The sequence below is a fragment of the Durio zibethinus genome, chromosome 6 (genome assembly GCF_047325235.1).
Source record: "Durio zibethinus cultivar Kanyao isolate XHJ-2024 chromosome 6, ASM4732523v1, whole genome shotgun sequence".
Classification (NCBI taxonomy): Eukaryota; Viridiplantae; Streptophyta; class Magnoliopsida; order Malvales; family Malvaceae; genus Durio; species Durio zibethinus.
The window spans coordinates 2673862-2812647 of NC_143167.1; the positions used below are offsets into that span (position 1 = coordinate 2673862).

At 33.4% G+C, this 138786-nt stretch overlaps 16 protein-coding genes and 3 pseudogenes across 40 annotated transcripts; 9 read left to right on the forward strand and 10 right to left on the reverse strand.

Annotated features, from left to right (window-relative positions):
- Positions 1-682: 682 nt before the first annotated feature.
- LOC111285846 (putative serine/threonine-protein kinase PBL28) lies at positions 683-4759 on the forward strand. 4 transcript variants are annotated; one of them, XM_089761805.1, is made up of 9 exons: positions 683-1237; positions 1507-1642; positions 2462-2817; positions 3044-3279; positions 3456-3582; positions 3671-3742; positions 3846-4023; positions 4119-4251; positions 4393-4759. In XM_089761805.1, the coding sequence occupies exons 1-9, from the start codon at positions 1153-1155 to the stop codon at positions 4633-4635; spliced, it is 1566 nt and encodes a 521-aa protein (XP_089617931.1). In that variant the 5' UTR covers positions 683-1152; the 3' UTR covers positions 4636-4759. The 4 variants fall into 4 exon arrangements, with proteins under 4 accessions (XP_089617931.1, XP_089617932.1, XP_089617930.1 ...); XM_089761806.1 differs by having other exon boundaries at positions 1100-1237; positions 2544-2817; positions 4393-4717; XM_089761804.1 differs by lacking the exon at positions 683-1237 and having other exon boundaries at positions 1260-1642; positions 4393-4717.
- LOC111285844 (signal peptidase complex subunit 3B-like) lies at positions 4662-6877 on the reverse strand. Of its 2 annotated transcripts, none has more exons than XM_022875474.2 (7): positions 6756-6877; positions 6197-6354; positions 6029-6076; positions 5702-5764; positions 5375-5428; positions 5149-5235; positions 4662-5032 (listed from the first exon to the last, which is right to left on the reverse strand). In XM_022875474.2, the coding sequence occupies exons 2-7, from the start codon at positions 6320-6322 to the stop codon at positions 4907-4909; spliced, it is 504 nt and encodes a 167-aa protein (XP_022731209.1). In that variant the 5' UTR covers positions 6323-6354; positions 6756-6877; the 3' UTR covers positions 4662-4906. The 2 variants fall into 2 exon arrangements, with proteins under 2 accessions (XP_022731209.1, XP_022731210.1); XM_022875475.2 differs by having other exon boundaries at positions 6197-6351; positions 6756-6857.
- Positions 6878-8409: 1532 nt separating this feature from the next.
- On the forward strand, positions 8410-12076 carry LOC111285843 (protein disulfide isomerase-like 1-4). The gene is made up of 12 exons (XM_022875473.2): positions 8410-9035; positions 9269-9398; positions 9628-9793; positions 9883-10001; positions 10126-10206; positions 10367-10453; positions 10592-10666; positions 10761-10829; positions 10926-11006; positions 11096-11230; positions 11467-11523; positions 11623-12076. The coding sequence occupies exons 1-12, from the start codon at positions 8464-8466 to the stop codon at positions 11791-11793; spliced, it is 1743 nt and encodes a 580-aa protein (XP_022731208.2). The 5' UTR covers positions 8410-8463; the 3' UTR covers positions 11794-12076.
- A 1714-nt stretch (positions 12077-13790) lies between these two features.
- On the forward strand, positions 13791-14689 carry LOC111285845 (uncharacterized). The gene has a single exon (XM_022875477.2). The coding sequence runs from the start codon at positions 14030-14032 to the stop codon at positions 14510-14512; it is 483 nt and encodes a 160-aa protein (XP_022731212.1). The 5' UTR covers positions 13791-14029; the 3' UTR covers positions 14513-14689.
- A 75-nt stretch (positions 14690-14764) lies between these two features.
- Positions 14765-21269, reverse strand: HDS (4-hydroxy-3-methylbut-2-enyl diphosphate synthase). Of its 5 annotated transcripts, none has more exons than XM_022875466.2 (20): positions 21191-21269; positions 20452-20683; positions 19943-20100; positions 19522-19628; positions 19323-19423; positions 19164-19240; positions 18883-19002; positions 18564-18794; positions 18117-18233; positions 17944-18018; positions 17781-17858; positions 17648-17707; positions 17500-17562; positions 17212-17356; positions 16975-17113; positions 15882-15959; positions 15639-15798; positions 15434-15532; positions 15222-15326; positions 14765-15121 (listed from the first exon to the last, which is right to left on the reverse strand). In XM_022875466.2, the coding sequence occupies exons 2-20, from the start codon at positions 20657-20659 to the stop codon at positions 15020-15022; spliced, it is 2223 nt and encodes a 740-aa protein (XP_022731201.2). In that variant the 5' UTR covers positions 20660-20683; positions 21191-21269; the 3' UTR covers positions 14765-15019. The 5 variants fall into 5 exon arrangements, with proteins under 5 accessions (XP_022731201.2, XP_022731204.2, XP_089617934.1 ...); XM_022875469.2 differs by having other exon boundaries at positions 20452-20688; XM_089761808.1 differs by having other exon boundaries at positions 20452-20688; positions 21020-21269.
- Positions 21270-22639: 1370 nt separating this feature from the next.
- On the reverse strand, positions 22640-25318 carry LOC111285177 (DHBP synthase RibB-like alpha/beta domain-containing protein). 2 transcript variants are annotated; one of them, XM_022874474.2, is made up of 5 exons: positions 25160-25318; positions 24556-24790; positions 23549-23724; positions 23133-23424; positions 22640-22897 (listed from the first exon to the last, which is right to left on the reverse strand). In XM_022874474.2, exons 1-5 carry the CDS (start codon positions 25221-25223, stop codon positions 22831-22833), a joined length of 834 nt encoding a protein of 277 aa, XP_022730209.1. In that variant the 5' UTR covers positions 25224-25318; the 3' UTR covers positions 22640-22830. The 2 variants fall into 2 exon arrangements, with proteins under 2 accessions (XP_022730209.1, XP_022730210.1); XM_022874475.2 differs by having other exon boundaries at positions 25135-25282.
- Positions 25319-25827: 509 nt separating this feature from the next.
- LOC111286117 (RING/U-box superfamily protein) lies at positions 25828-31624 on the reverse strand. Of its 2 annotated transcripts, XM_022875918.2 has the most exons (9): positions 31402-31539; positions 31046-31168; positions 29434-29931; positions 28887-29049; positions 28149-28446; positions 27525-27597; positions 27346-27436; positions 26841-26920; positions 25828-26379 (listed from the first exon to the last, which is right to left on the reverse strand). In XM_022875918.2, the coding sequence occupies exons 2-9, from the start codon at positions 31130-31132 to the stop codon at positions 26083-26085; spliced, it is 1587 nt and encodes a 528-aa protein (XP_022731653.1). In that variant the 5' UTR covers positions 31133-31168; positions 31402-31539; the 3' UTR covers positions 25828-26082. The 2 variants fall into 2 exon arrangements, with proteins under 2 accessions (XP_022731653.1, XP_089617935.1); XM_089761809.1 differs by having other exon boundaries at positions 31046-31624.
- A 3454-nt stretch (positions 31625-35078) lies between these two features.
- Positions 35079-40014, reverse strand: LOC111286218 (zinc finger (CCCH-type) family protein). Its single transcript, XM_022876087.2, has 14 exons — positions 39426-40014; positions 39201-39293; positions 38779-39108; positions 38616-38688; positions 38309-38441; positions 38088-38241; positions 37864-37944; positions 37511-37633; positions 37117-37290; positions 36892-37026; positions 36540-36635; positions 36088-36405; positions 35634-35677; positions 35079-35541 (listed from the first exon to the last, which is right to left on the reverse strand). Exons 1-14 carry the CDS (start codon positions 39993-39995, stop codon positions 35295-35297), a joined length of 2571 nt encoding a protein of 856 aa, XP_022731822.1. The 5' UTR covers positions 39996-40014; the 3' UTR covers positions 35079-35294.
- Positions 40015-40438: 424 nt separating this feature from the next.
- LOC111285192 (oligoribonuclease-like) lies at positions 40439-43767 on the forward strand (annotated as a pseudogene). Its single transcript, XR_016342686.1, has 8 exons — positions 40439-41070; positions 41347-41470; positions 41584-41660; positions 41901-41982; positions 42114-42169; positions 42334-42420; positions 42998-43088; positions 43367-43767. The product of XR_016342686.1 is annotated as an oligoribonuclease-like (transcript).
- A 37-nt stretch (positions 43768-43804) lies between these two features.
- On the reverse strand, positions 43805-47275 carry LOC111285191 (SNF1-related protein kinase regulatory subunit beta-1-like). Of its 5 annotated transcripts, none has more exons than XM_022874487.2 (6): positions 47030-47275; positions 46701-46903; positions 45353-45531; positions 45063-45225; positions 44388-44701; positions 43805-44152 (listed from the first exon to the last, which is right to left on the reverse strand). In XM_022874487.2, exons 1-6 carry the CDS (start codon positions 47241-47243, stop codon positions 44134-44136), a joined length of 1092 nt encoding a protein of 363 aa, XP_022730222.1. In that variant the 5' UTR covers positions 47244-47275; the 3' UTR covers positions 43805-44133. The 5 variants fall into 5 exon arrangements, with proteins under 5 accessions (XP_022730222.1, XP_022730226.1, XP_022730223.1 ...); XM_022874491.2 differs by having other exon boundaries at positions 43805-44099; positions 47030-47273; XM_022874488.2 differs by having other exon boundaries at positions 43805-44106; positions 47030-47272.
- Positions 47276-49136: 1861 nt separating this feature from the next.
- Positions 49137-52246, forward strand: LOC111286128 (eukaryotic translation initiation factor 3 subunit I-like). The gene is made up of 8 exons (XM_022875931.2): positions 49137-49514; positions 49606-49821; positions 50229-50356; positions 50461-50580; positions 50711-50800; positions 51248-51334; positions 51429-51508; positions 51947-52246. Exons 1-8 carry the CDS (start codon positions 49331-49333, stop codon positions 52020-52022), a joined length of 981 nt encoding a protein of 326 aa, XP_022731666.1. The 5' UTR covers positions 49137-49330; the 3' UTR covers positions 52023-52246.
- Positions 52247-52647: 401 nt separating this feature from the next.
- Positions 52648-56238, reverse strand: LOC111284686 (ABSCISIC ACID-INSENSITIVE 5-like protein 2). Of its 4 annotated transcripts, XM_022873535.2 has the most exons (5): positions 56138-56221; positions 55904-55991; positions 54815-55504; positions 54651-54722; positions 52648-53081 (listed from the first exon to the last, which is right to left on the reverse strand). In XM_022873535.2, exons 3-5 carry the CDS (start codon positions 55463-55465, stop codon positions 53004-53006), a joined length of 801 nt encoding a protein of 266 aa, XP_022729270.2. In that variant the 5' UTR covers positions 55466-55504; positions 55904-55991; positions 56138-56221; the 3' UTR covers positions 52648-53003. The 4 variants fall into 4 exon arrangements, with proteins under 4 accessions (XP_022729270.2, XP_022729267.2, XP_022729269.2 ...); XM_022873532.2 differs by lacking the exon at positions 55904-55991 and having other exon boundaries at positions 56138-56238; XM_022873534.2 differs by lacking the exon at positions 56138-56221 and having other exon boundaries at positions 55904-56106.
- An 888-nt stretch (positions 56239-57126) lies between these two features.
- LOC111284685 (UBP1-associated protein 2B-like) lies at positions 57127-60904 on the forward strand. 2 transcript variants are annotated; one of them, XM_022873531.2, is made up of 2 exons: positions 57127-58760; positions 60169-60904. In XM_022873531.2, the coding sequence occupies exon 1, from the start codon at positions 57258-57260 to the stop codon at positions 58758-58760; it is 1503 nt and encodes a 500-aa protein (XP_022729266.2). In that variant the 5' UTR covers positions 57127-57257; the 3' UTR covers positions 60169-60904. The 2 variants fall into 2 exon arrangements, with proteins under 2 accessions (XP_022729266.2, XP_022729265.2); XM_022873530.2 differs by lacking the exon at positions 60169-60904 and adding an exon at positions 59547-59937.
- Positions 60905-61040: 136 nt separating this feature from the next.
- Positions 61041-70466, forward strand: LOC111284684 (la-related protein 1A-like). Of its 2 annotated transcripts, XM_089761811.1 has the most exons (15): positions 61041-62342; positions 63141-63696; positions 63924-64083; positions 64643-64733; positions 64913-64984; positions 65383-65671; positions 65750-65939; positions 66086-66155; positions 66846-66950; positions 67071-67411; positions 67617-67760; positions 68004-68067; positions 68604-68749; positions 68937-69041; positions 69893-70466. In XM_089761811.1, the coding sequence occupies exons 1-15, from the start codon at positions 62139-62141 to the stop codon at positions 70032-70034; spliced, it is 2679 nt and encodes an 892-aa protein (XP_089617937.1). In that variant the 5' UTR covers positions 61041-62138; the 3' UTR covers positions 70035-70466. The 2 variants fall into 2 exon arrangements, 1 of the variants encoding a protein (XP_089617937.1); XR_016342687.1 differs by lacking the exon at positions 68604-68749.
- Positions 70467-71946: 1480 nt separating this feature from the next.
- Positions 71947-72449, forward strand: LOC111284233 (early nodulin-like protein 20 pseudogene; annotated as a pseudogene).
- A 627-nt stretch (positions 72450-73076) lies between these two features.
- On the reverse strand, positions 73077-79112 carry LOC111284234 (protein argonaute 4-like). 2 transcript variants are annotated; one of them, XM_089761812.1, is made up of 22 exons: positions 78882-79112; positions 78573-78778; positions 78274-78498; positions 78042-78178; positions 77863-77960; positions 77672-77769; positions 77347-77518; positions 77133-77249; positions 76948-77055; positions 76749-76811; positions 76550-76663; positions 76268-76436; positions 76065-76177; positions 75787-75924; positions 75524-75654; positions 75183-75248; positions 74485-74548; positions 74223-74334; positions 74059-74132; positions 73653-73747; positions 73532-73563; positions 73077-73348 (listed from the first exon to the last, which is right to left on the reverse strand). In XM_089761812.1, the coding sequence occupies exons 1-22, from the start codon at positions 79110-79112 to the stop codon at positions 73173-73175; spliced, it is 2739 nt and encodes a 912-aa protein (XP_089617938.1). In that variant the 3' UTR covers positions 73077-73172. The 2 variants fall into 2 exon arrangements, with proteins under 2 accessions (XP_089617938.1, XP_089617940.1); XM_089761814.1 differs by having other exon boundaries at positions 77347-77502; positions 77659-77769.
- An 18588-nt stretch (positions 79113-97700) lies between these two features.
- On the forward strand, positions 97701-103466 carry LOC111285199 (la-related protein 1A-like). 4 transcript variants are annotated; one of them, XR_016342688.1, is made up of 6 exons: positions 97701-100392; positions 100471-100660; positions 100807-100876; positions 101588-101692; positions 101801-102521; positions 102734-103466. XR_016342688.1 is itself a non-coding variant. In XM_089761817.1 (5 exons), the coding sequence occupies exons 1-5, from the start codon at positions 100335-100337 to the stop codon at positions 101966-101968; spliced, it is 591 nt and encodes a 196-aa protein (XP_089617943.1). In that variant the 5' UTR covers positions 97701-100334; the 3' UTR covers positions 101969-103466. The 4 variants fall into 4 exon arrangements, 1 of the variants encoding a protein (XP_089617943.1); XR_016342689.1 differs by having other exon boundaries at positions 101801-102489; XR_016342690.1 differs by having other exon boundaries at positions 101801-102140; positions 102252-103466.
- Positions 103467-103961: 495 nt separating this feature from the next.
- On the reverse strand, positions 103962-109906 carry LOC149518335 (protein argonaute 4-like). Its single transcript, XM_089763311.1, has 22 exons — positions 109676-109906; positions 109367-109572; positions 109069-109292; positions 108836-108973; positions 108657-108754; positions 108453-108563; positions 108141-108299; positions 107927-108043; positions 107743-107850; positions 107544-107606; positions 107345-107458; positions 107063-107231; positions 106859-106971; positions 106580-106717; positions 106317-106447; positions 105976-106041; positions 105277-105340; positions 105015-105126; positions 104849-104922; positions 104442-104536; positions 104321-104352; positions 103962-104137 (listed from the first exon to the last, which is right to left on the reverse strand). Exons 1-22 carry the CDS (start codon positions 109904-109906, stop codon positions 103962-103964), a joined length of 2739 nt encoding a protein of 912 aa, XP_089619437.1.
- A 25225-nt stretch (positions 109907-135131) lies between these two features.
- LOC111284546 (uncharacterized) lies at positions 135132-136748 on the reverse strand (annotated as a pseudogene).
- Positions 136749-138786: the final 2038 nt, after the last annotated feature.

A 138786-nucleotide genomic window follows, 5' to 3' on the forward strand; every position in this document is an offset into this window, starting at 1 on the left:
TTAATGGTACGTATTCTATAATTGTTTTTGCTTCTGCTCTTGCTGGGTACTTTGCGTTATTGGTATAGACATTCTGTCAATGGTGACTTCACCTTGGTGCACTTTTTTTGTTACTCTTGCTTTGTCCTGGATCAGTTCATTGATTTTTAATTCCCTGGTTAAAAGTGGAAAAGCAAAAGGCTTTTCGTTTTCTTTATCCACATAATGTTGAGAATCATACGTGTCGCTTTTTGTCTATATCCTGTACGGCTATACTTTTACCGAATTGTATTGTTTTATTCAAACAAAACACATAAATCTTTTGAAGATTTAGGTGGAGCCTGGAAGTTTATTAGATTATGTAGCATGAGAGATCAGTATACGGGTTAATGGGTTATATAAAATTTCTGTGGATGGTCTGGCAATCATTTTTCTTGCCTGACAGTTGACCACTTTATTAGATTCTCTCAGGGAATCTTTTAGGATTTGTCATGCCAAGTGGAGATTTACAGACATGAACATTGCTGGCCAGTGAACGAAAACCAGAGACAACTATATCTGTCCACTTCAATACAGACAGAAATTTTTTTAACTGTTCTTTTTACTAGCTTAGCTGGAATTTTCAGTAAAGAGAAGCATTATTGTTCAATCAGACATTTTTGATGCAAAGTTTTTCTAGTACCCATCCAGCTCACTGATATACAAAGTTTGAATTACCAGAAAGTAACATAGAAATTTGTGCTACATGAGTACCATAACCATTCCTCTTGTCATCATGCAGATTCCTCTAATTTATTTACTCTTGCTGAAGCTTTCTCCCTTCCTTTCCAACGAGCCTGTTCATTTTCTTGTGAATGGCCTTTATCTATTTGGTTACTTTTGATGAAGGTTTATCTGTCCTTTTCTACAATTTTGTGATAAGAAAGGGTCATTTTTTAAGGGTTGTTGCGTAGTTACTCAAGACTCTTGTTATCCAGAAAATGTTTTATTCTCAATGATGTAATTGTAAATCCTTAACTGATACAAGTGACAATAGGCTTTATGTATTTGGCACATTGGTGGTGACTATTCAAGGAATGAGGGAGTGCTTTTGAGAAATTGATGTGATTCTGTTTAGAGTGCCCAGAAAATGTTTGGTCAATGGAGGCTCCAATGGAGTGAGGCTTATTGACGATGCGCTTGTTCTGGTGGCATCGGCTGCCACTGCTTTTACTGATTCAACTATTGCAACCCAACCGTCCAAGTCCCAAGCTCTACAGTAAGCTTTCTTTGTTTTGTTTCAGAATAGCAATTTCTTACGTACCATAAATTTGAAACTGTAGCCAAGAGATTAGAACCTCCAAACCATTCATTTGCTATAATTTCTCTGTTCAAGGAAATAATCAATGATTCTTGGATTATTGCCTAATCCACTTACACCCTCTAAATGTCATGATTGGAATTTGATTTTCGGAATGAATATACCAGAGTCCCTCGATTCATTCTTGACATTATCTTTGTTTCGACCATATTGTTTGTTTGCTGCAGCTGAAGCTTTACTGATTTGCAAGAGCACAGTTTGCACTCCTCAGCTAACCAACAGTAGATTTGGAAGGTTCCCCAGCTTGAGGCAATGGGCATATGTCAATTGTTATCAAACAGAAGATGCGGATGTTGTTTCCTGGTAAGCTCCTTCTTTGTTTCCTGCTTAGACATACACATGCCCACTCTGACACATGCATGGTTGGATTTTTATGCAGTTCTCTTCACTTTAATAATATATTGATATCCTAATCTATCAGAACAGTTAGAATAGAGCACTTAATATGACACTGTCTTACCGTGTATTGTGCAAACAACAAGAACCGACATTTACATGATCACAGGATCAGGCACCAGGTATCAAGCAAGCACAGAACTTTAGTACTGGAGAAAATCCTCTAAATGTGTTGGTTGTCTGTCCAAAATAGTTGTGTTTATTTTTATGGAAATGCTTTCATGTCTGCATACTTATAAATTAACTATACATATTGATTGAAACATTCTAATAAAAGACCTGAAAATCTCAACATGCGTATTAGCATGACCTGGTGAATTATATCACTGATGTCTTCCATTTGTTTGGACTTCAAACTTCTCTTCTAAGTCTCAATAAGAGCCAAGTTAGTGCCTTCTTCAGTAGCTAGCTACATGAAAATTTTTTTCTTTGGTGCTTCCTTGTTGAACACCTGAATCCATTTTGATGGCGGTAGCCATGTTTCAGCATTTTGGTCTTTCAAACATGATCTGATACAATTATAATAACTCATTTCTGAGTTTAGTGGTGGACTTGAATTTAATATTTCCGTCTTTTCTTTTATACCATCTGCTCCATTGACAGAACGTTTAATTTCATCTCAGATTCTGAAAGACTGTTTTGAGTTATAACAAGCTGTTTCCTCAATTCTTTGCCACAATAAAAAAAATACTTGCCATAATATCTTGGGATCCTATTCTTGAACAGGATTCCTGGAATCTCTCACATATCTCTTCCAAGTAGATTAATTGAATTGTTCTCTTTTGCTCCAAATTTCATCTCCTCGAAGTCTCCAATTCACTTTCAAGAGAAGCCCTCTAAATCAAGACACAGAAGGGTAGCAGCAGCTTCTGTGGATGGAGAAAATAGTGTTCCAACACTCACACCTTTGCAAGCAGGTGATAAGAAACCAAGAAAACAGACACTTGCTGCCTTAATTGGGGGCGCTAGTGCAGCTCTGCTTGTGGTGATCATTTTGGTGCTTGTGTATATCTGCTTGATGCGTGTTAAAAGATTCATGAGGAGAACATCTGATACAGCATCTTCCCTGCCATCTCCTACTGGTAAGCTTATCTTCTTAACACAAGAAGATCTACTGGTTACAATTATGCTACCACTTACCACAGATAGCTGCCTTTAAGGATCTTCACAGTCAGGTCGTGTGGTAGTGGATCTTGAACTAGCGTTCTTTTTTCAGAATGATGACTGTGAATGCATTATTCAGGTTTCCTGGACCATAAGGTATACATTTTAATAACAGAGTTTCCCCTCTCTCTTCTCTCTGAGCAGTTGAGCTGGAAGGAATTAAAACTTCCCACTATGCTGGTGCTCCATCTCCACATGATACACAAAACCTAAGGCAACTATCAATGTCAGAGCTGGAACATGCTACACACAACTTCAGTCAAAGTAATATCGTTGGTGAAGGTCGATTTGGTTTAGTCTATAAAGGACTACTTCAAGATGGAGCTATTGTGGCAATCAAAAGATGTTTAAATACCTCGGTTCATGTTTTCCTTCGTGAGGTAAAATATCTATGCCATACTGATGCTGGAGAGCCTAAATGATGTTTAGTTTCGTTTAAGCATTACAAAGATCTGATAGGAGAAGAAATGACCCTAGATATGACCTTTCTTAGCATCTTAAAACTAGTTCAGTGGCAGAGCTCATGACTATGTTGGTCTGGGTGCAATGCATGCAGGTAAAGCAAATAGCTCAAGTCAGCCACAGGCATCTTGTCAAGCTTGTTGGTTATTGTGAAGATGGTCACCAGCAGTTTCTAGTCTATGATTATATTCCTAATGGAAATGTTGGAAATCACCTATATGGTAATATTTCTTTTACATATATTTACAAATTTCGAATGTCAAAATGCAAGCTAATCCTAAGGTTCTTTTTCCCTGTTCTTTTTTCCAGATAGTGAAGGTTCACCAACTGGAAAACTAAACATGCGGCAAAGGTTATTGATTGCTCTAGGTGCAGCCAAAGGTACGTTTACCAATTTAGTGCTCCAACCCCACTTTTTTTTTTTTTCTTATACAAAAACATTATAGGCATTAGCTTTCTCAACCCTACTTTATATTTGGACCAGGAATTGAATATCTTCACAGTTTGGCTCCTCCTCTCCTGCACATGCATTTCAGAAGTAGTAATGTTCTTCTAGATGACAATTTTACAGCCAAAGTTTCTGATTATGGATTGTCCAAATTGGTGTCTGAGGATCAATTTTACGCATCATCTTCAGCCATTGACTGCTTTCTTGATCCAGAGTAAGCAAATCCCCCTCCTTGAAACCCATTCCATACTTGATCAAATAGTCTGAAAACTTCCTTACGCATGTCTAATTCATCCACTTTATCTGAAGGTTGTCCGCATCAAAGAAATTTTCAGTGCAAAGCGATGTGTATAGCTTTGGGGTCTTCCTACTGGAGTTGACTAGTGGACGTGAAGCACTTTGGATGGATGAGTCAAACTCAGAACCAACGTTAATCATGCAGGTTTGCAGAGTTCATCTTCCTCCAATACGTTGTTTGGTCTTTTACATCTCACCACCTCGATTATCATAGCACCACTGTCATGCATTTATATTGTACAAGTAACCTTCCATTCTTACAAGAACCTCTTCTTTTGTTTTGAAGGCCAAGGATTCCGACAATCTAGTCAATTTTGTCGATGAAACCTTAGGGGACAGGTCAATGCGTGGTGCAAAACAGATAGTGGAGTTAGCATTACAATGTATTGAGATTAGTCCCCGAAGACCATCCATGAAAAGCATCGTTGAAGAGCTAGAACGAATTCAGGAGAAAGAAATTGGCCGTTTAATTTTTGAATCAGCTGAGGAGATTGGTGCAGTAACACTTGGAAGCGAGCTCTTCAAATGAGCTCTGCTTGCCATTGTATGTTTCCCTTTGTAGTAATCATTCTTTTATTGAATTTATTGATTGTAATTACGAAATTCTCACAAGCAAATTGATTGTATATATATATAGCAAAATGAATTAGACTAAACTTTCTAATTCAATTGAGCTATTAATGTCTCCCAGATATAGAGGAGGCTACATCTCAAGTCCTCTGACTCAGCTGAGCTACAAATATCCGCATATAGAGAAGGCTAAAGTTACAGCAACCTCAAAACATACACCCAAGAAAACCTTATCTATATTCCTCTGGCAAATTATAACCGGTCATGACGATTTTGTCAGCAAACATCTTTCCAGTCTTAGGCATCACATGCCAATGCAATGTTAAGTTGAATTCTTTGCCCCGGAGACTGTTTCCCTAGATTTGGAAAAATTAAAGAAAAGAGATAATTAATTCTCGTTTGCAGGAAACCCCTAATTAATTTATGTAAATCTAGATGAACAATAACAAATTACTTCATCTTAATGGTATACCTGATCAACAAAACGATACTTGTTTGAGGTATGGATCCAAAACTTTGCATGCTCTTTGGCAGGTATTATAGCATCCCAAAGTGACACCTAGAAAATACCATGTCAAAAAGAATCAATAAGTGGACGTATTTTCTGCCAAGACCCAAACAGAAACAGCCTCAGCCTCAAAAGAGTAATATCGGTCGGAGACTCAAACAGGTAATAACCAGAGGCATTTAATCTTTACCTGATTCAAGGAATTCTTTGGGGTTTCGTACTCTGCTGCTACAAATATAAAAACCTGTGATGATCAACAAGGTGATGATATTTAAAATCTGCTTCAAAAGGATGGATGATTATGATAAAAGAACAGCTAACTGAAAAGGGAAGCCTAAGAATATGACCAGTCTATCAAAAATGGAATTGTTCGATTACAAATATGAAATTTTTCCCAAACTCCATCATCAAAAGAATTATCTCAATTATCTCATGCACCAACAATATATACAATGGAAGAAGCAAATGGTAGGAATATCCAAAAAACGAAAATATAAAGATCCATGAAGAAGCAAACCTGTTTTGTGTTCCATGTAAACAATGATTGTAAATCAGCTGATATATTCATCGTCAGGCTGACCTACATAAAGTCAAAAGCATTTACTTAGAATTGACCAAACTATCAGCAGTCGCAGCCTTCCAGGATAAAAGCCGAACAACGGCTAAAAATATGAGAATATGAACCCAATGAACAGATTAAAAAGAATGGGGGAGGTGGGAGAGTAAGATAATGGAGATATCAACGCAATAAAGACACATAAACAGGCAGTGACTAAACACAATTTGACCAATTACTGGAAACAACATTACCAAATGAAAGATAAGGTAATGGAGACAACATTACCTCATCATTCCCCTGTGGCTGCTTCTGGAACCAATTAATGTTCATAATCTACAGTCACAGCCAACAAAATAAAAAATAACGAAACAATCCAAAAAGGGTTTATGAAAAAGAGAACCAATCATGGATCTAAACACCAATCCAAAGATGAGTATGTGCGTAAAGATGGACCTGGATTTCCGCAGAGGGAGATGGAGTGTTGAGGTTGTCGGAGAGAGACGCGATGGCACACATTAGCGCCAGAATCGTCACCGAAAATGTTAGCAGAGCATTTAATCTGTACCCAAAAGAATGCATCTTTTCCTCTTCCTTTACTTTGTTTAATCCTACTGTTCCCCAGATTTCAGTTCAGTTCCTCTGTTTACTAGGGTTTGAAGTATGATAAACCAATATATATATATATATATATATATATATATAAATCTAGCAAATATTTCCCTTCCACTACTATACATCCCTCAAAGACTTTATTATAATTATTGCAAATTAATCCTTCATAAACCTACTTTCAAAAAAAATTCAGCAAAACCCATCACCAAAAGGAAAAACCCAGAATAAAAATCAAATCAGACTAGGGTTTCAAATTGTGAATCGGGGTGAGGGAAGATCAACAGAAAAAACTTTAGAGAGTAAAGTCGCCCACAGTCAAAATCAACGAAAACGCCCACAGATATAAGAAATTTATATAAAAAATGACAAAACAATAAAGAAAAAGGTTAGAAAATTTTACCAAAAGTGAAGAGAGAGGAAATTGATGCAGAGAAAGTTAAGGCTTTGTCGGGAAGAAAAAGGAAGTGATTGAGAAGTTCGGAAACAGGTTTTATACTGTGTATTTAACTTCATGGAAAAACAGTGCGGGAATGATGAGATTTTGAAGTTCTATTGGGGTTTCGGTGAAAAAAGCTAAAGAAGGTGGGTCAAAATGAAAATACTGAGAAATGAGGGGTGAGCCGTGAGCTAGTGCAGTGGGCTGTGGCCATGGGTCACATAAGAAACCGAATTAAAACCTCGGTTTCTATGGCGTATTTTTTTACTATTATTTTTAAAAAAATAAAAATACTAAAAGTAAAGAACAAATAATAAAATTATTAATCAAGTGTAACTTTAATTAATTCAAAAACATTGAGAATTGATTACTTATTTCAAATTTTTAATTTTTTTATTTTTACAAATTTAATTTGATTGAAGATCACTCTAAAAAATTAGATTAATAAAAATTTACTTAATTTATTAATAGAATATTAAATTTTTAATCAAAATTTATATTTGGTCAATTTTAAATAAAAAATATATAATAAATGTATTATTCTTTAAAAACTTATATGTTAGTACTTTATAAGAAAGATTAAGAAATTAATGTTCTAAGTAGACTTATACATCAGTCCGGCCACTTCCCCAAACATATAAGTTTGACTCAGTTTGTAACAGATTTTTTAAATCAAAGCTCAACTTTTGTTCCACATGCATCATTACTTCATTAAATATATATTTTTTGTTAACTTTATTCAAAATTTTATTTATAATATTTAGACATTTTTATAAATTTAAATTAAAACCATACATAATTATACTATTACCAAATCCATTGACATTTCTAATTGCATTAATCAATACCCATATTTACGTTCTTCACAAACTCGACATTGAGAATCTTGACTTTTGTGACCATTTCTTTTGGTTCTCTTTTCATGTATCGTATGTCTCAATGTTGAACCAAATTCTTGTTGACCTTCAACCCAAAATTACGATGTTGTTTTAATCTCGTGTTCATTTTTTAAATTTGTAGGGAATTTTTTACAGTATCGCTTCAAATATATTACTACGTCTTTAAAATTTGTCATCAAAATCTAAATGGGGAGAGATATTTGGTTACTCTAACTAAATTATATAGCAAAGTAACGAATGATCATGACACTAAATTAAGCATATAATAACTTCTAAATATATGTAAATGAGGTTGTTTTGATATACTGGCAATAGATTTTTTTATTTATTAAATAAAAAATAAAAAATGATGATGGTAGAGTTTGAATTTTTATTTTATATATATTTAAATTTTTTTAATTATTAAATTAAAAAATTGAAGATTACTGACAATAAATTTTTTTATTTCACCTATCGATTATTAAAAAGATTAAATATATTTTACTTATATTTTTAATTAATTTTTTTTAAATGGAGCATTTTGTCACAACTCTCTCATTTAATTTTTTTATTATATGAGTCAGAATCCAGCGAAATCCACATGATTTGTCAGAACGATCAAGGCCAACTGAAAGAATAAAACACCGTCGTTTTCACTTAGTTGCTGACTTCTTGCTCATTTTGACTTCTTTCCATTTCTGTCCCTACTAATCTATAAACCCGACTCAGATCTCTCCTCTGTCCAAGCTTCTCTAACATCTTCGATCTCTTCTCAACTCCCCATTGCGGCAGAAATGGCGTCGTTTCGGTGCTTTTTAATTCTCTCCCTCATATCTCTCCTTCTCTTTTCAACTCTCACCCCTTCTTTCTCCAAGACTGCTAAAAACGACGACGCTGAAGACGACGAGGATCTCCGCTTCCTCGAAGAAACGGAAGGCAAAAACGACGCAGCTTCTTCCCACTCCCATTTCAACGAAGAAGACAACGACGATCAATACTCCGACTTAGACGACGACGACTTCGGAAACTACCAAGATTTCGACGACTCCGATTCGGATCCGTACAAAGAACCGAAAGTCGACGACAAGGACGTCGTCGTTTTAAAAGAGGGAAACTTCAGCGAATTCATCGAAAAGAACAAGTTCGTGATGGTAGAATTTTACGCGCCTTGGTGTGGACATTGCCAGGCGTTGGCTCCTGAATATGCGACGGCGGCGACGGAGTTGAAAGGAGAAGGAGTGGTGTTGGCCAAGGTGGATGCCACGGAGGAGAATGAGCTGGCACAAGAGTATGATGTGCAGGGTTTCCCTACTGTTTATTTCTTTGTTGATGGAGAGCATAAGCCTTATCCCGGTGCTAGAAACAAGTAAGTTTCGAATACAAAAACATAATTAGGATCTTGGGTTTTCGACTATCTGTTACTTCTTGAGTTGGTGATGTTAATTTGGTTTTGGTTAATCATGCAAAATGCACAAATTAGAAATTTCTATTTGGTTTCTTATCTGGGTTCGTTTCTTAGCGTATTATCTGTGTTTAATGGAAGGTTTAATTTTAGAAAAACAATGCTAGGGACTAATGATTTATTCATTGACAATTCAGGGAGGCGATAGTGACCTGGATTAAGAAGAAGATAGGACCTGGTATATACAACATTACCACCGTGGAGGATGCTGAACGCATTTTGACTTCTGAAACTAAAGTTGCCTTGGGCTACTTGAATTCTTTGGTGGTATGATTTACCTTTGGCTTGCTATCTTTTGGGGTGTGATGTAGTTTTAATACCCCTGCTGTTTTAATCAACATCTTTCGATTGTGATTCAAAGTTTTGAGACACACAAGGTTATTGAGTCTTTGTATCATCATATTCGTGACCCAATCATCGATGTTTAACATATATAAAGAAACCCCCTTCTAGGATGATGTTGTAATTCAGATTTGGCCTGTTCTAATGACAACAGGGTTCTGAGAGTGAGGAACTTGCTGCTGCTTCAAGACTTCAAGATGATGTCAGCTTCTATCAAACTGTGAATCCTGATGTTGCGAAGCTTTTCCACATAGATCCTCAAGTTAAACGACCCGCTTTGGTCGTACTTAAAAGGGAGGCTGAAAAAATAAGCCACTTTGGTTAGTGTTCTAGACAGATGTAATATTGTTTGGAATCTTAATTCAGCGTTCTTAGGGGGTATTTTATATCCAATTTTTTCATCTTGCAGATGGTCAGTTTGTCAAGACTGCAATATCTGAGTTTGTATTTTCCAGCAAGCTTCCTTTGGTTACAATATTTACTAGGGAAAGTGCTCCTTCGATTTTTGAAAGCTCAATTAAGAAACAGGTGTGCATGTTATAATTTTGCGATTCTTCCTACTTGTGAATTTTTGGACAGCATATGCCTTGAATTGAGCTTTTTAACAATTTTATGATTGTCTTATTGACACATAAGAATCTTCTTCATGAAGCTGTTGTTGTTTGCCACATCAAACATTTCTGAGAAGGTTAGCCCAGTATTCCAAGAAGCAGCAAAACTTTTTAAGGGAAAGGTAACTTCAATTCTATAGATCAAATAAAAGTATTCTTTAGTATTGTACGTGCTGGTTTTAATAGACTGTTGACGTATACCATGTCCGAAAAGTTCTCTATTCCTGTTGATGATGACTTCAAGAATTGTTACTAATTTGTATCTTGTATGCTTACTTGCAGCTTATCTTTGTTTATGTGCAAGTGGATAATGAAGACTTTGGAAGACCTGTTGCAGATTATTTCGGTGTCAGTGGAGATGGTCCCAAAGTAAGTCTATCTTATCCCCTCAAAAAAAAAATTGTTTTTTGGATGGAATATGCGGATGGAAGGGGGAGATTTGTTGTATCTCTATTGGCAATGAATTTGATGTTCACTGTTCATTTATGGTTTTCTTTTATCACACAGATCCTTGCATACACTGGAAATGATGATGCTAGGAAGTTTGTCTTTGATGGAGAGGTGACATTGGATAAAATTAAGGTGGTATCTCTCTCTCTCTCTCACCATTTTATGTTTATCAGTCTCTCATTAATGTGGTTGGTTGACTAAATTTTATGGTTCTACCTTTCTGTAGGGCTTTGGAGCGGATTTTTTAGAAGACAAGCTTAAACCATTCTATAAGTCAGACCCCATTCCTGAAACTGTAAGTATCTTTTTCCTGTGGTTGACTTTGTCATTGTTGATTGTAAGCTAACTTTCTTTTTTTTGTTTTTTTATCCCAAAATTCTATTTGACACAGAATGACGAGGATGTGAAAGTAGTGGTTGGCAATAACTTTGATGAAATTGTTTTAGATGAGTCCAAGGATGTCCTTCTTGAGGTAATCTTGTAGCCCAATATGAGAAAAAGAAAACTCATTTAAATCTTTCTTTTAAATGGGCTTATTCTGTTGAACGCTGTAAATACCAGATCTATGCACCTTGGTGTGGCCATTGCCAAGCATTGGAGCCAACATACAACAAGCTTGCCAAACATCTTCGAGAAATTGACTCTCTGGTTATTGCCAAAATGGATGGGACAACAAATGAACATCCTAGGGCAAAGGTAAAATTTAAATCAATCTGCACTTCCCACTGATAAAGCACTTCTTACCAGATTCGCCGATGAAGCACTTCTTACCAGATTCATGGGTGATTTGTCTTATATTTACTTGTTAAGTTGGCACTACCTGAAGGAAAGATAGCAATAACCTGTTTTAAGTAAAAGGATAAGATTCAAATGCCATTTTGCACTCGGGCTGAGAATGGGATTTCATGATAAAAAGTTGTTTATTTTTGCAGTCTGATGGGTTCCCCACGATTCTGTTCTTCCCAGCAGGAAACAAGAGTTTTGATCCTGTAAGTACTATATTCTCTTCTGCCTCTATCAATCCATCTATGACATATCGTTTTCTCTCTCTAAAATATTGAAAATTATTGCATGCTGCGCATTGGCAGATAACTGTGGACACTGACCGCACTGTAGTGGCATTATATAAGTTCCTCAAGAAACATGCTTCAATCCCTTTTAAACTCCAAAAACCAGTTTCAGCTCCCAAAGAAACCAAGACTTCTGACTCCAAGGAGAGTGACAAGAGCAGCAGTGCGGATTTGAAGGATGAGTTATGACCTGATCAGAAGGATTCAAATTGAGGATTTTAAATCACATCCCAAGTAATGTGCCTTATATGTGTTATCAATAGTTAGAAAAAGGGAATAGCTATAAGATAGATCCAAAATAGAAAAGAGGAATCCGAAAATTGTCATGGTCGTTCAAACGTTAGTCCCAGACCTTTCTCTTGTCGAGAAGAAGAGGGAAACCAAAAGGGTGTATTTGCATTTGGTCATTGTTTCAACTATGTATCTCTGAAACGTATTCTGAAAAATAAATGGCTCCTTCCTTATTACCCCATATCTGTTACCATCTTTTGCTGTCACGGCATCATGGCAGTTTGCCCCCAGTTCGGTCTTACGTTGGTATGGATTTCAGTATGGGTGATAACATTTGGGATCAATTTCGGTATGGTTTTTGAAATAATGTATAATATTATAAATTTTTAAAATTTGATTCAAATTTGAATTTATAATTTTTTCAAACGGGTATGATTCAAATTAAATTTTATCAGGTTCATTGATTTTTAAATTTTATTTTAATAAAATTTTTAATATATTTAAATAAATTTATTTTATAAAAATTTTAAAAAATATAAAAATTAATAAAAATAAATAATTTAATTTAATTTGATTTTTTATATTTCGATTTAAAATTAGATTTAAATTTAATATATACATTTAATAATTAAATTTAATTTAAATTAAATAAAAAATAATTCAAACTGAATTAATTATTACAATTTTAAATCGATTTTAAATTTTTTTTTTAGCCTTAAACTTCAGATCCATTTAAAAATAATTTTCTTCCATTGGTTTTGAATCGTTAGTGCACAAAGTAGATCCCAATAAATTTTCTTCTTCTGATGTAAGACCTAAATTCTTTTAGCGTACAAGTAATGACAAAAGGGAATACGGCGGGGTCTGAGGATGCCGGGCATGTGAAATCATGTGCCATGGGCCATGAGACTTGGAATCTACTGAGTATCCTCTTAAAAATTTAACGCGTACATTTTGGCCCATGACTACGAGCTCATGACTATCTTGAACTCTTGATTATTAATAATTAAAAAAAAGATTGCATTGCCTAATTTATACACTTAATAATTACTTTTACTTATTTGGAAAACTTAAAATTATATTCATAATATGGTATCAAATACTTAATAAGTTTATTTTTTTTAATTAAAGCTTTAGTACATTGATATTGGTCACTACAACTATATATCTTGATATATGTATAATATTATTTGAGGAAAAAAAATATTTTGGGCCAGAATTGAGGAAAAAATTTTCGAACTCTAAAAAAATAATGGATTATATACCGATCCTCAAGTCAAATGCTTGAATGCATTATATTCGTCAATAGTATTGTGCTTAAAACAGCACTTGGATTTTAGTTAAATGGAAAACCAAACGAGTCGGTGGGTACTTTTTTCCGTATGTAAGGTAAATGGGTCTAAATCATTAATTTTTTAAATAACTAAAATTAAAACATTATTTTTTAATACCTAAAATTATTAGAAATTGAATTATAATAATGAAATCAAAAGCAATAAAAATTAATTAATGAATCAAATAAATGTAAAATTTAAAAAAATTAAAATTAAAATTTTATATTGATCAATCTAACCGACACAAAAATCAAAACAACATAGTATTACCATTGTATCAATTTTTTTCAAAATCAATACATACTTATCAATATTAATAACAATGGGTGACATTTAAAAATTTAAAATTTAAAATTTATTTTTTTCCTATTTACATATAGAACTTTCTTTAAATTTTTTCCTCATCACATCTTTAATTAAACACAATCAAAATCAAAGAAAATGACATTCGTCTTGCAATTTTTGTTCTTATGGCTTAATAGCATATTCAATCACTTTCCTTTTCTTTGATCTCTTATTAAATTCATATATTCTCCCTTTACTTAATCGTCAAGTTCCTTAATTCCCTCATCAAATCCTTATATAAAAAAAACCTTATTAACGTATTTTTCTTCATTTTCAATTTACTGAATTTTAAAATTTATCAGTGGTGGTTTCCGTTGCTACTCTCTCTACGTCCGTCTGACGTTTACAGTACATTATTTAACCCCCCCCCCCCTAAATTTCCGTTCCACTAGATCTACCCCTTTTTATTAATTTTTTTTCCCTTAAATTCCGCTTCAAAAGTCTCATTCATTTTGAAACTTCCTTTACTTCTCTCAAATCTCCAAAATTTATGAACATTTTTCTGATCTACTGAAATGGAAAAACTTGGATTTCTTACTATTGTTTTGTTCTTAGTTCTTGAACTCACCTTCGCTGCCGATTCGCCGGCGCCCGCCCCGTCATTCGGTGCAGACTCGTCACCGCAACTAGCTCCTACTCCGGTGAGTGGATCTCAAGACTCTGCACCAGCAATCTCACCGGTGACGTCCGCTTCGCCTCCGGCGCCAATGGCGCCGTCTCCATCAGATCTGGCTCAAGGAAAGTCATCACCGGCGAGTTCTCCTGCACCTTCACCGGATGATGTGAGCGATATCAACCACAGCAACATCAATGCAGAAGGTAACGAAGAGAAAAGCGATGGTGACGGAGGAATGAGCGGAGGGAAAAAGGCGGGAATCGCGGTGGCAGTGGTGGCAGCGGCGTGTTTGGTTGGCTTCGGTGGATTGGTTTACAAGAAGAGACAAGATAATATCAGAAGATCTCAGTATGGAAACGCCGCCAGAAGAGAAATTCTGTGAAGAAGACGAGACGATTGCAGATTTTAAAAAAATGATTAGAAGAGGTTATATTCAAATTTATTATCACTTGCATTTGATTTTATTTTGTTATAGTAATGATTAGTTGACGATTTCGAAGTTCATTATTTCTATGTTTCTTTTTTTAATATTTTAACTTTCTGAGAAAATCTTTTACTTTCTTTTTAAGATTAACGTCATCAATAAATCATTACGAATTTGAGCTGAACGAATACATTGATTGAGCCATCGTGGTTGAAATTGAAGTCGTTTCATACTTGCTATATATTTTATGTTCAGGGGAACAATACTACGTAGAACTCACTCTGTATTTGTAAATATTAATGTGTTATACAACATAATGCAATTTCCGTGTAGCTAGGCCTTCATCTTTACCAATATGATCTTCTACTGCCGTGATGCACTGTATGTGGGATTGCGATATTGAGAGTACCACCGGTAAACGAGGATGGGAAATGTGATTCCCCTGGCCGGCGCCGCAAACTACGCTTATTCTTCGGCAGGAGGGTCTACCCAGCGACCGTGATCTTTTATTAATTGGATCAGAGCATCGGTTGCATGCTCCATTGCAATTCCACGCTTCACAACATTCTGAAAGAGAGTCCACATACCAGTTAGGTACACAATATGTTAATCAAGGAAAACAGTTATTTGCATGCATTGGATTTGAAAGAATGAAATGCTATAGTACCTTGCCAACATAGAGGTCAATTTTTCCAGGAGCACCACCCACATATCCAAAATCAGCATCAGCCATTTCCCCTGGACCGTTGACGATGCAACCCATAATTGCAATCTGGCAGAGAAAAGAAATTAAATTATTAATCTGGAGATTTAAAATAAAACAATGATTAACTCAAGTATCATTCAATGTCAGACGGGGCAAAGAAGATAGGTAGTTACCGAAACACCAGGCAAGTGTGATGTCTTTTCTCGTATTTGTGCACTTATTTCTTGGAGGTCAAATAAAGTTCTGCCACAAGACGGGCATGAAACATACTCCTGCGACCAGAATTTCACACAAGTTAGAAATAACTCTGAAGATTGTTGCTGCTTTGCAATATTTTGAAGTTCACTTTTTTTTTCCCTTCAAAGATAAGATTCATACTGTCTTGGTATTCCTCATTCTACAACCCTGTAGTAAGTTGAAAGAAGTATTTCTGAGGAAATCAAAATCTTGGTCGGGGGCTTCTAACAAGACACCATCTCCAAGTCCGTCCACCAGAAGGGCTCCGGCATTGGTGCCAGCATTAATCACCAAGTCATCCCTGCGTGTTGAGAAAAATATTATAAACCAAAACTAATCATACCTTGCACCTCAATCAAAAAGCACCATGGGGCTTTTAGGTACCTGTGAATCCCGTTTGGAAACTGAACATGGTGGATTACAGGGACATTCAGAGCATTCTCTGACAAACACTCAAATAACCTGTGGCAGCATAATGTTCAAATATCAGAGACCAAGAATGGTAGGCAATGGGTGGCAAAACTGTACAAGTAGAGAAAGTGAAATGATAAAACAAGCATAACCAAAATAGAGAGAGACAACTCGTAACTAGGGTGGGCAAAATCACCCGAACCCGTCGGGTTTCGACCCGACCCGACCCCTTAGGGTCGGTTTTTTTTTTTTGAAAATCGGGTATCGGGTCGGGTAGGGTCGGGTAGAGTCAAAAAAATTTCGGGGTCGGGTCGGGGTCGGGTTTTAAGCAAACCCGACCCTACCCGACCCGATATATATAAAAAATTTATTTTTTTAATTATTTTTTAAATTTTACATTTAATTATATATATTTTTATATATATTTAATTTTATATTTATATTTAAAATAATATTTTATTAATTTCGGGTCGGGTCGGGTCGGATTTGATTTTATACACTGTCGGGTCGGGTCGGGTTCGGGTATTAAAAATAAAAAAATTTTCGGGTCGGGTACGGGTACGGGTATTGTATATTTAAAATCGGGTCGGGTTCGGGGCGAGCAAAAACCCGCCCCGACCCGACCCGTTGCCATCCCTGCTCGTAACTTGCTTCCTTGGTCACATTTAATCATGTATTGGTCTCAGCAACCAGATCTGGATTCGGACTTCAGTTGGCATGCTTAATGATACTTGTTATGGGTCATAAGAGAGGCAATGGCAGATAATTGCATGAGAAAATTACTCTATCTATTTCATGATTAATGCGAGCAAATGTGCTTATTATGCCCTTGTCATCATATAAATTTTTATTTCAAAGTGGCTTGAGTCAAGCTCTCTTCCAACTAGCAAAACATGACACCCAACAAATGTCTTTTACCGGTAATTCCGCAATGAATTAACAGATTGACTTTGAACAAGCCACCTAACTCCCTTAGTTTATGAATCACTCGACCTTGACCTTCAACTAGCCACTTAACACCTTTGATCTTATGAGAGATAGCAAATTCAAGTCATTAGCATATTACCTCCTTGCTGCATGCACTCTCCCAATTTTATCTTCATTGTAAGGTATACTATGAAGAAGCATTGTAGCATCAATGTCTTTGAGGATTTCCAGCTCTTCATAGGGCTCATCACCACGTAGAGATACAACCAAGCGTGTACCTGCAAGGTAACGAATTGATATCATATGAGCAAAGAAGAATAAACAAGGATAACCATCCATATGTTAAGAATTCAATATTAAAAATAAGCTGCAGCACCTTCCGGCAAAAGTTTGTAAGCTCCAGTTGATAGTTCCTTGAGGTTTACCAGAGCCATAGCATTAGGCAATGGCTTTGTTAGCTGCTCTGATAAAGGAGTTATGACCCCCATGCTTATGTCTATCAACCTTTTAAGAGCCAGCCGCTGGTTATAACACAAGGAACAGTACCAATCATTTCCATTTTTGCGGTGAAGAGAGATACAGAAAGGACAAGAGATGAGCATGAGGGAGGGAGTCAGAGACTTCTTTCCCCAAGGAAACTAAGCAAAAGAAGTCGGATTCTTACAGCCTCACTGTCATCTACTGGTGGAAGCTCCCTCAATATGATTGAGTCCACTGTTGCCAAGTCCTACCTCAACATATGACAATTCAACTGTGATGAAAGCCAATATAATGTAGCCAAATTTATATGAGTAAATGAACCAAGAGTAGACCTTAAATGGCATGCCAACAACCAGCTTTGCTGCAAGTGACCTGTACAAGAGTTCCGGGGCCTGCAGAGGTGAGGAAGGAATTAATAAAATTTTACCCATCTCACCAAAGAAATCAAGGAAGTCTAGAAGTTACCTTCAACTGATCCAAGGAAACGGACATAAGAACAGAGCCATCACGATGCAAAACACCTCTATAATCCACCTCTTCACCCTAAAAAAAAAAAAAATTCTCCATTTAAAATAGTACAGGGCACAGGTACAACTAACACTATGTTACTGAGACATTTATGGCTAACCTCCTTTTGTGTTGGCAATTGACCAGATCGACGCTGGAAATCAAAGTAATGTCTGTGCTTTTCCTCGAATGGTGCCTGACGAAAATTTGAGTTTGAGATAGAAAAGGTTCTCAAAATGACAGAATTGAAGTGTGAAACATGTTGTCTAATTCCTTAAAGTTGTAGAATCCTACCACCCCTTGCTGGAGTTGAGCAGCTCTCACACCAAGGTTAGCCATCCTTCTGCAGGGATCTATCTCCTCCTCTGGAGGCTCTGTAAGTGAAACCCTGATTGTGTCACCTAAACCATCCTGCAAGTCAGTAGAGTTCCAAAGCACTCTGGTTATTACATATTTTGCATATGTAATTTATGGCTACAAACTTTTAAGAGAAATTACACATAAGGGAAACCAATTTGACCAATTCCCTGCCAATTTTTACGAACTTGCAGTTTCTGGCTCATAGAACCCCATAATCAGATTTTTTTTTTTCAATTCGGAAACTTGTTATCAACAAATGAGCCAGAGTTGTCAAATACATTTTTGAAATTACCATAGATGTGGAGCATTGTGTGACCATGGCAAGAAAACTTTGAATGGTCATTGCTTCTACTGATTATGCTATTTATATCATGGAGGTACCTGAAGGAGGGTCCCAATGCCAATTGCAGATTTCATCCTCCCATCCTCACCTTCTCCAGCTTCGGTGACTCCCAAGTGTAACGGATAATCCCATCCATGAACATACATTTCAGCCACAAGCAGACGGTAAGCCTGGACCATGACAACTGGATTGCTCGCTTTCATTGAAAAGACAAAGTTATGGTAGTCTAACTTTCTGCATATCCTAGCAAACTCAAATGCAGATTCCACCTGTTTGACAAAAACCAATTAATGGGATGCATAGGAAGAGAAAATGCACTTGAAAACTGTTAGGCAGTAAGAGAAGATATATGTTCACCATTCCCCTAGGAGAATCCCCATAGTAGCTCATTATACGGTCAGAAAGGCTCCCATGGTTGGTGCCAATACGCATCGCCCTTCCATACTTCTTACATTTTTCAACCAATGGAGTAAAAACCTGTTGTAGTACATTGTTGGGAAAAATCAATATGCATAATGAAACTGATACGTGCATAAAGAATCTGACTGCGAGATGTTAGATACTATTGGTCTTAATAAGCTTCACCCAAATCCTGCTGGATAATGCATGATTGAAATCTAAAAGAAGAGTGGTTTCACCTCCTCAATATGCTCAAGTTCTTTCTGATATTCCTCATCTGTATATTCTATTTGCTCAAACTGAGCCCGTCTATCAGCTGCAATTAACCACCTTTTTGGATTCAGAATAGCTGAAATCAAAATCTAAAAACACAAATGAACATACAGCAAATCACTTACCAAAATTTCCTGGGTTGACTCGAATTTTGTCAAAGCACTCAGCAACTCTCAATGCAACTGAAGGAGCAAAATGGATATCTGCCACCAGAGGAATATTATAACTGCACTAATAAAAAGTTAGTGACATGATTAATTTACATATTACATATGTGACTGAAAATTCAAGTGCTAAATAGTTCCTATAAAGAATCAGACGTACTTTTTCTGTACCAAAGAGTTTTTTATTTCAAAACATGCATCTGCCTCTCTCTTCCCTTGAACAGTTATCCGGACAATATCCGCTCCCTTGTCTGCTATTCTCATTACCTATGAAAAGAAGCAGTAGCTAATTTCATAAGACTAATTCATAGCATCATTGTACACATGTTAGAACATTAGTTATCAACTAAAAGCTTAGAGCTCCTCTAAAAACTCCAAAGACTAATACAATTATAACATTGGTTAGGAGATGTAAACATTGGGATACCTTAAGAAAAAAAACAACATCACATTCTACGCATCTGAACATGCACTAGATATTCATGTACCTTGCCGGTCCTTATGACCAGACAATGCAGGAAGAGAGCCCAAACCCATTATTTGAACAGAATAAAGCTTAAGCACATGGGAGAAGTTGATACCTGCTCCACTGTTCCAGCAACATCCTTTGTGTCAGTTGTAGTCATTGTTTGAATCCTTATAGGATGCTCGCTACCAAGAGCCACATTTCCAACCATTACTGTCCGTGTTTTTCTCCTGACAGTTTTGTTTAAGGATTCACAATACTTTTGCCTGGGAACTAAATTAAAACAATTAATCAGAGAAAATGGAACTGATACCGTCACCTTAACTCATAGGAGGTTCCTTAGTAAACAAATGGACATAGAAGTAACCGGAACACTGAATCCCAATAAACCAAGTTGAATCAAACAAGTACTTAGCTTAACTGAAAAATGAAAATTAACTTGCACTTGGTATAGCTAAATGATATGGGAAACTAGGCTGAATTCATCATGATTCGGAAAGACCCTCTTTTCAACTAAGTTTATCACATTAGTTTATCTAAAGATCAACACAAAATTCAAGAAATAGCATACAAATCCAAAATTCAATTTCTTTTGTTTACTTTTCCTTTGTTTGAGCTTTCTACCTAACAGAGGACTCCCTTCTGATGCAGGCTGAAGTTCAGCAATATCCGGACCGGGATTCTGATTCCTAATCACTGAGATTCTGGTTCTACCAGACTTAGTTCTCTTAAAATCACAAACTCTCACAAAATCCACACTTTTTGCAAATCCTAAGCTTGAGTCCCTGCTCTTCAAACCTGGAAAAGAAGCTGGTACAGCTCCAGTCGCCATTTCCACACAGCACAAAGCCTTCACCTTTACTGTCCAATGATACAAAACTCAATTAATCAAACCAACGCACAATTTTATGGCTAAAAAAATGGGGCAAATTAACAATTTTTCTTTTTAAATTCTTTTAACCCAAAACTGAAAATTTAAAGGCATGCAAGATTGTTTGGTTCAAAAGAATCAAAATTTTCATTCTATTACCAACAAAAACAGCTGAAAATTACTTCAAAAAACTCTCATTTAATCACCTTTTTCATCAATCAGACCGTACTAGCTCTATTATTAGCATGATCATCAACTCAACATAGAAAAAAAAGAAAGTTTTACACCCCAAAAAAAATTCTTTAAAGGGCAAAAATCGACCTTAAAAAGAACAACTTTTTGACTGTATCAACCTTTGAAAAAGTGGGGTTTTTTTTTTCTTCTTCAAACTGACTTTTTTTTTCTATAAGCAAAATTTTCCCCCAAAAAGTAATTAAAAAAGAAGAGCTTTTTAAAGATAGCTATTGAACTAGAAACTGGACTTATGGTTACCTTATGCAGAGGTTTCGACTTAAAAGAGAGAATTGCAAACTGATGAATGGAAAGGTCTGGAGAAGAAAAAATTGGTGGTGGGAACTTTTTGCAAGGATTTTCAGAATAAATAGGTGAATTTTGAATTATCTGAGAAATTATGTAGAAGAAAAAAAAAAAGATGGGAAGTGGGAACAAGACAAATATTTTTTGAGCATCTGTTTCTCTTGGCCATGAAAATATGCACTGCTGAAAAAGAAATGGCTATTAGTCTTTTTTGCCCTTTGTGTTTTCAAATATTCTTCTTAAGTCCCTGATATTTATTCTTTCCAATTTTTTATTTTTAAGAAAGTTTACATTTTTGCATGTTTAATTAATATTATCCAATATAAATTTTAAGATTTATAAGTATTTTGTGAAATTTTGGATAGGTTTTTAATATACGGTTTTTTTAAGAAAAAAGAAAATATTTAAAAATTCACTTAAATACCATATTAGTTTTCAAGGAAAGTTGTAATAAGAATTTTCTTTTCAATTATATTAATGAAAAATTATGGAAAGAATCTCCCATAAGGAAATGCCTTTTTGGCCTCACATTTTTCTTAGGAAAATTAAATAGAGTTAGGAAACTTAACTTTATCTTTTATCAAAATTAAAAAACTAAATTGAAAAATTTAATTTAGTTAGTTAATACAATTTTTTTAAGTGACATTTAATAATGATAAGGTTCAAATTTTAATATTTACATCTTTTATCTTAATTAGTGACTAAATTTAGATAATTATAACTTGATAGCTTTATTATTTATATTTTCAAATAGACCCTTAAAAAAACTTAAAATTATAGTAGTCTAATGTAAATAAAAAACAAAGGAAAGACAAAGATTGACTTATCCTAGCCCAACTTCACAATTAGGCCATAATACAAGGAATTAACTGCAAAATTCCCAAGGTACAGTGACGAATCATTAGAATTAGGCGGCGAGAAACTTGGTAACAATTAGGAATCTAACATAGGCAACTCTAGGATATTCAGTCACAGGAAGTTAATTACTCCCACGTGGCTCCTTGGGATTGGTGCGTGGAACAATAAACAGTGTTCCCTATCTCCTTGATTAAAAGGACGTAGGTTTTCAGGATTTTCAACAAAAACACTTCGTTAGGTTCCCACGAAATTCACGATCCAATGTTTCGTTAGAACACGTGAATTACGAGTTTGGCAAGTTGCTGTCCATGTAGAATTCTAGATTGATATGACTTCCTCTACATTTCCTGTCAACAGAATACATGTTTTTCATGATTTTGTTGCTTTGGGGTTGGAGAGTGCAAACAAAAGATGTTAGCCCCTTCCTCATTTGCATAAATTGACAGTTTAACACAGCATATAATGTAATTTAAGCAGATAATGAACAAGGTTTGAGATTTTGAAGTTTAAAAAAAAAAAAAAAAAACCCACACCGCCATTTCATGATTTAGTGTAAAACCTGTTCTTTTAACTATCCACTCAAATTCATATCCAGGATTGTGTCTAGTGGAACCTGATAAATACAACTCAAGAATATGTTTTGATGACAGTAATACAATGACCACAGGATCACTTCTCTGTCTCCTGTGCCCAGAAAGAATAATTTTTTTCCGTATAACAACCATCGGGTTTCATCTTCAACCACTTGCTGCCTCTTCAAGAAGAGAATACTTTTCAAGGATTGTAACAGTTTCTTCCTTGGCACTGGAAATACATGGGAAAACATATATATGTAAATCCGTCTAGGCCTAGAAATTTGGCAATAACAACTTTAAATGGTAAGAATGAATGAATGAATGAATATATGATGAAACATATATTATATGTTAAAGGCAGTTCCTTGAAGTGGAATTATATTCTTCATAAGCCAAAGTTATGTTGAGCATTCACTAACATTACAATAAGATTATGAAAGTGTTTGACTCAATTATATCCTTACCTTCCAGGTCTAAGAATCCTGTACTTTCCAGGCTTCGTAAGGTCCACAACTGTTGATCCTGCACGACCTGCCGGAAGCACACCACCATCATAAACATATGTGCAGTGTTCCCACAGGCTCTCAAAATCCTTGATGCTCACACTACTTGGCTGTCCACTTAGGTTAGCACTTGTAAGAGCCAGTGCACCTTCTGCACCACGGGAAATAATCCTAATGAAGTCAGAGTCAGGCACTCGCACTCCTATACTATCTAATCCTGGGTTCAAGGACTTCTCAAGGATGCTTGATTCACCTGAAAAACATAAACCACAATTATATTTTAGCCACAAACATCTTATGTTTGAGTTTGACAACCACAGTGATAAACTGATAGGTGGCAACTAATTCCTTCTTTTTTCGTCAGCAAAAACACAAACCTCGCCCTAGTATAACAGTAACAGGTCCTGGCAGGAGAGAATCGAGTAAGCCATCAGGTAAATGGTCTGTGATAGCAAAGCGCTTTATGTTGGGCACATCACCAACACAGATCGCAAGAGGACTGGTATGCTTGCGGCCTTTGATCTCATAAATCCTATTTACTGCTTCTGAAGAACTGCATGAGTGTTCCCATTAAAGGAAGTAGTAAAACTCTAGATGAAGCAAAATAAAGTTTGCTGATATTTAAAGGCTGAGTAATCATTCCAAACCATTCAGTAGAAATAAATTATTTAACACAATGATAAAATAATGGAAGACATTTAGTGGAAATTTTAGAACAACCTTTCATGGTCTTGATGCTCATATTGTGAAATCATTGAACAATGATTCTGATATAACAATTTCATTGAGAACAGATTCTCCAAGAAAGTTTAGATAAATTCCAGTAACTCCAGAGAACAATATGAACTCTAAAAGTATAACTTTGCTTTCTCAAATGATTAAGTTTTCACCCACTAATAGCTGAAATTCTCAATTCATAAAACTCGACGTTCATATTTTGTGCTTTTAATCCGTTTTATTTGTATTCATCCAAGGATAACTCTTCAGAAAACACTAAGCTAAAAACAAAAAGGAAGAAAGAATAACTATTCTCCTCACTCCATACCTCTGTTTCCCTTTCTCTCCTTCAACCATAAGATTGATCTGAGCAATTTAGCTACTTAGCTCCCTATTTTCTCTCCTATTGATCACCCAATATAGCATAAAAGCTGGCTTAAGAAGTTAAAAGTTTGAATTAATAAATTAATTCTTGCCTTTAACTCCAGCACAAAAAAACATATGTATCCTTCACTCGACCATTTCCTTCCTTTACGTAGTTGGAATTGCAAATTATCGAATAGCTAAAAGCACAGAAAAGAAGAAGTATAGCTAACAAGTCACATTTACATTTTACACATTTTTTGCATCTAAGAAACGAGGGAAAGTAGATGAAGCAGGCAGATACCAAGCATCACAAGCAAATCCATAAAGTGTATCGGTGGGCACTGCAATAACTTTCCCAACTTTGAGAGCTTCAATGGCTTCATCAGCATAGAATTCTGTAGCAGGGTGAACCAACCCCAACTTGCTTTCAACACCCACCTCGTATTTTTCCACATTCGTAGCCATTTTCTTCAAAAAACCACTTTGAAATCTCCTCTTTTGACGTAAAAATGGCAGAAACCCCAACTTGGGCACCCCTAAAAGATATCATCCAACGCTTTAAGATGCCTTTTTAAGCTCAAAAATGAAACAGCGACATGAACAAAAGGAATAGGAAAAACATTATATAAGAAACACTAAAAACCAAGAGAACTTTAACCGGGGCGTCATACTCAGCCTACATTCAGCAAAAAATGGAACCTTTACAGGAAAAAAGAAAAAAAATTGCAGTCCCAAATCATCCATTTTCAGAACCCACCAATGGTTCTATTCAAAGAAGCCCCTTAATTAAAAATAAAATCAATCAAATGTCACTTTACACAGAAAAATACTGAAAAAAAATGGGGGGGGGGGGAAGAGAGAAAATAAGGAAGAGACTAACGATTAAGTTGTGGATTAAAGAGCACCTCGGAGAGGAACACGAGTGCTGAAAAGAGGCAGCTTTACTGCAAATCTTGTGGAAAGGTTCATAATTTTGCAGGAGAATTGTTCTGCTTAGAGTTCCTGTTCCTTTGTAAGTACAAAGTGTTCAGTTCTGTTCTGTAATCTGGAGTTTATGTCCGAACGTTATGCGACACTGCACACCAATATGCCCTAGTCAACGGAAAAACATCACGTGCTAATCACATGATTGAAATGACTCAAAACTTCTAAGCTCTAATTAAGCACGAAAGAGTAATTAAAACAAATTTAATCAAGGCATAATCAACAATGCAAGTACTTTAATTCCATGGGATAATCTTTTAGTTGATATATTTCATAGAAGTATTTAAAATTTTTATTTAAAATTTCAAATATTAATTTTATTTTATTTATAAATTTTTTATAATTATAAATTTATGACTTACGTTTATAAATTATTTATTTTACATTTATAATTTATTATATCGTTTCAACACCATCGATCAAGAGTTTTTATGCATCTTACATCTTTAATGATATAAATAAAAAACTTTTAGAACATTACATTTTTATGAAATTATTAACCTATTATTTATTTGTTTTTCATTATTTTGTTGGTGAAAGATAAACTCTTAATAGTGCATTTAACAGCCTTGGAGAAGAAGAAACTGCATTAAAACAGTGCAAAATTGCAAATATGTATTCATTTTATACCCTTTTGCAAACACATTACAACCTAATTCATTGAAATCTCTTGGAAGATAAACCTCAGAAACTTACATTAATTTGCAGGGTAGTTGGTATGTGGTTTTTGAATCTTCTTTTTCATTTGGTCTAAATGGTGGAATGCATGAGAGCCTATAGGGTTTATATTACAGAAGCAACAATGCTTCATCTTCAAGTAAATTACAAATGCAGTGTGGGAGCCTCAATGTTGTGCTCTTAAGTAAGAAACCAAATCAGCTCCCACCAAAGTTTCTGCATTCTGCCGGTTTACATTAGGACCTCTCCTAGGTGAATTAACAGCTCTAGGAGATTGGACTGGTGGTCGAGTCATCACTTGCAAACTATGCTGCTGCTGCTGCTGCTGCTGCTGCTGCTCTGACCAAGCACGCCATCTTCTTCTCCATCGCAGGATCTCAACGATGATAGAACTACCACTCATTGCAACACCCAATCCAGAAAATGTTGCAAGGAGAACTGATAGAATTGCTTGTACTTTCACCTGCATGCCACAAACCATTAAAAGTGAATTGATTCTATTCAACCTTGTTTTACACAAATTTTATGTTTATAATGTCCATAATTGATTTTGGTACAAGAATAAAGCTAGAGTATAGACCCAATGTGTGGCTTGATAACCAGTGCATTGATATTTCGCAACGAGGAAAGTTTGCAAGCATTAGCACTAGCACTGATTGGGAATGCACAAATCAAGGCAAGATGATACTAACTTGTCTGGTTGGTTGGTGAAACACTTCCACAAGCCTGACAATTCACAGCTTGTAGTGTCCTTTATCTAATTAAATTACCAATGGAATTATCATGCTGAATAGAGTCACATATAATCATCAATCCAGGATGCAAAAATTCATTCCCAACCCTTTACAACCTTACTGAAAAAATTGACTTTTTGAATCAGCACTGCAAGGAAAAGGATGCTAAAAGGTAGAGAGAACCACTTACCAACGAATAAAATATATGAGCAAAAATAACCACCAAAGCAAATTGAATTGATGCATAAACCCAGACAAATCTTCGCTTCACTGAATACAAAGATTCAAGAGGTTTAAGTCAGAAAATATTATCAACATTTGGCTTTCCTGTAAAATTTCAGAGTTGTGACTGTCATCAGTATACCAGTATTTTCCAGCCTAGTCTACAATGGTTTCCTCTTATCCACTGCAAGTGTCTGCTGTGTGTGTAAGCATGCATGTGCATGAAATTGGAGTCTGGCATCTAACCTAAAAATATAATGATGAAATCTAAAATGCTGCTAATAAATAATAACTTAGATCAATTTATGGTGATTATATTCCTGTTTCAGGTGAACAGACATGATATATCCCCCCCCCCCCCCCCCAACAGAAAAAGAAAAAAGGAAATAGAAAATAACGTAAAAACATGTTAAACAGATATTGAAAATCTTGAAAATATTAATTATACAGCTCAAGGGTGTTTGCCAGCCTACCCATGGTTGACGAAGTCATAGATGCAAGGAGGCCTAACACACAAGAAAATGGAAGAGATATAGCAATTGCTCCAGTACCCATTTTTCCAACCTACAGGTAAACAAATATATATAGATAGATCTCAAATATACAAAGTAGTAAAACAGGGAAAATCTGAATGAGAAACCACTTAGCCTACCAGAAGCTGCTCAAGAAAACAAAAATATGCAAGCATGCTGACGATAACAAGAACAGGGACCTCCTGCCAAATCCTGCAAAAATCAAACCAATAAGCTCAGAATATAGAAAAATAACAAAACATGGAGATAACATAGAACAAGATAGAGCACTTCTGTAATTCAGTTTTTACACACTATTTAGCAGGGATAATAGTTGGATGAACTAAAGCCAGGCATCATTGCCCTTGGAAGCCAAAGACATAACATACAAACATCAACCAATAGCACATGAAAACTCCTGTTCCAAAATAAACAATTTACAACAAGGGAACAGAAGAAGGGCATATTGAATAGAGAAAGACATTGCAAGTCCATAAGACATCCTTCCTCATGATAAATTCTATAATGAAACATGCTAGATTTCATCTTGCATTACTTGTGTGTGTTACATCTTTTCTTTTTCTACCATTGAAGATAACTTCAAACATGGGAGAAGCAAACACACAGAATCTTGCAGGTTGGAAACAAACAGCTACACATGATCCCATATTTTTATTTGTATCCTACAAGTTTTCAGCAATCATAGGTATATAATGCCATCCATTAGGAGAAAAACCAGTGAGTCAGTAACAAATTATTTTTACCTGTATGCATGAACATCAGCCTGAAGAGCTCTGCTTGTTCCACCATTTCTAGCTCGTATACTTTGGATTCGTAAAAGAGTGACAGGTAGGTTCTGAACCTCTTGCTTGCACACATCACATGTCTTGTTGCCTTTGATGGTAAACCATTTCACAGCACAGTCTTTGTGGGCCAAAGCAAGATCGCCTTTGCAGCTGCATTCCATCTTAAGTGTTTCACCTCCTTCACATAGTTCAACCAGACAAATTCTACAAACAGCCTCTTCTTCAGGTATGTCCTCACCATCAGGGTCACTGTTTTCTAAATAATAAGACTTTGATAAGACATTGGCTTGTAATAATTGGCTAAGAGATTCCACTGATGTAGGATGCAATTATCATAGAAAGGAAAAGGATTACTGACAAACACAAACGGCTGAAAATCTTTAAATGCTTTATTTTTCTGCTAAATACATGGATAGCTGAAAGCTTCTAGTCTAATGTTAAAGTGTTCTCATAATTTAAGATTTCATTTCTGATACCTATCTCATCTTGGAAACCAAAAGGACTTTTGAGGAAAAGGAATTGACAACAAATTTTCAGATGCTATCAAGTTTATATGGATTAAAATGAAATGACAACTTCAAAATCTATGGTCTGTTATATAGTTGTGCTAATAAACATAGGCATACATACACACACACACACACACATATATATATATATACATGCATAAATGAATGATTAAAGACAATGAAATACCAGCATCAGGTCCCACAGAAGCACTTGAACTTATTTCTCCTTCCTTTACTCGTGGGGTTGAGGGAACCACTCGAAAAAATGAATCCATTCTCCTTAATTTTCCTTCTTTGTTGTTTACAGGAACTGAAAGTGAGCGAGATATCTGCAGCATGCCTCCTTTTCTCTGCAAAGGAACTAACAACTTGAAACAACAGACATTTAAAATCCTTTTACGGAAATGACTAACTTCAGAAAGGAGAAATCTGTTTATCGGGAAATATTTATAAAAAGTAAGTTCTACTTCACATTAATACAGACAGTTTCAGATGCTCTTTATTTAACATTAAGACATCACTTGAACAGGTCAAAAGATTATATATATGTTACATCACACATGAGTTCTAGCAACTAACTACCATGCCCCTAAGCATTAAAGTGAGAACCGAGAACCCAAATAGGTCAATCCAAGTAGATACACTCCAAATGTTCACCGTGCTCATTGCTAGAATAGAAAATTCAGATCCAATAAAATATACACACAATCATGAAAAAATATCACAAAACTTACACTAGAATTTACAGAGCCATCTACGCTTCCAACGCTTGCAGATTCCGGGTTTGAACTTGCAATAGGAGTTACAGGCAGTGATGATGTCCTTTTTATCCGAGGAGTAAATATCTTTGTAAGTGACAATGTCCTCGAGATGGAGGGCTTCTCTCTTAGTGAAGTGGAAGAAGATTCTGGAGCAAAGTTTGCAGCCTTTTCGATATCCGAATTAATACTTCTATGCTTGAAGCTTAGTTTTGGTATGAGACTCTTCAAGGATGATTTGCCTTTAGATGAGGAGGGACCTGGGGACCCACTAATTCTTGCATCAGATGGACTAGGAGTCAAGAGAAAATTCACTTTTCTGGGAGTCAGACTAGGTGTTGGAGGCATCTTTATTATGACAGACTCTTGAGAAGAGTCTTCCAAAGTTCTAGAGGGTATCTCTAGAAAGAGATTGCTTCGCTTCCAATGATGAGCATGAATCGTTTCCTCAGTTATTCCAGTTGAATCTTCAACCTGAAAAACAAACAATAACAATTTATCATTATACAAGAAAATATACAAAGATGAACTGCCCTTGACAGTTGCTTTTAGTAATTAAAACTAGCTAACCATTTTTATTCCAAGTGTTTCAATAAACAAAAATTATTACAAAAATGAAGCTTTGAAGAAAACACTAAAAGTACTATAGATTTTAATGCAAAGTGAGGTAGACACATAGACTAGCTCTGTGGTATAGATTCTCTGACTCACAGAAACAAAAAGTAGAATTCTTTGAAAATAATTCATTCCTTTTTAGGTAATTGAACTTAAAATCTCTATACAAACTTTCATACTCCAACACAAGCTATGCCCCAAGGGGATAATGTACCAAGAGAAACTACTTCCAAACCAAAGATAACCGAGTGATTCAGCCCATGTTTAACTACTATTCTAGGATTAATTGTGAAATTCCAAATTCGCCAGTACAATTATTCCCCTTAAACATTAGAAAGATCAGCAACACGGTTCAAGTCCACCAGACTGAAGTTGAATTAATTTCTGGTCCATTTTCCTCAAAAAAACAAATAGCCATGGGAAAAGGCCTAAATCGAAATCTTACATGAAGTAAGCATGCATGATCTGCACCTAAGCTGAATTAGAACAGTTGATTTATAGCACTATACCACATATCCAGCTATGAAATCTCAAAGTAAACGCATGCAGCGGGTTCTGAACTTATTTTGTCGTGAAATTCGACTGTATTCAGAGAAAATTACAATTAAAGCATAGCTCAGCTGGCATATATAGGCCAAAAGATCCAAAAACGAATTAAAAACTAAAAAGTTGTCCGAAGCGATGCAGAGCCTTTTAAGAAAGAACTGAACGAGTTAAAATCCTCAGTTGCAGAAACCCATCTTGTTCAAACAGAAAATAATTCAAAACAATTATTTGTAGAGCATAAAAAACCACAATTGGAGCTAGCCATGAAAATTCTCTTCAAGGTCTCAAAACCTTTGCCATGAAGCTAAATTCTCTACAGTAATAATAGTACTCGGCCAAAACATAAAAGAAACAAAGAAAAAAGAATAAAAATGAAAAATTAAATAATACAGAACTCAAAAGGCAGAAACAAGAAGCTAGAAAATACCTGTTGAACAGGAACAGCATCTCTTCCTTGGCTTGCAGCACCTCCAACATCATGTTCCTCAATCACAGTTTTCTCTTCAGATTCCATTTTTCATGAACAAAATCAAAGAAATCCCACCAATAACTAATAATAACCCAAAATTAACAGGCTCAGAAACCAAAAAAAAAAATAAAATCTTTGCAGCCTAAAAAGAGATACAAACAAAGGAAAGAAAGATGAAGATCAAAAGAAGAGTTGTTGTAGGCTCGTGGGTTTATCCCGAAAAGTGTGGGAGGTGAAGAAGTTGAGTAAATAGGGAGTTAGGCACAATGTTTCTCATTTAAGGCAAAAGGTTACGGGAAATATGGCCTACTTACTGACACAATCTCTCCCCACTGTACTCTCCTGACTTCAGTCCACACCAACATCAAACAAATGTCTGGAGTTACACTTTCACTTCTTTATTGTCTGATCCCTTACATCCCAGTGCATGAGGACGAGACCCCATTTTTTCTTCTTGGCTCAATTGTTAAATCTGCAACCATTGCTCCTTTTTTTCTTCTTGTTCTGTTAAAAGCAGCTGAGCCCGATCAACGTCTTAATAAATGTTACGTGTTGTTCTTGGCTTTTCAGGGTTTCCTATGTGTCAAGTCTCTCTCAAGCTCACTTTTTCTCGTGAGAATTTAGCTATGAAAAGAATTTCTCATACCAAACCTAGGAGAAACTTGTTGGTATTAATAATGACTATTTATTGGAAATTTGTAAGGTTTAAATTTAATGCAATTTGTTAGCCTATCTAAGGATTACTTAGACAGTAAATGAGATTAATTTTTTGGGATTGAAAATTATAATGATAAAATTAATTATTATACTAACAAAATTAAATATTATAATATATAATTAAAATAATTTATAAAAATATATGTTTAAATGTTAATGCAACAATAAAGATAAAATTAAATCAACTGTTATAACATAAAATTCTCCTTTATTTCAATTTTATATTAAACAGTTCACCGAGCTTTGAGGTCCAGTAATGAAATCCAAATGACCTAAAAATTTCAGATTGAGCGGTTTGAACTTTGAATAATTGTTATTTGTAAAGAGAAAAGATTGGACGGCTAAAGTTAAGAGATTGTTGGGGCATCGGAAGATAAGGAGTGAAAGATGTGAACTTCATTTACGGCCAAGCATGCATGCCGCCCTAATTTATTGAGAGATTCTTAATTATGACAAACCCTAAATTATCAAATAAAAACATATTCCATATTATTTGTGTCTGCCTTTAAGGATTTATAATGTGAATTTTGGAAAACTAGATCGTCTAATGATTTTTTTTTGTTTGTTTTCGTTAGTAATGGCAATTAAAAAATTAAGGGGAAAATCTCTTCTTTTTTTTTTTTCCTTCTTCCTTCTGAATCTTATGGTACCAATTTATTAAGGGTTTAATTATTAAAATGATAGGAATGATGCTGTAGCTTTGATTTACATTGAATAATTCATAGTGTTGGTGGTCATATCCTTAGGAAAGCAGCAAAGTAAGCAACGTTGGTCCACTCCTGCATTCTGACAATCCCTCTTTTCTTCTTTCATTTTCCCCTTTTTTTTTTTTTTCATTACAGCAGCTTTTATTTGAACTGAGACATGAGTAACATATTAATAATTGGATTTCATCTCATCTCACGAGAAAATCACCAAGCTTTGAATATTCTTAACATATTTATTTCATGTTAAATACATATAAAATATAAAAAATAATATTATAATTTTAATGAGATTTAATTTAAATGTAAAGGATATTAATTTTATATTACCTGTATATTTTATTCTCTTCAGCCCAAGTAGAAAGGGCCTATATCCTGTCATTCTGTCAAGATTCTGGCAAGAAAACTCAAATTTTGAATGGTTTAAGATTATTTAGAATAGTCTGAAGATGAATCTTTTGCGCTTGGCCACTACATTTTTTACAGAAACCCAACCTTTGCTTTTTGTCTTTTTGGTTGCTTTTCCTTTTAGAAGAGAACTTCTAGGAAAGCAGGTGCAGTTGATCTCATCTTCATGTCCTAAAAGCATTGGAATCTGTAACAGTCAAAATGGTTCTGTCTTTGTCTTTGTGGCGCTTGCTTTATTCAAAAACACGTATACTTTTTTGTCAATATGGTCACTACTGTTTCATGCTCATTCCTTAAACTTTAGTAATTAAATTCTATCTAACCAGACACTAATCCACACCTATTTGGGCATAAATGATGTCAGAAGTTGGCAATTTGACAAGGTTTGGCAGAGGTTGAATTCATGATTGATCGTACAGGTTGGATTCATGTTAGAGTTGGCAATTTGACAGGTTTTAGCATAATTTCCCATAAAGCTCGATTCCAATAGCATTAAAAAAAAAAACGAGACATGGCTTCACCCTTGGATCCACAAACACAGAAACTATCAACCAGCTCAATTCCTCTATTCAAAAGATTTGATCTTACTGGTATTATGTCCCAAGCCACCCTCCACAAAAACACCTTGATCTCTGGTCATATATTAACTTCCCACTGCAGAGACCATAAAGCTTCCCCACTCGTAAAGTTCAAATCATTAGTTATTTAGGTTAATTAGGTTGATATTCAAAGTTACCAGAATTAAAATCTAATCATTAAAATTAAAAGTTTAATATTCTATTAATATCCTCACACTTTAATTTAAAAATCAAATACTGTACCATGGTAAAAAAGGGTGTAATTTTTTCTTTTTTTGCTTTTGAGCTGACCAGAGTATTAGTGGAAGACTGCAGGCGAGTGTAGTGACGAGAAAGACTGTTCCAAAAACGGTGGGGGAGAAGATAATATGTGGATAAAATAATTAATGTCGCTTTGAAGATTATAAAAAATCCAGGGGTAGAAATGGAGGGACCCCAAAAGGGTGGAAATTGACGAAGTGGACAAAGACTTTTAGAGCTTTCATGGTTGCTAAGTGCTTAACTGTTGAAAGAAAATAATGCATCTGACAAAAGGAAACCCACCACTAGGAGTTTTATAATGACTTTATCCGTTGTACTTATGCCTGACGAATGACGATGAAAACATTAATTTGACCCCAATAAGACGACATGATTCATACCATTTTCTACACGTCAAAATGTGTTGGGATTTCAGTTCTGTTTTATTCATTTATGCAAATATATCCAAATCATATGTAATAGTCAAAGAAAGATCGAATTCTCGAGAGAGTTTGGTAGAAGAGAGGGATTTGAATACTAAAAAAAGGTGTAACTGCCAGCCTGTGAGAGGAGGGTTGAAAAGAATAAGAACCATGAATGAAAAGCAGAGAAAAGGCTGGTGTGGACCTCAAACGATCTCACCAAAGGTGAGTTGGGACTTGGGATTGAATGAATTAGGTCTTCCATTGTTGCGTTAGGCATGCATGAAAGATTTTTTATGGTAACATAAACCTAACAAAACCAACCAGTCCTTGTAGTGGGCATATGCACGAAATGGCTAATGAGATTCTAACTATAACAAAGGAGCTTTAATTTTCCTATCTGTTCAGGGTAAAAACCATGAAACAAAAGTAAAAACAGAGAAGAAACTACTGCATAAAGATAAATAAAGGCAAGAACATGTTCATTGGGTTGGATGGGATGGGACTTGGGAAGGGAAATATGGAGAAAGAAAGGCTAGGGTAAATCTCGGCAATAAGGCTGGGGCATCTGTGCCACTACTGTATATCCCACGAGACCCGTCATCGGTCATCCACGCAATTCTTACTATTCATAGTGGAGACAAGTCCATCTTAATTATCCTATAGAGGTCCACTAATTTCCTTAGTGCGACTCTGGCAAAATTTTCAAGCTCTTCAGAGTAGAGATAACAAACGAGTGGACCCAATCACCCATTTGTGATAGCAACTTACAGAAGCGAAGACGAGTTGTCTTATTGATAGGTTGGATCATGGGCTCAAACTTCAAATTTTGCAGAAGGGTCAGCCAAGAATTGATGTAGCATATATATAAAATAGCCCAAAGCGGGATACCCCAATATCATGTCTCAGCAAGTCAACTAAATGGAGATAGAAAAAGTGGAGGGCAGTTCACCCTCGTCGGGGAAATTTCACTACGAAATTTAAAATATAAATACAACAGTTATGCAAAAGTTTTAATGCTAACAAGAAAGGAAACAACTTTGAGCTTCAAAATTTCTGTTGGTAGACTTATCTTCTGCACTATATTCATGTTTGACTTGATATAAAGTTATATAATCACCAAACAGAGTAGGCCACATTATCTCTCCAAGAGCATCACCATTTCACAGTGTGGAGTATGCGGGAAAAGATCAACAGCCATGGCTTTTACAGGTCGGAAAGGCTCTGAAACAGGCATCGACTTGGCTCGTTGCCTTGCTAAACCAGCACTACTCATGTTCCTCCATCCCCGATTGTCTTTCTTCCCCTTTTCAACTTTCTCAGGAGATGGTGTGCAGAGCTCAATGGCATTTGCCACTAAGCTTTCAGGATTGCAGGAAATATACCTAGGAACAGAAAGAAGGTTGAATTCAGGCTGAGGAGAGAGGCGACGGAACAAACAAAGCAAGGATACAAAAAGCTCAAAATGGGAACTTACACAAGACAACGTAGACGTGCATGAGTTCTTAAAGCTTTGATCACCTGCATTTTCAGAAAACATCAAAATGGTAAGCAGTTTTTGTTTTGTTTAGTACACAGATGAGGTCCAAGATTCTAAGATAAGATGGATATGCATTTAAATGAAACCTTTAATTTTCTAAAAGCATATACGTTTTGCACAAATAAACTGCAGACAGAAGAACAACATCTAAAATTAAAGCCAACTACTTGGAAGAAGGATTAGGGAAATGTTGAATTTGGGTCAACATCACTTCCAGAGGGAACTTCCAAAGTATAGGTCCACAATCTTCGAAATAACTGCTACTTGATGGGGATCAAATTTAAACTAGGCAACAATGAAGTCAACAATGAACTACATGTCATATTCATAAAGCTTAAAGGAATTGCAACATAGACAACCGCCGGTATATCAAGAGTGAAATAATACTTACAGTGGGATGAAGTCCCATACGTGGAGGATCAACAATAGCAATGACATTTTTGAATAGCTGCACTGAAGAGTTTCCATCTTTTGGAGTGGAACTCTCCTGAAGTTGATTTTGGATCTCTTTTCCATCATTTTCTGAATAACAGTTTTCAGGCTCTTGGCATGAGCTCTCTCCATCATTATGTGCACTGGTTGCGTATGCATCTTTCTCTTCACAGTTAACTATTCCTTTGTCACTACTTTCTAAGGCACTTGAAAGTTGACCTTGTTTCTCAGACACGATTAGGTACTCCTTCAACAGAGAGCCTATTACATCCTCAGCCTGTTCCTCATAAGACAGCAAAGAGGAAAATAACCCCAAATGAAATGCTGTTTGTAAAAGTATAACAATAGAACTCTGCCCCCACCCCCAAACCCAAAATAAGAGAACCAAGGATGCAAGCAGGCAAATTAAACCTTTGAACAGATGAATCTACAATTCTTTATCCCATTAATCTCGGCATTCTTATGAGCATCTTGAACTGCAGAAGCATTCATTTCAATGCCAATAACCTGCAGATTTCATTGCAAAACAAGTTCAATTGTTAAAAAGGAGAGAATCTGCTATTTCATATACAAAGTAACTGAAAACATTATCATTTAATTTAATACTTCACAATAACAACATCAAAAAGCCTCGAAGTTTGTCATTTTTTATGTTGTTATCCAATATGGTGCTCAAACTATGTCATACAACTCAAGACTAGAGTCTAGATCATGTATGAGACAATAAACAAGAGGAAGGAAAGGAAATGGATAGTGTTATTACCATACCAACACGATGAGCTAATGTAAGGCCAATTGTTCCGGTCCCACAGCATATATCAAACAGCAAGGTATCAGAACCCAAACCAGCCCACTCGCCAGCAAGTGAATATAATTTCTCTGCAGCTAGGGTATTGACCTGCAACAGCGTTGCCATTGCAAATTATCCAGAATTACCATAAAAATGCTTCAACTGAAACAGATATCCATAGAGGCTCAAGGTCCTAACCTGAAAAAATGCTGTTGGAGATATAGAGAACTGAAGATTGCTTATACAATCATGAATTCTTGCTTCTACAACATTATTGGTTGTCTCCAGCTCAAGAACACTTTCTGCCTTCAGGATGGGTATTGAACGCAATGGAGCATCAGCTGGTGCCACGTTTGATATTCCTTGATGATCCTGGATGAAAACAAAGACCACAAAGTCAATGAGAAAAAAAAACAATTAGATGAAGAGACAACATATGCCACTGCCACCTGGCTTAGCTCATGCGACTGCAAGGGTAGAGATATAGTTCAAGCATAGTGCCCTTGTTCCCAGAAAGAGAAAAGAATTATGATGGAACACAAATTATATAATGATTTAGCTAAATACAACCAAATTATGATGGAAAAAGTACCTGAACAATAAAAGCTGTTAGAGGCAGAGTAGGAGAATTTGCAGCAGCACCTGCTGCAAATGCTTGAGCCAGCCTCTCGAACTCACTGGTTATTTGTGCATCACCAAACCCAACAGAACAAACCTATGTGATCAGTGTATAAGAAACAAGTTAGCAGATATGTATACATTTCTCTAAGGTGGTATATTAGTCATTTAACCCGATCCATGAAGAAAAACTGTCTACACACCCAAGTGAAAAAATTTCCCAGCTTGAGGCAAAATTATTTTCTCTATTTATTCTTAATCAGCACACGATATGGCTAAAAAGATAACATGAACAATGAGAATAGAGCTTTCAGAATAGACACAAACCTGAACAATGAGCATGACCTCTGAAATATTGGCCTCAAGATTTTCGTCCACAGCCTTCCCAGCTGATCTTCCTTCTCGCACCTTGTAAATTGAAATAGAATTTGAACAGAAGATTCAACGGACTTTACCACCAAATGAAGTTTAGCGCATTGGAACAAAAGACGGCGATAGTCTCTAGATTGGTAAAATTTGTTATGCTCAAAGCTATTGGCAAAAGGACATACAGTTAACTGACGCCAGAATCCTGTATTTTTAAATCTGTTCCAAATTGGTAAGCTTGAATGTTGCAGAAATTCCTGCAAGATTGAAGCATATTTGCAAGCAATTTTCGAAACATTTGGGCAGTCCACAGGCTCTTCAACCGCTGTCACACCCTCCCTGAAAGGATTCGTCTTTAGAGGCACAACTCCAATGCCCAAGTTTCCAAACAGGTTAAAAGTTTTACCTAAAATTTCCAAGCATGAACCCCACAGTCGGTTTGCCCTGTTGAGAATATCCAATAGAAAACTCACACTTGTTGCGGTATCCATTTACAACTGGAGATTCAATTATGCCTTCTAGTTCACATGGAAGACCACCTATACAAGTGGGGATTTAAAAAAAAAAAAGGCCATAAGTGACCCTACTATTCTCATTTTGAATTTAAAGAAGTGATGAACAAGTATTATCCAACTGCAAATTCAAATTATTTTACTTTTACATATAAGTCCAACGTGAGGATCACTTTTGGAAGAGTAAAAGGTGAAACAAACCTCTTTCCCTAGACTTAAGAACCCATTCAGGAAGTGAAACACCATTAGGACAAGCTTTACGCGCATTTCTAGTCTGCCAAATAATTAATAACAGTGAGTCTGATAAAGATTGAAAATGCAAATTACGATAGCAAAAACAGAACAGAAGAAAAGTGTTTCTAACAAGTTTTTTGAGCATTTGCTTGACAGAATTCTTCTTATGCTCCAACTGATCACCGTAAGGCATATGTGCAAGGGGAGTGACAGCATCACGGGCATTTTTTGCCTTTGAGGCTGAATCATCCAGTGCAGAACCATCATCATTTGAAGCACCATCTTCAATTCCATTTGAAGCAATAGAGACACCAGCATTCTCCTTAACTGATGCATCTTCCATATTTTGTTGGAAGCTCAGAGGCGCAGCCATTGCTGATTTGACTTTCCTCTCAAATGATCGAGGAATGATATTTGCAACCTTTAAATTCTTGTTGCCAAAAGATTTTCCTTCCAGCTCCTTTCACATTGAAGATATTTAACATACCAGTCAGAAAATTCATAGAATGTGTATGGATCACTGATTTTGTATATAACAGAAACATGGGATACCTCAACTGCACTTGTCAATTGTTCAGCACTTTCAAAACTCACAAAACCGACCACCATGCCTTTCTTTTTCTTTGCAGATTTAAAAGGAATTCCCTGGAAAAAGAAAATAATTCATATGAGAAAGTATAGAACTTAGAATAGCAAACATACTTTTGTTTGAAACCGAAAAAGACTAAAGTAAACTCAGTATATGAATGTGAAGACTTAAACCTATAACACACTTACTTGATCACTAAGAAACTTCCTCAAATTATCCGAATGCCACTTCCTTGGCAAATGCACCAAGCATTTACTCAATTGAGGGTCTCCACACTCTTCACCACCTTCAGCATCCTCCCCATCCATAACCATCTCCGTCATCATAACCTCCTTCTCCTCCTCTTCTTCCTTCGCCGCCAACTTCTCCCCATTCTCTCCCTTCATCGCCTTCTTTGCCCTCTCCGAAGTCGGGTCCCACGTGTTATCCGGCCGTGGCCGGAGCTCTTCCTCGCCGTGCGCGTACCTGCACGTGCTGCCATGGCTGCAGGACCCATCTTGCCGTCTGAAGTAAGAGCAAAGGCTGGTTTTCCATAGAGGGTTGGGGGCCGGGTTCTGGGTCGGGTCTTGGTCCTCCTCCCGCTTTCGTTTCTCTCCAGGATTGGTGTCGGCCGTTGATTGGCGATCGGACGGCAGGATTGCTTCATGAAGAGGTTGGGGATCTTCTGGGATTGAATCTTGGCCATTGGTTTGGGAGTTTTGGACGGCGGAATCTAGTGTTTTAGTCTCAGAAAGTTCGTCATTTGGAGAAGCCGCCATTTTTTGTAACTTAGGAGTCACCGGTAACTAGGTTAAGTTCACTTCAGTTTTGTAAGCGACGAACGTGTCTTGCCTTTTGCTCGGGGTAGTTAGTTCACTTCTGGTCTTTTAGATTCTTTCTGTTTTTTCGTAATTTTTTCTTTGCTTAGTCACCATTTGAATTTCACCGATTTAAATATCAATTTTAATGACTACAAATTAATATAAAATTTTCATTAAAATTTTTAATCACAATTATAATAATTTTTTCAATAGTAATTATAATAATAATTATTATTAATTTTAATTTAATCATAAATTAAATTCAAATATTAATTTTAAAAAAATTAAATTAACATAAATTTTTTATTAAAATTTTTTGAATTGTAACTACAATAATTTTTTTAATTATAATTATAATTATAATTATTATTTTTAATATCATCACAACTAATTTTATTATCTGTCCAAATAAAACTTTAAAATAAAAAAAATCAGAATAAAAAAAAATCTTTTAAAATTGTATAATTATTATTTTTTAAACAATATTGCGTAATTTTATTAGATTTTTGTAGCTTGTGTACTTCATATTATTACACTTTTAAGAAAATATAAAATCATATTATTTAAAATTACATAAATTTGATAAAAATAAATTTTTTTTTTTACAAATTAACATAATTATAACAATAATTTTTATATTTTACAGATATTAAATATAAAATAAATAAATACAATACAATACAAAATTTATGTATATTCAACAAAAACTCAAACCTATATTTAAAAAAAAAAAAAAAAAACTCTAAAGCATGATTGTATTAATTAAAATGTAAATAGAAGTGCGGCATATCTCTAAAAGAATCGTTTTGAAATTATTTTTAATCAGACACAAAACAAGAAAAACACGAGGAAAAAGGTTGTACTGTACTGTATGTAAAAAAATCGTTTCAAAAAATTGGGAGACCGGTTTCAGATTGCACCAAAGGCCTGAGAAAGAGAATGGACCGTCTCTCAAATGCGTTTTCGGTGCTGGAGATTCACGTCGAAGACCATCAACCCCCTTCCGCCTCTTCTTCCACTTCCAAAACTTCAGGTCCATCTTTCAGTTTCAAACACCCAGTTACTTGCCTTTTGGGTTTGGTTTTAATTAAATTTTATTTCTTTGAATCATTTGGCCTTTGGGTTTCTCTTTTATTTACTCAAAAGTTTATTCCTTTATTGATTCTATGCACGCTTGTGGTGTTGGTGTGGAATCTTTTAATATCTAGTTTAGGGCTATAAAAAATGGTGATGAACCCACCAAAGGTTATATGCTGAAGATTGTGATTACAAGTGTTTGATTATTGAATGACATTTGCCTTTGCTACAGGTAAGAGCAAAAGCAATGGAAAGGGTTCGACAGATAAACAAGAGAATCAGAGTGAATCGAATTCGGTGTTGATCTCGGACAACTACAAGTTACCCCATTGTGTGGATTGACTTGGAAATGACTGGTAAGTAAGCAAAGTGTTATTTGTAACTAATTTAGTCACCGTAATGGTGATTATGTGATGTCAAAATGGTATGCATTTCATTTCATGTCTTGTTTATATCTGTTGCTATACAGGTTTGGATATTGAGGTTAATAGAATCTTGGAGATAGCTTGTATAATTACAGATGGCAGTCTCACTAAATCATAGGAGGTATTTATTTCTTTTCTTTTCCATTTTAGTGTCCTTGATTTCGGATAAGCATTTGATATTTTGTTAAAACAAAGCATCGTTTTTGAAGAAAGTATGATTTTGATAATTATAAATTGGTCAAAGAATTTTCTGTTTTTAATGTCATTTAACCTAATAATGCATATGCATTTTGTTGAAGTAAAAGGCCTCTTTCCTAATGCCGTATTCCTTAGTTCTAATTCAGAATATTTTCTCTTTCAGGGTCCTGATCTGGTTATCCATCAGTCAAAAGAGTGTTTAGATAGAATGGGGGAATGGTGTCAAAATCATCATGCAGCTAGTGGTATGTGGCTCAAGACAAATTGTGTTCTGATGTGTAAATTTCCATTGCAGCATCCTTCTGCTCTTTTAAAATTTTTTTTTTTATGGAATAATAGATCAGGAACCATGACTAACAACCCTAAATTATTTTAGGACTGACAAAGAAAGTGCTACAAAGTACAATTAGCGAAAGAGAAGCTGAAAAGCAGGTCAGCAAGAATTTCATCAAGTGGTTTGCTTTAATTATCTTAGTTGAATAAGAATCTCCTATTCTCCCTACATGCTATGCTTTAACTATAGGTTATAAAATTCTAGTTAGATGCATTTTTTCTTTTTTTAAAAACTTTGCAGTTATATATTTTTTTAAGTGCAGGTCATAGAATTTGTAAAAAGAAATGTTGGTACATACAAACCTCATTTAGCTGGCAATTCTGTGTACATGGATTTTCTCTTTTTGAAGGTAGTAAGTCGAGCCATATCACTTTCAGTTTAGCGTGCATGCTTTCTATTGAGAATTGAAACAAACATTGGATATTTGCTCCTTTAACCTGGTCATACAGAGTTGAGTTTGGGGGTGCTTAGATGATAATTGGGCCAGGACATAATCTATAAAATAGCAAAGGGTCAAATCTCATTAATTTTTTTTTCTTTTCCTGTGCTATTTCAAATGGCTAAGTCATCTGTGGTTCTTGCATAAACTTCCTCTTATTCTTGCTTTAATAATTTTCTGGTCAGTTCTTAAAAGGGTAATTGCATGTGCTAGAAGATGAATGTGGAGTTAGTTTCATTTAGTGGCAATTGATTATTCCGACCAATTTTATTGATGATCTTCTTGTGATCTGTTTGTACTTTTTCTTGAAGTTATGTCATAAATTATGAAATGTATGCCAGCCTAGAAAGCTTCTTTCGTTTTCGACAGACTGAGAGGCCTTTGTTCTTTTAGCATTTGTTTAGTTTCTTGTACTACTTTTCTCCTTCCATTCTATTGGCACTATTTGCACTATTTGGCCTCCTAACCAGATTTTTTGTTTTGGCAGAAATATATGCCAGATTTGGCTAGTCTTTTCTCTCATGTAATTGTTGATGTGAGCAGTGTAAGGGCTCTTTGCATTCGCTGGTATCCTAAAGGTAAATCCAGCTCTTTGCTGTAAAATTTCCATTTGATCGTGAAAATTCTGAGTAAACAAATTTCGTTGAATTGTTTGATGAATCAAACTATTGGCCTGATACCTAGATTGCTCAATTTGTTATGTGTGTGCTTCTTATCACGCCTTATAATTTTTTATTTGCATGTCCACACAAACACCTAATAGTGTACAGTGCTTAGATAATAATGGTAAATCCTAACTCTTTTTGCTGAATCATATGCTAATCTCATCATATGTCTATGGCCATAACTCATGCAGATCAAAAGAAAGCCCCTCCCAAAGAAAAGAAACACAGAGCCATGGATGATATCAGAGAGAGCATATTAGAACTCAAGTACTTCAAGGAGACGATATTTAAAGCTAAGTCCATGAAGTGAACGCCACTTGCTTTTATAGACAAATTCATACAACTGCTACTCATGGTAAGAACAGTTAGGTCATTGAACAAGTTGTTTGTAATTTTGGTACAAGAATTCTCTTATGGTTATCCCTCAATGCGCTTGTACAATATCTATTTTGTAATCAGCCTCAACATATGATGATTACTCCAAATAGGTGTGCGGCATAGAGGGCTATGTCATTTGTCTGTTGATGCAAATGTGCAATGGTTATAAGACAGAATCCTCTATTGGATAGTTACTGTCTTTCATTTTCAGTTATTTCTCATTCAACAGAATACTCGACACTAAGAGCACGTTCTAACGGAAAAGCTACAGCTAATGCTTTCATTTATAGGGATTATTCTCATTTCCAAACTAGTTTTCTTATAAGAAACCTGTACATCTCAATGCTTGCACTAATATTTTTTCCTTCTATGACCACATACGTCTTGGCAACCCACAGGTTTGAGCCCTGTTTGAAGTAAATGTAAGCTTGCTGCTAGTAGTGTGCAGTCTTGCCTCATGAGATATATGTTCTATGTCTGATTCCGAATCAACTTTTGTTTTTGCTCTTCTCCTTGGTTGGATCAAGTGTCCAGTAAAGGTTTTACCTAATTGCTTTTACACATCAACTGCCACTTCAGTTTATAAAGCTGGAGAAAAACTAGACAAAGCAAAAATAGCATAGCAGCTGCTTAACTTTCAATTGTGAGTGAGATGGCAAAATTTTCAGTATGCAAATATTTGAAGGCAAACAAATGTTTTTAAGTAAAACAAAACAAACAAAGAGAATGTTAAAGTGTCAAAGCAGATCTATAAAACACAGGTACCTTCACAAACAAATGTGAAAGTTACTTTGATTTCTTTACAGAGTGAAGTCTGGGAAAACAACTTGTTACCTTTTCAGTGGCTTATAGAGTACGACAGTCACGTATTTGGACTCAAACCTATGGGTCAATCCCAAGGAAACAACAGACTGTGATGCCCATCCTTTCTCTATGAAAAGGTGGTTTAGTACAACGTGTTGAGGCTTCGAGGATGATGCTACATCTTGGTTATCAGTACCAAGGACGGTTAGATGTAGCTGGGATGGAACTAGAGCTGGCTCCTTTGCAAAGTCTTCCTCCGTTGGAAGTGCCTGACCATAACTGGAATTTGGAGATCCTGGAGCCTCAAACTCACTTACGCTATCCAGATTTTCAGGTACATAGTCCTGCAAGAAATAGTAAGTACTAATTAGCAAATGAAGGCAGCAAAAATAGCGACAAGTATCACTGAGACCTTATTTGTGACCATGGAAAAAAAGGCAAAGTCATAAAAGCATTATTGAGATGGTTTAAACATGAGAGAAACTCTGTAACAAACATCTTTTCTATTCTTCCTTGTGTGCTCAATACAATATACCTTAAGCCTCTCTTTTTAGTTTTTACGCCACAATATATGTTAAATTTGTAAATGCGCAGTTTTGCATGCCAGCCATTCATACTACACAAGCCCAGGAAAGCACCATTACATCAAGTTAAAAAGTTGCACGATTCAAAAGTGAGAAAGAGGACATATAAGAAGATACATACATCAACGTCAAGAAGATTACAAACGTGGCCCATTTCATCAGCTACAAAAGGCAGATCAGGCGAATATCTCCATTCACCATCGACAATAAACTTGTAATGGTATATGCCAGATGGAAGGACCAAAAGAATTGAGTGGTCCTTACCAGATCTCTGCATTGTCTTCCTGCATGCAGAAAATAATACTCTATTATATGCCATCCATGCTTGGGTTTCAGACAAAAAGAGGAACAGCAGGATTTCTTATGCATTAAAATGTGAGTGTCTACAATACTAAGGAACTGAAGACCTACCTTGATCTCCAATTGTCCCACGAACCTTCCACTGCCACGTCATTACCACCATAATTCCATGTAATAATGACAGGGATTCCTTTCTCAGAAGGACTATCAGCAACCCCAGGAGAATCATGCCGCCAAATTTGGTTGAAAAAGGAATGGCCATCACCCCTTGGTAAAGGAGCTACAGGAACCTGAAAATGCACCAAAAGCAACCAACCTATCAGTTGAAAGGCCACTGCCCAGATAGACAAAACGCTTTAGTTCATACGTAAACCATCAGCACAATTCCCCTACCTCTCATTTCTTGGCAATCCAAATAACAGACCATAAACAGATGAATAAATGTCAAAATAATATTGCTATGGCCCCAATTTTTGTTTTAAAAAATATTACTATATAACCAGGACAGAAGATTAACAAATCAAAAGAAACTAATTGAAATAACATAATTTACACTATCAATTACTTGCAGGCAATGTGGATGCTCACCCCCAAAATTTAAGTGTCTAGAGCTCCATAAGAATCTACATATGAAATAAAAAACACACATTCGTAATGGGGCAACAATTCTCATGGGCAAAAACCAATGTTAAGACCAAAGGGATTGCGGATTCCAACAGTTAAGAAGGTTCTGTTCCATGTTTCCAAAAGTTGAAAACTCTTGGGGGTATTGACATTGGTTAGTCTTATCAAACACTCTTCCCTCTTCCCCCCATGTGTTCATATACGTGTTTAGTTCTCATCAATCATTACCTCAAAAGATGATAATAAAGATTTAAACATCTAAGCATCCCCCTATGAATTACATACAACATGTGCAAATACAGTAACTTTACTCAAACAAATTTAAGAAAAGCAATGAACTGAACAGATCAAAACATGTTATACTATTACATTTAAGGATCCGAAAAAGTATCGATTTTTAATCATTCCTTTTTACTTCCTAGTCACTTTTCTCTCCAAACTTGTGACAAATTCCTCAAAAAGCAACAGCCTTACACTGTCATAAAAAAAGAAAAAAAACCCTTAGTATCAACATCCCCACTCACCAGTTTTTGCAAAATTGCCCAAATTACGAGTAAAATAAACACGCCCAAAAACACTATCTTCCATGTCTCATTCCATGAAACAATTCAAAATTTTTAATTTTCCCTATCTGTCACGCAATACCAGATATTTCTTCAGTTAGTTGTTCAAATTTAGAATGAAAGCTCAGATTTTTCCTTGATTTTTCCTAATTCTAATACATTCTGAACCAAGGAAAAATCTCTTCTTTTTTTTTGAATCATTATTATTAAAAAAATGCAATTAAAATATCATTGAACAATTAAAATCTGATTGAAATTTCGAAGATGCGAACCTGAGGAGCGAACAAAAGAGGGGATCGAGACCGGCGAGGGCTCTGCGGCGGACTATTCGCCATTGAATCAGACGATGGCACGCGAGCTGCTACTGCAGCGGTGGCTACTCCACGAACGACCGGCTCTCGGCCATTGGATCTTCCAGAGAGATCGTCGATGCCGCCATTAGCTCCGTCTTCTCTTCCGTTTGCATTACCCATACCTTCAGTTTTTAATTTTTTTTTTCAATCCACAAACAGAACAAAAATTAGGTGAAAAAATAAAGTGCTTGTTTTGGTAATTGAATAAAGCAATGCATTTAAAGAACACTGGTTTTCGGTTTATTTACGGAGATTGACACTGCGAACGTGATCAACTGCAAGTGTCAGGCAACGGTTGTTCTGATCAAAAGCTGTTTTTTTGTTGTCTTCGTTTTGCAGACAACTACTCCATGTCAATGGATAAAATAAAAGGGAAAATGTTAATATAAAACCATTCCTATTTTGGTTTTGTGAGTTTAATTTTTTATCAAATAAAATAAAGCCTCTTTGAGTTGAGCTCATGGACAACCACGCGAGGCCGGCCACCGTGCCGGATTGAAAATTAAGCAAAAAATAGTGGGTCCCAATGGGCAGTGGACACGTAGCTTTCCTAAATGATTTCGAAGGACGAAGCCTTTGTAGGCAAGGCGCGTGGCGAAGACGCACTTTGCGTTTCTTTTGGAGGTGTGGACATGTTAATTACGATGATCCGACATGGCAATGTGTACCACGTGGATGATCAAGGGGGTCCATTCGACATGTTTTGGGAATTTAAAGCCCTCAGTGGCAAAGTGCATCACGTGACGTTTCGTTGGCTTTTGGTTTGGATAAGATTCGAGGAATAAAAGTTGTCTCTGCCCAAAAGGAAAGTTCGGTTTTGTCCAGTCAACAATCGCCACATCAGCGAAATTTTGTCTTGTAGTTATGTGATTGTAAAATTAAAATAAATTATTTAAATATATAAATACAAATTATTATATCATCATTTATATTTATCTGATAATATAAAATATATAGATTTTTTATTTTTAAATGTATATTAAAAATTTAAATTATATTATTTTTATATATTTTTTATATTATTATATATTAGATCTAAAATTATCAAATCTATTTAAACTCACACTTTTTTAGGTTTTGTTAGAAAATTTTTTAAGGTTAATTAAATATTATTTATAGAATTTCTCATTTTGATTATTTTTTTTTAAGTTTGAATTATTTTTTAGATTTATTTAATGGTGTTGGTGTTGAACTTTGAATTGAAGGTTAAAATTTTAAAATTATTAAAAAAAAATCATTAAAAGTAAAAGTTTTTGCATTTGTATTTCGAGCACTGAAATTAAAAATCGACTAAAAAATATTAGAAAGAAAGTAAAAGGTTAATGAAATAAGAATAATAAAAAGATAAATAATATTTAAATGATTTTAATTATAATAAAAAATAAAAAATTTATGAAATAAAATAATTACATAGAATTGATATTTTTAATTATTTATTAATAATTTTTAATAAAATAAATGATTAATTTACTCTTTAAATTTAAAAATATCTCTGACAACTGATATTTGAAATTTATTTTTATATTTACATGCTTAAAATAAGTAGATTGTAAAGTAATCAAGAGCCAACGGTTAAAATTATAGTGGAATCCATGTTGTCGACTTTACCGCAATTGATTGGGTGGAATTCACATTAAACGCATGTGAACACAATTTCAACTTGCTTTTATACTACGACTTCCATTAATATATAATAAAAGTTAATCAGATAATGCTCTTAACACATTTGTTTGAAAAACAAATGAATATGACAAGACGTGTTGAGCTTATCTTCTTACTTTTAGTTCTTATCTTCTTTCTTTTCTTTTCTAGTTAAATACTGGCAAGCATGAAATAATTTTTTTTTTTAATTTTAGACGGTTAAAATTTTAATTTTGATGATTATAATTTAAAGTCTATCATTTTATTTATAATTTATGTGGCTGTTAATTGTTTAATTTCAAGAGTTATAGCTTTTTTTTTTCTAATTTTACATGTGTTATTATTAAAAAAAAATAATGTTGATTTGAGGTGAAATTCAAATTCTAAAATAAATTTTAAAAATTTTAAAAATGAGATATGCTGAAATTTTCAAACTTAAATTAAAATTTCTTTTGGTGTTTTTATTTTTATTTTTTACATTTTGTTATTATCATTTTTTTTCTGTTATTTTTATTCTTCATTTTGTATTTAAAAAAACAAAAATCAAAAGCTAAAAATACTAATCTAAATTAAATTAGAAACCATGGGCCCACGGTAGTGACCCAAAAGTGGGTCACAAGACCATGGCCCAAAATTGAACAGTACATCTTGACCCAAGTAAATATTAACGTGGCAGTATGATTGGAACCGTAATTTGTAAACATTGTTTGTTTTGGGTATTGGGCCCAATAAATATTCGGCCCAATATGATCTAAATAGATGGCCGCCGCTACCGAGAGCAAGCCCGACAATCTATAAAAATGCAAAAGACAATCCGAAGAAGCAGCAAAAGCTAAAAACCCTAATTCTCAGGGCAAGAAGGAAACGAAAGATCTGTGATTTTTTTTTTTGCGAGGAAGAAAATAAAGATGAGACCGATTTTGATGAAGGGCCATGAAAGGCCATTGACGTTTCTCAAATACAACAGAGACGGCGATCTTTTGTTTTCATGCGCCAAGGACCATACTCCCACCGTTTGGTTCGCTGACAACGGGGAGCGTCTCGGCACTTACCGTGGCCATAACGGCGCTGTTTGGACTTGCGATGTCTCAAGTAATTCTCCTTCTATTGTTCTTTATTTATTTTGTCAAAGTTTTTTAACCTTCAAAATCAAAATATCAATTTTTTTTTTTCAAATTTGTAGGGGATTCGTCGAGGCTTATTACGGGAAGTGCTGATCAAACGGTGAAGCTGTGGAATGTTCAGACGGGAGCTCAATTGTATACTTTTAATTTCGGTTCGCCGGCGAGGTCGGTGGATTTTGCTGTAGGGGATAAGCTTGCTGTGATTACAACGGATCCTTTCATGGAATTGACTCCTGCTATTCATGTTAAACGCATTGCTAGAGACCCAAACGAACGTAAGCTTAACGTTTTGATCTTTCTTTTCTTTAGTGTGTGCTTTTTAAGTGATTGCTGCTCCAATTTGTTAAATTTGGGTTCTCGTCTTTTGGTTTGAAATTTTGAATTTTTGTTGAAATTAGATTATGCCCTTTTTCAATGGTTTTAAAAAAAATGCTAAAAATTTTTGTTTGTGCATTAATTGGGTTACTTGGTTTAAGGTAATTCGTTTGTTCAATTATGAATAAAATTAGACAGCGAGGAAGTAAAATAGATTATCCGCTAAGAGTAGAATGTTGATGTATGATGTATTTGTAACTGTCTAGCATTGCAATTTAGTTGCTGTTTTTTTTACTTCAAGCATTTGGTGTACTGACGTGTTTGATGTCTAAACTTTGGTTCATTATATTATGACATAATGGTGCAGAGACTGAGGAATCTGTGCTTGTCATCAAGGGCCCTCAAGGAAGAATAAACAGAGCTGTTTGGGGACCCCTCAATAAAACTATCATTAGTGCTGGAGAAGATGCTGTAACTCGTATTTGGGATTCTGAGGTAAATTGCTGTTTGATGTGGATAATTTTCATTTTTTGGGAGAAGAGGGGAGCATTGGGAAGAGTCTTATCTTTTCAGATTGATTTTTCATATCTTTCTTGCAGACTGGAAAAATGCTTAGGGAGTCTGACAAGGAATCTGGCCACAAAAAGACTATAACATCACTCGCAAAATCTGCAGATGGTTCACACTTCCTTACTGGTTCCCTGGATAAATCTGCCAAGGTGATGCATGTTATTAATCCCTTAAGTTTTTTGAGTATTTGCGACTATATTTTCTGAAAACCCCATATTGCTTATTCTGTAGTTAATTAGTTCTCTTCCTGACCTTTTTTTTTTGTCTCTGAATATTTAGCTATGGGACACAAGAACATTGACTCTTATCAAGACCTATGTTACAGAACGCCCAGTCAATGCTGTTGCAATGTCTCCACTTCTTGACCATGTAAGTATGAATAAAATATGAGCAAGTATAACTTGTATTGCAATTTCCTTTTCCCCTAATTGCTTATTTCCTTAGTTGGTTGCACTAGAAACTGGCAAATCTTGTTTTCTAATTTTTTTTTGGTTTGGTATTCCATTGATAGGAATCTAGTAACTTCAGGGTCTTCAGACATTTGTACCATTACTCATATATTAAGGCCTAGAAGATGTCTTAAATTGTAATGCATCTCAAGCATTGCAAAATTGATTGTTTATATGGTGAAATGCATATGTTCGCTTGTCTGCTTATAATATATCAATTAGTGCTTATAGTTGTAAGATATTGGATTTAGTTGGAAATAGAAGGGGTGAACAACTGACTAATAATCAGCATTCAACACTCTTGAATCTTTCGTGTTGCCTTAAATCTCATTCTAATTTGTCTTCTGAATGACTTTTGTTCTTCTAGGTTGTGCTTGGAGGTGGTCAGGATGCATCAGCTGTCACAACCACAGATCATCGTGCTGGGAAGTTTGAAGCTAAATTCTATGACAAGGTTAATTTTGTTTAAAGAATGTTTTTGTAGAACGTGAGGATTTGTGTTATTTTGCAATTTTTCCATTTTATCATAATGGTTGGCTGCCTTGCAGATACTTCAAGAAGAAATCGGAGGTGTGAAAGGACATTTTGGGCCTATAAATGCTTTGGCTTTTAACCCAGATGGGAAGAGGTATTAAGCAAACAATACTTTTAAAGTTTCTTTGCTTATCTATAGCTTGCTTATGAAGCTCAAATTCAGTTACCATCCATCTAATTGATCTATCTTTTAGAATCTATGCTCACGGAAGGTTGAATTTTACAGCTGTCTTGATGACTTTGTTGTCGGTGTTATTTTTAACTCAAGTCAAATGTCTTATGCATAATTTGTTAGTATTTTCCATATTTTGTGAAGATATGCAACATTCTTCTGCTAGTTCCATTGCATTATTAATCTAGTGTCTAATCATGTTGTCTAATATTTTGACTAACATCATTTGGTAGTTATGTCTCGCATTACATGTCTATTCGCCATCAAAGTCGCCAAGAGGGTTTCTATTTTGTATTTGCCCTACTTTATCGTGTGAGTCTTCGACCATTTTTGTCATCTCTTTTGTCTTTTAACTTCTAGTTTCTCAAGTGGCGGCGAGGATGGATACGTGCGATTACACCATTTTGACCCAGATTACTTCAACATCAAAATTTAATTTTGGAAGCAGTTTACAGAAACAGCTTGTCCCGACAAGAGTGAACAAGTAGTCTTGGAGTATTTACGGCAAGGAGCTCCTGTTTAATTTTGTGGAGGATGATGCGTAAACTATATTTGGTATCCGACTGCCAAGGGATTAGAAATTTGTAGAAGATCCTGTTTGTATGCACATAACCAGCATTCTTGTGCATGATTTATGAAATGCATCAATTTTGAGCTTTATGAACTTTGTTACATTTTTGCCAAAATTAGAATATTATTTTTTAAAAAAATCAGAGTCTAAAATAAGAAAAGAAATTATAAGTGTTAAAGATTTAAATTTCTTACTTGTTGGATATTATTATTTTTTAAAAATAATTGTATAAATTAATTAGTTAAAAATGATTGAATGAACTAATTAAACTATATTCTTATTAGTTACATTTGGAATAATATAAAGAGACTAAAATGATTAGTCAAAGCTTTTCCCCGGTTCAGCTCATTAACATGCAGTAAAACTAGTTGAAAAGTACATTAATTTGCACCCTTGAAGATTTCATATGTAACAAGTTGTGGCGAAAAGAAATAATAATTGAAAATTTATCGCTTGACAAAAAAAAATAAGTATATGAGGGGCTAGAAAATTAAAAACGTGCACAAATTGCATTCCATGCGAAAATATAACAATAGAAAATGTTTGCATAACTCTTTCTTTTTTATTGTTAGACACAATCTTCGACTGCACTATGCCAACTCCTTTCTACTTTGATAGTAACTTAACCCTTTTGCTTTTCACTTAAAAAGGGGAAATTAGGCTAACCCGCACATTTTTTTTTTCCATTCAGTTGTGCGAAATAAACAGAGACTAACTTATAATAATCATAAATGTACAGAACGCCAAACCCTTGGATGAATTCCCAAAGCAGCTCCATCAACAAACCAAGTGGATAGCTCTAACATTTTCAGCAACTACAAAACTCTTAACACCAGAAGAGACATGTCAGAAAGAGGCAGAACTTGTTCTTCTAAGCTGATATTTAGGTTCAGATGTTTCACACTGAAACTTTGTTTCAAATTCCTGCAAGAATGTTCGAAAGCATATATAGTCAGATTGAACAAAGCTCTAAGAAGTAAAACATTCAATGTATAGCTTCCTTTCTGGCACTTCTTGTGCAAGCAATGGAATGCATAAAACACATAAACATCAAAACTAGCAAGAAAATAGCATCACTAGGCTTGTACAGATAAGCTGAGGATGAACAGTTTTTTAAATTTTTATATATCAACCCTTTCATAACTTATAATGCATTTGCATTCACCATACACTATCATATAGTGTATGTAAAGACTCAACATAATGAACCAGGGTAAGACCCCATATCAAATAGACACACTACTCAGGCACCATTGAAAGCGCCCTATCAGCATATATCAAACAGAACAAAATGGATTATATTTTACATATAACTACTGCCAAAACCAGAAGGCTGCATCTAAGAAAGTATCTTAAATAACTCTAAAGGACAAGGCACTAATATTCTGTTTATGACACTAAATTGTTATGATTTTTTATGAATAGCAATCTATTGAGGTTGATTGTACTAAACTCAAACCAAGTAACTTCTACTGTTCTCTGTTATCAGATATCTACACTTATGTAGGATCATCTTTCCTGTCTCCTTTTGGAGTCTCACCCATATCCCCTAGTTTAGGGATGTAAATGAGTTGAGCTACTCATGAGCTACTAAGGCTCAACTCAGTGAATATTCAAGCTCAACCTGCTGATTATCGAGCTTGAGCTCAAGTTTAACTACTCGAGTAATGAGTTGAGCCGAGTTTGAGTATGAGAACTCGGAACAAAAATATATTTAATTATATTTAATACTTGACTTAGGTGGCTTGCAAGCCAAATCAAACTTTTATTTTTTTAATTATATTTTAATATATTTAATATGTATATACAAATAAATAACGAAACCGACCCTAAAGTTATAGGATATAAGACTTAGTTTGTTGTTAAATAAGTAAATAATGAAAATATATAGTTTAATGTTAATATTTATGGCTTTACCAAACCTAACCGAGCCGGGCTCAAGTATAAGAAATGATGCTCCATTGAGCTACCGAGTTTCGCACCTCGAGTTTTCCAATTGAGCCTAGTTTGATTCTAGCATTGGATTGACTTAGCTCGGCTTGATTATATCTCTAACCTAGTTATGTCAAGGACTAGTATTACAAATTGTTTGATAGGATAAGAATGATGAATGATAGCATATTATTAGAAATTTTCTACAAAGTCAAGCCTCACTCCAGTCACCACTGGCTATGAGTAGATTATTTTGAATAGGTTATCTATTTTGATAATTATTATAGGTTATCTATTTTGATAATTATTATGTACAAAACCAGTTTTACTTAGACAGACAACATTTACAAGATCACTATTGTGCATTTCAATATCATAGAGGGGACAACCCTAATGCTAATAGCTTCATGAAGCCCCCCAGGGATATTATCCAAATCATCATTCATTAACAGAATCTCCAAAAAGTAGTAAACAACATGCAAATGCACAAATTAAAGTCTTTGCAAAAAAGGTTTTGGGTGTGGATCTCAAGCCAGACAGAAATGTGGATGAAGATTCTACCTTCTCCTTCTTGAGCTTTAGATTATCCTCTTCCAATCGGGAAACCTTGCTCACCAGCTCATTATGGTAAGCCTGTGCAAAACCACAAGGCCCAGGGGTTCATAAAATGAAAGGAAAGAATAGTTTAGAAATATAACTAAGCCGTAAACATGCTGAAGGCTTGCCTGCTTTCTGGCTCGTGAACGTGCAGCAGATTCTCTGTTCTTGATCTTTCGCCTTAACCTCCTGTCAATGCCCTTCTCAAGTGCATCCTGAGTATCCCTTTTCTTCCCTGTCATAGGTGTGTCTGATAATGTACCAATTGAAGGGGTAGGTGACAATCCAATCTGCTGAGAAAAACTTAGCTGGGTGCTATCAAATTCCATAGTAGGAGCTAAAGATGTTTCAGCAACAAAAAGCCCCGCTTGTACCAAAAAATCCTCCAATGTGGTTTCACCAAGGGTTGCTTCTCTTTCCTGACCCTTGATCTCCTCACCATACCTCTTCTTCTGCCCTTGTTGTATCTCCTTCCACACTTGATCAACTGTCTTCCCAATAAGAGCTCTAGCCAAGGTTAGGCTAGCTTGACGTTGGAGAGAAGATGATGATGAGGTACTTTCAGTATCAACTCCCAAGGACTGATTTGATTCAGTACTCCATACATTATTAAGAAGCTCATCAAAGTTCATGCTACCTAAGGGCTTCCTCAAGTTCCCTAGTTGGCTTTCAACTTCATTAAGAGTAAGACTATACCATGAATTCTGCCTCACCAGCGGAGACGGCTGTAAATGAGACTGCTGGCCATTGCTTTGGGATCCCATTGTTTGAATCCCCATTCACAACTACTCTTACCCTCAAAACCCTATCAATACAAGCTGCCAAACCCAAAATCACCCAAAAAAACAAATTACTATAAACCATACTATACATTCCACTAACTACCAAAAGCAATTCTCTCTTTTTCTTTTTTTCCCTATAAGCAGCGAAGTTCAAAGTAATTTATTTGATTTACTAGTGTAAACACCCCCCCCCCTCCCCCCGGGGGGAAAAAAAGCAAAAAACTTTTCTAAACTAAAGTGAAAATTCAACACTACCTAAACTTGTCTACAATCAAAATCCCTAAAAACCCTAAATTGAATATTACCCAACATAAAAAAGTAAAATTTACATCAAACAAGCCATTAAAATCAAAATTTTCTAATTTTTAAATTTCCCACCATCAACATAAAAAAATCCATCTTTCTTTTTAAAATGTTCTTATTGTTAGGTTTTACCTGTTTAACCCTTGTTCCTTTCAGAACTTAAACCATAGAGAGTAACAAAATTCCCAGCACAAGATCAAACCAAAATCTTTTTACTGCACTTTAATTAAGAAGAAAACAAAATAAGATGATAAATTGAAATTAACCGTTGGAACGACCAAATTAAACCGTTAATTTCGAAATTTTACTAGTATAATTAAAATTAGAAAAATAAATAAACAACAATTAAATTTTATTGATTATTACCTGGAAATTCTGATCTTGGATCGAGGACAGAAGAAAAATAGAGAAAAAAAAGGTTTTTTTTTTTTTTTTCTGTGCTAAGCTGTTTTTACGTCAAAACTCCACGTATTATTGAATTTAAGTGCGATGTAAACGGAGCCCCGATTGGTTTGAGTTTGATGGGTGGGCCCAGTAAAAAGACCCGGGTCTGCCATGTGGTCGCACGCGTGTTTCCTTTTCGGGCTTTACTATCACCAATCACGTCGATCTTTTCGTGGTTATTGGTTGGTCTTGAAGCTACGTCGTTTCGGGATCTGAACTAAATAAATGTTTATGCTTTGGTGCAATTTAGAATTTTGTTGAGTTTGAGGGCTGAAACTTCAAAATTCATTGAGTCCCAATTTTTTAAAAACTTAATTATTTACTTTAATTTTTTTATAAAATTTAATTATAATCGATATAATGAAATTCAAGTCTAAATTTTATTCATATATATTTATATACTTATATTAAAAAATGGATTAAGTTCAATAAGTATCAAATTTAACTTGTTAAATTATTTATTATTAATTTTTTTTTCGTTACTTAATAAGTCAATTTTGATTATTTTCTCTAATCCATACTCAAGTAATTTGTAAATATAATAATTCATTTATACCTTTCGCATATAAAAAAAAATTATTAACAATCTTTTAATCGAGTGATTAAAAGAAAAATTATGATATTTTGCTCATCAAAATTTCTAAAATCATTTTGCAAAAAAAAAAAAAAGTCAACACCTTTTATCATTGTTTTTTAAATTTTCAATTAATTATTAATATTAAAAAATTTTAAAAAAACCCATCATGTTAAAATATAGTAATACCATGTATAAATTAAAAAAAAGAAAAAACATTTATAATGAAAAAGGTTGATACAAAAAAGAGCCCAGCCCATGGTTCATTGGGACCAATAAAATCATGGGTGACAGATCCGACCCTTATAAAATAAAATCCAATCTCAATCAGGAGCCCGATCAAAGGAGTTGTCGGTGAGTTTCGTCTTTCACTCAGGAACCCTAGCTCCCCGGTTCTTCCCCAAACAGAACCGCCAAAAAAACCCTAATTTTTATTTTTGTTTAATATTTAAAATCTTTATTTCCACCATGGCCAAAAAGCGAAAGCAACGATCTTCTGAACCGGAACCCACCAAAATAACCCCGAATCCTCAAGCAATCCAAGGAGAGGAGCAGCGACAACCCGAATACGTACCCGAAGAAGATCGGAACCCGAAAATAGAAGAGCAACTACAAGAAGTGGAGGAGGAAGTAGAAGAAGAGGTGGAAGAGGAAATTGAAGAAGAAGTAGAAGAAGAAGAGGAAGAGGAAGAAGAAGAGAACGAAGAAGACGATGATGAAGACGATGAAAACCAAACCCTAATTGGCTCCTCCAACGCCGCTGTTCAAAATGGAGCACCCAAAGAGACGAGTCTGGAAGAGGAATTGGACGACGAGCCGTTCGAGAAACTACTAGAACCGTTCGGGAAGGATCAATTGATTACCCTAATTAAGAAAGCGGTCGAGAAGAACCCGGAATTCATCTCGTCGGTTCGGGAGTTTGCGGATGCGGACCCGGCTCATCGAAAGATCTTCGTTCATGGGCTCAGTTGGGATACCACTGCTGAAACCCTCACCGCCGAGTTTTCTAAATATGGGGAAATCGAAGAATGCAAGGCGGTCACTGATAGGGTTTCTGGTAAATCTAAAGGTTACGCCTTTATTCTATTTAAGCATCGGAGTGGTGCACGCCGGGCTTTGAAACAGCCCCAGAAGAAGATTGGGAATAGAACTACTTCTTGCCAGTTGGCTTCGCAAGGACCTGTTCCGGCACCGCCTCCAACTGCTCCGCCTGTTTCTGAGTATACTCAGAGGAAGATTTTTGTTAGTAATGTGTCAACTGAATTGGACCCGGAGAAGTTGCTTGAGTTTTTTAAACAGTACGGGGAAGTTGAGGAAGGTCCGTTGGGCCTTGATAAGCACACAGGGAAACCTAAAGGGTTTGCCCTTTTTGTATACAGGACGATTGAGAGTGCAAAAAAGGCATTAGAGGAGCCTCATAAGAATTTTGAAGGTCATGTATTGCATTGCCAGAAGGCCATCGATGGGCCGAAACCGACTAAGGGTGGTTATGGAGGAGGTGCTTCTGGTGGGCATCATCAACAGTACCAGCAGCATCAGCAAGGACAACATCAGATTCAGTCTCATTACCATCATGCTAAGAAAGGAAAATATTCGTCTGGTGGATCAGAGACTGGTCATCTGATGGCCCCATCTGGGCCTGCTGCAGTGGGGTTCAACCCCGGGGTGGCTGCTGCTGCGTTTAACCCCGGGGTGGCTGCTGCTGCACCGGCTTTAAACCCAGCGCTTGGACAGGCTTTAACTGCATTGCTTGCTACTCAGGGTGCTGGTTTGGGGCTTGGTAATCTGCTAGGAGGGCTTAGTGGTGCGCCTGTGAACCAGGGAGCACCTGCTGCAGGGTATGGGAATCAGGTTGCAGGAGGCTATGGGAACCAGATGGGAGTGCAGGGTGGCTATCAGAACCCACCGATGGGGCAGGGCGGTGGTGGTAGGACCCAACCTGGTGGTGGTGCTTCTTACATGGGACATTAGGTAAGCCCTAAGGTAACTGGTTATAAATTTTTTTGTTGGCTTTTTTTTTTTTTTTTTTATCATTTAATTACTTTTTGTTAATTGTTGCGTTTGCATGATCTTTGTCCATAATAAACCTACCAAATGAGAAATCAAATCTAACTGAGTGACAAGTTGTGCTGCATAATGCTAAATCTGATCTCACGCAATGTGAGATGGGTAGTGTTTAGGATCAGGTTTGGTTATTGCGAGGCTGAAAAAGAATTACATAAAAATGAGTAGCACAAGTTTGCTTTTATTTTCTGAAGCACACGGGCATTTGTTGTCTGTATCAACAGGATGTAATTATTGATGGCTGTAATCAGATTTTTTTTTTCTATTTTTTGGTTGATATTTACATGCAGCATAATTGAAAGACAACAATTCTTAGTATGTTTACTTTGAAGTTAATTGTTTAATACTAGTTTTACAAACTAAGTTTGTTGTTTGAGAAAGATTAGTCTTCTTCAGACGGTGGATGTTATTGAGTCTTCGTTTATCTATTTTCTGCTGGTATGAAGGCTTATTATCAAATTTATACTCATCAATATTTAGTTAAAGTTTTTTTCTTACTTTTAGTTACCTATTTTCTAAAATTGTTATGAAACATTCCCTTTACTTTCATTGCCATACTTCAAAGTTTAGTTGGTTAGACTATGTTAACACAAAATCTTATTTGGTTTTGCCAAAGGTATGAAATTTCAGTTCATCTTTTGTTTTTGAAACTTGTTTTTTTTTTTCTTTTTTATGCTTTTATTCATTGTGCAGATTCTCTCATAGATGCATCAATCATTTTGTTTTCGACTCTGGTGATTCTGAAGTTCCAGGCACTCATGCAAACGTGGTCTTTAAATTTGTAACCAAACGCTGTTATTATTTGCCTCCTATAAAAGATCAGAAATCTCAAACCTGTATTTTCATTTCTATTTTAGTAATCTTTCTCCTTCACGTGTTTTCAAAAAGATGTACTGGCTTGAAGATTTGTTTCTTGAAAAGTGTTGGGGAACAGGTAGAATTTCCAGGCAGAGGACACAATGCCTTTTCAGGTTTTCAAGTGTGCTACTCAAACTATGCCTTTTCGTACTTTTTCCTTAAATTGACTGATGTTTTATGTGACTCTATTTCTTATGTGAAGCATAATGTTCTTAATTTAGTTTTATGTGAGAACTTTTTCCTGGGTGTTGTTACATCTCTTGTTTTCATGTGGTTTTGTAAACTAGTTTTACCTTATCCTAAATTGCCTGGACTCTTTTTTCTGCTTTTAAAGTTTCCCCCTGTTTAACTTATTATAGATTGCTGTGTCCATTACATTGATGATAGGCTTTATAGCATTGCTCATAATGAAGTCATTAACTGCAAATATTGGATGAGATGAGATTTCAAACTGCAGGTACAGTGGCTATATGGTCCTCACTGCTGGTTTGCCTAATGTATTCTTAACAGAAGCACCTCCAGCTCCTACCAATATCCCAAACCCCTATCACACTTCCCTTTCCAGATCCTCTTCCTTGCCCCTTGTATTTCTCTCTTTGGTTGAGAACCTTTACTTCAGTTATGGGAACAAATGGAGTTGTTGGTGTTCTTTCTGTCAGTGACTTGTGAAATATGGTTTCTTTGTCTTCAATGACAGTTTTGTTGTTAATATAAAATTAGAAATCAAGTTCTTTACAGAATTTTCAGATGGAAAGTGGAATCACCGAACTTAGTGTTTTGAGATACCCACCAGATTGTGTTGTTCCTGACAAGGAAGGTCCTAGATATTGTTTTGCATATAACCTGTTGTTATTGCAAAAATAACTGAAGTAACTTGTCAAGCCTTATTGACAATATACGGCCAACATGTCCGGAAATTACAACCTAATCTTGTTTGTGGGACTTGGATTCATGGGGCAAGAATATGTTGGTAGGTGAGTTGATGGGACAGGCAAAAGTATCGATCGATTCGTCCAAGGTATGAAGCTGGTCTTTGATGCTCGTGTCTGGGCTTCTCCTCATGCTTGCCATGATCTTAAAATTGTAGCCCGTGATTAATGCTCTCGTGTTGATATTCACGCCTCTGTGCATGTAAAACATGAGTCCTGGATGATATGTTTGATTTAGAAAGCTAAATGTATGATACTTTACTCTGCAAGGCGATAGATATAACAGAAAAATTGGATTTTCAGACATGATTCCAATGGAAATAATCTCCCTTGAAGGGCAATGTGCAAATACAAAGCAAATAATTTGGTGATTACATGAAGTGAAAAAAGCAGCGGTGTGAAGTGGATTATTCAAACATTTTTGAATAAAACAGAATATCAAACATGTTTGAATCCCACGAAAATTGGGTCGTAATTTCAAAATTACAAAATAAAATGTTAATGTATTTGTGAGGAAATAGTTTTACAATTTAAATAGGCTTTTATATACAAAATTTCTAAATATTTTAGTCCTTAATTTGGACTGGTGGTACTTTAAAAAAGTCCTTAATCTTATTTTTTTCTTACTTTTTTTTTCTGGTTTTAGAGCAGGTGGGAGAGTTCGATTGGAGGGTTCTTACCGTATCAAAAAATGAGCTTTAAGATTAAATCCTTTTGTGCGTTTTATGAACCGATCCCACTACGGAACTTCTACCAGTGCATTTTATGACTGGATCCGGGGGTCGGTGAGAATTTTTCGATCGGGTTTTTCATTTGGGGGGAGCTTTTAGTTGAAAAGTGAAAATAAAAATAGAAATTTTATTTTAGAAATATGGGCCACTTTTCTAAATGTGTAAAGGCCTATTGTAAGAAAGTGAATGCGGCCCGATTCAGAAACTTCTATTCTAGGGTTTTTGACGTGACAGATCCGAACTCACGAAGCCATCAGCGAAAACCACTCTTACCAAGCCACAGTCTTCCCTACTTCCACTCAAGCACCCACTTTCTTTCCCTCATCGTTGTCCATTCGTTGATTACGCATTTGTTTATGTTCACTTTCACTGTTACACACCTGTAAATAGCAAAAACTTCCCCTGAAATTAGTTCTATCTCTCTCCCTTGATATAAAAGAAGCAAAACTAACGCAGACATAAGCCATTGTTTTGGCGTTAGCTTAGCCCCTTTTTAGGACACACTTTTGCAAACTTTGTTGGCCTCTGTCTGCAACTGTCAATCTTTCTCAAACTTCCCAACGTTCTCTCACCACACTTCACTTCATTCTTTAAACCCACCAAAACCCTGCTCTTGAAATACCCTACTTCATCTACTGAATAAAAGCAGTCCCTTTTCGTTTTCTTATCACGAATTGAATTTTGGGTTTTGGTTCCTTTTTCCTGGGTTGTTTTCGATTTGTTGAGTTTTTTTGCTGGCTGGTTGCTAGTGGGTGGTGGCGGGGATTATGGTGATGGCTGATAATGAGGCAGGGGATGATCACAAGGAAGTCAAGTCACCATGGAAGACTCCGGTGATTGATGGGGGGAAAGCGGCTGATGCTCCTGTTATGGGGACCCAATCTTGGCCTGACCTTGGTGGGACCCAACAAATACCTGACAATCCTCAGGTTGCTGCTGATGTGTCTGCTACAGCTCCATCAGTAGAACAGGTTAGTCATTGCTTTGTTTGAGTATTGGGTTTTTCTTTAATTGGTGATCATCACTTTTATGAGTGTAAAATTCGGATAAATTTGAAAAATGTTTAGGTGTAATTTGAGTTGGTTTTGGTAAACTTAGTGTGATAAAGTGTAATTATTAGTTGAATGTTGTTTTGCGAAAAATCATTCAAATGGACAACTTGAAAGACCTGGTTTTTACCTTTTTTTACTTATAAATTTGATTTGAATATTAGTTGTTTATCTCACAAGCAATGGTTTTATTTCCTAGAATAATATGTTGATAGAACCGATGGTCTATTACCTTTCTGGGTTTTCTTAAAATTCCTTCATCAATTTATGACAATTAAAAGTTTTTGGGGAGACTAGGCTATATTGACTAATTACTACCCTTTCAGGACCCTCCTCTTTTTTCCCTCCCCTTATTAGACACGTTAATAAGATGATTGTAGAAGTTGTTTTCAAATAAAAGGTGAATTGAAATGTAATCTCAGATGAAAGTTTTTAATGAACCTTTATGGAATGTAATTTCTCCGTGAAGAAAACACCACATCATTTAGCCATGTCCGGCTCTCAGTCAGTTGTCTGTGTTTGCTTCTTCGTGTATGTGCCAATGCCTGTGTATGATTCTATTCTTGGTGGTTATATTAAGTGGGAACATGATTTATTTGGTTGTTGGCATTATACTTTTTTCTTTCCTTTCCAAACAATTAAGAAAGAAGAGAAAATGAATAAATTGCCATCTCAGTTTAGCTTAATTTTAATATTTATAATTTTTTGGGGGTCTTTCAGGAAGCAACTGGGCAACAGAAGTCAAATGGGTCTGGAGACACCAATGCTTCACATAAGCATTCATCAGCACGTTATCAGAAGTCAGGCTCCAAGCGCAACCCTAATAGTGGGCCTCGCTTTGCTGTACCCTTTCCATATTATCAACCACCAATGGCACCTGTTTTTCATGCTATGGTACCTTCACCTCACATTGCAGTTCCTGGGTATGCTTACCACCCTGTCCCAGGACCTTTTCCTGGTATTGAACCTCAGTTGGTAAAATCTGGATGTGAGACAACAATGCAAGCCTTTGGTCCCCCAGTTCAAGGTCTTGATGCCAGCAGAAATATGCAGCCTTCTCCACGAGGAGATCCCAATGCATATCCTTCCAACTTCTCTAATAGGAGACCCAACATGCAAGAACCTGGTGGCCATTTGAATCCTGGCTGGAATCATCAACGGGCATTTAATCCTAGAGACCCCATTCCCATGCAGCAGGGTATCGGACCAAGACCTTTCTCTAGACCTCCATTCTTTGGTCCAGCTCCACGGTTCATGGTTGGCCCAAGTTTCCCTGGTAATTACTCAACCTCCATGAAAAGGTGCCTTCATTTAAAACACTACAACATGTTTTATTACTTCCTATTTTGTTAAGCTTCCTTGCCAATTATGTCTGCCAGCAAGGCAAGGCCTACATTTCAGCCACTCTGTGATGCTGGCTTTTGTTCTTGTTTGAGCTCTTGATTTATATTATGCTTTTCATAAAATATATTCTATTTTAAATGACTTATGTCTACCTTCCAGGAGGCGTGTACTATGTGCCTATTGCACCTTCAGGCTCTGTAAGGGGACCACATCCTCCACGCTTTGTTCCATACCCTATAAATCCTGGGAGTGTCGTGTTCCCTCCAGAGACAGTAACACTGAGGGCCAATATAGTCAAACAAATTGAGTATTATTTCAGGTGGGGGAAGGACTCTCTCTGTCTCTATTTTATTTATTTAATGTGTATGGTTTATTTTTGTTTTCTATGTAGGTGGAAGCCACTGTCTTGAATTGTTGCTAAACTTTACCTCTTCCAAGTTTATAGGTGTCATTGCCAATGTTGGCATTTGGTTTTACTGCTTTGCTGGTGAAAATGATCCATTCCTTATGTAAATGTTTGCATTTTTTTCTGGTTGTGTACATATGCTATTTATGGGGCCATTGAAACTATACGTCTTATTGAAAACTGATGATGGTGTGGTATCCACTTTAGAATTTTGTCAACCTATGATCTCAATCGATTATACTTTGTATGTCATTGTGACTTTTTGATATAGCAATCATATTTTTAGGTTTTTTGCATAAGTTTCATGCAAATGTAACTGGCCCAAATAGAGAGGCCAAAATATGAACTTTTGATTGTTTACATCAAATAGGAATGCCAGGACTTTTATTTGTTTTTTTCAATGATATATAATGTGTATATGTTTGTATTACTTGTTGACCCTAAAACTTTTTTTTTTTTCAAATTTTGGCAGTGATGAAAATCTTCAAAATGACCATTACCTGATATCCCTGATGAATGATCATGGATGGGTTCCAATTGCCACAATTGCGGACTTTAAAAGGGTATGTTTAACTCACTACTACTTAATGCTTATAGCAGTATAGCACAGATTGTATGCTGCTATGTATTTTGTATTTGCTGGAGTTAGCTGTTTTATTCATTTTCTATAATCTTCCTTTGTCTGTAGCTTTAGAAGCATTAGTTTAAAGCTTTTGTGTGGTTTTGACATTCTGAGTCACAGGTTAAGAGAATGAGCACAGACATACAATTCATCCTTGATGCGCTGCTGAGTTCTAGTAATGTAGAAGTGCAGGTTAGACATTTATCTCTCTCGGTTGTTATTGTTTCTGAAAATTGATTTTGTACTGTATGTATGCAAGCTAAGATCAGGCTAAATATTTAATTTTGAGCGCATAATCAATCTGTTTATCTTTTCCTCATGATTAACTTTAATTTACCCATTTTACCAAATTCATAATAGTTTTGTCAAGAAGTCTCTTTTTAACAAGTTTCTAATGGTGGTGTTTTTACTGGTATACATACCTTAAGGTTTTAATTTGTGTTCTGTCATCTGTATCAATTAAATTCGAGGGGACAGACTTATGTTGACAATCTGTAATTGTTTTGTGGTACATTGGCAAGTGACACTCCTTTTCTGATGCTGTTCTTTGCTTTGATGGCCTTGTCTTTACTTGGTAATTGATATTATAGGGTGACAAGATACGGAGACGTGATGAGTGGTCCAAGTGGATTCCAGCTAGTTCAAAGACAACATTGTCATCAGAACCTCAGGCTACTCTGTACCAACTTGAAGAGAATGCCACTGATTCATGTGGAAATGGTGATGTGAATGAAGATAATTCAAGGAACACTTCTGATGAAAATGATAAATTTACATTGCATGGTGGGAGCTTGGAGCATGTTTCAGCTGTGGGCAATCCTATGGAAGTAACACATAAAAATAACGGAAAACATGCAGTTGCGCAAGTTCTATTAAATGGTGAGAAATGAGCATTTTATGGTGGAAATGATGACTTGAACAGGAAATTAATTGCTGATCCCCACATTAAATTCTCAGATCTCGATCAGTTACAAGGAGTTGAGTCTGTAAGGTTTACTGACCATAAAGCTGAAAGTGTGGAATTATTATCATATGTAACAATACAAAATGTTGCTGACCTATCAAATGATTTCGCACACACATTTATGCTTGATGAAGAGCTAGAGCTCAAGCAAAAAACACTAAAGACTCTTTCAGCACTTAAAAGGTACTAGATTGTTTTTGTATTTAATTTGCACAGCATCTCATTTATTGTTGAGCTAGGGAAATTTCTACTTTCTGTTTAAAGGCATGTTTTAAACACCTAGATGCTAATAACCTTCCCTTCAATTCTGAATGGCATTTTTTGTTCAGAATGGATGATGAAGATGACGTGATGGTTATCAACGATCAGGATGTTCAGAGACTTGTGATTGTTACCCAGGTAATGTGGTACCGCTTTGTATGAATTCTTTTTTTGTGTTAATTGTTATTGTTATACTTCATGTTTAAAGATTGGGTCGTTGCAATAGCTTCATGGGATCTTCTAACTTCTAAGTTTATGTATTTACTTGCTAATTCAAGATAGTTGGTCTGATATCATGACATTCCAATAGTATCATATTGATTGTCTGATGTCATGAGAAAATGATAAGAATGTCAGACTTTACTTTGAAATAAATGGAAATACAATTCAAAAAGAATATATATATATATATATATATATATATAATACCCCATCTAAATCTGTTATTTTGTAGACATTGTATTTATGAAGCATGTACGTGCATAATGTAATACTTCCATGTTGTGCAGTTGAAGCAATGTAAACTTATTCAAGAGGGCAGTGTTCTTTCCCAATTGCAAATAGAAAGATAACCATTTTCTTCACATCAGCAATAATTTAGAATTTAGAGACATTAAGATAGGACATTCTGGTCCACTCCTCTCCTCTCCTCTTGCATCTCTTTTCTCCCAATTTCTTCTGATATTCTTTTTTTTTTATTGAGACTGGCATGTTCTCTTTCTGTTTTTAGGTTATGCTGTGATCATGCATTTTGTTTGGATCATGTTTTACTCATATTAACAGTCGAATGTTTCTGTATGGCATGCACTGCTTTCTTTTGATGTGCAGAATAGTGGGACAGGTGAAGGACCAAAAGCTGGTGCGAAAGATTCAAAGTCCATATCCAGTGAGCTTGCTGCTGTGATAAATGATGGTCTTTACTTCTATGAACAGGTCAAGGGACAAGCTTTTCTAATTTATTTAAAACTGTGTTATGGTACATATTTATAAGTGTCTCCCTTAGGTGTGTCTTTTTCTGTAATCTAATTATTTGCTCATGACCGTTATGAACAGGAGCTGAAAACTAAACGATTTAGTTGTAGAAAGAATAACCCTATTTATGAGAATAAAGATGGAAATCCAAGGTCTCCAAGGAGTGCATCGGGAGTATCAAATTCAAAGATAGGTGAAAACACTGCTGGGAGCAGTAGTCTTGTAGAGTCTGTTGGAGCAAGTTCCCGAAGGAAGCAAAATAAAGGTTTCTCAAAGCAACATTCATTCCAGAAGCAGAGATTTTTCTCCAGCAACTTAAGGAAACATGGAACGAGTCACAACTCAATTTCAATAATATCAGAAAGTCCACCAAGTAATTCGGTTGGATATTTCTTTGGTTCTACTCCTCCAGATAGTTATGGGTTAGTTCTAAGTGACCGTTTCTTCATTTTAAATATCATGAGTAACTGAGGTTCTTTTGGTTTGCTTTTTAGTAGTAGTACTTTTTCTTGCTTTTGACTGCAAGAATACAGGTTACTGCCAGTTTCAAATGTACATGAAACCTAATTTATTTGACTAGACTTTAAGGTTTTCTGTAGCTAATGGATGTCTAAGCATTTTTTACAGCTCTAGGCCGCCTTCAAAGTTGAGCTGTTCACCACATGGAACTCTTTCTAGCAGTCCACCAGTTGGTTCCTTGCCAAAGTCATTTCCACGTTTTCCGCATCCAAGTCATCAGCTGTTAGAACAAAATGGTTTCAAGCAACAGAAGTAAGGGATGGTGGATTTTTCTCTAATATATGTATGTATTTTTGTATACTTATGCACGGTTCCACATATAACTTCATGACTTTGTCAGATTTTTGTTGTACCTAAAAAAGACTTTCTTTGTGGTCTGTGCTTGAGCCCTTCTGCATGTACTTGTACTTGCTCAGAGAGGTATATAGGGATGGAGAGAATGAGAGTGAGCACTTGAAAAGCAGAGTTGGCTAATTCAGTTGTTTTTACATTCAGGTACCTAAAGTTTCATAAGCGCTGCCTGAGTGACAGGAAGAAGTTGGGAATTGGTTGCAGTGAGGTGGACTTTCTTTCAGAACTTTCAAAGTTATTAAATAAGTGTTTTACATGAAATGAAAGATCAACTATTGCATAACTAACTTCTATTGTTTAATTGATTCTCATGTCTAGGTAAGTTCTACTAAAAATATTTACTCTTATACCTCTTTTTGAATTTTGTCTTTGTTTTGAATTAGTACTCAGGTTGTGTGGTGTGCTTTCATCTTTTACCTCCTCGTTATGTCATTTGTAATAGAAGAAAATTGAATATAGTTTGCCTGAAGGGAGGATGAAGCCCTAAATGTATTACTATCAAAGTTCTGTTGTCTGCATAGATCTTTATGTAGTTTAAAAAACCGAATGGTCTTTCTTCTGCTTCCCATCTGTTTGCGGATGTTTCTTTGTTCTCTATGGCAAACCATTATAAACCCAGCCAGTGTACGGCACCTGAGCATTTGTTTTTTTTTTTTCAAAATATAACGGTTTCCTTTACATGCATTTTCGCTAGATGTATAGAAATAGAACTTTTTTCATGGTGGCCCGTGGTTTTGCATGCAGGAAATGAATTCACTGTACAGGTTTTGGTCATATTTCCTTAGGGATATGTTTGTCCCTTCTATGTATAATGAGTTCCGAAAACTTGCTCTTGAAGATGCTGCTGTTAATTACAATTATGGGATAGAGTGTCTTTTCAGGTTTTATAGGTAACATTGATAATTATGCCCACTTTTATGGCTTTTTGAAGCACCTCTTAAGTATTGACTATGCTTTTGTTTCGCCCCTTTTTTAGTCAGTATGTTTTCTTTGCAGCAAATTATTTTCTCCTTGCTAGAAGAGGAGGTTTTGCTTCTTCTTTCTTGTCTATACTAATTAAGTTCATCCTTTTTCCAGTTATGGTTTGGAGAAGAAATATCGAGACGATCTTTATAAGGATTTTGAGCAATTCACCCTTGATTTCTATCATAAAGGCAATCTTTATGGCCTTGAAAAATATTGGTAATTTCCTTTTTTTCCCCTATTATCATGGAACGATCAATCGGCTGCTTTGAAAATGACCAGTGCATGCTTACTTTTGATTTTGTTTTGTTTTGTCTCTTTTTTGTGTGTGTGTAGAATTAACTTTATGAAGGAAGACAACATTGACATAGACTAAGTGAGCAGTGATATGGTGATATATGGAGATAAAAAATATTGAATCTTGAGATGAAAGAAAGTTAGGATTAATTGTAAACTTGGTTTCAGGGGAATATGCATAAAATCCCTAAATACAGTTCTCTAGAAACTTATGAACTTATTTATCCAAAGAAAAATAAAGGGGGGAAGATGCAGGTGATATTTGGCACCTATCACAAACAAGAAGGAAATTAAACACCTGTCAAGCAAAAAATATAGTGTTGTCCTGAATCTTTTAACATTGTAATGGTTCTGTCCCTCATCATTTGTGCATTCTTTTTGGTGATAAATTTCAATGAGATTATTATTGAAAGCTTAAGAACATGGATTCCTTACAAATTTCTGAAAGGAAAAAACTATCATGCCTAGATGCACGTTTAAAATTCAAGGCTCTTTTGTTCAAAACAGTTTCCCCTTATCTGGGGAATAAAGACAAACATCACCAATCTGAAATCTAGGATAGTGGTTTGTGGTGACTAAATGATCTTTATGGAGGACCTTTTCTTGACTCACTTTAGACATTTTCTTCAGTTCAAGACCACCAGAAAAAGAAGATTGTTGTTAATATTCTCTAGTTGAAACACAAAGGATTACTATAAAAGTCTATGGCTATTGTTTGAACCAGTCATTCCTCTTCATCTTTTTTCTCATTTTAGACTTCTTGCAACTGGCAGGGCGTTCCATCACTTCCGAGATCAGAGAGAGCCCTTAAAGAAACATCCAGAATTGGATAGGTTACTGAGGGAAGAATACCGGCTCTTGGAGGATTTCCGTGCCAAAGAGAGGAATACTAGCACAACAGAGGACAGCCATTAACTACAAGTGATGTCCTTAATCCTTAGTGCCATTGAATCCCGATTTTGAAGATCAACCCTGATGACTGGATCAGAGAGTAGTTCATTGTCTGTATGTCTCATTTGGTTTGAATGCCGATGAGAAATGGGTTTTGTATATTGTACATTGGGGGGTTTATAAACCCCTCTGTGCGGCTGCCAACTCCTGAGGCTCTACATTTTTGTTTCCTGATTCTTTTATAGGCTTTCTTGCTTGAGGGTATATCTTTTTTCTGAGTGCTCATCAAGCTTGTAGAGGTGGTGCCTCTGCTTTTCTTTGATCATTTTCATTTCAATTCCCCCGGCATAGTTGTACATAAGGGAAACTGAAAAAATAAAAAGTTATAGAAACTTTGTGAAAAGTGAACAGCAAGAGATTCAATTTTTGATGTTGCACTGTAAATTTTTGTCTTCATCTAATGTTAGCCTCCCTGCGTTGGCCACCTTTGGGAACTCTTTACGTCGGCTGCTTGGTTTTTTCAGACCAGGCAGTCCTTTTCGGTGATGAAAAGGGGTATGGGAGGACCATCCCTTCGTTGATATTAGCTTCATGGCCCTTTTTTATTTAAAACATAGCACTAAAAAATGATAAATAAAACTATTAAAAAAAAAAAGGAAGACATAACAACAATAGAAACAGGTCCTGCCATGCTAACTTTACTACCAATACTGACACGTACTAACCATAAAATCCTCAATGTACATAAAGAGGAAAAAAAATGATGCACGTTTATACCTCGATGGATGATTTGAAAGAAATACTTGTGTTCTTGATGATGGTAGAGATCCTGTTCTGCATGATGTCAGAGGTAGCCGCCATAGCTGGAAACCCAACATCGACTTCGCAGACTGGTCAAGTCACCAATGCTTATACGTGGGGGATTGGCTTTGTACGTTCCTTCTTTTATTTATTTTACTTCTTGAAGTGTTATAAGGAAGTGTCTTTTTAGTACTTGAAGAAGAATTTAGAGAGAGATTTTTTTTTTTTTTTGCAGATTTTGGATTTGACGAGAATCTCTTTAGTGTTCTGGAGGTGAACAAAACCAGTGATGAGAAATGTAACGAGAAAGATTTCATGACAAATCTAACAAGAGGTGGGTGAGATGTGTTTGAAATGAAAGAAGCAAGGCCATAATACTTCATCAGTGGCAGAGGCTTCTGCTTTCAAGGAATGAAAGTTGGTGTCAATGTTGAAGATATAACACCAGCTCCGGCACCCTCTCTCCAGGGAAAAGCAGTTCTTCATCAAATTCTTGGAGCCAAAATTTTCTGCCTATGCTGGCTACTACAGTGTTGTTGATCTTTCTTTCCATTTACTAATATTAGTCAGATGAAATGGAATATCTTTCCAAAGACTTCTGGTCCGAGGAGAATCAAACGAAACAATAATGAAAATGACCTTTATCCCAAAAACTTTCCATTAGAGATATCATTATGAAATACAGGTGCTGGACGTCTAATTACATACCAAAACAGATTTCAAACTGTCGTCGGAGAAAGTGGAAATAACATTCAATCCATGTTCTTCTATATCAGCTAAATTCTTCCTGTTTTTTTCCAACATTCTGCAAACCTTTGATTAGTAACAACAGCAGGTGTTCTAGAATCAAAATAAACAGTCACACAAGATTCACCAAAAGGATCTGTTTGGGAACATTAAGTGTGATTATTGACCGTTCCAATTTTGTGAGCTAGTTATAGCCTGGTCATGTTAAAATCTGCTCATAACTGGCGCCAAGTTTCTTGCTACAAACTTTAGAGTTCTGTGATTATAGATACATACGAATTTGAAATGCATGTGGTCGTAGTGCATTAGCCTTGTTATCAAGAAAGACTAGTGCATTAGCCTTGTTATCAAGAAAGACTATGTTTTGGTGGGAGAAAGAGTGGTGAAAATGAAGGGTTTGAAGATAATACTTGCCTGCCTGGTGCTGCTGATGGTAACAGTTCTGAACACAAAGGGCAGGCAGCCAGTTCCACACAGGGTTGGAGGAGGAATATTTACTTGGAAACCAAATGTTAACTTCACTGATTGGGCAATTCATCAGCAGTTCTACGTGGGTGACTGGTTTTGTAAGTTCTCTCATTGTGATTCAACCTTTATCTTCCTGGAAAGCCCTTCATTTTTCTCTTTTTTTTTTTTTTTTCCATTCCTTCTTATACTTGCATCTTTGATTTTTTTCTTTTTCTTCCAATAATTACAAATGTTGAACTGCATTGACAAAACTGAATTTCATATTTAGTTTGTGTATATTTTGGATTCAACAAGCAGCTATATACAGTTGTACAAGTGAACAGGACAAGCTATGACAATTGCATTGACGAAAACTTCATCAACAACATTACGAAGGAGGTAAGGATGCGTTCAATCTCAGAGGCAAAACATTTTACTTCATAAGCTGCCGAGGCTACTGATTTAAAGGAATGAAAGTTGCCTAATTTCCAAGAATCACCAACTTTTCCACTGACAAATGGCTCTGCATCAAACCATTCTGGAAAGTTGATCCTGCTTGTTATGGTTGCCATCGTTTTGAAATGGATACTCCTTTGAAATATTTTGTTTCTTTTTTCTTTGGTACATGAAACAGTGGAGATTCGTTTTTAACAGGAAGTGTTGTCTATAAATTTTTGCATGCTATTTTTTTTCCTGCCAAAACCAACAAACTCTTTCCTGAAAAATTAAATAAGCTAGAAATATGACTCATTCTTGCCACAGAAAAGCATTACATTATATACTAGAGAAGTGGTATAGTTTTCTAAGCATCAGAAACCAACAAAAGTAGTTACTCAGAAGCCACATCTAACTGGTTAAGCAACTGATACCCTAGCCTAACAGTAAATAAGAGAACAGAGTAAAGGGCAGTAGTATAACCACTTCTCTAAACCAAACAGGAAAAAGCCACTGTGAATTACCTAGTCAAGCATTCATATCTTTAGATACGTTAGGGGCTAAGCATCCAAAAAGTTTATAATCAAAATGGATGATGATTCGGAGAACAGCACATCATCATCAGAACAAGTCTGCGATAGCCCTAACTCTAAAGGTTAAATATACTTAAAAAGAGTTTCAGATCAGTTGTTGGTAAAACCAAAAGCCTATAGAAAACATGGTCCAAATGTCTCAGCAGAAGAACATAGAATCGGAGACATTGTTGTTCAACCACGGCAGCTGCGGAACAGGTACGGCTCCAGAAGCAGTCACCCCACCCTGGCTTGAGGATGTCTCAGGAGCCTCATCAAACTTCAGGAAAGTCCCCAACTGCGAAGCTGCCAAATGCGCATAGCAAATAGGAGCAACTGCAATCCAAAGTAAGATTGAAACAAACACCTTTAAGAAATGGAAATACAGAATCAAGCAAAAAACGGCAAACTATTCTCTGGAGATCAAGTGGGAAAATCATTAGGTAAACCAAATTAACTTGGCGTTTGAGAAAAAGCATATCATAAACACTAGGGAAGCAGCTCAACCAGAATACCTACCTACTGATATGGCAGTGCTACTTCTTTGATACCTGTATTAGAAAGAGATTACACGGAATGCAACAGTGATTACAGCTTAAAACATCTATGAAGAAATTACAACACATGATTATACACTTACACATATGATAGAGAATGGACAAGTTCCTGCAGATCGTTGACCGAATATCCACTCTCATCTAAGAGAACATGATAATGGGTAGGCCTTGTGGTTCCCTGAACAGCAAACACAAATTATAAAAACAAAGCAACATTATAATAAAAGATGAAGGGCTATACCCATAAGACACAGCAAAAGCATCGAGCACAACTTGGATGAGGAAACCAACCACAATTGGAACTTTAATCTCAGTTGTAAGTTTTCTTTCACAACAAAACATACATGACAGCCTTAAAATACAAACAATGAATTCTGGATAGAGAAGGCAAGTACAAATGTAGTTGGCAATATCTGACCAATTAAGTGAGACAAAATTGCAAAATCAACAACCATTCATCAACTGAAACAGAATTCAAGAAAAACTTACAGTCATTCCAGCATGTGCACATAGATAAAAGTCATTGTTCTGTGGATGACAAATTGTGTTGTCTATCACAGTTCCTGCATAATAATTAAAAAAAAAAAAGATCGATTTTAACAACTATAACAGAGGTACCAGATGACATGCATCAAATAATGAGTGAGCCTCACCAGGTAGAACATTATCAGGAGATCCCTGCTGGAAAAACCTTGTATGATGACTTTTTTGTGCTGCAATGACCACAAACTTGGGGTTCCAATTCTCATCAAGAAACTTGCAAGCCTATAAAGTAAACGTTAACCAGAGATGTTTTATCCCGAGCACTATCATCTTAAGACTGATTTATAACTAGCACAATTTTCTTACTTTTTTTGCATGAATAACTAAAAAAGAAATGTACAATTTTCAGTTTTGAAGGGCACTACTGCATACCGCAATAATTTGACCCAGTTCAGTGTTCAAAACTTGATTGAACTGTGACTCGCTAACCCCATCCCTGAGTTGAACCGAGAATAATGAGCAAGTAAGCAATATTGCATTAGCATCCGAATAAAATGTAACAGAAAGATCAGCAAAATAACCACAAACTAGATTACAAGAAATATGTAAAGAGATATGATGGTTCATAAGAAATGTTACATTCATAGGACCTAACTATACAGAACAGAAATCTAAATCTTAGTTAGGGCATTAGCTGGGATTTACATCATTTTAAGTCATATAGCCAGAGCAGAAAATGAGGATAATAGAAAAGGCTAAAAAATGAGAATGTTCTGAAGCATTTCAAACAGCAGGCAGCAAGGAACATGCTAGGTTGATTAAAAGTTTAAAGGACAACTTGTACAATCTGTAAGCAACATGAAGAGACTAAGCAGATCAAATATACTTGAATATCAATACAGCATTTCACAAGTAAAAAGATGATTTAAAAGAATAAATACACCCATTACTTGAAGTCAATACAAATAGAGTTTGCAAAGCAGAGACCAAGCCGTGGCAATTAAGAACTAGGAAAACCAAATTTTGCATCCCTGAGTTCCCTAAAAATGTATTCTTTCAAAATGTATGATTTAGAATATTGATATTATATAGAATGAACGTGAGAAACAGCAAAATGTAAAATAAGAAACCTGAATATGATGATTTGAGTAGGCTTTCTCTGTCCTGAGCTTCTATAAAAGTCCAATACAGCCTGCCTGATATCAAAGAAAATACGTTAGGTACACAAACTATAAACATTATATTCTCAAAAGTTAAAATACTACGACATAAATGATTACCAGCAGAATAACATATTCTTATTACAACACACCCCCAATGACGCCCCAAGCAAGAAGAGAGAAACAATAATAAGGATATAAAAAATCAATTTTCAGCAAATAACTTGTCCCTTTTTTTGGATAAACGATGTCCTTATTTTGGCCAATACTTGTCCCTTCGTTAGTCAAATAACTTTAAGATTGAAACGTACCTCATAAGACCTCCATCCACCTGGTCAGACACTCGTTTGAATAGTGAATCTATCATTTTAACCTTGGGCGACTGTGTCCGAACAGATGCCCTATAGCGGGAAATCGAAGGCCACTGCCTGGAGTTAACCACCTACAATTAAATACAATTAAAAAATCTCACAAAATTTGTAGTACAGAGAGACTGCCAATTCACATCTCTATAACTGCTTGCAATTGATTGAAACTCGAGAAACCCAATGATAAGGAATAAGATCTTCCCTACCGCAGCTATTGACGGGACATCGGACTGCCCAGGAGAGCCATGTGACACACCCATGCCAAGGATCATAGTTGGAACACTTGAAACGACAGGGAATGAAAGTGTTTGTTCAATTGATAACATTGAATTCAGTCCTCCGAGCTGTGAGCAGATTATGATATTAGCAGGTTTAATTATAAATAGAACAATAACCCTACTGGTTTAACTACAGAAGATTAGAACTGCAACCAGAGGAATGACTCAAGTTAAAAAAAAAAAAAATTCATTGGACGGAAGCAGACCTTTGCATTGATCTTGAGAAGCAGATTCGTAAGGTACTTGTCATTGAACCTAGTTGGAGCCATACACTGAGTGACTATGCCAAAGTGACCCAGATTCTTTCGCTTCCATGGACCTTAGAAAATTCATTGAACTTACAACGTAAGCAAAAGACTTGAAGAAAAACATGCATAGACAATGTATGAACAGATGCGTTTGTGCACACCATAAAGACCAGAAATTTTCCTATCGGGCAGCAGACAAAGAAGGAACCGTGGAGTTTTATGAGTAAGTTTAGATTGCAGCTCATCAAACATCTTCTCCACTCTACCCAAAGGAGAGAGACGTCTGTTCTCATTCATCTCTGTGAACACACCTAATGGACTATCTACACGCTGAAAAAGAGACATGGAAAAGAACTTGAGCCAACAAGTTGAATTCTATAACTTTGTATGTGTTGACTGACAATACCAATACAACCAGTACAAAAATTAGACAACAAACTTACAATTCCTTTCATTTCTCCGCATCTCATCAGATCCCGCACAAGTTTATTTACATCACAACGTGCCGAGAAGTTAACAACACCCCAATCTTCAATCCTAGTTGGCTCCACAAATCTCTACGAAAGCATAACTGAACTGTTGAGAAACAAGAGATGAAACATATGTAAGATAGAAGGCTGCAAAAGCAAAGAAGCTATAGACCTTATTGTTGAAATTCCACCGCCCATTCCGTGGCAAGAAATGTTCACCATCGCCCACTCTTATCTGTCATCAAAAGATAACTCAATTGGCATGTAGATCTAAACGAAGGATCATTAAAATAACCCTCAACAACCAGCATACATGTACAAAATATCAAAGAAACAAACAAAATTCAGAAAGATAAATATCATTAACCTACCCATGGAGCTGGCAGAATACGGCCTTCCACTTGGATGAAATTAGAGCTGATAGAAACACCACATGAACGCAGCATTGGTTCAGCACCATAATTGCTGTTATGCAAAGCCTGCACAAAATTTTGCAACACTCATAAGTTGTAGAGCAAGTGGAATGTTGAGAGTCAAAAGCTTATAATAGACCTACATTAGACAAGATACTCAGTCTTTCTTGAGGCTTCTGCCTTGATTTTTCGACTAGCGAAGCTCTTTGGAAAGTGGATAGCGCTTTTGTGTAGCGTTGCAAGGACACCAAAGTGCAGAGCTATGGCATTGCAACAGGTGCACAACAAATCATAGACAAGAATTAGTTGCTAAGCATATATCATGTAACAAAACAAAACCACAATGCACCCATTCACCTCCATAGGAATATATGTTGGCCGATTTGGCATGCCAACATTAATGCATCGCAAATCTGCAGAATAATCCAACTGTATCTTGCGATGGGTGACAAAATATTCATAAACAGTAATCTCCACAGTCTCAGCTTCACCAGTCTCATTCTTCGTACTCTTCTGCTTCCATGAGAACCTGCATTATGGACACAGTACACAACAAATAAAAAATAATAACTTTAAACTGAAGTATTACACAACATGGTAGTAGGAAAAGCTCAAAGTTAAATTGTAGCCAATTTAGCACAAATCAAAGAAAAAGCACTATTGTGAGACCAGGAAACCATACATCTGATCTTTGCAGTAAAGGTCACTCAATCCGGTAATCTTGTACTCCAGATTGGATGGTCTGACTTTTACCCTCAGATTTTTAAGCACTTGTTTAGCCTATTCAGGGTTTCAAGCAATTGCGGTTTAATAATTAATAATTGATGCAAAGAACTCTAATTCACTTGGCTAAAAAATGTAGTTATTGATAACCTTGTTCCAGTCCAGGCAGTGAGGATCTCTCATATTCTGATTGTCAAGTAAAAAATCCAATACTGGACCGGGTCGAATTATCATTGTATTTGATACATCTGAAACACAAAGAGAAATAGTAATTAAACAAACAATACAAAGCACACAAATGCAAAAGCGCTGAGAGATAAGGTTCCAACCAATATTCAGTGAAAGGCCTCCTTGAGTAGCTCTGAAACTTGAATGGAACCCCCTGCATCCTAGGACACCACCGCCAATGTTTGTATAATTATTTTCATCATCTTGGAAAAAAGATTGGCGAACGGGTAGGCATCCCCTATGAAAGTCATTGTAATGTCAGAATAAATACAATATCCGGTATCAAAACCTACAGGTGGAGAAAAGAATATGCAGGCACATATTTTAACTCACCGTTTTGCAGCATGCTGCCGTAAAATGATATCTAGCACCCTCAGGGCTTGTTGTGAGTTTTCTGATTCTTGTCCATACAAAGCATTTTGAATGGCTTGCATGGGAATCTTTGCGGCAAAGCTAATCTCCACGTTAAAAGTCTTTGACTGATGCATACGTCTTAATATATTCCTTCCACGCTCTTTTGGGCTTTCATTGCCATCAGGGCTTGCATTCCTATTGTTTCTATACATAAAAAATTAATGACAATGAATGGGAGCAGTATAAATACTTCAAATCAATCTAAAGTGCACGTCAACCTGTTGGATGTAACATCCTCAAGTACAACTGGAAACTCAAGCTTGGTACTTGGGAGAGGACCAACAGTAAATAAACTCTTCTCCCCATCATATGCAAAGTCCTTTCCAGCCAACTCACTGCTGTAGGTCTCATGCAACTTATCTATCACCTTTCTTCCAACACCCTTCCCATCCACTGGGCGACCATCTTCGTAAGAAAGAGAAACCTGTTGAACCAAAATGCAAAAGAAGAAGAAACTTGAATCAATAATTTCTATTTACCAATGAGAAAAAAAAAAGAGAAGCAGAGCGAAGTAAGCAATTACGTACACTGTAATGGAAGAAATGTTCATCAACACTTCCAACATTCACTTTGAATTGATTTGTGAGAATAGATATCTTCTGCCCTTCAGATCCAAAACCTTTCCTGGCCATTGGGACACGTACAACCTTCTTTGCAGGTTCAGATTCTGATTCGTTTGGTACTGCATTGCGCGGCAGAGGCAGGGAAGGAGGAAGAGTGCCTGTTGCCCCACTTCCCTCATCCTCAGACGAGTCCATTTCCTAACCAAGAAAATTTTTCTTACATGAAAGAAAAATAAAATATAGTAAGCACTTAAGATTAGCTACAAGACAAATTCCCTAAAAGGTAGGTAATAGTATCATTTCATGGATAAAAAGATTAGCAGGAAAAAATAATTCCTACTCTTAACTTGATAAATTAGTTATTACCAACAAAAGAGAAAAAACTAGAAACAATCACTCTTGACGTATCATAATTTTAAAATTCGTCATTCTATATAATTTAGTATTTAGTTTACTTAAATTAGATAGTGTTTATTTATATATATAGTTTTTCTTTATAAGATTATATTTTTTTTTAACTTTAAATATCCTAAGAGAAATCAACAAAGATATATCTTTTTTTTTTAGAGAAATATAAACATAAAAATTTAAAGAATTCAGAAAATAGAATAATGACTTAAAATTAGATTGAAAATTTTTGTGTCTATTGTGTAAATACTAAATTTCATGTATTTTATAAAAATTATGTTTAACAATTAATATAAATAAAAAAATATGAAATATAATTTTTAATTTTATTAAATTCATATATAATTATTATTAAAATTATAAATCATATTTCTTTCGTGTTATTTATTAATATTGTATTTCGTATTCCCTTTATTTGTATCATATTTATGTTATATTTTCATGTGATATATTATTTTAACAAAGTGAAAACAACAAAATGAGATTTTTTTTTACTAATATACTCAAAATAAGATTTTTTTTTCGACCGATATATTCAAAATGAGATTTTTTTTTTTAACAATACGCTCATTCGCCAAAAAGAAAAACAAAGTCAATATGCTCATACGTCAAAAAAAAAAAAAAAAATCGAAGCACCAAAACTATATAATATTTAAAAATGAGATTTTTTTTTTCCTCACAAAATGCTTAGAAAATCACATTCATGCACATGAAAGACGTGTTTACGAATGATACCAATATTACCTAAAAATCAGAGGATCTGTAGAAAAAAAATAAAAAAAGCGTATGTTGATGAATGCCGGAACTTCCACAAGAAAAAAAAAAAAGAGAAATAAGCACAAATGGTAATATAAAAGAAAAAGAAACCCTTCAGAGTACCAAAAAAAAGGAACCTTTAAGAATATGAGCTTGAACCCAGAGGTACCAAGGCTGGCTATGCAGTAAAAAGGTTAACATGAAGAGGCAAAAAGGTACTGTTTTTAGCATAAAAGTCAAAACTTTAACCAAATATATTGCATCATTTAAGGGGTAGAACGAAAATATACCAGAAAGTAAATACCTTGAGCGCATCAAAAGACAGTAAAAGACTATAGGTGCAGAGGAAGAGTACATGAAGCGACAAAAAGCTGAAGCAAAAATGCACAGCTTTCTAATGGCTTGATGATAAGATGACAAAAAAGAAACCTTTTTTACTATAAAAGAACTGAATAATAAAATCAAATAACAAGGTTACGAAAGGTATATGTCTTTAAAAATAGAAAAGTGCTCTACACTAACGAAAAACTACAGTCTTTAAAAATAGAAAAAAAAAAAAAACAGCTAAAAAGGTGCAAACTTGAAGCGTTTGTTGAAAAACTAGAAACAAAAAATGGCAACGAAGCACAGATCATACTCAAGAAAGAAGAAAACCCTTGAAAAACCCACCCACTGAAGCGGCATTGCAATGAACAACGTTTAAAATGTTTCAAGAACAAAGGAACTTTCAAAAATACCTCAAAAAACCAGTAAAAAAAGTCCAAAGATGAAAAACACAAGAGAAAAACACTGAAACCAAACAGGTTTCAGAGAAAAAAATACCTGAAATTTGGAGAGCAAATGAAAGATAGAAACCCTAAAACTCAAAGAGACTCGCAAATACAAATACCCTCTTATCGTTTTTTTTCTCTCACGAAAAAAGCTATAAAGCGAGTGAAATGAACCCCCAGGGACCACCCGTCTTTCTCTTTGCCTTAATTTATATCCTCTGCATCGCGACTTACACGATTATGCTGCTTTACCACATCTGCACCGTCCACCTGGTCAATACTTTATTCATAATATGCTTGAAATTTTTTTGAATGATTAAGGTTTTTTGAATAATTATATAAGTGTTTATATTGATGCATTGTTAGTATATAAATTTTATACGTTATCAGTGAATTAAATATTATTATTAATAAGATGAATTAAATAATATCACTTCATTAATATGTAAATTTTGTTAAAATTAATTTTTACATATTTATTTTAAAAATTGATATTTGCTCATTAATAAAATGATTTCATTTTATTTATTGACTATATATAAAATTTATATACTGATTATGTGTCAAATATAAACTCATTATATAAACTTAAGATATAGGAATGGTACCAAATATATTAAAAAAATCATTACTTTTTTATTAAAGACAACTAAAACTTATCTAAAATAAAATGTTTGAACTAAGACAAATTAATTTTACTATACTATAGTTGCATAGCAATAATCATTTATTAAAAAAGTATTAATTGGCATAATTAATCATTTTACATAAATATATAAAAGATAAAATCTTTAGTAAAAATAAAATATTCAATATAGATGACTTATATTATTGACATATATGTACAATCTTAAAAAGTTATTGTGTCATATAATAATGAATTTTATTTTATTTGATGTATTTTTAATTTGAAAATAAATTGATTATATTTATTGTTTTATTATTTATCTTAAATTACTTTTAACTAAAATTTCAATTTGATGGTTCTAGGTTAATTGAGATATCAAAATTGTGAATTTGTTGGGTAAAAAAAATTGGATTGGGTGGAGAAGGGTGATTTGGGTAAAAAAAATGAAAAAAAAAAAGGAAAATAGTATTGGGACCACGTACTTATATATATAACTATGATGTGATTTTACATGACACGTTGTGGTAGATTAAGATATTCAAAATTAAATACCGTATAGAATAATTATACAGCTTTTTATAGGAGTAGATTTTTTCTTATATTAAACTTTAAATATTTTATCAACCACTTTGAATTCAATAATTAAATATTTTTTCACAAAAAAATGTTAAATTTTTTTTTATCTGTCCATAAATGATTTTATCCTAAAGAATTAATTTCATAAATTCTTGTTTTGGTAGACAATTTTTTTTAAAGCATCATAGACATCTTTTTATTTTATTGTAGTTATCTTTATCACATAAAATTATCAAAATCAAAATATTTATAATTTTCGATTGTTAATTCTCCAAAATTTTTCTAATAGTGGCAATATAAACATTAGACTTATAATTATGATATTAGATATTACATTTCTTCAAAATAGGTAAAATAATGGTAATGTTTACAAATTGGCGAAGGGAATTAAACCGATTATTAGTAGTAGTGTGAAAGAGATGTTTCAACAAATACAACTAAAATAAATTAGGTGATGTGATATTTTTTAAAATTTCATTTAGTTCATGCTTTTATTTTATATTTTAAATACAAAAAAATTAAAATGATGAATAAATAGTATAAAAATATAAACACCGATCAGCAAGATTTTTCTTAAAACGAAGATATTAAAAGTTATCGATAGTTATATGCATTATATTTTAATTTTAGTGATTAAAATTTAATTATAAAATAAATAAATATTAATAACAAATATATCAAAATAAGAAACAAAGACTAAATTTTTTTAATAAAGAGAATATGAAAATAAATAAACACAATTAACATATAAAATTTCGTGAATACTATGTCTATTTTAGTCTTTTTTATAAAACCTAAAAACCGTAGTATATACATACAAATAGGTTTAGATGTTACCTATTTCACAGCTTAATCGAATTCCTATAGCTTCAATGTTTGCTTTAAGGACTTTCGAAAAATTACATATTGATCTGCTCGATAATTGTTTCTTAATCCTTCTCAAATATATAAAAAAGTAGCAAGTGTTTTTCATGTACCTATTCTTAGGCACAACAATCTAGTTAAAGGAGTACTTTTACTAAGGAAGTTGGTTCTGGAATTTTCTTATATCAATATTTTTTTATTTATACACATTTATTAAGATTAACTTAATTCATTAAAAAAAGTTTTACTTAAATATATTATTAAAAGTTATTTTTTTTTTATAAATTAGGTCCAAATCTAGGGTTCAAGAAATCTGTTGTATGTATTGAGATTTAAAATTTACATTTGTTGAATACTACTTCTTAATAATAATTGTATGAACCAATTTAATTAAATTTTTAATTCAAAATTTATATATTTACCAAGCTTAAATATAATATAAATATATAAAAACCAAAGTTTTTGGTGAAAGGAAAAATCCAAGGTGTCATGCATTTTAATATGTCATAATGTATAGATCCGTAGACTTATCGCTAGATATGGATTAGAGGAGTCATCACCAATCTTTTTTGTTTATGTGTGATTGGCCACTTGATAAAATATGATTTACGAAACTAGAATTTAGATTCGGGAGCACGCTTACGCGTGGGAAAGGTTATAGCACCCCTATAACGTCTATCCACAGGATAGTACCAGTTTGATTTCAAATTATCCAAGCCTAAAAAATATTTATAATTTACCAAAATATTAAATATTAAAAATTAGTCTTAAAATTATCTTAATAGTTTGGTAGTAATTTAAGATAATTCTCTTACTTTAAAAGTATTTATGAAGAATAGTGCCATACTCTGAAGAGATTTCATCATTTAATTTATTAAAGTATTTTATTATAAAAAAACAATAAAGTCTCATAATAGTTTGGTAGCACTTACTTTGAGATAGATCTTTCAATAGTTTAGTGAGATTTCATTGCAAAAAAATTTGTGAAAATTTTTTAAAATTTCACTAAGTCTCTAAATAGTTTGATAGGTTTTAATTTGAAGTAATTCTCCAATAGTTTAGAGGATAAAAATTATTTTATTATTATTTATTTATTTAAAAAAAAAAGATTTATAAAATATTTCAATAGTTTGGTAGATTTCATAAACCTTTTTGAAAAGATTTTTCACAAATTTTTTATATTTTTTATTGAAAGAATTTTTTTTTATAAATATTTTTTGAGGACTTAAAAAGATCTTTTTTTTTTTTTTTAATTTTGAAAACTTATTTCGAAATATTTTTTTGTTGAAAAAGATTTCATTATTTTATTTCATTTGAAAAGATTTTTTTTGTTTTATTTTGTTTTCTTGAAAATATTTTTTTATGAAAACCAGTAAAATAAAAAAAATAAAAAAATGAAAGTAAAATAAAAACTTAAGAAAATAAAATTCAAAAAATAAAATGAAAATAAAAAAGAAAAACCTGTAATTCGAATTGGGTCAAAGTGTAAGTTGACACGTGGGTCATTGGGTAAACGCGAGGGTTAGAGGCTTTCAAAATGTTGTCATTTTGGAATGGTATAAAAGGCAATCCTCAGCCTTTTTTCTCAAAATCCCCAAGTTTTTTCTCTCTCTAGCTTCTAAAAGCTCTGGCCTCTCTCTAAAACAAACCCAAAAGTTCAATCAAAAACTGAGTTTTTTGTCAGTTTTCAAAATTTTGGTTGGAATCTAATCAAACAATTCAACTGATCGTAAAAAAAAACTCATTGAAAAATTCTTGTGTTTTTAAAAAAATTCAGATTTTCTAAAAAATCCTCAAAAAAATCCTAAATTTTCTCAAAAAGCTCCAAAAATTCACAAGAACCTCCCTATAACTCTAGAAATCTAAATGTTGTTTCAGAAACTTTAAATCAAGCCTAAAAATCTAAAATCAAAATTCTAGAATACTCTCACTACTTAGAACTTTTAGACTTTCCTCCCTAAAATCTCCGTGTGTTGTTCCTCTGATTCTTGACTTAATTTATAGGCATTCTTAGGAGTATTTTTAAGAAATAGATAGAATCAATCCAGGCTTGAATCCTAGGATTTGTTCTGTCTGAGTGTGATCCTAGGTCTCGATTTGATTTTAGAAGTTACAGTAATTTGATTTTGCATTAAAAATCGTTGACCACATTGATGAGATTTTGGCCTAACCAATTTTAGATTCGAGTTTCCTTGTTCACAAGCAGATTTGATTGAAAAAGGAAAGAAGGAAAAATAATAAAAACATAAATAATAATAATAATAATAATAATAATAATAATAACAACAACAACAGCAGCAGCAACAACAACAGCAACAACAACAACAACGACAATAATAATAATAATAATATAATATACTAAATATAGTATAAGGTATTATACTATAATAATAATAATAATAATAATAATAATAATAATAATAATATTGCATAACATATTATACTATAATAATAACAAAGTGATGATAATAAGAAAAATCAACCTTGATTTACCCCGGAAACAAATAGGTGTCTACAGTTGCCTCTCTTTACACATCGCTGTTAGACAGAGATGATGCAAAGACCTAGACACCTACTCTATTTGAATTAAATTAGTAGGAGAAATTGATCGAACTGAATCGTTAATTGAAAAGATGATCTAGGTTGAATCGGGACCAAATGATTGGGGTGGTGCTGTAAGTCTAAAAATGATCTAACTTGAGTCAAGATCGAATAACTGGGACGATACCGCTAGTCTGAAGACGACCAATATCAAGTTGAGGTAGTAAATTAATAACTGAGATTATGTCACAAGTCCAAAAATGATCTAACATGAGTTGAGATCAGATGATTGAGACGATACCATGAGTTTGAAAGTGACTAAGACCGAGTCGAGATCATAGATTAATGACTGAGATGATGTCGTGAGTTTGAAAATGATCTGACCTAAGTCGAGATTAGATGACTGGGATAATACTGCGAGTTTGAAGGCGACCAAGACCGAGTTGAGGTCATAGATTAATGATCAAAATGATATTGTAAGTCTAAAAAATGATTTAACCTGAGAAAAAATTGAATGATTGGGACAATGCCACAAGTCTGAAAGTGACCAAGATCGAGTTGAGGTTGTAGATTAATAATTGAGACGATACCACGAGCCTAAAAATGATCTGATCTGAGCTAACATCGAAACCTGTGATGAATGAGCATGCATTGATATGAATTTATAACTTATCTAGGATGCAAATAGGACATCCATCATGGTGTTAAAGTTTTCACAGCTTTTATCCACATTCTTATTTCTATATACCTCTGGCAAGGAAACTATCCTTTATTACCTCGAGTAAGCATTTATTTCCATCATAAGGAAAACTTTTGAAATAAGTGATTCTTTTTTATTTGGAAAAGTTCATTTTTGGTCTTTGTCTTTTTCAAAATTTTCAAAGTAACACACAATTTTTTATGACTTTGTTTAATTATTAATTATTAATTATTATCTCAATTTTAAAATATGAGATGCAAGTTATGCTCTTCTTCTATTCATTGCAAGGTATAAAGAGAAAAATGACAAATATATATTGAAAATGAAAAATAGGACAAATATCATTTATTTGGATAAATAATAAATTATAGAAGATGATTAGAAATAAGATGAAGGTGCATAAGGGCGGCTATTTAAGATAGCTATGCCCAATAATCAGATAATCATGACAATAAAATCTTGAATTTCTTTAAAAATTCAACCAAAACATGATGCTCCAATACCTTGGAGCTCTTTGAAATTCATTCTCTTTGGTATGCCTTTCATGTGATGCTGTATCCAAATCGCCTTCATCCAATTCAAGCCGCCCTTCTAAGTTTTCAATTTGAACTCTTTTTTCCTTTTTTTTGTTTTTATTTTTTATTTTATATTTTTTTGGGTTCAAGCCGCCCTTTTGTGTTTTCAACTTGAACTCTTTTTTTTTAAGCAAAATACATCTTCACGATGTCAGAATTAATAGGGTTAGAAAGCTTATCACCATCCATTTCTGACAAGATTAAGACTTCCCTTAAAAAAACTATTTTTACCATATATGGTCCTTCCTAATTTGGAGTCCATTTCTCCTTATCATAATGTTGGCTTAAGATAATTCTTTTCAATACAAACTCTTATTCTCGAAATTGATGAGATCAGACCTTTTTGTCATGAGCTCTCATAATTTTTTTTTGGTATAACTGGCAATGACAAAGCACTGTTAGTCTATTTTCTTTAATGAAATTTAATTGTTTATAGTTCTCTTGGATGCATTTAGCCTCTTCTAATCCCACTTCTCTTAAAACTCTTAGAGATGAAATTTTTACTTCTACTGATAGTACAACTTCAATTTCATAAACCACGAAAAAAATGAGTTACCTTGATAGATATACGCATAAATGTTTGATAAATATATAAAACAAATGACAATTTCTCGTGCCAGTCTTTGTATGTTTCGATTATCTTCTTCATAAATCTTTTGATGTTCTTATTTGTAGCTTTCATTGCCTCATTCATTTTTGAGCGATATGGAGCTGAATTATGGTGCTTAATCTTGAATTAAGCATATACTTCTTGCATTATTTTGTTGTTCAAGTTTTTTGTATTATCTAAAATGATTCTTTTTAGAAGCCTATATCTATAAATTACCTCTCTTTTGATGAACTTATAGACTATTGATCTAGTCACAGTTGTGAAGGAAGTAGCTTCGAACCATTTAGTGAAGTAATCAATTATTAAAAAAAATGAATCTATTCTCATTTGAGACCTTTGGGGTAATGAAACCAATGACATCTATTTTCCACATAGAAAATGGCCATAACATGTAAAATATTGGGCAGCATGGATTTTATCAACATAAATCTAGCATTTATGATATTTTCGAGCATAATCAATGTAATTTTTTTCCATTATCAACTAATAATATTCAGCTCGTATAATTTACCTAGCTATCATGTGTGCATTTACGTGTGCACCACATACACTATCATGGACTTATTCGATAATCTTTTTTGCCGCAGAGGCACTTACACAATGCAGTAACACTTGATCTTTGGTTCTCTTATATAAAACTTCATCTAACAAGAATCCCATGGCCAATCTTCTCAAGATTTTTTTATCATTTTTTGTTGCTTGATTTGGGTACTATCAATTCTTCAGATATCGCATAATGTCATGATACCAAGGATTACCATCTCTTTCTTCTTTTAGGTTGGCACAATGCATTGGTATATTTCTCATATCTAATTTGATAGGTTGAATTTTAACGATATCGCCAATTTATACCATTACAGCTAAAGTTGCCAAAGTATCTGTTATCTGATTATCTTCACAAAGTAAATGTTCAAACTGGATATCTTCAAATTACTTACATAACTCTAAGATGTATTTGTGGTAAGGGATAAGTTTGAATCCCTTGTCTCCCATTTGCCTTTTAGTTGATAAATAACCAAGGCTAAATCTCCAAACACCTTTAATGTCTCAATTTTTTTTATCTAAAGCAGCATGTAACCCCATAACATAAGCTTCATATTCAGCTACATTATTGGTGTAGTTGAAGTTTAATCTTGCTATTATGGGATAGTAATGTCATGTAAAGATATTAATATTGCTTCAATCCCATGCCCCAATGCGTTGACAGCTCCATCGAAGTATATTCTCCATATCTTTTCCTCATTATCTTCTTCTAACCCTAAGATGGCCATTAATTTTTCATTTGAAAAATCAAGTTTCCTAGGTTCATAATCATCATTGGCCTTATCTGCCAAAAATTTAGTGATGACACTTCTTTTAATTACCTTTTAGCTCACATAAACTATGTCATATTCTAAAAGTATCACCTGTCATCTTATGATTTTTTCTGACAGTGATGGCTTCTCAAAGATGTATTTAATGAGATCCAACTTAGTTATGAGCCAAGTTGTATGGTAAAGCATGTACTGCCTGAGTCTTTTAACTGTCTAAGCCAAAGCACAACACAATTTCTCAAGCGATAAGTACTTGGACTCATATTCTATAAACTTCTTACTCAGGTAGTAAATAGTTTTTTTCCTCTTGTCAGATTCATCTTGCTATCTCAGCATGCATCATATTGATTTCTCATATACCACTATGTTTTTAGAACATGTGGTGCTAATATTGGAAAATTTGATAGCTATTACTTGACCTTGTCAAAAGCTTTTTAGCATTCCTCATTCCATTTATCAGGATTATTCTTTCAAAAGAGTTTGAAAATGAGATCACATTTGAAAGTGAGTTGAGAAATAAATCGAGAGATATAGTTTAATCTGCCTAAAAAACCTCGAATCTCCCTTTGTGTGCTTGGTGAGATAAATTTTGGATGGCCTGAATTTTGCTCGAATCAACTTTTATCCCTCTTTCATTGACTATAAATCCCAATAGTTTCCTTGCCCTGGCTTTGAATATACATTTGGCTGGATTTAGCTTGAACAAAAACTTTTTTAACTTTTCAAACAACTTTTTAAGATTAGTTACATGATATTCCTCTTTTCGAGATTTTGTAATCATATCATTCACGTACACCTCAATCTTTTTATGTATCATATCATAAAAAAGTGTTACCATGGCTCTTTGATAGGTTACTTCGATGTTTTTCAGTTCGAAGGGCATGATCTTCTAACAAAAAGTTCCTCATATAGTTATAAATATGGTTTTTTCCATGTCATCTAAAGCCATTATTATCTGATTATAACTAGAGAATCCATCAGTGAAAGAGAATACCAAATGTCGGGCTATTTTATCTATCAAAATATCTATGTGAGGCAAAAAAAATTATCTTTCAGGCTAGCTCTATTCAAATCTCGATAGTCTACACACATTCATACCTTTCTATCCTTTTTGAGACAGGTACTATATTAGCCACCCATTCAAGATATTTGACCACTTATAGAAAGCTTGCATCAAATTACTTCTTTACTTCATCTTTAATTTTCAATAACATCTCTAGCTTTATTCTTCTCAACTTTTGTTGCACCAACTTACATTTCGACTTCAAAGGTAGCCTATGTTCTACTATTTCAGTGCCAACCCCAAGTATATCTTGGTAGGATCAGGCAAACATTTTCTTAAACTCTTGAAGCAAATCCTTTAACCGTTGTCGATTAACTGCTGAAAGTGAAGTACCAATCTTGACTCTTTTTTTTTTGTTTTCGATATCACCCAAATTGATCATTTCAATAATTTCTTAATAAGGCTCAATGGATTTATCTTCTTGCTTAATTAGTCTTATTAAATCCAAAGACAAAGTGTATTTTTCAAAGTTTTTTTCAATATCAAATTCATCAGTATTAATCAAATTTTAAAAATTAAACCCCATATCATTGTCATGATTACCTGCATGTTCGATTGAGGGGCTTAAAAATTGATAAAATAAGAAATATTAGTAAAATGCTTTGATGAATGAAATATAAGAAATAGACAAAATGCATACTTTTACTTTTATTGAAATAATGAAGAATAAAAGGCCCAAACATAAGAGTTTATCTTAAACTTTTGGGCATTAGTAATTATGAGATATGATTACATTGAGAGAAAATCATAAACAACAGGCATCTGGATGACCCTTTAATTCTTTAATTTATAACCGGATGTAAATGGGTAAACTAAAGCTTCTTTATTTTGACTTTCATTATCCACCACGTGAATGGATAACTTGGCAAAAGCTTCTTCTCATCTTGATTTTTCTCTTATGTTTTCCTTAGTTCTCGAGTGTATGTATCCTCTAGGGATGAAAGTCTCATTTAAATGGGGAACAACCCTCAGTCCATTCTTTACCCTTTCTGCTATCATCTTTCACTTCCTTCATCTCATAACCTAATCTTACTCTACCATTGTTGTTTTCAAGTTTTGAAAGCTCTCTCATCCTTTAAAGACTTTTACTTAAATCGAACCCAATACTCAATTCTTATTAATCATCTGATTGATCATAATAAGATCGAATTTGAGCCCTTCATTTATTGCATTGACCAATTCAAATAATTGGTAAGAGTATTCCAATGATTTTTCTGTTGCTTTTACATATGGAACATTTATAGGTTGAGTCAGCAATAGATATTTTTCTCTAGCTATAATCACTAATTGTCCTTCCACATTTAATTTGATCTTTTGATGCAGTGAGGAGGGGATAGCATCCATCTTGTGGATCCATGGCCTTTTCAATAAGCAACTATATGATGGGAAGATATCTATGACCTAAAATTTTATGTTAAAGGTGCACGACCTAATTTGCATGGCAATTCAACATCTTTCAAGACCTTTCATCTAGTTTCATCAAATGCTTGGACCACCATATGACTGCTTTGGATATGAGACATACCAAAAGGTAATTTGGCTAAAGTGAATATGGGTATAACATTGATAGCTGATCCATTATCAATAATGACTTTGGCTATGATGTGACTTTTGCATTTGACAATGATGTATAAAGCTTTATGCTCCCTCTACCTTCAAGTAAAATCTCATCATCATTAAAAGAGATATGATACGGCATCACAAAGTTTCTTGCCAAATGATTCACATATTCTATAAACATGTTATGGGCCACGTAAGCCTGATTCAACACTTTTAGTAGGGCATTACAATGTGGTTCCAAGTTTAAAAGAAGTGACAACAAAGAGATTTTAGTTGGCACCTTATTCAACCAGTTTTTTTTTCTTGTTTTCTCTATGACTTTTGAAGCATAACTACTCCTGTTATATTAGCAAATTTAGATTTTGGCATAATTTTTTGTTTCCTCTAAATTGTTACATCACAATTATATCTCTATGGTACAACCTTATCATATTTATAGGGGAACGAGGATGGGACCTTAAAAGTTATCACCTTGGGAATGAATTTATTCCTGACTGATTTTGGTTTTTCACTACAATGGATGGTGATAGGCTTAGGCACCCATCTATCTGTCATAGCTACCCTAATATCTTATGAGGCTTTTAACTCTTTATATAACTCAATTTGGTAAGAGTCTATTAGTTTCTGTACCTCTTTATGAAATTATTTACAAATATCAATAAAATGCCCTGGAGCTTCACCATGATACTTACATCTTTGCTTGGGGACGTATCTTTCCATTTTGGTGTGCGGGGCTACTAGTTGTATCAATCTGGCCTCATACAGGATGTCATACAGTTAGTTAAATGACATTTTAATCTCCTTCACCTTTCTTTTTATATGCCTTTTGTCCTTGTCCAGGGCATTAACTGTATGATTGGGTAAGGGATTCCTACTAACATTGGGTGTTGAGCTTCCGTTAGTATCAAAACTTATCAACCCTTATTTAATCAGATGTTACACTTTTTATTTCAAAAAAAGATAATTTTTAGTAGAATGGCTTATTATTTCATAATGGTGTCACAATAGGGCGATGGTGTCAAACCATTTGGAATAAGGAAGTTTAGGCTGTTTTGCAAGAATAGGGGTAATGAGGTGATTTTTGTAAAGTTCTTGATATAGCTCAATGTAGCTTATAGGTGTAGGATCAAATGTGGGTCTTTCTCTTATTTGTGGTTCTCTGGCATTACTCGTTGTGCCAACTAGGTGAACAAGTGAGAGGTGAGGATGGATAAGAGGGTTGTGTAGTTGGTTGGTAAGGGGATATGAAAGTATGTTTCACAGTGTGGTAGTATATAGGATAGGTGGGCTGAAAATAGCTTTTAAATTGCTATCCTTCAAGACTCACGCTTGAGTCTCATTCTCTTTAGGTGCTCTGTTGGAAGACTTTTTTCCTTCAAATTTGCTATTTTTTATGGCATTTTCGGTGATCTTTCATGAAATCACCATATCAATAAAGTTTTTTAGTCACGTTTCCTATTAATTTTTTTATAGTATGACGACTTTAAAGTACTCACAAATAGCATTATAATTTTTTTCTCTGTTAAGGGAGTTTGTCCCTGAACAGCCACATCTCGCCACTTTTGAGCATATTACTTGAAGGATTCAGATGCTTTCTTTTTCATTCCTTGTAAGGAAATGCGGTTAAGAGCCCTATCAATGATATGGTGGTATTAATTAATAAAAAATCAGGTTAGATTTTTCCATATCTTTATGTGGGTCTCATCTAACTGAACATGTCACCTTACTACAGATCTAGTTAAACTGTCTTGAAAGATGTGCATGAGTAGCTTCCCATTGCTAGCATATGTTACCATCTTGCAACAATACATTGTGATATGTGTGACGGGACATTTAATACTGTCATACCATAATAATAATAATAATAATAATAATAATAATAATAATATGGTATAAGGTATTATACTATAATAATACTAATAATAGTATTGTACTATAATATTGTATAACATGCTATACTATAGTAATAATAAAGTGATAATAATAAGAAAAATCAACCTTGATTTACCCCAGACATAAATGGGTGTCTACATAATATGTGGACGATATTAAACAATTGACACGTTTTCTATATTTAATCAGTTTTATTTGATTTGATATAATTTTAAAATATTTCAATGCATTGATTATATTTATTTTTTTTAAAATTTTTAATTAACTTACCTCTTCCATATGTCTGTAAAGTAAGAACAGACGTCTAACCAATTATTTAATATATTCATATTTGATAAAGTATGGTATTCAATTAAGTAATTAATGTAAGCCATGTGTAAATATAAAAAACAAAAATATTTAGTTGATTTTACATTATTAAGTTAATGAAAAAAATTATTTCACTCTCAATATCCAAATGTTATTATTTAACCATCATTCACTCATAATATTTATTATTTCAATGCTCACTTTCATTTTTTTAAAGTTGCCTTTCTAATTGATCTACAACATACCTTTTGTATACATAACTTTAGGTTTTTATTTTGATAAACCTAATTTTAACCATCATTTGCTAATTTTATATCTTTTTATCACAATTCATTATCCAATTCAACATTCATTTTGCATCATTCCTAGGTCTTTGTTACTTGAAGATTCTTCTTTATTAGTCAGCTACTAAATTACACTTATTAACAATACAACTTATCAAATTTTAAAAATATAACTTATTTGGCTACTTATCAACTTTTTAAAAATATAATTTATTGGCTTCACCTTTGAGGTTATGTATATATCTTTAATACATTGATTTCAAAATGATTAATAGATCAAATTAATTAGAATTATATTTGGTATGTCAAATCAAATGAATTTTATTATACTAATTTCAAAATTTTCTCTTTCCATTTCTTAAAGATAGTTTAAATGCACATTATATTTGACTATTCTAATAATCAAACATAAATTACTCTTAATTTAAAATATTATTACTCTTAATTTAGTTATTAATTTTATTTTAATAAATGAACCATTCAAAAGTTACAAATCACTTGATAATTAATTTCCAAAACCCATCCGATATAAGAGTTTTTTTTTTTTTTTGAGGATTCTTAAGAAATAGATTGCATCATTACATTTTTTTTAATTGGTGAAACCCTTTTTGTCATAGAGTACAGGTAGTCATTTTTTTTTATAATGTTATATATAGATAGATTAAATACACAAAAGTTAATAAAGTTAATTATTATTAAAGTTGTTATCATTTTATGTTTATCTCTATATTATTTTGGTTACTGTTGTTTTTTCTTTCTTGTATTAAAATCTTTCATAGGCATGTTTTATCATAGTTGTATAATAATTTATTTAAAAAACATTTTGAGAAGAGACTTTTTAAGTTTGGAATATACATTTTGCTTTAGAATTAAAATATTTTTTGTATTATCATAATAAATTTCATAAATATGAGTTTTGAATCTATTTGGTTTGATTTTTTTTACAATTGGTTATTGAATGGGGCCTCACTCAACCTTTATGGAAAATCAATTGTTCTAAAGTTAAGTGTTTTCTTTCTAATTACTATTTTTATTATTTTTTCAACTACTAATTATTATCTTGATTCTTGAAAATTCAAATATATTTATAGTTATTTTAGGGATTTAGGTGTATAGATGAAAAAAGTTGCTATCTATGTTTAAAATATATTAGTATAATATTTTGTGCATAGCATGCATGCATGCTTACACCTTCACTTCTATCAAAATGATTTTAATTTATTTTGTATGAATCAACTACATATGTAGCATATTTTAAATGTAATATGTTGATTATTTTCACTTATGTTAATATTTTTTTTGTTGATAATTTTATTATGGTAATTTGAGTTCAAGTTTGTGACCTCTTTTTATGAACTCTTATTGCTGTTGGTGAAACTATCTTAATAATATAGGAGTTTGTTTTTTTACTAATGTACTCTTTAAAAAAAGTTTTTAATTATATGGTTAAGAAAAAATTTATAGAAATGAATGATATGGAATACAAGTTTTAGAAAACTTTTTATAAGGGTTAACAAATATTTTCTCTTAACTTGCTTGATAATTTAATAATCCTAATATGTTTAATGAATTACAACCAATTAATTCATAAATCACATTAATAATTATCATAACGTATAGATTAGTAGACCTACCATTAGACTTTATTTCAAAGAGTTACCACCAATATTTTTTTTTTAAGTGTGATTGATCACTTAATTGAATCTGTTTTATTTTAAAGAGATGTTCTAAGTTTGACTCATATATTTTTAAAAGATAGATTCATGTCTATAAAGCCAAGATTAGATCCGGAAGTTTGGTTACGTGTAGGGAAGGTTATAGCACCCTGTAACAACCATCCAAATGATGGTACCATTTGATCTCCTGTTATCCAAAACCGTAAAAATCTTACCAAATAATTAGTTATTGAAAATTATCTTAAAATTACTCCAATATGTTGGTAATAATTTTAGGTCATTCCCTTACTTCAAGAGTATTCAAAGAGACTATTTGTTACGTTTTAAAAAAGCTTAATCATTAGATTTATTAATATTTTATAAAAACTTTTATTTATAATATGTGAGATTTTGAGAATCTTGATATTGAAAATCTTTTTCTAATTCTTCAATAATTTGGTAAAATTTAGAAAGAATTTTTTATTTAAGAATTTACATAGAGATTGTTATTTGCAATGCTTTTAGTAACTCCATAATTAAAGATTCAAAATCTAATTTTTATAAAAATATTTTATTTTAAAAAATATCTTCCAATATGTTGGTAAGATTTTTTATCAAAAATTATCTTTTAATATTTTTTTTGTCGATAATTTTGTTATGCTAATTTGAGTTCAAGTTTGTGACCTCCTTTTAGGAACTCTTATTGCTGTTGGTGAAACTATCTTAATAATATAGGAGTTTGTTTTTTTTACTAATGTACTATTTAAAAAATGTTTTTGATTATATGGTTAAGAAAAATTTTATAGAAATGAATGATATGGAATACAAGTTTTAGGAAACTTTTTATGGGGGTTAACAAATATTTTCTCTTAACTTGCTTGATAATTTAATAATCCTAATATGTTTGATGAATTACAACCAATTAATTCATAAATCACGTTAATAATTATTATAACGTATAGATCAGTAAACCTACTGTTAGACTTTATTTCAAAGAGTCATCACCAATATTTTTCATTTAAGTGTGATTGGTCACTTAATCGAATTTGTTTCATTTTAAAAAGATGTTCTAAGTTTGACTCAGATATTTTTAAAAGATAAATTATGTCTATAAAACCAAGATTAGATTCGGGAGTTTGGTTACGTATAGGGAAGGTTATAGCACCCTGTAACAACCATCCAAATGATGGTACCAATTTGATCTCCTGTTATCCAAAATCGTAAAAATCTTATCAAATAATTAGTTATTGAAAATTATCTTAAAATTACTCAAATATGTTGGTAATAATTTTAGGACATTCCCTTACTTTGAGAGTATTCAAAGAAACTATTTGTTACGCTTAAAAGATGCTTAATCATCGGATTTATTAATATTTTATAAAAAATTTTATTTATAATATGTGAGATTTTGAGAATCTTGATATTGAAAATCTTTTTCTAATTCTTCAATAATTTGGTAAAATTTAGAAAGAGTTTTTTATCTAAGAATTTACATAGAGATTGTTATTTGCAATGCTTTTAGTAACTCCATCATTAAAGATTCAAAATCTAATTTTATAAAAATATTTTATTTTCAAAAATATCTTCCAATATGTTGGTAAGATTTTTTATCAAAAATTATCCTTCAATATGTTGGTAAGATTTTATGAAAATTATTTTTTTTTAAATTTTAATTTTTGTCAAAAATTTAAAAAAGTTTTTAATATGTTGGTAAAACCTTATTTAAAAAATTACAAATTTTTTAATATGTCGGTAAGGCTTATTTATGCAAAATTCATTTTTTCAAAAAATTTTAATCTTCTAATATGTTGGTAAGAGTTATTTTTTAAAATTTTAAAATTTTAAAATTAGTAATTATTAATTATTTATTTTAAAACCCTATAACATATTGGTAAGGTTTTATTTTTTTATTTTTCACATTCTTATCTAACACAACAAACACATAAAATAAAAAATAAAATAAAAGGTAAAAATACCAAAACAATACCAAAGAAAAGTTTCTGGCTCGGCTTTAGAATACGACTTGACAGCTTGGCTCATTTTAGAAGAAAAAATCAACTCGGCTTCGCTCATGGCTCGATTTAGCAGCTTAGCTAAATACTAGACTTTAGGGTTTTTGGTTTCTCATGCGGGTTTCGGGTCGAGTTAATGGCAAACGCGCAGGTCTTGACTATTTAAAACGTAATGATTAAAGTCAATTTAAAAGTTAAAAATTTTCCATTTTCCTCAAAAAAATATATATATATCTTTCTCACTCTAAGTTCCCAGATGAACAAAGCCAAGCTTCAAGCCAAATGCAAAAATTGGTGGCTGTCTGTTGCTATCATCATCGCACACCGCCATTGGTTGCCACTCACCGTCACTGGAATCGTTCCAAAAGATCTCCACAAGCTCCTTCGGGCCTTCTCTCCCTTTTTTTGAAATTAGTTTCCTTTGAAAACATAAAAAATCGCCTAGATTGTAGTTGAAGCCGCGGCCTGGTTCAATTTTCTTTTACTGTGCGATCACGTTGATTTTTAGATATGCTTATCTCCATCCCTTACTCTGCACTTTTATCATTTTTGATCTGTAAAATCTCAACTTGACCGCTGCCAACAACTATTGCTGCACCTTTTCTGTCTCTGGTGTTCTTCTTGCCTATTATGGGTTCTATGATTATACGTATCATTGCTGAATCCTGTGATGATTTTACCGGTATCAATGTTTGGTTTGTTGTGGTTTTGTGTTTGCTCTCATGTATTGTGGTTGGTATTATGCATATTTGCTGAAATTATTGGTAGGTTTATGGTGGTAGAAGAGAGATTCGATGGTGGGTGGAATTGATGCTTATAAGGGCATGAGGTTTCAGCTAGAACTGTTGTGGACTGTCGCAACCAACTTTTGTGATATGGGTTATTTCCAATGGTTTAGAGAAAGTGGTGACAATAGGTATTCTAGTGGTTATATGTGTTAGTGCTTTGTGACTTTATTGAGGGAATTGAAGTTGAATGGAATTGACATGGGAGGGCTCTCAATTAGTTCTTGTGGTGGTGACAGTGTACTTGGTGTGTGGGGTGATGAAGGTGGTATGATTTTTGGTGATTGGTGAATGGGTATGAAGACTTGGTACAAAGGACTTGCTGGAGTTTGCTTGGATTTTGCTAGTGGGGTGGTTTTTGCTCGATTTTTCTTTGTGATTTCCTCTAATTTCTCGGTGCTTTTGCTTTTGTTCATTAGAACATTATTTATAGAAAAAAGTAGAAGAGCTTTATCAAGATTAGAATTTCTTTTAAAAAACTAACAGCTATTACCTAATCTTAAACTATTTTCATACAGGGATCGTCACCGAGTAAGCTTTTAGCTTTTTTCTTTTTTTTTTTTTAATAATTTGAGTTTGAGTTTATGACCTCATTTTGGGAACTTTTATTGCTGTTGGTTAAACTCTCTTTATAACATAGGAGTTTGTTTTTTTACTAATTTATTCTTCAAAAAAAGTTTTTAACTATAGGGTTAAGAAAAATTTTACTAAAATGAATGATATGGAATACTAGTTTTAAGAAATTTATTGTGAGGGTTAACAAATATTTTCTCATAACTTGCTTGATGATTAATAATCCTAATATGTTTGATGAGTCATAAACAATTAATTCATGAACCACATTAATAATCATTACTTGTATATCATAGGTTTTCATATTTATTTCTTTTAAAATATTATTTAAAAGGGTTTTTGAAATTTTTAAAAATTTCCAAAAAATTTGGTTTCTTATAAGATATAAAAACATGTAATACCATTTAGAATTTTAAAGTACTTAAAACACAAATAACTTAATTGAAATCACTAATAGAATAAAAATGGTATATGCATTAATACATAATAATTACTTTACTTTTAGTCCTTTCCAAAATATATGTGTTATTTTGTTAGAAGTCAAAAATAAAAAAGAATTCAGTCTTATCTGTTAAATTATAATTTTATGATAAAAATGTTAAATTTGCATATTAAATTATTAGGTCTATTTATCATTAGAATGAATTTTTTTAGAATACTATTGCACATATATTTACTACTCATATTATTAAAATTAGATTTTTAGCTAAATATGATAATGGGAATATAAATTTTTATTAATAGTATAGTGTTTTTAAAATAAACATGCTAATTTTTTATGAGTAATAATAGTATTTGTAAGAAAAAATATAAAACAATTGCTTGCCCCATGTATAACATGAGTTTAAAATTAATATTGATTAAATATTCTATCCAATTAAGAAGCCTAATGGGTTTGTGACACTTACCGACTTTTTTTTATTCATGGAAAGAAAATTTGAACATGTTCTTTCAATAAAGTAGTATGTATCAATGCATCAATTGACTGAGCCAAATGTCAACCAATTTTTAAACGTAAATAATAATAATGTTATTTTATTACATCTACGGTATATGTATGATTTTACCAAATTCATAATAGTTTTGTCAAGAAGTCTCTTTTTAACAAGTTTCTAATGGTGGTGTTTTTGCTGGTATGCATACCTTAAGGTTTTAATGTGTGTTCTGTCATCTGTATCAATTAAATTCGAGGGGACAGACTTATGTTGATAATCTGTAATTGTTTTGTGGTACATTGGCAAGTGACACCCCTTTTCTGATGCTGTTCTCTGCTTCGATGGCCTTGTCTTTACTTGGTAATTGATATTATAGGGTGACAAGATACGGAGACGTGATGAGTGGTCCAATTGGATTCCAGCTAGTTCAAAGACAACATTGTCAGCAGAACCTCAGGCTACTACGTACCAACTTGAAGAGAATGCCACTGATTCATGTGGAAATGGTGATGTGAATGAAGATAATTCAAGGAACACTTCTGAAGAAAATGATAAATTTACATTGCATGGTGGGAGCTTGGAGCATGTTTCAGCTGTGGGCAATCCTATGGAAGTAACACGTAAAAATAATAGAAAACATGCAGTTGCGCAAGGTCTATTAAATGGTGAGAAATGAGCATTTTATGGTGGAAATGATGACTTGAACAGGAAATTAATTGCTGATTCCCACATTAAATTCTCAGATGTCGAAGAGTTACAAAGAGTTGAGTCTGTAAGGTTTACTGACCATAAAGCTGAAAGTGTGAAATTATTATCAGATGTAACAACACAAAATGTTGCTGACCTATCAAATGATTTCGCACACACATTTATGCTTGATGAAGAGCTAGAGCTCAAGCAAAAAACACTAAGGACTCTCTCAGCACTTAAAAGGTACTAGATTGTTTTTATATTTAATTCGCACAGCATCTCATTTATTGTTGAGTTAGGGAAATTTCTGCTTTCTGTTTAAAGGCATGTTTTAAACACCTAGATGCTAATAACCTTCCCTTCAATTCTGAATGGCATTTTTTGTTCAGAATGGATGATGAAGATGACGAGATGATTATCAACGATCAGGATGTTCAGAGACTTGTGATTGTTACCCAGGTAATGTGGTACTGCTTTGTATGAATTTATTTTATGCCTTGTTAATTGTTATTGTTATATTTCATGTTTAAAGATTGGGTCGTTGCAATAGCTTCTTGGGATCTTCTAACTTCTAGGTTTATGCATTTACTTGCTAATTCAAGATAGTTGGTCTGATATCATGACAATCCAATAGTATCATATTGATTGTCTGATGTCATAAGAAAATGATAAGAATGTCAGACTTTACTCTGAGATAAAAGGAAATACAATTCAAAAAGAATATATATATATATATATATATATATATATATATATAATACCCCATCTAAATCTGTTATTTCGTAGACATTGCATTTATGAAGCATATACGTGCATAATGTAATACTTCCATGTTGTGCAGTTGAAGCATTCTAAACTGATTCAAGAGGGCAGTGTTCTTTCCCAATTGCAAATAGAAAGATAACCATTTTCTTCACGTCAGCAATAATTTAGAATTTAGAGACATTAAGATAGGACATTCTGGTCCACTCCTCTCCTCTCCTCTTGCATCTCTTTTCTCCCAATTTCTTCTGATATTCTTATTTTTTATCGAGACTGGTATGTTCTTTCTCTGTTTTTAGGTTACACCGTGATCATGCATTTTGTTTGGATCATGTTTTACTCATATTAAACAGTCGAATGGTTCTGTTTTTCTTTTAATGGCACGTACTCATTTCTTCTGATGTGCAGAATAGTGGGACAGGTGAAGGACCAAAAGCTGGTGCGAAAGATTCAAAGTCCATATCCAGTGAGCTTGATTCTGTGATAAATGATGGTCTTTACTTCTATGAACAGGTCAAGGGATAAGCTTTTCTAATTTATTTAAAACTGTCTTATGGTACATATTTATAAGTTGCGTCTTTTTCTGTAATCTAATTACTTGCTGGTGACCGTTATGAACAGGAGCTGAAAATTAAACGATTTAGTCGTAGAAAGAATAACTCTATTTATGAGAATAAAGATGGAAATCCAAGGTCTCCAAGGAGTGCATTGGGAGTATCAAATTCAAAGATAGGTGAAAACGCTGCTGGGAGCAGTAGTCTTGTGGAGTCTGGAGGAACAAGTTCCTGAAGGAAGCAAAATAAAGGTTTCTCAAAGCAACATTCATTCCAGAAACAGAGAATTTTCTCCAGCAACTTAAGAATCATGGAACCAGTCACAACTCAATTTCAATAATATCAGAAAGTCCACCAAGTAATTCGGTTGGATATTTCTTTGGTTCTACTCCTCCAGATAGTTATGGGTTAGTTCTAAGTGACCGTTTCTTCATTTTAAATGTCACGAGTAACTGAGGTTCTTTTGGCTTGTTTTCTAATAGTTGTACTTTTTCTTGCTTTTGAGTGCAAGAATACAGGTTACTGCCGGTTTCAAATATACATGAAACCTAATTTATTTGACTAGACTTTAAGGTTTTCCATAGCTAATGGATGTCTAAGCATTTTTTAGAGCTCTAGGCCGCCTTCGAAGTTGAGCTGTTCACCACATGGAACTCTTTCTAGCAGTCCACCAGTTGGTTCCTTGCCAAAGCCATTTCCACCTTTTCAGCATCCAAGTTATCAGCTGTTAGAAGAAAATGATTTCAAGCAACAGAAGTAAGGGATGGTGGATTTTTTCTCTAATATATGTATGTATTTTTGTATACTTTTGCACAGTTCACATATAACTTTCAAGACTTTGTCAGATTTTTGTTGTACCTAAAACATACTTTCTTTGTGGTCTGTGCTAGAGCCCTTCTGCATGTACTTGTACTTGCTCAGAGAGGTGTATAAGGATGGAGAGAATGAGAATGAGCACTTGAAAAGCAGAGTTGGCTAATTCAGTTGTTTTTACATTCAGGTACCTAAAGTTTCATAAGCGCTGCCTGAGTGACAGGAAGAAGTTGGGAATTGGTTGCAGTGAGGTGGACTTTCTTTCGGAACTTTCTAAGTTATTAAATGACTGTTTTACATGAAATGAAAGATCAACTATTGCACAACTAACTTCTATTGTTTAATTGATTCTCATGTCTAGGTAAGTTCTACTAAAAATATTTACTCTTTTACCTCTTTTTGAATTTTGTCTTTGTTTTGTATTAGTACCCAGTCATCTTAGTCACACAAGAAATAGGTTGTGTGGTGTGCTTTCATCTTTAATCTCCCCATTATGTCATTTGTAAGTGAAGAAAATTGAATATAGTTTACCTGAAGGGAGGATGAAGCCCTAAATGCATTACCGTCAAAGTTCTGTTGTCTGCATAGATCTTGATGTAGTTTAAAAAACTGAATGGTCTATCTTCATCAACAACATTACGAAGGAGGTAAGGATGCGTTCAATCTCAGAGGCAAAACATTTTACTTCATAAGCTGCCGCGGCTACTGATTTAAAGGAATGAAAGTTGCCTAATTTCCAAGAATCACCAACTTTTCCTCTGACAAATGGCTCTGCATCAAACCATTCTGGAAAGTTGATCCTGCTTGTTATGGTTGCCATCGTTTTGAAATGGATACTCCTTTGAAATATTTCTGTTTCTTTTTTCTTTGGTACATGAAACAGTGGAGATTCGTTTTTAACAGGAAGTGTTGTCTATAAATTTTTGCATGCTATTTTTTTTCCTACCAAAACCGACAAACTCTTTCCTGAAAAATTAAATAAGCTAGAAATATGACTCATTCTTGCCACAGAAAAGCATTACATTATATACTAGAGAAGTGGTATAGTTTTCTAAGCATCAGAAACCAACAAAAGTAGTTACTCAGAAGCCACATCTAACTGGTTAAGCAACTGATACCCTAGCCTAACAGTAAATAAGAGAACAGAGTAAAGGGCAGTAGTATAACCACTTCTCTAAACCAAACAGAAAAAGCCACTGTGAATTACCTAGTCAAGCATTCATATCTTTAGATACGTTAGGGGCTAAGCATCCAAAAAGTTTATAATCAAAATGGATGATGATTCAGAGAACAGCACATCATCATCAGAACAAGTCTGTCATAGCCCTAACTCTAAAGGTTAAATATACTTAAAAAGAGTTTCAGATCAGTTGTTGGTAAAACCAAAAGCCTATAGAAAACATGGTCCAAAGGTCTCAGCAGAAGAACATAGAATCGGAGACATTCTTGTTCAACCACGGCAGCTGCGGAACAGGTACGGTTCCAGGAGCAGTCACCCCACTATGGCTTGAGGATGTCTCAGGAGCGTCATCAAACTTCAGGAAAGTCCCCAACTGCGAAGCTGCCAAATGCGCATAGCAAATAGGAGCAACTGCAATCCAAAGTAAGATTGAAACAAACACCTTTAAGAGATGGAAATACAGAATCAAGCAAAAAACGGCAAACTATTCTCTGGAGATCAAGTGGGAAAATCATTAGGTAAACCAAATTAACTTGGCGTTTGAGAAAAAGCATATCATAAACACTAGGGAACAAGCTCAACCAGAATACCTACCTACTGATATGGCAGTGGTACTTCTTTGATACCTGCACTAGAAAGAGATTACAAGGAATGCAACAGTGATTACAGCTTCAAACATCTATGAAGAAATTACAACACATGATTATACACTTACACATATGATAGAGAATGGACAAGTTCCTGCAGATCGTCGACCGAATATCCACTCTCATCTAAGAGAACATGATAATGGGTAGGCCTTGTGGTTCCCTGAACAGCAAACACAAATTATAAAAACAAAGCAACATTATAATAAAAGATGAAGGGCTATACCCATAAGACACAGCAAAAGCATCGAGCACAACTTGGATGAGGAAACGAACCACAATTGGAACTTTAATCTCAGTTGTAAGTTTTCTTTCACAACAAAACATACATGACAGCCTTAAAATACAAACAATGAATTCTGGATAGAGAAGGCAAGTACAAATGTAGTTGGCAATATGTGACCAATTAAGTGAGACAAAATTGCAAAATCAACAACCATTCATCAACTGAAACACAATTCTAGAAAAAACTTACAGTCATTCCAGCATGTGCACATAGATAAAAGTCATTGTTCTGTGGATGACAAATTGTGTTGTCTATCACAGTTCCTGCATAATAATTAAAAAAAAAAAAAAGATCGATTTTAACAACTATAACAGAGGTACCAGATGACATGCATCAAATAATGAGTGAGCCTCACCAGGTAGAACATTATCAGGAGATCCCTGCTGGAAAAACCTTGTATGATGACTTTTTTGTGCTGCAATGACCACAAACTTGGGGTTCCAATTCTCATCAAGAAACTTGCAAGCCTATAAAGCAAACGTTAACCAGAGATGTTTTATCCCAAGCACTATCATCTTAAGACTGATTTATAACTAGCACAATTTTCTTACTTTTTTTGCATGAATAACTAAAAAAGAAATGTACAATTTTCAGTTTTGAAGGGCACTACTGCATACCTCAATAATTTGACCCAGTTCAGTGTTCAAAACTTGGTTGAACTGTGACTCGCTAACCCCATCCCTGAGTTGAACCAAGAATAATGAGCAAGTAAGCAATATTGCATTAGCATCCGAATAAAATGTAACAGAAAGATCAGCAAAATAACCACAAACTAGATTACAAGAAATATGTAAAGAGATATGATGGTTCATAAGAAATGTTACATTCATAGGACCCAACTATACAGAACAGAAATCTAAATCTTAGTTAGGGCATTAGCTGGGATTTACATCATTTTAAGTCATATAGCCAGAGCAGAAAATTAGGATAATAGAAAAGGCTAAAAAATGAGAATGTTCTGAAGCATTTCAAACAGCAGGCAGCAAGGAACATGCTAGGTTGATTAAAAGTTTAAAGGACAAGTTGTACAATCTGTAAGCAACATGAAGAGACTAAGCAAATCAAATATACTTGAATATCAATACAGCATTTCACAAGTAAAAAGATGATTTAAAAGAATAAATACACCCATTACTTGAAGTCAATACAAATGGAGTTTGCAAAGCAGAGACCAAGCCGTGGCAATTAAGAACTAGGAAAACCAAATTTTGCATCCCTGAGTTACCTAAAAATGTATTCTTTCAAAATGTATGATTTAGAATATTGATATTATATAGAATGAACGTGAGAAACAGCAAAAATGTAAAATAAGAAACCTGAATATGATGATTTGAGTAGGCTTTCTCTGTCCTGAACTTCTATAAAAGTCCAATACAGCCTGCCTGATATCAAAGAAAATACGTTAGGTACACAAACTATAAACATTATATTCTCAAAAGTTAAAATACTACGACACAAATGATTACCAGCAGAATAACATATTCTTATTACAACACACCCCCAATGACGCCTCAAGCAAGAAGAGAGAAACAATAATAAGGATATAAAAAATCAATTTTCAGCAAATAACTTGTCCCTTTTTTTGGATAAACGATGTCCTTATTTTGGCCAATACTTGTCCCTTCGTTAGTCAAATAACTTTAAGATTGAAACGTACCTCATAAGACCTCCATCCACCTGGTCAGACACTCGTTTGAATAGTGAATCTATCATTTCAACCTTGGGTGACTGTGTCCGAACAGATGCCCTATAGCGGGAAATCGAAGGCCACTGCCTGGAGTTAACCACCTACAATTAAATACAATTAAAAAATCTCACAAAATTTGTAGTACAGAGAGACTGCCAATTCACATCTCTATAACTGCTTGCAATTGATTGAAACTCAAGAAACCCAATGATAAGGAATAAGATCTTCCCTACCGCAGCTATTGACGGGACATCGGACTGCCCAGGAGAGCCATGTGACACACCCATGCCAAGGATCATAGTTGGAACACTTGAAACGACAGGGAATGAAAGCGTTTGTTCAATTGATAACATTGAATTCAGTCCTCCGAGCTGTGAGCAGATTATGATATTAGCAGGTTTAATTATAAATAGAACAATAACCCTACTGGTTTAACTACAGAAGATTAGAACCGCAACCAGAGGAATGACTCAAGTTAAAAAAAAAAAAAAATTCATTGGACGGAAGCAGACCTTTGCATTGATCTTGAGAAGCAGATTCGTAAGGTACTTGTCATTGAACCTAGTTGGAGCCATACACTGAGTGACTATGCCAAAGTGACCCAGATTCTTTCGCTTCCATGGACCTTAGAAAATTCATTGAACTTACAACGTAAGCAAAAGACTTGAAGAAAAACATGCATAGACAATGTTATGAACAGATGCGTTTGTGCACACCATAAAGACCGGAAATTTTCCTATCGGGCAGCAGACAGAGAAGGAACCGTGGAGTTTTATGAGTAAGTTTAGATTGCAGCTCATCAAACATCTTCTCCACTCTACCCAAAGGAGAGAGACGTCTGTTCTCATTCATCTCTGTGAACACACCTAATGGACTATCTACACGCTGAAAAAGAGACATGGAAAAGAACTTGAGCCAACAAGTTGAATTCTATAACTTTGTATGTGCTGACTGACAATACCAATACAACCAGTACAAAAATTAGACAACAAACTTACAATTCCTTTCATTTCTCCGCATCTCATCAGATCCCGCACAAGTTTATTTACATCACAACGTGCCGAGAAGTTAACAACACCCCAATCTTCAATCCTAGTTGGCTCCACAAATCTCTACGAAAGCATAACTGAACTGTTGAGAAACAAGAGATGAAACATATGTAAGATAGAAGGCTGCAAAAGCAAAGAAGCTATAGACCTTATTGTTGAAATTCCATCGCCCATTCCGTGGCAAGAAATGTTCACCATCGCCCACTCTTATCTGTCATCAAAAGATAACTCAACTGGCATGTAGATCTAAAAGAAGGATCATTAAAATAACCCTCAACAACCAGCATACATGTACAAAATATCAAAGAAACAAACAAAATTCAGAAAGATAAATATCATTAACCTGCCCATGGAGCTGGCAGAATACGGCCTTCCACTTGGATGAAATTAGAGCTGATAGAAACACCACATGAACGCAGCATTGGTTCCGCACCATAATTACTGTTATGCAAAGCCTGCACAAAAATTTGCAACACTCATCAGTTGTAGAACAAGTGGAATGTTAGAGTCAAAAGCTTATAATAGACCTACGTTAGACAAGATACTCAGTCTTTCTTGAGGCTTCTGCCTTGATTTTTTGACTAGCGAAGCTCTTTGGAAAGTGGATAGCGCTTTTGTGTAGCGTTGCAAGGACACCAAAGTGCAGAGCTACGGCATTGCAACAGGTGCACAACAAATCATAGACAAGAATTAGTTGCTAAGCATATATCTTGTAACAAAACAAAACCACAATGCACCCATTCACCTCCATAGGAATATATGTTGGCCGATTTGGCATGCCAACATTAATGCATCGCAAATCTGCAGAATAATCCAACTGTATCTTGCGATGGGTGACAAAATATTCATAAACAGTAATCTCCACAGTCTCAGCTTCACCAGTCTCATTCTTCGTACTCTTCTGCTTCCATGAGAACCTGCATTATGGACACAGTACACAACAAATAAAAAATAATAACTTTAAACTGAAGTATTACACAACATGGTAGTAGGAAAAGCTCAAAGTTAAATAGTAGCCATTTTAGCACAAATCAAAGAAACAGCATTATTGTGAGACCAGGAAACCGTATATCTGATCTTTGCAGTAAAGGTCACTCAATCCGGTAATCTTGTACTCCAGATTGGATGGTCTGACTTTTACCCTCAGATTTTTAAGCACTTGTTTAGCCTATTCAGGGTTTCAAGCAATTGATGTTTAATAATTAATAATTGATGCAAAGAACTCTAATTCACTTGGCTAAAAAATGTAGTTATTGATAACCTTGTTCCAGTCCAGGCAGAGAGGATCTCTCATATTCTGATTGTCAAGTAAAAAATCCAATACTGGACCGGGTCGAATTATCATTGTATTTGATACATCTGAAACACAAAGAGAAATAGTAATTAAACAAACAATACAAAGCACACAATTGCAAAAGCGCTGAGAGATAAGGTTCCAACCAATAGCCAGTGAAAGGCCTCCTTGAGTAGCTCTGAAACTTGAATGGAACCCCCTGCATCCTAGGACACCACCGCCAATGTTTGTATAATTATTTTCATCATCTTGGAAAAAAGATTGGCGAACGGGTAGGCATCCCCCATGAAAGTCATTGTAATGTCAGAATAAATATAATATCCGGGATCAAAACCTACAAGTGGAGAAAAGAATATGCAGGCACATATTTTAACTCACCGTTTTGCAGCATGCTGCCGTAAAATGATATCTAGCACCCTCAGGGCTTGTTGTGAGTTTTCTGATTGTTGTCCATACAGAGCATTTTGAATGGCTTGCATGGGAATCTTTGCGGCAAAGCTAATCTCCACGTTAAAAGTCTTTGACTGATGCATGCGTCTTACTATCTTCCTTCCACGCTCTTTTGGGCTTTCATAGCCATCAGCGCTTGCATTCCTATTGTTTCTATACATAAAAAATTAATGACAATGAATGGGAGCAGCATAAATACTTCAAATCAATCTAAAGTGCACGTCAACCTGTTGGATGTAACATCCTCAAGTACAACAGGAAACTCAAGCTTGGTACTTGGGAGAGGACCAACAGTAAATAAACTCTTCTCCCCATCATATGCAAAGTCCTTTCCAGCCAACTCACTGCTGTAGGTCTCATGCAACTTATCTATCACCTTTCTTCCAACACCCTTCCCATCCACTGGGCGACCATCTTCGTAAGAAAGAGAAACCTGTTGAACCAAAATGCAAAAGAAGAAGAAACTTGCATCAATAATTTCTATTTACCAATGAGAAAAAAAAAAGAGAAGCAGAGCGAAGTAAGCAATTACGTACACTGTAATGGAAGAAATGTCCATCAACACTTCCAACATTCACTTTGAAGTGATTTGTGAGAATAGATATCTTCTGCCCTTTAGATCCAAAACCTTTCCTGGCCATTGGGACACGTACAACCTTCTTTGCAGGTTCAGATTCTGATTCGTTTGGTACTGCATTGCGCGGCAGAGTTAGGGGAGGAGGGAGAGTGCCTGTTGCCCCACTTCCCTCATCCTCAGACGAGTCCATTTCCTAACCAAGAAAAATTTTCTTACATGAAAGAAAAATAAAATATAGTAAGCACTTAAGATTAGCTACAAGACAGATTCCCTAAAAAGTAGGTAATATTAGTTATTACCAACAAAAGAGAGAAAATTAGAAGCAATCACTCTTGACATATCACAATTTTAAAACTCGTCATTCTATATAATTTAGTATTTAGTTCACTTAAATTAGATAGTGTTTATTTATATATATGATTTTTCTTTATAAGATTGTATTTTTTTTTTAACTTTAAATATCCTAAGAGAAATCCAAAAAGAAATTTAAAGAATTCAGAAAATAGAATAATGACTTAAAAATTAAATTGAAAGTTTTTGTATCTGTATCGTGTAAATACTAAATTTCATGTATTTTATAAAAATTATGTGTAACAATTAATATAAATAAAAAAATATGAAATATGGTTTTTAATTTTGTTAAACTCATATATAATTATTATTAAAATTATAAATCATATTTTTTTCGTGTTATTTATTAATATTGTATTTCGTATTCTTTTATTTGTATTATATTTATGTTATGTTTTCATGTGATATATTATCTTAACAAAGTGAAAACAACAAAATGAGATTTTTTTTTACTAATATACTCAAAATGAGATTTTTTTTTACTAATATACTCAAAATAAGATTTTTTTTTCTACCTACATATTCAAAATGAGATTTTTTTTTTTAACAATATGCTCATTCGCCAAAAAGAAAAACAAAGTCAATATGCTCATACATCAAAAAAAAAAATCAAAGCACCAAAACTATATAATATTTAAAAATGAGATTTTTTTTTCCTCACAAAATGCTTAGAAAATCACATGCATGCACATGAAAGACGTGTTTTCGAAGGATACCAATATTACCTAAAAATCAGAGGATCTGTAGAAAAAAAATAAAAAAGCGTATGATGATGAATGCTGGAACTTCCACAAGAAAAAAAAAAAAAAGAGAAATAAGCACAAATGGTAATATAAAAGAAAAAGAAACCCTTCAGAGTACCAAAAAAAAGAAACCTTTAAGAATTTGAGCTTGAACGCAGAGGTACCAAGGCTGGCTATGCACTAAAAAGGTTAACATGAAGAGGCAAAAAGGTACTGTTTTTAGCATAAAAGTCAAAACTTTAACCAAATATATTGCATCATTTAAGGGGTAGAACGAAAATATACCAGAAAGTAAATACCTTTAGCACATCAAAAGACAGTAAAAGACTATAGCTGCAGAGGAAGAGTACATGAAGCGACAAAAAGCTTGTAAACGGAGTTAAAAATCCCAACTGAAGCAAAAATGCACAGCTTTCTAATGGCTTGATGATAAGATGACAAAAAAGCAACCTTTTTTACTGTAAAAGAACTGAATAATAAAATAAAATAACAAGGTTACGAAAGGTATATGTCTTTAAAAATAGAAAAGTGCTATGCACTAACGAAAAACTAGTCTTTAAAAATAGAAAAAAAAAAAAAAACAGCTAAAAAGGTGCAAACTTTAAGCGTTTGTTGAAAAAATAGAAACAAAAAATGGCAACGAAGCACAGATCATACTCAAAAAAGAAGAAAACCCTTGCAAAACCACCCACTGAAGCAGCATTGCAATGAACAACGTTTAAAATTTTTCAAGAACAAAGGAACTTTCAAAAATACCTCAAAAAACCAGTAAAAAAAGTCCAAAGATGAAAAACACAAGAGAAAAACACTGAAACCAAACAGGTTTCAGAGAAAAAAATACCTGAAAGTTGGAGAGCAAATGAAAGATAGAAACCCTAAAACTCAAAGAGACTCTCAAATACAAATATCCCCTTATCGTTTTTTTTCTCTCACGAAAAAAGCTATAAAGCGAGTGAAATGAACCCCCAGGGACCACCCGTCTTTGTCTTTGCCTTTATTTATATCCTCTGCATCGCGACTTACACGATTATGCTGCTTTACCACATCTGCACCGTCCACCTGGTCAACACTTTATTCATAATATGCATGAAAATTTTTTGAATGATTATGGTTTTTTCAATAATTATATAGGTGTTTATATTGATGCATTGCTAGTATATAAATTTTATACGTTATCAGTGAATTAAATATTATTATTAATAAGATGAATCAAATAATATCACTTCATTAATATGTAAATTTTGTTAAAATTAATTTTTACATATTTATTTTAAAAATTGATATTTGCTCATTAATAAAATGATTTCATTTTATTTAGTGATTATATATAAAATTTATATACTGATTATGTGTCAAATATAAACTCATTATATAAACTTAAGATATAGGAATGGTACCAAATATATTAAAAAAGTCATTACTTTTTTATTAAAGACAACTAAAACTTATCTAAAATAAAATGTTTGAACTAAGACAAATTAATTTTACTATACTTTAGTCGCATAGCAATAATCATTTATTAAAAAAGTATTAATTGGCATAATTAATCATTTTACATAAATATATAAAAGTTAAAATCTTTAGTAAAAATAAAATATTTAATATAGATGACTTATATTATTGACATATATGTACAATCTTAAAAAGTTACTTTGTGTCATATAATAATGAATTTTATTTTATTTGATGTATTTTTAATTTGAAAATAAATTGATTTATATTTATTGTTTTATTATTTATCTTAAATCACTCTTAACTAAAATTTCAATTTGATGGTTCTAGGTTAACTGAGATATCAAAATTGCGAATTTGTTGGGTAAAAAAAATTGGATTGGGTGGAGAAGGGTGATTTGGATAAAAAATGAAAAATAAAAAGAAAAATAGTGTTGGGACCATGTACTTACATATATAACTGTGATGTGATTTTGCAAGATATGTTGGGGTAGATTAAGATATTCAAAATTACAAATTGTATGGAGTAATTATACAACTTTTTATAGGAGTATATTTTTTCTTATATTAAACTTTAAATATTTTATCAACCACTTCCAATTCAATAATTAAATATTTTTTCACAAAAAATATGTTGAAAATTTTTTTATCTATCCATAAATGATTTTATCCTAAAGACTTAATTTCATAAATTCTTGTATTGGTAGACAATTTTTTTTGAAGTATCATAGACATCTTTTTATTTTCTTGTAGTTATCTTTATCACATACAATTATCAAAATCAAAATATTTATAATTTTCGATTGTTAATTCTCTAAATTTTTTCTAATAGTGGCAATATAAATGTTAGACTTATAATTATGATATTAGATGTTACATTTATTCAAAATAGGTAAAATAATGGTAATGTTTACAAATTGGCGAAGGGAATTAAATCGATTATTAGTAGTAGTGTGAAAAAGATGTTTCAACAAATACAACTAAAATAAATTAGGTGATGTGATTTTTTTTAAAATTTCATTTAGTTCATGCTTTTATTTTTTATTTTAAAAACAAAAAATTAAAATGATGAATAAATAGTATTAAAATTTAACCACCGATTAGCAAGATTTTTCTTAAAATGAAGATATTAAAAGTTATCGATAGTTATATGCATTATATTTTAATTTTAGTGATTAAAATTTAATTATAAAATAAATAAATATTAATAACAAATATATCAAAATAAGAAACAAAGACTAAATTTTTTTAATAAAGAGAATATGAAAATAAATAGACACAATTAAAATATAAAATTTTGTGAATACTATGTCTAAATCCCTATTTTAGTCTTTTTTATAAAACCTAAAAGCCGTAATATATACATGCAAATAGGTTTAGATGTTACCTATTTCACAACTTAATCGAATTCCTATAGCTTCAATGTTTGCTTTAGGGACTTTTGAAAAATTACATATTGATATGCTCGATAATTGTTTCTTAATCCTTCTCAAATATATAAAAGAGTAACGAGTGTTTTTCATGTACCTATTCTTAGGCACAACAAGCTAGTTAAATGAGTACTTTTACTAGGGAAGTTGGTTCTGTAATTTTCTTATATCAATATTTGTTTATTTATACACATTTACTGAGGTTAACTTAATTCATTAAAAAAACTTTTACTTAAATATATTATTAAAAGTTATTTTTTTTATATAAAATAGGTCCAAATATAGGGTTTAAGAAATCTGTTGTATGTATTGAGATTTAAAATTTACATTTGTTGAATACTACTTCTTAATAATAATTGTATGAACCAATTTAATTAAGTTTTTAATTCAAAATTTATATATTTACCAAGCTTAAATATAATATAAATATATAAAAACCAAAGTTTTTGGTGAACGAAAAAATCCAAGGTGTCATGCATTTTAATATGTCATAATGTATAAATCCGTACACTTACCACTGGATATGAATTAGAGGAGTCGTCACTAATATTTTTTATTTAGGTGTGATTGATCACTTGATCAAATCTGATTTATGAAACCAGAGTTTAGATTCGGGAGCACGGTTACGTGTGGGGAATGTTATAGCACCCCCATAACGTCTATCCATAGGATAGTACCAGTTTGATTTCAAATTATCCAAGCCTAAAAAATATTTATAATTTACCAAAATATTAAATATTAAAAATTAGTCTTAAAATTATCTTAATAGTTTGGTAGCAATTTAAGATAATTCTCTTACTTCAAAAGTATTTATGGAGAATAGTATCATACTCTGAAGAGACTTCATCATTGGATTTATTAAAGTATTTTATTTTAAAAAAACAGTAAAGTTTCTCAATAGTTTAGTAGCACTTACTTTGAGGTAGATCTCCCAATAGTTTAGTAAAATTTCATTGCAAAAAGATTTGTGAAAATTTTTTGAAATTTCACTAAGTCTCCAAATAGTTTGATAAAATTTAATTTGAAGCAATTCTCCAATAGTTTAGAGGATAAAAATTATTTTTTATTTTTTATTTATTTATTTTTTAAAAAAATGATTTATAAAATTTTTCAATAGTTTGGTGGATTCCATAAACCTTTTTGAAAAGCTTTTTCACAAATTTTTTATATTTTTTATTGAAATAATTTTTTTTATAAATATTTTTTGAGGACTTAAAAAGATCTTTTTGTTTTTTTTTTTTTAATTTTGAAAACTTATTTCGAAATATTTTTTCTTGAAAAAGATTTCGTTATTTTATTTCATTTGAAAAATTTTTTTTTGTTTTATTTTGTTTTCTTAAAAAGATTTTTTTTATGAAAACCAGTAAAATTAAAAAAATAAAAAAATGAATGTAAAATAAAAACTTAAAAAAAATTCAAAAAATAAAATGAAAATAAAAAAGAAAAACCTGCAATTCGGGTTGGTTCAAAGTGTAAGTTGACACGTGGGTCATTGGGTAAACGCGAGGGTTAGGGGCTTTCAAAATGCTGTTATTTTGGAATGGTATAAAAGGCAATCCTCAACCTTTTTTCTCAAAATCCTCAAGTTTTTTCTCTCTCTAGCTTCTAAAAGCTTTGGCCTCTTTCTAAAACAAACCCAAAATTCAATAAAAAATTGAGTTTTTCATCAGTTTCTGGAAATTTGGTCAGAATGTAATCAAACAATTCAACTAATCGTCAAAAACTCATTGAAAAATTCATGTGTTCTTTAAAAAATTTAGATTTTCTCGAAAATCCCTAAAAAGATCTCAAATTTTCCCAGAAAGCTCCAAAAATTCACTAGAACCTTTCTATAACTCTAGAAATCTAAATGCTATCCCAGAAACTTTAAATCGAACACAAAAATCCAAAATCAAAATTCTAGAACACTCTCACTGCTTAGAACTTTTCAGACTTTCCTCCCTAAAATCTCCGTGTGTTGTTCCTTTGATTCTTGACTTTATTTATAGGTAGTTTTAGGAATATTTTTGGCAAATAGATAGAATCAATCCAGGCTTGAATCCTAGGATTGGTTCTATCTTAATATGATCTTAGGTCTTGATTTGATTTTAGAAGTTATAGTCATTTGATTTTACATTAAAGATCGTTGACCATATTGATGAGATTCTGGCCTAACCAATTTCAGATTCGGGTTTCCTTACTCACAAGCAGATTTGATTGAAAAAGGAAAGAAGGAAAAAAAATAAAAACGTAAATAATAATAATAATAACAACAACAACAACAATAGCAACAATAACAACAACAACAATAATAATAACAATAATAATAATAATAATATACTATAATATAGTATAAGGTATTATACTATAATAATAATAATAATAATAATAATAATAATAATAATAATAATAATAATAATAATAATAATATACTATAATATTGTATAACATATTATACTATAATAATAACAAAGTGATGATAATAAGGAAAATCAACCTAGATTTACCCCGAATACAAATAGGTGTCTACAGTTGCCCCTCTTTATACATCGCTGTTAGACAGAGATGATGCAAAGACCTAGACACCTACTCTGTTTGAGTCAAATTAGCAAGAGAAATTGATCGAACTGAGCCGCTAATTGAAAATATGATCTAGGCTAAATCGGGACCAAATGATTAGGGTGATTCCGTGAGTCTAAAAATGATCTGACCTAGGTCAAGATCGAATAACTGGGACGATACCGCTAGTCTGAAGATGACTAATATCAAGTCAATGTAGTAAATTAATAACTGAGATTATGTTACAAGTTCGAAAATGATCTAACTTAAGTTGAGATCAGATGATTGAGATGATACATGAGTTTGAAGGTGACTAAGATCGAGTCGAGATCATAGATTAATGACTGAGATGATGTCGTGAGTTCGAAAATGATTTGACCTAAGCCGATATTGGATGACTAGGATGATAGCGTGAGTTTGAAGGCGACCAAGATCGAGTTGAGGTCATAGATTAATGATCGAGATGATATCGTAAGTCTAAAAATGATTTAACTTGAGAAAAAATTGGATGATTGGGACAATGCCACATGTCTGAACCAAGACCAAGTTAAGGTTGTAGATTAATAATTGAGACAATACCACGAGCCTAAAAATGATCTGATCTGAGCTAAGATCGAAACCTGTGATGAATGAGCATGCATTGATATGAATTTATACCTTATCTAGGATGCAAATGGGACATCCATCATGGTATTAAGGTTTTCACAGCTTTCATCCATATTCTTATTTCTATATGCCTCTAGCAAGGAAACTATCCTTCATTACCCCGAGTAAGCATTTATTTTCATCATAAGGAAAGCTTTTGAAATCAGTGATTCTTTTTTATTTGGAAAAGTTCATCTTTGGTCCTTGTCTTTTTTAATTTTTTCAAAGTAACACATAATTTTTTATGACTTTGTTTAATTATTAATTATTATCTAAATTTTAAAATATGAGATGCAAGTTATGCGCTTCTTCTATTCATGGCAAGATATAAAGAGAAAAATGACAAATATATATTGAAAGTGAAAAATAGGACAAATATCATTTATTTGGATAAGCAGTAAATTATAAAAGACGGTTAGGAACAAGATGAAGGTGTATAAAGGTGACTATTTGGGATAGCTATGCCCAACAATCAGATAATCATGACAACAAATCTTGAATTTCTTTAAAAATTCAACCAAAACATGATGCTTCAATACCTTGGAGCTCTTTGAAATTCATTGTCTTTGGTATGCCTTTCATGTGATGCTGTATCCAAATCGCTTTCATCCAATTCAAGCCACCTTCTAGGTTTTCAATTAGTCTACTTTCCAATGAAGTAAGTGAAATTGAATTTGGAGTTACCTTTGAATAAATACGTAATTTTTATGAAAAGGTATATAGGCTATCTGGCAGCAGCATATGACGTGGATTACAAAAATTGTTATAATTAATCCACAAAGAATCACGAGATGAGCCATATATGGTTAGAAAGCCTGTCAAGTCTAGTTTCTAACGCATTAATAAGATTTTAATTCTGAATTGGATATCTTGAGTTATGATCATTTTAGTGAAAGTAGCGCAAACTGCCAGAATTAATTACTCGAGTTATTACTTGTTTAACTTAATTGTTTTGGTATAAGTGGCCTTAAATGGGTTGATTAATTATTGTTATGTTGGAATTATCTTCAATAGGCCACTAAATTTTAAGGGAGAAAAATTAGGTGGTGGAATCAGAAGAAGGTAAGTGGAATCAGAAGAAGGTAAGTAGAATCTCACACACTTTGCTTGTTTTCGAATCTATGTATATATATGTTTCTAAATGAAAGAATGTTTTATTTCTTTATTTTCGATGTATGAAAATAGGATCAAGCATATGATTATTTTGTGTTTTCGTTATGTAAATGATGGATCATGCTTATGAATGAAATGAGAAAATGATTTATATTTAAAGAATGATTTTGTGATGGCTACATTTTTACATCCCTGGGAAGTGGGATCATCGACACCAGAACTTAGTTCTACAACCCTGGCTAACGGGTAATAGTAGTTAGCAAAGACATGATCATACGACCCTAGCTAACGGGTAATAGTAGTTAGCGTAAGCCCTGGCTAACGGGTTATAATAGTTAGCAATGATCATGAGAATGAAATTGTCGATACGGCCAATGTCACGGGTTATAGCAGTGACCGTAGCTAACGATTTGAATTATGATGATGATTTACGATGATTTTTAATGATTGATCCATGATTTGGTTTGATTATGATATTTGAATGAAAGCATATTTTGTAATGATTTATGAAGTGACATATTTTGACATTATGATTTGACAAATGTTTTGAATGATCTATATGACATATATGAAAATGATGTTTGATCCGGTAAGGTGTGTGAGCCTTTACTTACTGAGCTGTGGTTTGCTCATTCCCTATTTTCTTTTTTTTTTTTTACAGATGTTATGAATGATAAGTATGATTAGCTTGAGAAAAGCTAGAAGAATCGAGCATTGGAGAACTACTTAAAAATATAGGATTTTATGAAGTATTGTTTATTTTAGTTGTAATACTCTACTTTGAACCTTTGGAGACTTGTTATCTAGCTATGTTACTTAATGAGAATATTTTATATTTGAGAGGTGTTCAATGGTTATGGATTAGGCTTCGTATTGCTTTGGGGTTTTACTTCAAGGTAATATGGCTGTGTTATGTCTCGATTCGGGGCGTGACAAAATTGGTATCAGAGCCAGCCTTATACCGTTCGATCCACGCCAAGCGCCTCAAGGGAGGTAGGCAGGGTGGCCAGCTTCCGTGACGAGGGCGTCACGAGATTGGGTGCGGGATAATGTCACGGACCTAAGAAAGAGTCCTGAATCCCACATCGAACATAATAGGAGGGTCCCTGAGGTATATAAGGGTTCACACCATCTTCGCCTTGTGAGGCACCTTTTGTAGGACAAAATCGTGAGGCCAGGGGGGGCCAGAACGGACAATACCTCACAAGGGTGTAAACCGTGGCAAGTAGGCTGATTCAAGACGTCGGAAGGGTGAATGTCCGGGTCTCAGAGCCACGCGGGTTCGGAGCTTAAGTCTCGACCTGTGACAAGTGGTATGAACTCTTTTTTTCCCTTTTTTTTTGTTTTTGTTTTTTTTTTTATTTTTATTTTTGGGTTCAAGCCACTCTTTTGTGTTTTCAACTTGAACTCTTTTTTTTTAAGCAAAGTACTTCTTCACGATGTCAGAATTAATAGGGTTAGAAAGTTCATCACCATCCATTTCTGACAAGATTAAGACTTCCCTTAAAAAAGCTATTTTTACCATATATGGTCCTTCCTAATTTGGAGTCCATTTCTCCTTATCATCATGTTAGCTTAAGAGAATTTTTTTCAATACAAACTCTCATTCTCAAAATTGATGAGATCATATCTTTTTGTCATGAGCTGTCATCATTTTTTTTTTTGTATAATTGGCAATGACAAAGCACTGTTAGTCTATTTTCTTTAATGAAATTTAATTGTTTATAGTGCTCTTAGATGCATTTAGCATCTTTTAACCCCACTTCTCTTAAAACTCTTAGAATGAGATTTCTACTTCTATAACAGTACAATTTCAATATCATAAACCACGAACAAATGAGTTACCCTGGTAAATATGTGCATAAATGTTTGATAAATATATAGAGCAAATGACAATTTCTCGTGCCAGTCTTTGTATGTTTTGATCATCTTCTCCATAATTCTTTTGATGTTCTTATTTGTAGCTTCCGTTACCTTATTCATTTTTAAGCGAATAAAGATGAATTATGGTGCTTAATCTTGAACTAAGCGTATACTTCTTGCATCATTTTACTATTTAAGTTTTTTGTATTATCTAAAATGATTCTTTTTAAAAGCCCATATATGTAAATTACCTCTCTTTTGATGAACTTACAGACCATTGATCTAGTCACAGTTGTGAAGGAAGTAGTTTCGACCCATTTAGTGAAGTAATCAATTATTTAAAAAAATGAATCTATTCTCATTTAAGGCCTTTGGGGTAATGAAACTAATGACATCTATTCTCCACATAGAAAATGGCCAAGGTGGTGCCATAACATGGAAAGCATTAGGCGAAGCATGGATTTTATCAGCATAAATTTAGCATTTATGATATTTTTTAGCATAATCAATGCAATCTTTTTCTATTATCAACCAATAATAGTCAGCTCATATAATTTACCTAGCTATCATGTGCCCATTTACGTGTGCACCACATACACCATCATGAACTTTTTCGATAATCTTTTTGGCCTCAGAGGCACTTACACAATGTAGTAACATTTGATCTTTAGTTCTCTTATATAAAACTTCATCTAACAAGAATCTCATGGTCAATCTTCTCAAGATTTTTTTATCATTTTCTATTGTTTAATCTAGGTACTACAAATTCTTTAGATATCGCATAATGTCATGATACCAAGGATTACCATCTCCTTCTTCTTTTAGGTTGGCACAATGCACTGGTATATTTTTCACATCTAATTTGATGGGTTGAATTTCAACGATATCACCAATTTATACCATTGCAGCTAAAGTTGCCAAAGTATCTGCTATCTGATTATCTTCATAAAGTAAATGTTCAAATTGGATATCTTCAAATTACCAACTTTAAGATGTATTTGTGTTAAGAGATAAGTTTTGAATCCCTTATCTCCCATTTACCTTTTAGTTGATAAATAACCAAGGCTAAATCTCCAAACACCTTTAATGTCTCAATTTTTCTATCTAAAGTAGCATGTAACCCCATAACACAAGCTTTATATTCAGCTACATTATTGGTGCAGTTGAAGTTTAATCTTACTGTTATGGGATAGTAATGTCATGTAAAGATATTAATACTACTCTAATTCCATGCCTCAATACGTTGATAGCTCCATCAAAGTATATTCTCCATATCTCTTCCTTATTATCTTCTTCTAACCCTAAGATAGCCATTAATTCTTCACCTGAAAAATCAAGTTTCATAGGTTCATAATCATCATTGGCCCTATCTGCCAAAAATTTAGTGATGACACTTCCTTTAATTACCTTTTAGCTCACATAAACTATGTCATATCTAAAACCATCGCCTGTCATCTTGTAATTTTTTTTTACAATGATGGCTTCTCAAAGATGTATTTAATGAGATCTAACTTAGTTATAAGCCAAGTTGTTTGGTAAAGCATGTACTGCCTGAGTTTTTTAACTGTCTAAGCTAAAACACAACATAATTTCTCAAGCGATAAGTACTTGGACTCATATTCTATAAACTTCTTACTCAGGTAGTAAATAGCCTTTTTCCTCTTATCGGATTCATTTTGCTGTCTCAGCATGCATCCTATTGATTTTTCATATACCATTATGTTTCTAGAACATGTGGTGCTAATATTGGAAAATTTGATAGCTATTACTTGACCCTGTCAAAAGCTTTTTGGCATTCATCATTCCATTTGTCATGGTTATGCTTCCAAAAAAGTTAGAAAATAAGATCACATTTGAAAGTGAGTTGAGAAATGAATCGAGAGATATAGTTCAATCTGCCTAAGAAACCCTGAATCTTCCTTTACGTGCTTAGTGGGATAAATTTTGATTGGCCTGAATTTTGTTTGGATCAAATTTTATCCCTCTTTCATTGACTATAAATCCCAATAGTTTCCCTGACTTGGCTTTGAATATACATTTGGCTAGATTCAGCTTGAGCGAAAACTTTCTTAACTTTTCAAACAATTTTCTAAGATTAGCTATATGATATTCCCCTTTTCGAGATTTTGTAATCATATTATTCACGTACACCTCAATCTCTTTATGTATCATATCATGAAAAAGTGTTACCATGGCCCTTTGATAGGTTACTTTGATGTTTTTCAGTTCGAAGGGCATGATCTTGCAACAAAAAGTTCTTCATATAGTTATAAATATGGTTTTTTCCATGTCATATGAAGCCATTATTATCTAATTATAACTAGAGAATCCATCAGTGAAAGTGAATACCAAATGTCGGGCTATATTATCCATCAAAGTATCTATGTGAGGTAAAAAAAAATTATCTTTCAGGCTAGCTCTATTCAAATCTCGATAGTCTACACATATTTGTATCTTTTTATCCTTTTTAAGACAGGTACTATATTAGCCTCCCATTCAAGATATTTGACCACTTGTAGAAAGCCTGCATTAAATTGCTTCTTTACTTTATCTTTAATTTTCAATAACATCTCTAGCTTTATTCATCTTAACTTTTACTGCAGCAGTTTACATTTCGACTTCAAAGGTAGCCTATGTTCTACTATTTCAGTGCTAAGCCCAAGTATATCTTGGTAGGATTAGGCAAACACTTTTCCAAACTCTTGAAGCAAATCCTCTAACCATTGTCGATCAACTGCTGAAAGTGAAGTACCAATCTTGACTTTTTTTTTTTTTTGTTTTTGATATCACCCAAATTGATCATTTTAATAATTTCTTAATGAGGCTCAATAGATTTATCTTCTTACTTAATTAGTCTCATTAAACCCAAAGATAAAATGTATTTTTTAAAGGTTTTTTCAGTATCGAGTTCATCAGTATTAATCAAATTTTAAAAATTAAATCCTATATCATTGTCATGATTACCTTCATGTTCATTTGAAGGCCTAAAAATTGATAAAATAAAAAATATTAGTAAAATGCTTTGATGAATGGAATAAAAGAAATGGACAAAATGCATACTCTTACTTTTATTGGAATAATGAAGAATAAAAAGCCCAAACATAAGAGTTTATCTTAACGTTTTTAGGCATCAGTAATTATGAGATGTGATTACATTGAGAGAAAATAAAAAATAACAAGCATCTGGATGACCCTTTAATTCTTTAATTAATAATCAGATGCACATGGGTAAACCAAAGCTTCCTTATTTTGACTTTTATTATCCACCACATGAATGGATAACTTGGCAAAAGCTTCCTCCCATCTTGGTTTTTCTCTTATGTTTTCCTTAGTTCTCGAATGTATGTATCCTTCAGGGATGAAAGTCTCATTTAAATGGGGAACAACCATCAATCTATTGTTTACCCTTCTGCTATCATTTTGCACTTCTTTCATCTCATATCCAAATCCTACTCTACCACTGTTGTTTTCAAGTTTTGAAGGTTCTCTCATCCCTTAAAGATTTTTACCTAAATCAAACCCAATACTTTAACTCTTATTAATCATCTGATTGATCACAATCTGACTAAATTTGAGCCCTTCACTTATTGCATTGACTAATTCAAATAATTGGTAAGAGCATTCCAATAATTTTTTTGTCGCTTCTACATATGGAGTAATTATAAGTTGAGTCACCAATAGATATTTTTCTCTAGCTACAATCACTAATTGTCTTTTCACATTGAATTTGATCTTTTGATGTAGTGAGAAAGGGATAGCATCCACCTTGTGGATCCATGGCCTTTTCAGTAAGAAACTATATGATGGGAAGATATCTATACCTAAAATTTTATGTTAAAGGTGCATGACCTAATTTGCATGGCAATTTAACATCTTTTAAGACTTTTCATATAGTTTCATCAAATGTTGGACCACCATATGATTGTTTTGGATATGAGACATACCAAAGGGTAATTTGGCTAAAGTGAACATGGGTATAGCATTGATAGTTGATCTATTATTAATAATGACTTTGGCTAGGATGTGGCTTTTGCATTTGACAATGATGTATAAAGCCTTTATGCTCTCTCTACCCTTAAGCAAAATCTCATCATTATTAAAAGAGATATGATATGGCATCACAAGGTTTCTTACCAAGTGATTCACATATTCTATAGACACGTTATGGGTCACGTAAGCCTGATTCAACACTTTTAGTAGGGCATTACAATGTGGTTTCAAGTTTAAAAGAAGTGACAACAAAGAGATTTTGATTGGCATCTTATTCAACTAGCTTCTTTTTCTCTTTTCTTATTTTCTCTATGACTTTTGAAGCATAACTACTTCTGTTATATTAGCAAATTTAGACTTTGGCATAATTTTTTGTTTCCCCTAAATTGTTACTTCGTAATCATATCTTTATGGTATAACCTTATCATATTTGTAAGGGAACGAGCATGGGACCTTAAAAGCTATTGCCTTGGGAATGAATTTATTCCTGAGTAATTTTGGTTTTTCACTACAATGGATGGTGATAGGCTTAGGCACCCATCTATCTGTCATAGCTACCCTAATATCTTTCGAGGCTTTTGATTCCTTATATAACTCAATTTGGTAAGTGTCCATTAGTTTTTGCACCTATTTATGAAATTACTTACAAATATCAATGGAGTACCCTAGAGTTCTACCATGATACTTACATCTTTGCTTAGGGACGTATCTTCTCATTTTGATGTGCAGGGCTACTAGTTGTATCAATCTGGCCTCACACAGGGCGTCATACAGTTAGTTAAATGACATTTTAATCTTCTATACATTTCTTTTTATATACCTTTTGTCATTGTCTCAGGCATTAATTGTATGATTGGATAAGGGATTCCTACTAACATTGGGTGCTAAGCTTTCGCTAGTATCGAAACTTATCAGCCTTTATTTAATCAGATGTTGTATTTTTTGTTTCAAAAAAAGATAATTTTCAGTAAAATGGCTTATTACTCCATAATGGTAGTCACAATAGAGCGATGGTGTCAAACCATTTGGGATAACGAGGTTTAGGCTATTTTGTAAGAATAGGGGTAATGAGGTGATTTTTGTAAAGTTCTTGATATAGCTCAATGTAGCTTATAGGTGTAGGATCAAAAGTGGGTCTTTCCCTTATTTTTGGTTCTCTTGCATTACTCATAGTGCCAACTAGGTGAACAAGTGAGTGGTGAGGATAGATAAGAGGGTTGTGTAGTTGGTTGGTAAGGGGATATGAAAGTATGGTTCATAGTGTGGTAGTATGTAGGATAGGTGGGCAGAAAATAGCTTTTGAATTGCTATCTTTCAAGATTCACGTTTGAGTCTCATTCTCCTTTTTCTTAGGTGCTTTTTTAGAAGACTCTTCTCCTTCAAGTTTGTTATTTTTTATGGCATTTTCGATGATCTCTCATGAAATCACCATATCAACAAAGTTTTTAGTCGCATTTCCTATCATTTTTTCATAGTATGATGATTTAAAGTACTCACAAATAGCACTATAATTTTTTTCTCTGTTAAATGAGGTTGTCCCTGAGTAGCCACATCTCGCCACTTTTGAGCATATTACTTGAAGGATTCAGATGCTTTCTTTTTCATTCCTTGTAAGGAAATGCGGTTAAGAGCCATATCAATGATATGGCAGTATTGATTAATAAAAGGTCGGGTTAGATTTTTCCATATCTTTATGCAAGTCTCGTCTAACTGAACATGCCACCTTACTACGGATCTAGTTAAACTATCTTGAAAGACTTGCATGAATAGCTTCTCATTGCTAGCATATGTTGCTATCTTGTGACAATACATTGTGATATGTGTGATGGGACATTTAATACTGTCATGCCATAATAATAATAATAATAATAATAATAATAATAATAATAATAATAATAATAGCATACTATAATATGGTATAAGGTATTATACTATAATAATACTAATAATGATACTATACTATAATATTGTATAACATGCTATACTATAGTAATAACAAAGTGATAATAATAAGAAAAATCAACCTTGATTTGCTCCGGACATAAATGGGTGTCTGCATAATATGTGGACGATATTAAACAATTGACACATTTCTGTATTTAATCAGTTTTATTTGATTTCATATAATTTTAAAATATTTCAATGCATTGATTATATTTATTCTTTTTAAATTTTTAATTAACTTACCATTTCCATGTGTATGTAAAGTAAGAACAGACTTCTAACCAATTATTTAATATATTCATATTTGATAAAGTATGGTATTCAATCGAGTAATTAATGTAAGCCATGTGTAAATATAAAAAACAAAAATATTTAGTTGATTTTACATTATTAAGTTAATGAAATAAATTATTTCACTCTCAATATCCAAATGTTATTATTTAACCATCATTCACTCATAATATTTATTATTTCAATACTCACTTTCATTTTTTTAAAGTTGCCTTTCTAATTGATCTACAACATAACTTTTGTATACATAACTTTAGGTTTTTATTTTGATAAACCTAATTTTAACCATCATTTGCTAATTTTATTTCTTTTTATCACCGTTCATTATCCAATTCAACATTCATTTTGCATTATTCCTAGGTCTTTGTTACTCAAAGATTCTTGTTTATTAGTCAGCTACTGAATTACACTTATTAACAATACAACTTATCAAATTTTAAAAATATCACTTATTTGGCTACTTATCAACTTTTTAAAAATATAATTTATTGGCTTCACCTTTGAGGTTATGTATATATCTTTAATACATTGATTTCAAAATGATTAATAGATCCAATTAATTAGAATTATATTTGGTATGTCAAATCAAATTAATTTTATTATACTAATTTCAAAAATTTCTCTTTCCATTTCTTAAAGATAGTTTAAATACACATTATATTTGACTATTCTAATAATCAAACATAAATTACTCTTAATTTAAAATATTATTACTCTTAATTTAGTTCTTAATTTTATTTTAATAAATGAATCATTCAAAAGTTACAAATCATTTGATAATTAATTTCCAAAACCCATCCGATATAAGTAAGACTTTTTTTTTTTTTTAGGATTCTTAAGAAATAGATTGCATCATTACATTTTTTTTAGTTGGTGAAACTTTTTTGGTCATGGAGTACAGGTAGTCATTTTTTTTTATAATGTTATATATAGATAGATTAAATGCACAAAAGTTAATAAAGTTAATTACTATTAAAGTTTTTATCATTTTACGTTTACCTCTATATTATTTTGGTTACTGTTGTTTTTTCTTTTTTGTATTAAAATCTTTCATATGCATGTTTTATCATAGTTGTATAATTATTTATTTAAAAAACATTTTGAGAAGAGACTTTTTAAGTTTGGAATATACATTTTGCTTTGGAATTCAAATATTTTTTGTATTATCATAATATATTTCATAAATATGAGTTTTGAATCTATTTGGTTTGATTTTTTTTACAATTGGTTATTGAATGGGGCCTCACTCAACCTTTATGGAAAGTAAATTGCTCTAAAGTTAAGTGTTTTCTTTCTAATTACTATCTTTATTATTTTTTCAACTACTAATTATTATCTTGATTCTTGAAAATTCAAATATATTTATAGTTATTTTAGGGATTTAGGTGTATAGATGAAAGAAGTTGCTATCTATGTTTAAAATATATTAGTATAATATTTTGTGCATAGCATGCATGCATGCTTACACCTTCACTTCTATCAAAATGATTTTAATTTATTTGGTATGAATCAACTATATATGTAGCATATTTTAAATGTAATATGTCAATTATTTTCACTTATGTTAATATTTTTTTGTCGATAATTTTGTTATGGTAATTTGAGTTCAAGTTTGTGACCTCCTTTTAGGAACTCTTATAGCTGTTGGTGAAACTATCTTAATAATATAGGAGTTTGTTTTTTTACTAATGTACTCTTTAAAAAAAAGTTTTTGATTATATGGTTAAGAAAAATTTATAGAAATGAATGATATGGAATACAAGTTTTAGGAAACTTTTTATGAGGGTTAACAAATATTTTCTCTTAACTTGCTTGATAATTAATAATCCTAATATGTTTGATGAATTACAACAAATTAATTCATAAATCACATTAATAATTATTATAACATATAGATCAGTAGACCTACCATTAGACTTTATTTCAAAGAGTCACCACCAATATTTTTTCTTTAAGTGTGATTGGTCACTTAATTGAATCTGTTTCATTTTAAAGAGATGTTGTAAGTTTGACTCAGATATTTTTAAAAGATAGATTATGTCTATAAAACCAAAATTAGATCCGGGAGTTTGGTTACGTGTAGGGAATGTTATAGCACCCTGTAACAACCATCCAAATGATGGTACCAGTTTGATCTCCTTTTATACAAAACTGTAAAAATCTTACCAAATAATTAGCTATTGAAAATTGTCTTAAAATTACTCTAATATGTTGGTAATAATTTTATGACATTCTTTCACTTCAAGAGTATTCAAATAGACTATTTGTTACACTTTAAAGAGGCTTAATCATCGAATTTATTAATATTTTATAAAAACTTTTATTTATAATATGTGAGATTTTGAGAATCTTGATATTGAAAATCTTTTTTTAATTCTTCAATAATTTGGTAAAATTTAGAAAGAGTTTTTTATCTAAGAATTTACATAGAGATTGTTATTTGCAATGCTTTTAGTAACTCCATCATTAAAGATTCAAAATCTAATTTTTATAAAAATATTTTATTTTCAAAAATATTTTTCAATATGTTGGTATGATTTTTTATCAAAAATTATCCTTCAATATGTTGGTAAGATTTTATGAAATTTTTTTTTTAAAATTTTAATTTTTGTCAAAAATTAAAAAAAGTTTTGAATATGTTGGTAAAACCTTATTTAAAAAATTACAAATTTTTTAATATGTCGGTAAGGCTTATTTATGCAAAATTCATTTTTTTTTTAATTTTAACCTACCAATATGTTGGTAAGAGTTATTTTTTCAAATTTTAAAATTATTAATTATTAATTATTTATTTTAAAACCCTATAATATATTGGTAAGATTTTATTTTTTTATTTATCACATTCTTATCTAACACAACAAACACATAAAATAAAAAATAAAATAAAAGGTAAAAATACCAAAACAATACCAAAGAAAAGTTTCTGGCTCGGCTTTAGAATACGACTTGACAGCTTGGCTCATCTCAGAAGAAAAAATCAACTCGGCTTGGCTCATGGCTCGATTTAGCAGCTTAGCTAAATACTAGACTTTAGGGTTTTGGGTTTCTCATGCGGGTTTCGAGTCGAGTTAATGGCAAACGCGTAGGTTTTGACTATTTAAAATGTAATGTTTAAAGTCAATTTAAAAGTTAAAAATTTTCCATTTTCCTCTAAAAAAAACATATATATTTTTCTCACTCTAAGTTCCCAGATGAACAAAGCCAAACTTCAAGCCAAATGCAAAAATTGGTGGCTGTCTGTTGCTATCATCGTCATACACTGCCATTGATTGCCACTCACCGTCACTGGAATCGTTCCAAAAGATCTCCACAAGCTCCTTCGGGCCTTCTCTCCCTTTTTTTGAAATTAGTTTCCTTTGAAAACATAAAAAATCGCCTAGATTGTAGTTGAAGCCGCGGCCTGGTTCAATTTTCTTTTACTGTGCGATCACGTTGATTTTTAGATATGCTTATCTCCATCCCTTACTCTGCACTTTTATCATTTTTGATCAGTAAAATCTCAACTTGACCGCTGCCAACAACTATTGCTGCACCTTTTCTGTCACTGGTGTTCTTCTTGCCTATTATGGGTTCTATGATTATACGTATCATTGCTGAATTCTGTGATGATTTTACCTGTATCAGTGCTTGGTTTGTTGTGGTTTTGTGTTTGCTCTCATGTATTGTGGTTGGTATTATGGATATTTGCTGAAATTATTGGTAGGTTTATGGTGGTAGAAGAGAGATTCGATGGTGGGTGGAATTGATGCTTATAAGGGCATGAGGTTTCAGCTAGAACTGTTGTGGACTGTCGCAACCAACTTTTGTGATATGCGTTATTTCCAATGGTTTAGAGAAAGTGGTGACAATAGGTATTCTAGTGGTTATATGTGTTAGTGCTTTGTGACTTTATTGAGGGAATTGAAGTTGAATGGAATTGACATGGGAGGGCTCTCAATTAGTTCTTGTGGTGGTGACAGTGTACTTGGTGTGTGGGGTGATGAAGGTGGTATGATTTTTGGTGATTGGTGAATGGGTATGAAGACTTGGTACAAAGGACTTGCTGGAGTTTGCTTGGATTTTGCTAGTGGGGTGGTTTTTGCTAGATTTTTCTTTGTGATTTCCTCTAATTTCTCGGTGTTTTTGCTTTTGTTCATTAGAACATTATTTATAGAAAAAAGTAGAAGAGCTTTATCAAGATTAGAATTTCTTTTAAAAAACTAACAGCTATCACCCAATCTTAAACTATTTTCATACAGGGATCGTCACCGAGTAAGCTTTCAGCTTTTTCTTTTTTTTTTTTTAATAATCATATAATTTGAATGTAACAACGTGATAAGAATGGTAATATTAAATAAATTGATATAATTAAGGATAATCAACAAATAATAAAAATAGAAAAACAAAATAATAAATAATATATATATACAAATAAAAGTAGTGAAAATAGAAAGATAAAAGAAATAAAAATAAAAATAAAATTTAAAATTCTACAATTAGGCTTAAATCGAGACTAAATCCAATTAGTTTGGGCCTTGGATTAAATGGGGTGTCCACAACAATCATAACATATATATCATAAATTTACATCTTTATTTTTATTATTTTAATTTATTTTGTATGAATCAGCTATATATGTAGCATATTTTAAATGTAATATGTTAATTGTTTTCACTTATGTTAAGAGCTTTTTTGTCGATAATTTTGTTATGGTAATTTGAGTTTGAGTTTATGACCTCATTTTGGGAACTTTTATTGCTGTTGGTTAAACTCTCTTTATAACATAGGAGTTTGTTTTTTTACTAATATATTCTTCAAAAAAAGTTTTTGACTATAGGGTTAAGAAAAATTTTACTAAAATGAATGATATGGAATACTAGTTTTAAGAAATTTATTGTGAGGGTTAACAAATATTTTCTCATAACTTGCTTGATGATTAATAATCCTAATATGTTTGATGAGTCATAAACAATTAATTCATGAACCACATTAATAATCATTACTTGTATATCATAGGTTTTCATATTTATTTCTTTTAAAATATTATTTAAAAGGGTTTTTGAAATTTTTAAAAATTTCCAAAAAATTTCGTTTCTTATAAGATATAAAAACATGTAATACCATTTAGAAATTTAAAGTACTTAAAACACAAATAACTTAATTGAAATCACTAATAGAATAAAAATGGTATATGCATTAATACATAATAATTACTTTACTTTTAGTCCTTTCCAAAATATATGTGTTATTTTGTTAGAAGTCAAAAATAAAAAAGAATTCAGTCTTATCTGTTAAATTATAATTTTATGATAAAAATGTTAAATTTGCATATTAAATTATTAGGTCTATTTATCATTAGATTTAATTTTTTTAGAATACTATTGCACATATATTTACTACTCATATTATTAAAATTAGATTTTTAGCTAAATATGATAATGGGAATATAAATTTTTATTAATAGTATAGTGTTTTTAAAATAAACATGCTAATTTTTTATGAGTAATAATAGTATTTGTAAGAAAAAATATAAAACAATTGCTTGCCCCATGTATAACATGAGTTTAAAATAAATATTGATTAAATATTCTATCCAATTAAGAAGCCTAAACGCTGCTGGGAGCAGTAGTCTTGTGTAGTCTGGAGGAACAAGTTCCAGGAAGCAAAATAAAGGTTTCTCAAGGCAACATTCATTCCAGAAGCAGGGAATTTTCTCCAGCAACTTAAAGAATCATGGAACCAGTCACAACTCAATTTCAATAATATCAGAAAGTCCAGCAAGTAATTCGGTTGGATATTTCTTTGGTTCTACTCCTCCAGATAGTTATGGGTTAGTTCTAAGTGACCGTTTCTTCATTTTAAATATCATGAGTAACTGAGGTTCTTTTGGCTTGTTTTCTAATAGTTGTACTTTTTCTTGCTTTTGAGTGCAAGAATACAGGTTACTGCCGGTTTCAAATATACATGAAACCTAATTTATTTGACTAGACTTTAAGGTTTTCCGTAGCTAATGGATGTCTAAGCATTTTTTACAGCTCTAGGCCGCCTTCGAAGTTGAGCTGTTCACCACATGGAACTCTTTCTAGCAGTCCACCAGTTGGTTCCTTGCCAAAGTCGTTTCCACCTTTTCAGCATCCAAGTTATCAGCTGTTAGAAGAAAATGATTTCAAGCAACAGAAGTAAGGGATGGTGGATTTTTTCTCTAATATATGTATGTATTTTTGTATACTTTTGCACAGTTCCACATATAACTTTCAAGACTTTGTCAGATTTTTGTTGTACCTAAAAATGACTTTCTTTGTGGTCTGTGCTAGAGCCCTTCTGCATGTACTTGTACTTGCTCAGAGAGGTATATAAGGATGGAAAGAATGAGAATGAGCACTTGAAAAGCAGAGTTGGCTAATTCAGTTGTTTTTACATTCAGGTACCTAAAGTTTCATAAGCGCTGCCTGAGTGACAGGAAGAAGTTGGGAATTGGTTGCAGTGAGGTGGACTTTCTTTCAGAACTTTCTAAGTTATTAAATAACTGTTTTACTTGAAATGAAAGATCAACTATTGCACGACTAACTTCTATTGTTTAATTGATTCTCATGTCTAGGTAAGTTCTTGTTGTTATTTTTGAAGCAAAGAAAATTTTACTCACTGTTGCATTTTTTAACATCAGAAACATTACAATTTAAAGCCTAATTAATAACTACCCACTAAAATCATAATCCTAAGATTAAGCCATGACCACCAGCATGAATAACAAAAAAATGACCAACACCAGAAAAACAGGAAAAACATGAAACATTCAACTAAGCAGCATTCATGAATCCACATTAGCAGTCCTAAACACATCTTCTAACATTCCTCTTTGCTTTAGGAGCTGCAAACACCAAGTTTTGTCCTTAGAAATTCAAACTTGCTAACTGGCAGTGGCTTGGTGAAAACATCTGCAACTTGATCTTCTGTTTTACAGTAGACAAGAACAACAGCTCCATCTTTCTGTATTTCCCTTAAGAAGAATAATTTAATATTAAAATGTTTAGTTTTTTCATGAAACACAGGATTTTGAGAGATAGCAATGGCAGCTTGGTTGTCAACAAGAATCTTTGTACTTTCCTCCTGCTCTAAGTTAAGATTAATTAAAATCTTCCTTACCCACAAAGCTTGATTAACAGCAGCTGTTGCAGCAATAAACTCTGCTTCAGCTGTGGATTGAGCTACAATTTCTTATTTTTTCGAGCTCTATGAGAAAATACCAGAAAAAAGTGTGAAACAATAGCCTGAAGTGCTCTTCATATCATCAATGGAACCTCCCCAATCACTGTCTTAGAAACCAACCAGCTTGAACTCTTTGCTCTTTGTGTATTTAATGCCAAAATCACTTGTGCCTTTCACATATCTAAGCACCCTCTTTGCAGCCTTGAGATGCCATTCACTTGCACAATGCATAAACCGAGACAAAATGCTTACATCATTCAAAATGTCAGGTCGAGTTGTTATGAGAAACATTAAGCAACCGATTAGGCTTCTGAAATATGCCTGATCAATCTTCTCTATTCCATCTTCTTTACAGAGCTTTTCCTTTGAGTTCATTGGTGTCCTTATTTCTTTACATTCTTCGAGTTTAAACTTCTTCAGAATCTCCTTGGCATATTTCTTCTGACAGATGAAGGCTTCATGTTTATTCTGTTTGATTTCCATTCTAAGAAAAAAGGTCATCAATCCAAGATTTGTCATTTCAAAAAACTCCATCATCTCTTACTTAAACTTCTCCATAATACTTGTGTTGTTTCTTGTCACAAATAAGTCATCCACATATAGTGAGATGATAAAAATGTCAGCTCCATTGTGCTTGACATATAAAGTTGATTCAGATAAGCTTTTGACAAATCCCAAGTTCTGTAAATGTTCATCAATCCTGCTATACCAAGCTCTTGGAGCTTCGTAAAGTACCTTTTTAAGAAGATAAACCTTGTTTTCTTCTCTTTCATTGACATAGCCTTCTGGTTGTTCTACATAAATCTCCCCTTACAGAAAACCATTCAAGAATGCTGACTTGACATCTAATTGGTGCACTTTTCAATTCTTTTGTGCTGCAACGATGAGTAAAAGCCTGATGGTGTCGAGTCTAGCGACTGGTGTGAAAGTATCTGAGTAGTCCATACCGAGTATTTGAGCATATCCTTTGATCACGAGTCTAGCTTTATACTTGTTGATTGAGCCATCAGCATTAAGCTTGGTTCTGTACACCCATTTGACTCTAATTACTTTTTTATTTTTAGGTCGATAAGCCAACTCCCATGTTTCATTCCTTTCAATCATGAATAGCTCTTCCTTCATTGCAGCAATCCAATTTTGATCCGTCTTGGCCTCTTCATAATTTGTAGGTTCACACACAGCAATATTGCATCTTTGATAAACATCAGAAAGTAGTTTTATACCTCTAATAGGACTATCATCCACCATTTCATTCTCCCAGTCTCCAATGCTAGAAAACTTGAGCTTGTGCTTTTTTAAGGTTGGATCCATTTTTTTTGTATCATCCCAGTTCCACTCTTCATCTTCCATAAAGTGCACATCCCTGTTTATAATAATTTTTTCAGTTTGTGGCTGAAAAACTTTATAAGCTTTTGCAACTAGCTGTAGCCAATAAAGATACCTGTAAGTGCTCTTTTATCTAATTTATCTTTCTTGGTCTATGAAACATAAGTGAAGCACAAACATCCAAATATTTTAAAGAAATTCAGAGATGGTTTATAACCATACCATGCCTCAAAGTGTGTTTGATCCTTCACTGCTTTTGTGAGAAGCCTGTTTTGCAAAAAAAAAATAGTATTTGCTGCTTCAGTCTAAAATTATTTTGGCAGGTTTTTCTCATGTAGCATACATCGCGTCATCTCCAATATGAATCTATTCTGTCTCTCACTTACTCTATTTTGTTGTAGAGTGTATGGAGCGGTTAATTGATGTTGGATGCCTGCCTCTTCACAAAAATGAGTGATGCTTCAGAAGTGTACTCTTTGCCATTGTCTGATCTGAGAGTTTGAATTCTACAGTCGCTCTCGTTCTCAACTCTGGCTTTAAAGTCTCAAAAGACTTGAGCCACCTCTGACTTGTACTTTAAAAAGAAGATCCAACACATACGGGTGAAATCATCAATGAATGTAACATAATAAAGACTATCTTTCAGAGAAGGCATTCTTTGTGGGCCTACAATGTCAGTATGAATTAATTGTAACTTCTTTGATGCTCTTTATGTTACCTTGGGAAATGGTTTCTTACTTTGTTTTCCAAACTGACATACTTTGCAGTTTGGAACATGATCATCAAGTTTTGGAAAATCATTTACCATCTTCTTAGATTTCATCTGCAGCAGCCCCTGATGATGATAGTGTCTGAGCCTCTTGTGCTATACTTCAGTGATTTTTTTTATTGGGAAAACAGTTTGTTCCTCTTCCAATAGATTTAGAGCAAAGCTTTTCCCTTTCATTTTTACTTTGAAAATATCTTGGCTAACTGCATTTTTAATCAAGCAACTTTTATCTTCGAACATAACTTTATAACCCTTTTCAATTAGTTGTCCAACACCTAACAAGTTTTGATCAATTTCAGGGACATATAATACATCAGAAATGAACTTTGTACCTGAACAAATTGAAATTGCAACTTTTCCTTTTCCCTTCACAGTTATGTACTTGCCATTACCAACTTAAACTTTCGATGAGTTTACGTTGCTTAGTTCCCTGAATAGATCCTTGTAATGTGTCATGTGGTTAGTACAACCACTATCTATAAGTCAACTCTCACTTGATTTGATGTCGGAGAAACATGTAGCTACGAACAGGTAATCTTCCTCCTCTTGATCAGCAATCTTTGCATCTTCACCATGTTACAAAATTTTGTTTTTACAGATAACAGTTTCATGCCCCATCTGATTACATTTAGTGCATTTAGCATCAGGTCTTCTCCAGCATCTAAATGGAGGATGACCCTTCTTTCCACAATGTTGGCAATGTGAATAGGATTTCTCTGATTTTCATTCTTTTTTTTTTTTTTGCATTGGCTGATGCAGTACTTGTCCCATTTCCTTCAAAATCTTTTTTCTTTTACTTTTGGCCATATTTTGATGCTTGACTGCCTAAGCTCCTTTAATTGTTGTATCTTCCCTCATCAGTCTTCTTTGTTCTTGTGCTTGTAAAATGTTAAGCAATTCTGTTAAGGAAATTTTTGACAAATCTTTTGTATTCTCCAAGACAGTGATGGTTGCTTCATATCTTTCAAGTACTGTAACAAAAATTTTTTCTACAATTCTTGAGTCAGTAAATTCAGATCCAATAGGCCTTACTTTGTTTGCGATACTCAGAAGCTTATCGGAGTAATCTTTAATCGTCTCAGAGTCCTTAATTCTTTGAAGTTCAAATTCCCTAATCAAGTTAAGGACTTGCATCCCTTTAATTCTTTCATCTCCTTCATATTCATTCTTGAGATAATCTCATATCTCTTTTGCTGACTTCAGAGACATGATACGAGTGAAAATGTTGGATGAGACTGCAGTAAACAAGCAGGCCTTCACCTTTGATTTCTTTGTCTTCTTTTCTTTCTGTGCTTTAATTTGTGCCATGGTGGGATTGTTTGGAAGTGCAAAAATTTCATAGTCTTCTTCCACTGCTTCCCAAAGATCTAAAGCTTCCAAGTATGTCTCCATACGTACTGCCCAAATCTGGTAGTTATCTCCGTCGAATACCGTCGGAACAATTGCAGAGAAACTGGCTTCAGCTTCTATGACGCATCAATTTCACACACAGATCCCTTAAGAAGATAGCTCTGATACCAAATGTTTTTATTTTTGAAGTAAAGAAAATTTTACTCACTATTGCATTTCTTAACATCAGAAACATTACAATTTAAAGCCTAATTAATAACTACCCACTAAAATCATAATCCTAAGATTAAGCCATGACCACCAGCATGAATAACAAAAAAATAACCAACACCATAAAAACAGGAACAACATGAAACATTCAACTAAGCAACATTCATGAATCCACATTAGCAGTCCTAAACATATCTTCTAACAGTTCTACCAAAAATATTTACTCTTATACCTCTTTTTGAATTTTGTCTTTGTTTTGTATTAGTACTCACTCATCTTAGTCACACAAGAAATAGTTTGTGTGGTGTGCTTTCATCTTTTATCTCCCCATTATGTCATTTGTAAGTGAAAAAAATTGAATATAGTTTACCTGAAGGGAGGATGAAGCCCTAAATGTATTATCGTCAAAGTTCTGTTGTCTGCATAGATCTTTATGTAGTTTAAAAAACTGAATGGTCTATCTTCTACTTCCTATCTGTTTGTGCATGTTTCTTTTTTTTTCTATGGCAAACCATTATAAACCCAACCAATGTACAGTTGTCACGCTCCGAAATTGAAACATAACACGATCATATTACTTTGAAATAAAATCTCAAAGTAATACGAAGCCTTATTTCTTAATCATTTTAAAATTCTTCAATAAATTGATATAATATGTTCAATAAAATCTATATCTTTAATCCAACTAATGATACATCTCTAAATATCTAAATACAAATCATATAAATACAAAATCATTTCATAAGATTTCATTTATCGACATTGTCTCTGACGATTAAGTAATTTTTCCAATTTAATCTTCTAGCTTTCACAAAACTAAGCAAACTTATCACTTACTCATTTGTAAAAAAAAAATTAAAAGGGAAATGAGCAAACTACAGCTCAGCAAGTATAAGCTTACACACCTTACTGGATCAAGTAATGTTTTTATACATATCACATAGATCATTCAAAACATTCGATAAAATCATGATGTTAAAACATTTCAAAGATCATCTTTCTATCAAATATTTCGTAAATTCATAAATCAATATAAAGACATGTCAATTCATAAACAATTGCAAAATATGCTATCATTTAAATATCGTAATCAAACCAAATTATAGATCAATAATTAAAAATCATCGTAAATCATCATCATCATAAATCATCATTATCATTTATTTATCGTTAGTTATGGTCATTATTATAACCTGTGACATTGATCGTATTGACAATTTTATTCTCATGATCATTACTAATTATTATAACCCGTTAGCCAAGACTTACGCTAATTACTATTACCTATTAGTCAGGGTTGTATGATCATGTTTTTACTAACTACTTAGTCAAGGTCGTAAAACTAATTTTGATATCGATAATTCCACTTTCCAAAAATATAAAAAAAAAAACATAGCTATCATAAATTATTATTTAAATATAAATCGTTTTCTCGATTCATTCGTAAGCATAATCCATCAGCAGTTCTATGTGGGTGACATGGCTTGTAAGTTCTCTCATTGTGATTCAACCTTTATCTTCTTGGAAAGCCCTTCATTTTTCTCTTTTTTTTTTTTTTTCCATTCCTTCTTATACTTCTGCATCTTTGATTTTTTTTCTTTTTCTTCCAATAATTACAAATGTTGAACTGCATTGACAAAACTGAATTTCATATTTAGTTTGTGTATATTTTGGATTCAACAAGCAGCTATATACAGTTGTACAAGTGAACAGGACAAGCTATGACAATTGCATTGACGAAAACTTCATCAACAACATTACGAAGGAGGTAAGGAAGCGTTCAATCTCAGAGGCAAAACATTTTACTTCATAAGTTGCCGAGGCTACTGATTTAAAGGAATGAAAGTTGCCTAATTTCCAAGAATCACCA

Excerpts from the sequence above, each read along its gene's own strand:
- LOC111285846 (XM_089761804.1), top strand. The coding sequence starts at position 1,365 with ATGATTCTTGGATTATTGCCTAATCCACTTACACCCTCTAAATGTCAT. Across the intron at positions 1,643-2,461 it reads GATGCGGATGTTGTTTCCTG|GATTCCTGGAATCTCTCACA; the intron begins GTAAGCTCCTTC and ends ATTCTTGAACAG. Across the intron at positions 4,024-4,118 it reads GACTGCTTTCTTGATCCAGA|GTTGTCCGCATCAAAGAAAT; the intron begins GTAAGCAAATCC and ends CTTTATCTGAAG.
- LOC111285844 (XM_022875474.2), bottom strand. The coding sequence starts at position 6,322 with ATGCATTCTTTTGGGTACAGATTAAATGCTCTGCTAACATTTTCGGTG. Across the intron at positions 6,077-6,196 it reads CTCCCTCTGCGGAAATCCAG|ATTATGAACATTAATTGGTT; the intron begins GTCCATCTTTAC and ends CTGTGACTGTAG. Across the intron at positions 5,033-5,148 it reads AGTATCGTTTTGTTGATCAG|GGAAACAGTCTCCGGGGCAA; the intron begins GTATACCATTAA and ends TTCCAAATCTAG.
- LOC111285843 (XM_022875473.2), top strand. The coding sequence starts at position 8,464 with ATGGCGTCGTTTCGGTGCTTTTTAATTCTCTCCCTCATATCTCTCCTT. Across the intron at positions 9,036-9,268 it reads TATCCCGGTGCTAGAAACAA|GGAGGCGATAGTGACCTGGA; the intron begins GTAAGTTTCGAA and ends TTGACAATTCAG. Across the intron at positions 10,454-10,591 it reads TCAGTGGAGATGGTCCCAAA|ATCCTTGCATACACTGGAAA; the intron begins GTAAGTCTATCT and ends TTTATCACACAG.
- LOC111285845 (XM_022875477.2), top strand. The coding sequence starts at position 14,030 with ATGGAAAAACTTGGATTTCTTACTATTGTTTTGTTCTTAGTTCTTGAA.
- HDS (XM_089761807.1), bottom strand. Across the intron at positions 19,003-19,163 it reads AACTTGAGCATATTGAGGAG|GTTTTTACTCCATTGGTTGA; the intron begins GTGAAACCACTC and ends GTACTACAACAG. Across the intron at positions 17,708-17,780 it reads TTTCCTTGGATCAGTTGAAG|GCCCCGGAACTCTTGTACAG; the intron begins GTAACTTCTAGA and ends TCACCTCTGCAG.
- LOC111285177 (XM_022874474.2), bottom strand. The coding sequence starts at position 25,223 with ATGAACCTTTCCACAAGATTTGCAGTAAAGCTGCCTCTTTTCAGCACT. Across the intron at positions 23,425-23,548 it reads TACTGTTATACTAGGGCGAG|GTGAATCAAGCATCCTTGAG; the intron begins GTTTGTGTTTTT and ends TATGTTTTTCAG. Across the intron at positions 22,898-23,132 it reads AGGATTCTTAGACCTGGAAG|TGCCAAGGAAGAAACTGTTA; the intron begins GTAAGGATATAA and ends ATGTATTTCCAG.
- LOC111286117 (XM_089761809.1), bottom strand. The coding sequence starts at position 31,132 with ATGGAATCTGAAGAGAAAACTGTGATTGAGGAACATGATGTTGGAGGT. Across the intron at positions 27,437-27,524 it reads GTTTTCTTGAGCAGCTTCTG|GTTGGAAAAATGGGTACTGG; the intron begins GTAGGCTAAGTG and ends GTTTACCTGTAG. Across the intron at positions 26,921-27,345 it reads TATGACTTCGTCAACCATGG|TGAAGCGAAGATTTGTCTGG; the intron begins GTAGGCTGGCAA and ends CTTTGTATTCAG.
- LOC111286218 (XM_022876087.2), bottom strand. The coding sequence starts at position 39,995 with ATGGCGGCTTCTCCAAATGACGAACTTTCTGAGACTAAAACACTAGAT. Across the intron at positions 38,689-38,778 it reads AGCAAATGCTCAAAAAACTT|ACTAGAAATGCGCGTAAAGC; the intron begins GTTAGAAACACT and ends ATTATTTGGCAG. Across the intron at positions 35,678-36,087 it reads GTATGGGACTTCATCCCACT|GTGATCAAAGCTTTAAGAAC; the intron begins GTAAGTATTATT and ends CTGAAAATGCAG.
- LOC111285191 (XM_022874487.2), bottom strand. The coding sequence starts at position 47,243 with ATGAGCTCAACTCAAAGAGGCTTTATTTTATTTGATAAAAAATTAAAC. Across the intron at positions 45,226-45,352 it reads TGGGACAATTGGAGATCAAG|GAAGACAATGCAGAGATCTG; the intron begins GTAGGTCTTCAG and ends TTCTGCATGCAG. Across the intron at positions 44,702-45,062 it reads GTAATCTTCTTGACGTTGAT|GACTATGTACCTGAAAATCT; the intron begins GTATGTATCTTC and ends TATTTCTTGCAG.
- LOC111286128 (XM_022875931.2), top strand. The coding sequence starts at position 49,331 with ATGAGACCGATTTTGATGAAGGGCCATGAAAGGCCATTGACGTTTCTC. Across the intron at positions 49,515-49,605 it reads TTGGACTTGCGATGTCTCAA|GGGATTCGTCGAGGCTTATT; the intron begins GTAATTCTCCTT and ends TCAAATTTGTAG. Across the intron at positions 50,801-51,247 it reads TGTCTCCACTTCTTGACCAT|GTTGTGCTTGGAGGTGGTCA; the intron begins GTAAGTATGAAT and ends TTGTTCTTCTAG.
- LOC111284686 (XM_022873532.2), bottom strand. The coding sequence starts at position 55,465 with ATGGGGATTCAAACAATGGGATCCCAAAGCAATGGCCAGCAGTCTCAT. Across the intron at positions 54,723-54,814 it reads GTTCACGAGCCAGAAAGCAG|GCTTACCATAATGAGCTGGT; the intron begins GCAAGCCTTCAG and ends GGTTTTGCACAG. Across the intron at positions 53,082-54,650 it reads TAAAGCTCAAGAAGGAGAAG|GAATTTGAAACAAAGTTTCA; the intron begins GTAGAATCTTCA and ends ACATTCTTGCAG.
- LOC111284685 (XM_022873531.2), top strand. The coding sequence starts at position 57,258 with ATGGCCAAAAAGCGAAAGCAACGATCTTCTGAACCGGAACCCACCAAA.
- LOC111284684 (XM_089761811.1), top strand. The coding sequence starts at position 62,139 with ATGGTGATGGCTGATAATGAGGCAGGGGATGATCACAAGGAAGTCAAG. Across the intron at positions 64,985-65,382 it reads CTAGTAATGTAGAAGTGCAG|GGTGACAAGATACGGAGACG; the intron begins GTTAGACATTTA and ends TTGATATTATAG. Across the intron at positions 65,672-65,749 it reads TGCGCAAGTTCTATTAAATG|ATCTCGATCAGTTACAAGGA; the intron begins GTGAGAAATGAG and ends TTAAATTCTCAG.
- LOC111284234 (XM_089761812.1), bottom strand. The coding sequence starts at position 79,112 with ATGGACTCGTCTGAGGATGAGGGAAGTGGGGCAACAGGCACTCTTCCT. Across the intron at positions 77,519-77,671 it reads CTTTACTGCAAAGATCAGAT|GTTCTCATGGAAGCAGAAGA; the intron begins GTATGGTTTCCT and ends TCCATAATGCAG. Across the intron at positions 76,812-76,947 it reads GTATTCTGCCAGCTCCATGG|ATAAGAGTGGGCGATGGTGA; the intron begins GTAGGTTAATGA and ends TTTTGATGACAG.
- LOC111285199 (XM_089761817.1), top strand. The coding sequence starts at position 100,335 with ATGGAAGTAACACGTAAAAATAATAGAAAACATGCAGTTGCGCAAGGT. Across the intron at positions 100,661-100,806 it reads ACTCTCTCAGCACTTAAAAG|AATGGATGATGAAGATGACG; the intron begins GTACTAGATTGT and ends TTTTTTGTTCAG. Across the intron at positions 100,877-101,587 it reads GACTTGTGATTGTTACCCAG|AATAGTGGGACAGGTGAAGG; the intron begins GTAATGTGGTAC and ends TCTGATGTGCAG.
- LOC149518335 (XM_089763311.1), bottom strand. The coding sequence starts at position 109,906 with ATGGACTCGTCTGAGGATGAGGGAAGTGGGGCAACAGGCACTCTCCCT. Across the intron at positions 108,044-108,140 it reads CAACATATATTCCTATGGAG|CTCTGCACTTTGGTGTCCTT; the intron begins GTGAATGGGTGC and ends GCAATGCCGTAG. Across the intron at positions 107,459-107,543 it reads GATGGAATTTCAACAATAAG|AGATTTGTGGAGCCAACTAG; the intron begins GTCTATAGCTTC and ends ATGCTTTCGTAG.